Genomic DNA, 144179 nt, shown 5'->3' on the forward strand with positions numbered 1-144179 from the left:
TCATTTTCCTCGCAAAATCACAGTCATCGCGACTGAAAATATGCTTTGTGGTTGTCATCGTATTTTTGCAAAACGGAACCGGCGTAGTGACAATGGTACATTGTATTAACGCATATCGTAGTGTCAACGAAATTTTCTCATACAAATTTATCTTTATCATTCACATGTGATGTGTTTTAGACATATTTTTCATAACCATAACAAACCTTTTTCCCGACAACAAGCATTGAAAATTTCTACTTTATAGTCATTTAAGTAAACTTTAACAAAGACACTCCTTATTTAATCAACTATATCCGTGGACGTAACTTTGAATCTAAGTTACATCCTTATAAAGAATATGGTAACTTGACAACCTTTGTAAGCATACTTAAGTTGTACTCATAGCTAGAGTCATTATTGAAAGAAAATGCATGCCTTGACGCGATATACATACATTGTCAAGGAAAAACAATGAGTATGTTTTTTGCTACATACATTTTTATAAGGTCACAAACGAGCAACCGGCCACCGGAATTCCCCAAAATAACTAAGTGAACGCTGTCCATAGAAATCCGCATACAGAGGAGAGTATTAAAAGGGGATATATCCCCTGTCTATGCGGCCCGTTTCCTTGCAAAATCTACTTCGTATGCGAAAAGGGTGAAAAGGGGAAGAGGACTAAAGTTAGGCCTCCGGACGAAACACGGAATAACTTCCACTTCACTGCATCTTCTGTGTGGTCGTAGTATTATACCGGTCGAGTCGGCTAATTCGTGCGAAAAATGTTGTAGCGGGCTGGGCTCAACCACTGTTAATTTTTAAACACATCAAAACTACCACCAATGTTACAAGCTTGAGCGATTGACTTTCCGCTTCTTTTAATCTTGAATAACCGTGGCCTCCACTGCATACGACATGAAAAATTGCGTTACACCGCTAACATAAACAAAAAGAGAAAAGTAACCGTAGAACTCAACTGCAGTGCCTCTTTCATTCTCCTTGACATAATAAAGTCTTGAGCCCGATAGGGGGCGCTGTACAAATCTAATACAAATTTTGTCGTTGACATTACGAATACTTTCTCGACCCTCAGTATGTAATTCTACAGTAACGATTGTCGATTCAATAGTGCTGTACTGTTGCTGCTCTGCTACATTATGATACTTGGTGGTGGATGACATTACATATAAGAGGTTTGCCACGGGTTTATTATGATGATAAATAATTTTAAATGAGGAGAAAAGATTAACAAGTCAGTTCTTTTTGATCACCTTGAGAGATTTCTGCCTTGGCCTTGCTTCTCTCCGCATTCTTTGGCGTATTATAAAGAATTGTTTGCGGAATTTTCGACAAAAAACATGCTTCATTTCGTACATTATGATAGAATTAGAATAATAGGCGACTAAATACAATAAACTTTTCTGTTGGTTTTCTGTGAATATTCTTTTGCAACTGAATAAATTACAATACTATGATTCTCTATCTTTAATTTGTTTTCACTTCTGGCAGTTTACATTTAGATTGTTGGTTTTCATTTGTTATTTTTCTAAGATTAAAAAGACGACATTAAAACTATTACCTATTTGACAGTTTATAAATGTATCGTTACGGAATGTAAACAAAGCTTGTTCTTCACGTTCTATTTAAGTCCGTTTTGGCGCGTAAATATGTCACGGACCATAATTTGTTAAGTTCTTGTAACCTTATCCGCGATATGATTCACGATGTTGATATTTTTACGGCACGGTTAGTTGCGCGTTCTTCCAAATTTGCACACAAAGCTTTGCCTACGCGCGCTTCGTAATAACAAGTCGGTATACGTTATAACATAATTATCCACTACCAGTTTAGCCTACGCCGCTATGCCTTATTTAGACGAACACCTTGGAGTTCGAATGCTTTCGTCCTTTAAATAAGTTTTTGGTGTAACTTACTTTTAATCTGACCTGTTGAACGCTATGAGTGACTGTAAAATTTTGCTTTATATGTTGCTGTAATTTTCCATGATTTTTTTAATTTTCGCACTTCATTATGTGATTTGTGGCCTGAACTACTTATCCGATTTAAAAGTGTGAGGTGTTATTTAATTTATTTAATCAGGATTCATCTTGATTTAATTAAAATACATGAAAGTTTATTTAATATTCTAATTTCATTGTCTTATCGCAAGTTTATATAGCGTTCGTAAAAATGCAACACTAAACATTTTTTATATCTAAATTTGTTTGGTAAAAGATAAAATAATTTAATGGCTTCAATTAACAAAAACAAAATCAGTAAAATCGGCTACCTATTTTATCTCGATTAAGTTGTAAATTTTGTTTTACAACATGTTTTATATCAGCATACTTAAAAGGCAAAACAACCATGTTTATGGCAGAGTGTTAATAGATTTATGGAATTTAATTAACGAAAAGATTTAATTACCGTGGTATGGTTTTAGGCAAGAAGTCAAAAACATTTTTCTTGAAACTAAAATGTGTATGTTACAACTGGTAGAATAAAAATGGGTAAAAAAAATGTCATACAAAAATTTACCTTCCAGTTGGTACTACAGTTCCAAATTTGTTTTTAATATTGTAAGGCCATGTATTCTAAAATTAACATATACGTAAATATTCTTATATTATGACATATTTAACATATAATATCGTTTAAGTAAGGAGGGAAAAAAAAGATTTTAAAACGTAAGAACACCAACGAATACGAAAGCTATCAAATTATCATTAATTTCACGGGTAAAGTAACAATCTTAAAGCAAATGTGGGGCCGGTTTTAAAAACATTAGAAATTATTAACTTCTCTTTTTAGGAACCTGTTACAAAATACATTTCTGATTCAGGTTCAAGGTGTTTTATAAATTAAGCTGTTGCCCGCGGCTCCGTCCGCGCGGAATTAAAAAATCTAGTAATAAATGTGTCAACGGGGATAGTGTAGCTTCTCAACAGTGGTAGAACTTTTAAATCGGATCAGTAGTTTCGGAGCCTATTCAATGCCGTCCGCGCGGAATTAAAAAATCTAGTAATAAACATGTCAACGGGGATAGTGTAGCTTCTCAACAGTGGAAGAACTTTTAAATCGGTTCAGTAGTTTCGGAGCCTATTCAATGCAAACAAACAAACAAACAATGAAATCTTTCCTCTTATTAATATTAGTATATATTATTCTTCATCATTTATTAGATTTTTTTTATTTGTCTCTATCCAAGGTTAGCGTTTTACGAATATCAATAAGTATAAGATATAAATTATGTTTAAAGTGTTTTTAAAATCCGTTGCTATAAATGTTAAGTGTGAAGTTTTTCCATAAGTTATGGGACTTAATGCTGACTCCTAGTCGTTAAGTGGTTTCTTTAGTGTAGTTTTATAAGAGAACCTACACTAAAACATAAGTGTCCAAATACAGAGTTTGTCAGTTACTTATTACAATTATATAATAAAAAAAAGTAATAAGTAGATAGTATATGTGTTTTTCCAGATTATATTTTATATTTGTGCCAAATTTCTTCAAGATCTGTTGTCCTGTTCCGGAGATATCTTCAAACAAACATCCGTCCATCTAAACTTTCGCATCTATATATATAAAAGAAAATTGTGTTAGTTACAATATTTATAACTCAAGAACGGCTGAATCGATTTGACTGAAAATTGGTGGGCAGGTAGCTTAGAACCAGGAAACGGACATAGGATAATTTTTACCCCGTTTTCTATTTATTTTTTATTCCGCGCGGACGGAGTCGCGGGTAAAAGCTAGTTTATAATAGTAGTAACATCATTACCATCATCATTGGCCTTTGTCTGCCTACCGCTGGACATATGCCTTCATCAATGCCTTCCAAGATATGCAGTCCTTACTTTCCGCGTTTTAGATTATGTAAACATATTTATCCCGGTATTTTGACAGGAATTCCAAAAAGATTTCTAATAACGTATAACATACTCAATAAACAATATCAATTCCGCCAATCAGGTAAATCCTAGGAAAGTTTTTGGGTTTCTGAATACTGCTGTTTTTAATTAATTAATATGCAACAAGTTTTTACGTTATGATGAGCAGGAAAATAACGATTACGCCCTGTTATTACACGCTGTAACAGACCTCATGTCTATTACGCTGTATAATGATTTCACTGCAATTATTGCAATGTAAGTGTTTGAACTGGCCTAACAAGATACATTGATAAGGTAGTTTCGAAAGAAGATTTTGTTTTGACTAGGTATTTTTACTTTTTTATTGACTTAATTACGACTTGAAAGGCTTCAAATCATGAAAACCTTTTATGCTTTGAGGTACCTATCTTTTGATGTATTTATTTAACACAAACCATTTATTCTATTGAGTAGTATATAAAGTAATTTTAAGAATTATTATAATGCAAAACACGTTTTTTTGGAAATAAATTCAATGTTGTGTTCGAAGAAAAAACTTTATTTCGCGGTCGTTTCCGCACATGTTAAAAAAATCAACAACACATTGAATTCTAGAAAAGTATAATGTGAGTAAATTGGTAAAGAATTAATGTAATTCCTTCTGAGATACATATGTGCATAATAATGGAGCGAATGAACGCAAACACGGCAGTTAACAGGAGACCTTCGTATAAAGAATGCGAGATTTCTTTGCGCCAGCTACGGCCCATCAAGGTATGTTTGTATGTCCATTTACAGCACTCATTGTGATACAACTGGTGAAATGCACATTTATAGGGTGTCTCAGTAAGAGTGCACTTTTTAAAATTGGAATATTTTTTTTTTCGTGCAAGTGGCGAGTCTGAAATTTTACAGTTGTCACCTCTGTTTATTCCGATTATTAAAAAAGGTGCGCTTTTCGATAGAACAACGCGTTATAATTGTGAAAACTTATTACAAAAATGGGGAAAATTACAGCCGAGAAAGTGCACCTAATGTGTCAACCATTCGAAGAGTGGTCAAAAAATTGATATGATAACAAGAATCCTTTGCGTCAACGTACCGGTCGGACTCTGAAAACATTGCTGCTGTAAACGAGAGTGTCGCCGAAAATCCGAAAAAATCAATACAACATCGTTCTCAACAACTTTAAATAAGTCATTTTCTCCGATGATCCATATGGATCCATGAATGGCTTCGTGAATACACAAAATTGTCGAATTTGGGACTCAGAAAATTCTCATCCAATCCATGAGAAACAAATGCACCCCACAACGAGTAACTGTCTGGTGCAGATTTTGGTCAGGCGGCGTGATTAGACCTTACTTTTTTGAAAATGAGGCCGAAATTGCAGTGACTGTGAACGGCATTCGTTACAGGAATATGATTACGGACTCCTTGTGGCCTCAACTGAACGGTATGAATCTGGACAACATGTGGTTTCAGCAGGACGGCGCAACCTGCCACACCGCGAATAAAACAATCGACTTATTGCAGCAACGATTTCCAGAAAACATTATTTCACGAAATTCTGATGTCAACTGGCCACCAAGAACATGCGATTTTTTTCTTTGGGGTTTTGTGAAATCGTTATTCGCATAAACCCGAAACAATTCCTGAACTCTGATCGGAAATCCAACGCGTCATCGGTGAGATACAGCCACATATCTGTGCAAAAGTCATGGAAAAATTCATGAAAAGAGTAATGGCCTGTCATCGGACGCGTGGGGGTCATTTGCCAGATTTTTAATTCCATACTTAATCGGAACATGTCTTCTTTACAATACAATAAAAATATCACAACTCTGTCATAAAATACTTGTTTCTATTTTAAAATGAAAAAGTGCACTCTTACTGAGACACCCTTTATTACAAAAGGAGGAATAACCAACCTTATTACTAATATTATAAACGCGAAAGTACAGATGGATATTTCTTAAATCTAGAACGGTTGAAAGGATTTGCTGCTTCAAGAGTTTATCTAACAATGAATTTTCACTTCAGAAACAACTGTATTAAAACATTTGTGATCCTTCTTTATCTCTTTTATAGAACAGAGACAACAATATTTGCACAGATGGTTCCACAGTCGAAACTCACGATAACACACGCAACTTCGCATCGTCATCATGTTTCTTAAATGAGCTGTTTGTAAAAGTGTTGCTCATTGATTGTCGGCTAAGCGCTTACAAGCCTACCTTAAATATAATGTATTGAGGTCAAACGGGCGTGAGCATAAAATATATGAATTGTATATCTCAGATATTCCCAAACCTCTATCTAGTAGACTCCTTTCGTTAATTTTACTGGTTTACGCGAACTTTGTGTTGCATAACTTCCCGAACTTGTAAAAATTTATTTTGCTCCATCATACTCCTCTGCCGGGGGTCCAATGGTTCAGATTAGTCTAGTTCTGAATCTCAATATCGAACATAGACTAATGTAGACCGCCTGAACCAGTTTGGGAATCACTGGTCTATCTAGATGTTGGAAGCTGGCTACATCAGGATTATGACATCGTTGGTAATGTTTATGTAGAGTCTCGCCCACGCTCCATCGGCATGCATCTGGGCCCCGGGCGATAAATAAGTTCGGCCAGCCGGTCCTCCCACTGCGGTGCCTCTACTAAGCACCATACAAATCATACAGATTATTAATTGTTTTATGATTTATTTTTTTTTCGTTCTTGTAATTTAGATTAAAATTATTTTTATTATTCGTTGATTGGGTTAGTTCGAACTTGGATTAGAACCCAATATTTACTGCTAGAGATCGAATTTTCCAGAGGTTATTTTAAGGTAATCTATAAGCATAAGAATATTAAATTAATCAATATGATATAACTTAAATATTTTTTCATTTATAAATTGAAGATGTAAAAGGGGAGATGAAGTTTCTTAAGTCCGTATTCAAATGTATTACATTTGAATATCAAAAGTAAAATAATACAAACGACAGGGTGTCCGTCCCTGTACTTTTACAAGGTTTACTTATCCTTAATTGCCTAAATTATGGCAATGATCGTAACCGATAAGAAAATGGTGCCTTTAATAAGAAGAAAAAATAACAAAGTAACATACCTTTCATAACTATGTACCTATATGCAAATTCATGGTTAATAATATCGAACCCTTTTTAAGGATCGAATCGTCATCAATTTACCAAAACACATTTTAAACCTGTATTAGAATCTTAAACAGGATCGTCCAAGAACCGGCTGTTGAGAACTTTAGGACGGACTTTTCGTTTCAAATCGTTGCGAATAAAAACTAACATCGGGTATTACGACATCGATTAATATATTTATATGAATTGATTTTATAACCAATGTATTGTTCAGAAAACAGTTGTACGACGTTCATTTGGGATCTACGCTTTTGGTGGCTATAATCGATATACTATTTTAACCGATGTCGTATTAAGCGGTTATTGTATGTAGTGCGAAGGTTGCGTCCACGCAGTTTACGCGTTGATCCTCTGCCCCCACTCCGGCGTGCTGGCATTTCCGCGCTTATGTCGTATCGTATTCTCTCTGTCCCTCTAGCGAACGCCTGTCTTCGATCGATAGACAATTTTCCGAATTTTACGAACTTTTCTTAATGAAAAGTACGTACAAAGTGGTACACAAAAGTTGAGTGTTATCGTGCTGTGTTACAACTGGCTTATTATTTACGTTGTAAAAAGTTTTGTGTTTTAACAATTCAGTGATTTATGTTTATGTAAACAACGCTTCATTCATCGCGACTAGAAAAATCATTTTATATAAAACAGGTAAGACTAGGTTTATTGATTTATTAAAATAATGTGCATATATAATTTTGCCTAATTCATTAATCTATAACTAAATTATTTCTGACTAAATTATTATTGTATTAAAACAGTTGAAGTTATAAAATTGGGTATAAGTAAACCAATTATTATTTTCGAAAACCTATGTAAGTTTTAGAATCGAATGTTATTTTAACAATTCGTTATTAGTAACTTGTTATTTTGTGTTATTTTCGAATATTTTCCGAGACACTAACTTCGACGTCTACTCGTGTAAGGTTAGGATGACATAATGCGTATGTAAATAACTTAGATATTTATTCAGTGACGCACATCGGCGTTCAATTCACATTAACCGATGTTTTATGAGAGAACATTGTCATGTGTTATATGTTGCTTTATAGTGTATATCTACCATTATATTAAATAATTATTAAATTAAATCACCCCGAAATTTTTCGCACTACATTTATAATATCCATTTAATGTGCACCTAAAACTGAATTAAAAATACATAATTTTATCAAAACATTTAAAAAAAAACCGAAGAATAAAGATTCTACAGATGCACAAATTTTCTATATTTTTAACTGTATTTTATTTTATCTTGTCTGTTTTCTATAATAAAATATTGTCACGTTAGAAAACTACTTTAATTTTTGAGTTTTATAAGCACATATTCATGACATATTTCTTAGTTTTTGAAGGAAAATATTAATTGCAAAGTAAAAGCAAAATTTAGTTTAACGTGTCAACATTTAATTTAATTTATTTGATACTTAAATTTCTTATAAAAATGATTAATACAAAAGTCATCTGTCAAACTTACGAATCTACAACGGAATAAAAAATTAAAATGATCTCATCATATTAGTTTTTTGTGACGCCTTATAAAAAAAACAGAGACAAGAAAACTTTAGTTGGGGCGTTATTATATTACATCGGATTATTGACACTATTACCTGCACCCACGCAACATTTAAGCTGATCTTAATTCCAATAGAGGTTTCCTTTTCATTTCTTTAAAAAAATAATGTAAATAGTTTTTTTTTACTGTCAGTAAACTGTAATTTAATGTACTTATAAAATTATTTAATACTTTTTTACCTACATCTACCATTCCTATATTTCTGGGTTGCCTGTATTATGTGCAAATTTATTTTATTTTGACCAGTTTTTGGCTTGTCGTAAGAAGGTAACTTCCGCGCAGTCGAGTAGAGTGGGAAATTATAACCGCTTTTTTGTATCGACATGAATGTAATTAAATAAAAAATAATCATACGAACTTCAATTTGGTTGACATCGGTACCTTATTATGCTGGATGTACATTTAAGAATGTACATAATTAAAATTAACAACTTACAGTAAATAAGTTGTTCTGTAAAAACATACAGACGAGTTCAAAACCTGCACCTTTTTAAAGTCGGTTAATTAATGAAGTTATTAAAACATTTACTTTTGTTTTTTTTTAAATTTAAGTAAGATTAAACTATTCTACAAATAATTAACTTAACTTTAAGGAATCTCTGCACAGGTTAAACGACTTGGTTTCCAGTAAAATGTAGGTCCTATTAAGTATTAGTCAATCTAAAAGCTAAGCTTGCGCCTATGTAGGACGATTGGTGTCCGAGTAGGTTGCAGTACAAGTACTGGTGGTTTTCTTAGAATCTTAGTCATGCCTTCCATTTACTTATTTAGCTGTTACGCCCATGCATATAACATACTTCGTATCTATGTTATTTATATACTATATTATATATATACTATATACGAACACTATACTACATTCTATGGCAACGAATCTTTTTCATAAAGTCATAACAAATGTCTTTAATTTTTACATGTAACAATCAATATAATTTACTCTTTTGTTAGATGAAGTATAGAGTTACTTAGATTTAATTTTACACTCACATAATGTGAGCTTACGGCGCTTGTCCAAGCAGCTCAATTAAAATTGGAGATTTATTACGAAGTACATTTTTTTCCTTTAACAAAATTAAATGTTTGTAAGTCGTGTATGTGTGTCAATTAATTAGTCACGTGACATGAGTGATGGCTAAGTATGGGCCAACACGAATATTTGTGACAATCGCCTTTGTAGTTATCGTCAATTATGTCAAAATTGTCATGAGATTTTTGGTGTACTTTACGCCCTTTAGGGCTACGGGAATTTTAAAACGAATTTTATTGATATTGATACGATGGCTTGTCACAAGTATCTGTGCTAGGCCCACTGCCCTCGGAAGTTATTACACATAGAGGAAACATGCTCATGTTGGGTAAAGGCTGACTAAAGCGTTGCTAACTATTCACAACCGTTTTATAATTACAATATTCCGCTATACTCAAATATACTTATAATGACTTAGCACGTATTTAATTTTATTTGGAACATTTCTTACTGTTCGCGCTTAGTCTGAAGTGGTTTACCTTACTTAAGATTTGTTATACTATATCCTTCCCCTATTAGTATTAACTTTATTAGTAGTAGATTTACTATCACAAATCTATAACGACAGACTTCCTCTGTAACCAATAGAGTGCTGCAGTAAGATAAATATTTCCTCGCGTATTTAAAGATTTTTATAAGATTGTAAATTTAATTTTTATATCTTATACTAATAAAATTTTATTCCCGAAGGTTAAGTGAAGGTTAATTATGTTTTTCGTAAAGTTCGTAAATATTTTAAATTTAGTCACGCAAATAACTGGTTCTTGAAATAGCTATTAATAAATGTCTACGTTCGTGCACCCTTATCACATTTGACATTAATGCGGAATTATTTAACATCAATAAAAATATATTCATCAAATACGGTTATGTTATTATAAGTACTTAAAAATTGTTTCTTTATCCTCCAGGAATTCGATAAAGCTATAATATATTTAATGTAGCGTAAAAATAGGACAGAACTCAGGATATTATACGATAAAAAAAAAACATATAACCTTTCTAACATTATAAATGCAAAAATTTAGATGGATGGATGTTTGTTAGAAGGTATCTCCGTAAAGGCTCTATGGATCTTTATGAAATTTGGCACAGATGCAGAACATAGTTTGGAAGAACACACACATAGGCTACTTTTTAAATGTTTTTTTATTCCGATCGTACGGAGTCGCGGACGACAGCTAGTACACTAATAAAGAAGAAGTTTTGCTTTACTGCAGTTACTCTTCCTCGCCCAACTACTATTATATTCGAAGTAATGCCTAAAGAAAAAAAGCTGTACAAGATAGTTAGCTAGAATAAGATAATCGTCTAACAAATTTAGATGAAGTAGATTGCTAATTAACTGTAGTTAGAGAATGTTGAATTTCGTTCACAAGGCGTGGCCTGTAGCCACTACTTTTTGAGAACTAAAAAAACTAGCATTTCCTTGTAAGAAATGTGAAACACTAGTAGAGACTTGGTCTAACCTCAAAAGTTATTTCGGTACCTTTTGCTAACAAGTTCGGTTACTAACGGTCGTTTCACTTACGTTTATGGCGACTTTGTGGTAATTGTAAATTAATAATAAAAAATAAGAAAACATTTTGAGCATAAAATATTTTATTAATAATATATATTTAAAATAAATGTACAATTTGTTTAATACATGAATAGTAACCGAATAAATATTTTAGACAGAATCTTTGTTTTAAATTTCATCGCAAAGAAGAAGTAATGTAATTTTTCCTTACTTAAATGTTGTGCGTAGATCGGATTAAAATAATATTTGAAAAAGACGGTATACTTCGTTAGTAGCGGGACGTCAATATATTAAGATTAGAATGTATTTAATTTTATATTTCACTAGCTTTCACCCGCGACTCCGTCCACGCGGAATAAAAAATAGAAAACGGAGTAAAAATTATCCTATGTCCTGTTCCTGGTTCAAAGCTACCTGCCCACCAATTTTCAGTCAAATCGATTCAGCCGTTATTGAGTTATAAATGGTGTAACTAACACGACTTTCTTTTATATATATAGACTAGCCTTAAACCCGCGACTCCGTCCGCGCGGAATAAAAAATAGAAAACGGGGTAAAAATTATCCTATGTCCTATTCCTGGTTCTAAGCTACCTGCCCACCAATTTTCAGTCAAATCGATTCAGCCGTTCTTGAGTTATAAATGGTGTAACTAACACGACTTTCTTTTATATATATAGATTTAAAGTTCAATTTGTTATTCAAGTAAATAATTAGAAATAGTTGAAGTGTTCCACTTGGAGAAACAACTATTCAGCAGGTCTTTTAGGTGAGCATATGTTTATCTTTAAGTAATTACAGGTAAGTGTTTTGGATAATAAATAGCTTATGGGTTTTCTTTTTGTTAATAATTTAACAGTGTAGATATTTCGAAAATTAAGATAAATTATTCTATGTATTTCCATAATTGCATTAGAAATATTAAAAAATGACGAATAAAGATACAAGCTAATTTAAAAACTATTATATATACTACCAAATAAAGTCAGCATGTAGAGGTTATGATATTCAAAACAGGTTGTAGTTTTTTCTAATCCATTGAATTTATTGATTTGTGAATGTTTGTGTTTTTTTTGCTTCTTCTGTATCATATGTTGTTTGGAACTTATAATACGTTTGCGAAAGAATGCATTATAAAAAAAGTATTTATATCTCAAACTTTATGGACAGATTTCATTTAAATAAAATATATAAATGAAATTAATTAAATTTCTTAGTAAAGTTTTCTGTGTTAGGCTGATACTGAGGTTTGTCGTGCTTCATTTACACTAAGATGTGCCCTTAGGAGCCAATTAACTCTGAGTATGCCCGTAAAAAAACTTAACAATCCAAATATTTTTCAGTTTTCGAGGAGCGCAAAAAGATCACGCCATATGATACCCACTTAACCTTGTCAATGTTTTTGCTCAGATACAAGTCAAGCGAGTTAAGAATAGATGACATCTATAGTTTACGGTGTATTTTTTGCGTTACACGTACATTTGAGACATGACAAAAATAATTACTTTCCATCAAGATTCTTTATTCTACAAGGTTTTTTTTATGAATAACTAAATTAAATTACAAGCTATTATATTGCTAGAAATCTTTGAGGCATTTTTTTAACAGAAAGTATATTGAAATTATATTTACACTAAAATATTGACATATTCCAATATGTTACCACACAAATCCCATCATTTATCACAAATATTCGTCCCATATGAACACAAAACATTTCTACACGTGTCGCCGACATTCCCTCGTGTTTAGTGGAGAGTGTTGTCACGCGAACAATCCGTTTAGACAACAATCTGAATATTGTTTTCCATAATTCATCAGAAGCGTTTCATTATTCGTATCACGTCGGCAAGGCGTCGGAGCTACACGCACCATGTGAACAAAGCCTTTGACACAAGGTCGACGTAAGGAAAGGCGATTCGCGAAATTCGTAACATTAACACGTCCATTTACCGACGATACACGCCTTGTATAAAAATTCGAGGGTCAATGTCGTTCTTAATGTTTTAAGGATTAATATTGTGTTTAATGATTTACAATTTCGTCATTATGTTTTTAATTAACCATGATATGATATGGTTGATATTGCGACATCAGTATTGATTGTCATTTGTTATGATTATTATCTATAACTTTTTTAATGTAACGACTTTAATGATTGGCACAAATAAGGCTCTAATCGAACTTATTGTCCGTAGTAATCAATTAGCTAACACCCTGGAATAGATTGAAGAAAGGTCAAATATTATGTAAAAAAAAATCTCGTTAAAGATTTATAAGATCACGAATCATTCTGCACTTGACCGAGATGTGAGGCCGCGGGTGAGTGACATCGGACGAATGTATAAATGACAACAAAGGACACGCGAATTAAAAGAATTAGGCGTTTCTTTTTGTTCTGTCTCATCAGATGAAGATTCGGTCTCCCCCGTATGTTTACTTAATTGAGACGGGTATTTAACTCTGGTGGGTGATAGAAGGTTTTGTAATTTGCATTCAGAATTGCTAGGAGCTTATCAAAGTTAGTTAGTTCGTAAAATACAATACAGCGACAAAATAAAATAAAACTTAGTAGTTTAGTGACTACACGTGTTGAACAAATTATGTCTTGATAACTAAACGATTTTGAACTCGTGGGAATGTTTTTTTTTTTACTTCCTTTTATTTCATTGTTCCTATCTTTTTTTCGTTAATTTAATTAACTTGTTCTTAGCTTAAGCTATTAAAATTCTTAAATAGAAAGATTCGTTTCTATTATGTAATATCAAGTTCATGAGTTTCTTGTCATCGAACAAAGACTTATTCCCACGGCGATTACGTTGCGACCATTTAAAATTAGTCTGTTGCGATTATAATTCGCGGTATAATTGTGAAATGCGATAGGAGTAGCGTTGGGTCTTTAAAAAGTAGCGAATGAATAGATATGCCACCGATCGATTGGGAATGTTGTCCATTTGTAATTGGTCTACGCAAATATTCGTTTACAAAATATCGAAATATAATACGTCAAACTGTAAATAAATTCATTCCATCAATTTACTGATTACAATTAGCCCAGGTACATTACAACGATTTGCCGGTGACAGATAGAGAATTAAATGTGTTGTCAAAATGTTTGCGTAATGAGTTGTGAACTTGGCGATTGCGAAGCACATTTTTTTCAGTTGCCCTCGTCTATCTTCTTCCCTCTATGATCTCCTTCCTCCTGACATCCCTCGCCCCATTGATCTCAAATCTCTTCTTTCCCTCGTCAACTCCCCTTTTGTTTATATTCTTAGTTCATTCATTAACCATAATAATATTAAGCTGTAGTTTATCTGTCTTTTAACCAACTAACCAATGTATATATTGTGTGCGTCTTATTTGCCCTAGGTACATCAACAGCGATCCTGTCATCAAACATTCTTAGCTACTCACTTAATTCTTAGTTACAATCTGTGACCTTGTTCGTTCACGAAACCCGTTTTATAAAGCAGAGTATAAAATACACTTGACATTGGCGAAATCTATAAGGAAACGCCATTAACCCAAGAGAAGATTGCGAAGCATACGCTTTCACATTAATGTGACAGCGAAGTAAATCCGTGAAGGCACCTTCACGCCTCGAAATCTACATAAATGAACACGTCAAAAGGACTACACTTAAGTGCACACAATTATCTTGTTAATATTGTTAACGCGATGAAAGCGAGACTCAGTGTTTCCCAATTTTCGACGTACTATGCAATAAAATAATAAGCTGTTTGTTTGTGAAATGTTTACCAAGTAAAAGTTCACATGGTTTCATAATTTAACGACGTTGATTGACAGAGGTTACATTATAATTTGATATGGGGTCCGCAACTGTGTCTTTATTATTAAGTAACCTAGTTTGGTATTTGAAATTGGTTTGACAAAATGTTTGACCAACATCAACAAGTACTTATTTTTGTTACTTGTATCTTGTTCTTCATCTGAAATATCATTTTGTACATCACCTGCTCTGTGTATTCCTAATTTAAATAAGTGTAATCATTAAAACCATTATAACGAATTTATTCTGTGAACGTCTACAATTATGATTATTTATTAACATTTTTAGGGAAATTTTTGTAAGATTTAATCACACCAAGTATGTTAATATATTTTATGACCTTCATCTACAAATGGAATGAAGCTATAAAACAGTTCAGTGCCCTGGTGTTTAGAATTACAAAATAATTAGTAACAAATGTAAGCATTATTTCTTAAAATACTTATGGTAAAATATTTTGATCCTTATTTATAAAGTGATAAAGTTTTAATTGTCACGTATTAAAAATGCTTTTCAATGATTTCGTTTTTTTTTAGGTTTTCGATTATGTAAGTATCAAATACTAAAGTTGCGTTGTATAGCGACAAAATATATGGCGGCACACCCAAAATCATTATACAATTTGTGTTATCGGATATTTCGTAAATTTTGTCGAAACTATGAAATCATCTGTCGCTAAATAGCGCTGACTTAAGCTTTAGGATATTATGTCTATGTTATGATAATTTATTATCATTAAATATACATTTGTCGATCCATAGATAAAAGTGAACCAACTATAATATTAAAATGGGGATTTCACATTCGTGATTAATACCTCAACCAGAGACTAGTTCTCGCTTCGTATTTTTAATAAATATTACAAAATAATACTTGCCTTTATGAATGTCTTTTTAATAGCATATATCTGCAGAAGACCCTTCACCTTTTAAATTGAAGTAATAACAAAATGAACGTGTCATGTCACCGCACTTACTATGACATCAAAGTAAAGTAATTAACAAGGAGAATAAAATGTGATACCTGTAATGTCTTTACTAGAGAAGTAAATATTTTATGATTATAAATTCCGAATAATCTCAAAAAGTACTGAACAAGTTTTAAAACGTAATTAATTTTTATTCGACGAACATGATTCTGTGAGTAGCGAAGCTGGGACTAATTTGAGTTAACATTTAGTAAAATTGTATTTCATACACTGAAGATGAAGACGTCAATACATATTTATTGCAATTCATGCAAACGAATGTAAAAAATAAAACACACAAAGAATAGGTGGTATGCAAAAGTCAAGAACAATTGAAGCGCAAAAATAATAGAAAAAAAATCAATAACGATTTTGCAATTAGCTTTTGAAACGCAAGATTATTCAACCCACGTCATTCATTTAAAACCCATTGCGGTTTAATTGGTACAATTATATTAATCGGCCTACTGATCTAGAGGTATAATTTGATTTATAACCTATTAAACATCTTGTTTGTATTTCTGTGTGTGGTCTATATTGTTAGAGCATTTCGCATACAATGGGATGCAAGAACTAGTTGACAGTGATTCTACAAAGCAACAGGTCTGTGCAAGATTAAAAGCCAATTCAACGGTAATTCCTAACTTAAGTGCCCGATAAACGATTTCTTTTCTTGTCAAATATATTCACCAAACTTTTCAAATGGACAAACATTTTAATTTTACAAAAATTTTGATCGTTTACCGTCTCCTGATGTTAAAGAATAGCAAAAAGATTTTATACAATATTCAAACAAAAAAACGAATGACATATTTTTTATAATTTATTTTTTCTATATGTCAATTTAAATATATAGTCAAAAATTTGATCACGGACGAAAAAGTTGTCTCATTTTATAAATAGTTATCACAACACTTTAACAGTTTCTTTGGAAATCAATCTCAGTATGTCCTAGATGAAGATGTTAATTTATTAGTAATAAATATTACGTTTTTTTACTTTCAAAGTCATAAAAGGGTAACAATTACAATTTGATTGACAAATATTTGCTAGTATCTATTGATACAATATAGATTAGATTCATTGATAAAATAGAAAACTGTTAGATGAGAATATTAACTTAGATTCGACCATTAGATCGTTAATCCTAGGTACGCCTACCCACAATCTGTTAGCCAGTGGCATTTTAGAACAACCGGTTGCTAAAATGATTTTCACAAAAATATTGTATACAATAATAAATAAAACATTGATTTCTGAACTTTAGCAGATCTTAAGCTTTTCCAGTAAATCATTTGATAAAAAAAAATTTAAAGTAGTAAATTATGACTTTTTTAATATAGCATGTTAGCAGCATATTAGCACAATTTCAAAAGTTTTGATATGTGCAATAAAGTGTGATGCATTATAAAAAACTGTCGCTCATACTTTTTTAAATCCCATAAATATTGATTCCGTGTGCTCTATTGTGCTCGAAGACTCATAAATTATTTAAGCGGCCAGTATCGGATATCGACAAGTTTGGCGAGATTTCGCAAACTGATAGAACATTTACAAACGTTTGGCCGGCATCCATAATTAGGGAGGTGTAGTTTTGCGATTTATTGTCGAATATAGAACGCGATGGTTGTTGCAGAAACTACAAGATATTGTTACGAGTACGTTGCCTATGTGCTTGTTACTTGAGCATATTTGTGTCGACACAAATAGGAAACCGATATTGAAAATGACTTTGTGATAGCTAGAAGTAAATAAAGCTTTAAAAATTAGTTTGGAAACATTTTTCTTTAACTATCTTCTGTTCTGACTTTAATGTCTTCGATCTTTAATGTCTTAAGGCGACTTCTTGTTTAGATTTTTTTATATCATAAAGTGGTGAACGAGCAAGCGGCCATCTGAACAATTGCAGATGCGTTGCCTACCTCTAATCGCCGGAGGAGGGGACGCACAGATAGATAATATTTCTCCTTCCTATGCATTCCCTCCCTCGTGAAATCCACGTCCGCTTCCCATCTTTTCCTTATATGAAAAGGGTGGGAAGGTAAAGAGGACTAAAATAAGGCCTCTGGCAACACACTCATCTAACAACAGTTGCTTTCTAACAAAAAACGCGGAATTGCTTGACGCCTATCTTCTGTGTGGTTGTAGTATTTCACTGGGCGAGCCGGCCAATTCGTGCAACAGATGTTGTTGTTATCTAAATAGAAAACAAATTATGGTAATATCTTATTAGTGTAATATTTTTTAGCTTTGTTTAGCTTTGATATTATACCACAATGCTTGCCCACTACCGTTTGATCTCGCAAATAAGCGGCTCGTTGTTCTTCCTACGCGGCGACGGCGCCTGCGAGTGGGCTGAAACATTAGCAAATTTGATAAATAGATTATTTATAGCTTGTTAAATAAACTGCTGAGTAATTACAGAGGATAAACGTGATCTGTAAATGGTAAGCGTAATAATTAGCTTTTCATTTCGAAATTAAAATGGAGGCCAACGTTAACGTATAAAATTCATTTATAAAAAAAGATATAATGGCCCATTTCTAGGAATTACTAAATATGTATTAGATGCAAATTTCACTTTATTTAACATATAAACATCAACATACGTCTGCGCGAGTCACGGCCACTAAAATACGATCGAACAGACGTTTAAATCAGTAGAGAACTTCATGAAATAAACATATGTTGATGAAACAAATATCCGAAAGCATTTTTACGATTCTCTTTTATTTTAAACGGTTCTTCTTTTATTTTTAAACCTAAGGGTGACAAGGAAATAAACGTGAATAGTACAGTAGCTGAATAAATATTAAAAATCACATAATAAAGTTTTTTTTTTAAATACAGAATATACACTTATGGGCACTCTTTGTAACCACTGAATGATTATGATTGCAGTTAGTGTTTATTTTTGATGTCTCATGGTAAGGGCTTTTTAGACAATTGTTTGTTTCAGAACATGGGACATGGTTATTAATTTAGTTCAGCTAAAAGGCGATAGGCTCCATTGGATACTAATTAACAATAGAGCGAAACTAATCATACAGTAACTACGTTTTTCAAATAAGAAATTAACATCAGATTCTAGTAGCTAATTATTTTTTTTAAAAACAATTAAAGAAAAATTAGACCAGAAAGTCAAAAAACCATTGCATTGTTCATTAGAATCAAAATAATATTATTAAAAGTTTCATGCATTATCTCAAGCGTTGTCAACTATTTTTACATAGTTATAGGTACGTATTGATAATCTTGTAACTGTTACAAACGAAGTGTACAAACTTTACATACAACCTTCACGGTCAATTTGTTGTTTGAATAGGTCAATTAACGCCGCGCATATTTCACGGGAGGGTAGATAGAGGCGTGGTTGCGCAATTGCTCTCTCGCTTACTCTTGTGAGAAACCGTAAACGGACTAACAGTTTAGTGATCTGATAACAAATTTATGGATAAAATCTATGCAATGTATGCAATGCAAAAACATTTTGTAATAGTATAATAACGTATAAATTCAAGACTTTGATCTACCTCGACATGAATAATTGTTTAGTTTGCGCCCATGCCAGTAACCTAGAGATGCAGGCAGGAATGTAATTCAGCTTGGTCCTGGTACACCTCTTTCGCTTTTTTTATATCCATAGGTCTATGCGCATACTCGTCTGTTACTATGTACCAAGATGTATGTAACATACATATTAAAAAAGGAAAGTTAATGTCCAATTGTCCAAAACAGTACAGTAGATATCAAGATGTACGCACGCCGTTTTTTCTGTTTCATATCAACGTCATTAATTAGCGAATACAATACGGTTTTTGTTCTCGCGAAGAAAGTTTATTTGCGTGCAAGTTTCCATGTTTGATGTGGCGAGGTCAAGTTGTTTTTGACTCATCAGCTCCGAGCTTATATGGGAAGGACGGACAATAGCTTTGGGAGTGTCCATACTTTTATTTCTTTGCCATAAAAAATTTACTTGTAATATAAAGACAAGTGTAAATAATTTGGTTATTATAATAAACGTAAATAATGATCATGTGTGCTTAAGGATTTATAATTCTTATAAATACAATGATTTATTTTGTTTTAATCTTATATTTTCTCTATGTAAGTACTTACTCGTATTTGTAGAGTTAAAGTTGTGTACATATTAATTAATAAAGTAACATAAGTTGCAAAAGATTGTATATAGGATGTTTGTTGAGTAACGATAGTAATATTAAGCTAGTGACGACATCTGTTGAGGGCAATGAACAACACAGTGCGATAAGCTTATCTGAGCCGGTAAAATAAGAGTTGCAATCGCGGTTAGTTCTGACGGAAAACATTTAAAACCTATATAGGGATAGAAAATGACACATAGAAAAAATTACAATAAAGTAAAGCCACAGTCAACAAGGATTTTGTAGCATTTTTATGACACTGTCAGTGGGGCGCTTGTGAGCTATCATCATTTAAATCATGACATCGGTAGGGACAAGTCAGATAAGTTTGTCGGTCTATGCAAGTCTATGTAAGGCAAGGAAGTTTAATTATGACTCACAATTGTTAGGCTTTTTAATGTAATGAAATACATAACAAGTAAATGATCTATTCAAACTTTATTGTATCTAAATTAAGTAAAATGAAACTGAAGATATATTCGTAACAGTTAATTGACTTTATTCTTTCTTTCCTTGAACCAGGATCTACTTTACTCGATTTTGTTTTACATTACTACTTACTTGATCGTGCTTTGTTTTTTAATTACATATTCAACAGTACTTTGTAATCTGATGTAATTTTATTGTTGCTTAACATTATCTATTTTAGTTACATTATGTAATTACGTAGAGAATATTTCTTGTGCTGTTGGGCATTAAATTTATTATACTCATTAAGTGCAACTTCTGTCTTGTGCATTTCGCAAACCGCCATAAGGGAATCATGAGATATTTGAGTTATGAAGACAGTCTTACAAACTCGTTTGAAACTGTTTTAATGTTTCTAGGACTACTGCCATTAGACTTTATGACACGTGCTGTTTAATCTTTTTACACAGTCGTATTTATCAAATACAAGCCATTCCTTTTAACAAAAATGTGTCTACTTTCATAACGCCTAGTATGAAATCTAAACATTATTTTCACACAAGTTTCATAGATGAACTTTTTTGTCTTAATATATTTATTTATATTGCAACAAGTTGCCTCTTTTTCACTGCATTTTAATAAACAATATTTCACAAACAAAGTAAATTGTTGCAAAATAACGCGGTTTTAATTTCAAATAAGACTGCAAAAAATTTTAAATTTCACAATGGAATCTAAACTTTTTTTGCACATTTTAGTTACAATACACAAGATTGTATTCCGTAGGTTCTATAAAAGGGCATTAATTGTGTTATTGAGGGCACAGGAGTGAAAGCGCGGGAACCATCTTTGGAAGCAGGATCAGTGGGCGATGACCCGATGTGTCGACAGCCACGCGTTAGGAAAATATATTGGGCAGATAACCAAATTAACATGTTACCAATTATAGTTTATTGTTTCTCAACGATGTGCTAAGTATGGATTATCTTTATGTGAATAAAAGATTTATAGTTCGTCATTCTTAAAAATAACCGATTCTACATGATTGGTTTCGAGCTTTTGAATAATGTATAGCGGCCACTTTTCTTATAAACTATTAAAAAAATTACCAATGTATCATATTATATTGTGTGAGGTTTATTACAGATACTTGTTTTTTTTGTTTAAAGTCTTATAATTATAAATCCAGAGGAAAATGAAAGAAGCACAAAGGTTATATTACTTTTAACGAATGATTAATATTTTAATGTGTACAATTTAGAAAAACTTCCGCTTTATATACCTCTCATGTTATTGATATAAAACTCAACAATCATTTAAAATTGTATAATATCTGTTGCGAAAACATTGTTTTTAAATAATAAAATTCAAATAGGGCCACGATGTCAATACAATAGCGCGCTCGGGGCAAATCTTTTACGACGGACGTAAAAATAGAAAAAGAGGAATGGATATGTGCCTTAAGTAAACAGGTACGTCAATAGCAATTCCTTACCCTGTAGACATGTCACCGACCAATTGTGAATTTCGCCAGCTTACAAATTTTCTAGTCACATATTTTCAACTGTCGGCTAATTGCCAATTAAACGAATTGTAAGGAATTCACGCGTTATTCGTCGACAGTTTCTAAACTGACAAAGTGAAATCATTAAATTGTAAACTCATATTATGCTTGTATTTGGCACGAATGAAAGGTATTTTTTGCAGGTTAGTTTTTATTATATTACATTTTACAATTAAGTAGTTTATTGAGTTTTTGATTTTACGTGATTTTATTGTTACGTTCAAGTTTATAACATGTTTAGTCAGATTACATACAGACGAAGTTTACGATCTATCAGTTACATATAAACAATAAGACAATGTAATATGTTGTATGTTACTTCCGATAATAATACTTTAGCCTTGGCGTGTTTACGGTCCATAAGGCATTGTCTGCTTACATGTTTACAATATTATTTAGGTTTCGAACGTCGGAAGAATAGGTTTAATAGAATATTTATCATATATTCGTGCAGTAATGCAACTAGCTTTGCTATAAATTGCACGATTATTACGTTTACCTGTACATTTAATTGTAAATCAAGGACATTAATTAATTTAAAATCTAGAACGAATTCTTGAATCACATAAATCATCAAAAGGGATTTCAAAACAATCAGTTTAATCTATCTGTACTAATTGTATTATATTTCTAAAGATTAATGATTTGTATTTTGTAAGTAACGTATATGATAAAAATTGTTTTGTGATTAAAAAGCTACATTATCACTAAGTAACAAGGTTATATTTATTAATTTATTACTAGAATTTTTTGAATTCCACGCCGACGAAGCCGCAGTTATTTTTATAATACATACGTAAAGTCTTTATTAATAAAAATTTGCATCAAAATACAAAACAAAATTACTTCAATAACGTTACTAGCAACTCCTTACTCCTCTCTAAGTTATTTTCACAGTGGTTTTTTTAAACATTAGATTAACAAAGTCTACTAAGATTAGAAACAAAATCACATCGTGACACGGCGAAAGATAAGAAAATGTTTTTAAACATCATCAAATTGTAACAGTTTGATGTTTTTTAAATTTTTTTTATAACAATTTAAAATTTGTCCTTTGGACTTTTCCTCCAAACATCTTCGAACCAGGCTACTTACTACCTATTTTAATTTATTCTTACGGTGACGTCGAAAAGTTAATATTTACACAGACGCTAGAGACAAGGTCACAGTCAAATACATAATAAATAAATAATTTAATTACTTTAAAATTTGCACATGTGACATCATCATAATATACACGTCATCATCATCGTTACCTCACTTTACGTCTCCACCGTGGGACTCGGAGCCTACACTGAGTTAGGGATGACTAGGCCATAGTTAACCATGGTGGCACAGTGCGGGTTGGTTGACTTCACACATGTCTTTGAATTTCTTCTCAGATATGTGTAGGTGTTCATTACGATGTTTTCCTTCAGCGTAAGAAAGTGGGATAAATGTATATATGTAAATCGAAAAATACATTGGTACATGGCGGGATTCCGACCCAGGACCTGCAGATTGCAAGTCCGGTGCTTAACCCCTGAGCAATCGATGCTCGCACGTCATCATTTGAATCATTTTACTACAATTTCGTTTATATTCCACGTAACAACCGCTACTGCCACTGGCTACATTTTACTCACAAATTAAAAAATAAAAAAAAAAAAATATTTTATATTTTTCAGGGTGTCCAGTAATGTTTTGACATGCCGAGCACGGCTGTTTTGCGTGACGTCGCTTCAGCTTCGCCCACTGACCCAAAGACTTACGAGGATGCATTGGCTACAGTAAGTATTACAAGGATAATCTGCAATACAGTGGAAATCGGATCCAAAACCCATAGATCTCTGCTAAACTCCATATAAATATAATATTCAAGTTATAGTCTTGTACATCATATCAGTCACCTCCGATATTTTGACTACAGTTATCGTTCAAGAAAAATCAGTCCGGGCATATAAAATACCAATAATCAATAATACAAAAGTAAATTAAAATCTAATTTGCGATAACACAATGGGACACGACCGGTTTTATTCAATTATCTAAATAGACCTTAATTGGGATAATGGGTTTTTAATTATGTTTATTAAAGTAATAAACATGACATTTTGTTCATTTACTTAATTATATTGTAACCTTATTTTACTTAATTTATATACCAACAACCACAAACATAAGTCTGTCCTAAACATCATATGACACGATTACAACATTTTACGTTGGCTTAAGTTTTTACGTGCGACGTTTCATCGCATTATCACGTATCGACTTAGCGACTGTATCAAGTTGTGTGAATGGAAAATGTCCATTATAAGGCAAACGGACGTATACGAGTACAATACACCTGCATACAATAGCTCCGTAGTTTAGTTTAGTGCAGTTCCCAGCATCTGACGCGCGGCCTCTTCTCGCGTGGTTTGTTAACAATTAACGAATTTTAAATTATCGTAATTTTTATTTTATAACGGTGTTTTCTTGTGATGGTGTTAAATGTGAAGTCTTCAAGTAATTAGTGATGTGTGCAGTGCCAATTCGATTGTTTTCATAGATTTATGTCCTCTTTACACATTATTTATTTACTCGTATTTTATAGTGATTTAATATAATCTAAGCAAAGATCGTTAGCGTGCTCAGTCTTTGAATGTGGGTCCCAACCTTGGCTTTTGCTTGTTTACTAGTTTTCTTTATTTCTTTATTGACTCGAGTTAAACGACTTATGTAACACAATGAGTTGCATTTTGTAAATAATGTATCACATTGAATGATTTTGCGCACCTGATCCGTATATCGTTGCAGCTGTAGTCAGTTTGTATGTGTTTGGCACGAGAAATATTGGTTGGACTATATGGGAAAATGCAACACTTTTATAGCGACATAATTTTTACACATTATATAACAGAATGTTTTGTTTTTTCAATATGATTTCAATAATAAACATTTATGATAATTAAAATCAAATGAAATAAACTATACATTATGTTATATACCGTAAATGGCAAGTGTTATATTATAGTTCAATTTTTATATTTAAAAAATATAAAAAATACAACGATTTTTGCGTGCTAACAGAGCATATTTTTAAAGTTATACGATAAAATAACATTTTTATTTTCAAAAATATTAATTGGAAATTCCAACACGTTTCTAATAGAAAATTAGCATTTCTAATGTTATTTAGATGTAGCAATACGTCTTGCGTTTCACAAATTATTTGATGACAAAGAAATCAATTATTTTCGATAATAGAAAAGTTGGCAAATATCGTATAGCGCTGCTAACACTAAGACGTAATAAATTAAATTTCGATGTTTATTGATCGGAGCGTAGTGTGTAATTTTTCTCAATTTTGTTTTTGTAACTGCATGTTCACTTTATCATTTTTAGTTTTTGTTTTTGGGTATAGAGCTATTTATTCGTTAAGTAAAAAACGGGGCACCTAAAAAACTCTGAAATTAGAAATTGCATTTAATTTAATTTATTATAACAGTGTTAAAATAATTGTCGAAAAATAATACGTTAATTCGTCCTAATAGAAATGCGGTAGTCGTGGTAGCGTGGAATTTACTCAAAAAGGCGCTCCCACGGACCCGCGCAAGGTGAGCGGGCTATTCTTAAATTGTCACTGAGTACAAACGATTACGCAACGTATTGCCCGCATGAATTATCTCACACAAGCAATGCTTAATACGTTTTTTATGTGATACTTGTTAACCGCATTTGCTTACAACGTACTTTAAAGTCGATGTACTCTCGATATGCTACTCGTACGATGATAACAAAATATATTTTACAGGTGAACATTTAGAAAAAGGTAAAGTTCATACATCTGTGCCTTAATTTTGTATAACCACGTTGACGATCGGTGACATTTTCTTAATTTGGTCTATGGTATTTTATGATGAGTCTCTGTGTTAAATTTGTATATCGGAAACCTTGTTCAATTAAAAAGACAATATTATACTAGCATGTTTGGGCAGTGGAAACGCACAGTTTTATAACAACGTGTTTGTGCCACGTGATTCTCTATTGATAATACGTATATACTATTGTAAATGTTGTAACACCTCTATCTCGTTATTGTAAAATAGAAATAACAAGCTAACATTATGTTTTCTTAAACGTAGATTTGTGGGATTATTTTATTACATTGAAACGTACACCATAATAAGATTCAAGGTCTCTTATAGGGCAATGTTCAGTCTGTGATCGAATCAAGAATGATGTGACCTGCAAGGTAACTAAGTAATCAACATTGCACATAAAATTGCAACAGATTTATAGTGCTGTAGCGTTGTAACACTATAGAATGTATTACGTTCACACATTTTTTTAACACTTTTTTTAATTTTATTCAGTTGGTTTAGTACCAGCTTAGAATGGTAACTATCTATAAGAAGGTGCCCTTAATGACAGAGTAAGGCCCTTCGTACACAAGTAAACTTAATTCTTCGAAACTAACATTGTAAACTTGCGTAGAGAGTATCGGTAGTAGCAGTAAAAGAATAGCAAATGCATAGATTTACTTTGTAAAGAGGTAGCAAGAAAACGACTATACAACAAAATGTCGGCGACGCGTGCCTTTGTACGAACCTTTATGATATTGTATTGCGAAGTCGCTTAAAGACTAAAATCGCCGGGTTGTGAAAATTTACGTAGCCTTGTGTACGAAAGGCTTTAGTTTCAATTTCAAAGGCAACCACCCACTTCTTATCTCTAAAATAACGAAGTGACTACCATATCCTGGTATACAACCAAAAATAACTGTCAAAGATTGCGAATTCATCAATGTCATTAATAATTTTGTTACTTATCCGACAAGCAGATAGCTTACATTTGATTGCTATCAAAATGACGTCTGTCAGTCAATGTCATTCGATACTGGTTTATGTTTTGACAAGTTTCTTGTGAGTGCATTTTGAGTCAATCACCTCGCATTAAAGATATACGGTGACTCATTTGCTGACAGGTGAAACTGTTTATTGCCACTGTTTCATTTTAAAGCGTTATTGGATAATTTTATCGATTTTCATTCTAATCTACTCATTAATCTATATATATAAAAGAAAGTTGTGTTAGTTACACCATTTATAACTCAAGAACGGCCGAATCGGTTTGACTGAAAATTGGTGGGCAGGTAGCTTCGAACCAGGAATAGGACATAGGATAATTTTTACCCCGTTTTCTTTTTTTATTTTTATTCTGCGCGGACGGAGTCGCGGGTAAAAGCTAGTTAAATATATTTGGTTCCTTTAACCGTGAAATTTTACGAACTTCAATTGTTTTAAAACATATTGTTGCCTATTTTTTTTTTCAAATAGAATTTTCAAACAGCAACTACGTTTTCATATGTGTTTCGGTAGTTGAAATGCACAGTAATCTTAAATTAAGGCAAATGAATTTTGTTGTAAAGTCTGTTTAAATTGGATAGAGTTAACTTAATTTAATATCTATTTTTTCCTTTTAAAGCTTTAATCTATAATAAGTCCCGGATAGCAACATATTGTGAAATCAATATAAAGTTATAAGATATCCTGACGTATCACGTATCATGTAAACGTTCTGCTTGTCTGAAATAAAAAAGTGTCTTGTTAAAATATTGTAGACAGGAAAACCATGGATCGATACAAATTATGAGTAATCACAAAAGAGCGTGTTTAGAATAATTAATTATAATTTATTGTACGATTATTGGTTACGTTGAACAAAGCGGTCTTAATAATGGTCACGTAACTGCAATCTACTTAGGCATACAATATACGAAGTGCATTGTGCCCATGACGTCGCTCAGACCTCATTGAATCGCCACCCAAACAAGATGGCTACCTTATATTGAAATTTATATGGAGCTTATTATTTGAAATTATATGATCAATCAATGAACGTGTATTTGTTTCGGATATCAGAGAAAATGTGTTTAAAACTATCGCGAGTTTATTCCGAGGTATACTTATGTTATTTAACTTTGTTAGGAATGTTAAGTGAAGTAAAAATCTTCTTACGATGTTCAGAAATAGTAGGGTATAACAAATTCTTTCAAAAGTATCTGTTCATACATTTACCACGAAATGTACTAAGAAAATGTGGTGCTTTGATTGCTTTATACACAGTTATAAGTAAGATTTATTTATGAATGAAAAACCCACAAAATGTGTCCAATATAATGCAGTAACACAAATCTTCCTTTGTTTTATCATAAATACCTCGTTGACATAATTTTCTGACCCAGTTTAAGTTACATCGAGTAAGTTATTTTGCGATATAGTCTCGTCTAGAGCTAAGCTAAGTTATGCGGTTTTCTCGATTATCTGATTACATATATGAAGCAAGTCGACTCACGCTTCGCTGATAAACGATTTATTAATCAATTAATTACATACATTTTCACTTGTTCGCGTGATCATGTTACAGTTTTAGTTTGCGTTTTATCATTTTTAACTCAATTTCACTCTGGAAAATATTTACTCGTTGATTTACTGTCACATATTTTTACTTAAAGTTATTAAAGATTTCTTAAAACCCGAATAGAATGAAGCTTAAAATAAAAGCAGTATTGAATATAAAAAATAACTTTTTATGTTATTAAAATGTCGCTTCTGGTACCGCAGACAAAACTGTATACATAACTTGTAGTACGATAGCCTATGTAAATTAGTTCCAACTAATTGGGTAACCGAATTAATTTCAATTAGTTATGAGCATAGCTTCGTAATTTCAAACGTAATTTAATTGAACGTTTGCGGGATAACTATGCAAGTTGTGAAAACATACCAGTTCAATCGCGTGAGTTTTAATTACGCTCTCATTAGCGCCTGAGTAGACATATATGCAATCTATTCGACTATGTAAATATGGTATCTAGTTTTCTGCTCATAATGCATAATAACTTTTTGCGAGTTTTATAACATGTTTTTCTAAAACAAATAGGAGTTTAGATCAGGGCTTTCATCGAACAAAAATGACTTTCAGCTGAACATATTATCTTATTTCTACATTATCATTAAAATTAACTTACTCTACACCCTGATACACTGTCCACACACACACGCGTGATAGAGAACATTATGTTTTTGTTACTTTTTTAATTAATGAGTTAAATTACTCCTTTTTATATTGAATAAGCTAGCGCAAACCCACCTAAGCTAAAGGGACAGATCTCAAGTCAATTGTAAGACCTGTCGAATTGTACGGATCTGAATGTTGAGCCACCAGGGTTTCGGATGAAAGAAGATTGCATGTAGCTGAGATGCGTATGCTAAGATATGTGGTGTGACAAGAGAAGATAAAGTTAAGAATGTGTATATCAGAGAAAGTTTGAAAGTAGCGACAGTTATCGAGAAATTAAGGAGCAGAATGTTAGCGTGGTTTGGACATGTTATGCGCAGGGATGATAATCATATAAACAAAAAAGTAATGAGATTGAACGTTTATGGCTATAAAGGAAGAGGAACACCAAAGAAAGTATGGATGGATTGTGTGAAAGAGGATATGCGTAAGAAGGGGGTAAATTCAGATATGACGGCTGATAGAGATGTATGAAGGAGTAGTACATACAATAGGGATGCCGACCCACAATAGGGATAAGGGCAGGTTGCTGATGATGATGATGAAGCTAGGCGCTTGACCACGATCCTACCTGATGAAGTGATGATGTGGTCTAAAGATGGTAGACTCTAGCTTTGTAAATTTACTTTACTCTTGAAGACCCCACGTCGTTCTTGGACCCTACTTAATAATGCCAACTTTCACGCAGTCCATCCACGAATTATTAAAACTATAAATACAGTCGAACCCGTCGAAAAACCTCCATAAGCGAGAGTCATTGTCCGGTCTTCCATTAGCGAGAAACTCGGCTAACAGAGTTACCTCTATAAGCGAGAACTTACTGCGGTCCCTTGAAATCTAACTTATCTAAGATCGACTACATATTATAAATTTAAATTTAACAAGTAATACGAAGAAAAATATCGCATTGCGTTCGAATTAACTTAAACATTTCATATTAATAAAGCGTGACTCACGTGGACATAATTTTAAATGTGTTGATCATTTATTAGTATTTGATTTATTTGCACGACTGAATATAAGACATTAAAGACCTCACGGTGGAATATTACTGAGTGTTGATTGATAATATTTCATTGCTCAAGTAATTAGTAAATGCTCACATTACTCGTACTGACAAGTAAACGAAGTTCTAATTAAACTTCGAAATAACTTTTACAACGAAGGTTGTTAAGTAAAATGTTGTTATATTCCAAGATTTATACTCGAATCCTTACTTTTTTAATAATTGTATGTTAATTCGTAACCATTCATAATTTCAGATTAAATTATTATAATTCGTCCTTGTATAGGTACAAGTAGGTATATTTGTTACAATATTAGTTCACTTGTACTTGTTTCATTATCAATAATAATCTTTATTTATGTATTTGTGAACGCTAAAATGATAGATCGCTCACGATTCAATTGTTTCGTTGCTAGTATTATAACAATAAAGCGCCTGCGTGTTTTGTGTTGAACGGTCTATTTGTTGTACTACGAGTAATATTATATTATCTGTGGTGGTACTATCTCGCACGTTCGGCCTTGTGCTTCGGTCAGGTGGTCGATGGGCCATATTTCGATATTCAAACTCGAACTTACTCTCACTTTCACATGTAAAGAGAAATGTATCACGTTAATCTGTTTGTTGTCTAACCGTGAATTTACACTGCCCAATATAACTTTTACGAAAATTTTATTACTCTCAATTTTCCCAAAGAGAATGACATGTTTTATACATATGTTACAACAGTGAAAACCCACTGTAAAATTACATTGTGTAGGTAAATTACTTGTATTACATTCCATGATCGAAAATATAACGATTTACAACTTACTTGTACTTGTTCTGTAGAACTAATACATCGCTCGAATACTCATCATTCATTATATTAAATTATCTTAGATAAATCATTAGCTAGTAAATCAAGACTGGATTGTAAATTACGCAAGCTGTTTTAAACTGAGAAATGAACATCTGCTTCAATTTGCAATCAAACATCGCTTACATGTATTTAATCATTATATTCAAGACAAAAAAATATAGGTTAACTTTAGTGTCTACTATATTAATGATTAATAATAAAGGTACCTTAACTTAACTTAACTTATGATCACGAAATATCCATTACTAAGTTCAGACTAAAATAATGGAATCCTAAGATTATAAACTAATATTATTTCCACACTTATCTTACTTCTTACTAATATTATGAATGCGAATGTTTAAATGGATGGATGTATGATGTAATTTTCAAATTGTTAGTTAGCATTCTATATATTAGAAGACAGTGGGAGCCCTACAGTTATAATAGTTTTTTTTTCTTTTCTCGATGTTAAAAAAAACGTTTAAAAATATTTTGTAAGTTCAGTTGTACCATAAGTTGAATAAGAGGTTACGGGGTACAGTATACGTTGTTTATAATTGAGATACAAGTTTTGACCTTTAAAACAACCAAGGTGTGTAGATTACTGGTGTTCTGCTCCTTTATATAAACCAAGGGGTGTCATAACAGTTATTAAAGTTAAAAAACAAACAATAATAAAAAAGCAAACAACGGGACTTTAACTTACACTAATCTATAATCAACGGAACAAACAATGAAACGGACATATGCTACGAAAATACGTACATGGCTATTTACATAATTTATGCTCGCAAAAAAACTTTAACGTTTAACGGACTGAGGAGTATAAAATTCATCGAATGAATTAATGTTTTTTTGTTTTTCATTATTTCTTGACTATCCGGGGTAAAGGCTATCGCAAATATATTATCTATCATGCGTGCCAACCCTATGTGTCTATTTTGGCAATCATCAGTCTGTATTGGGGCTGACGTTTTGGACTCGTTTCACGAACCAGCCCGTCGCCGCCTTGCTGTCAGGGGTTACTCGATAATGCTTTTGCATTTATACTTCCTGTTTCTTGTATTAGTACATTTTTTATTTATTTATTTATTGTAAAATATTTATTCTGCTTAAAGATTATAAAATTATGAGTGATCATTTATTTCATTCCGTCTCCTTCAAAATTTAATCAGCTCTCTAATTCAGCTGTTGTCATAAGAAGTGGTGGACGTAGATGAATAAAACCGTGTGTTCTTTTACAAAGTGCTAAGTGGGGGCAACCCTATTGTATTAGCCTCAAGGAACTTTTAAGCACCTATTTGATGAACTCGACCTCTTAGAAAGCTTACGATAGAAAATTATTTAAATTGCCTAGCGATAACATTAATTCCTGAATCTTTATTGTTTGGCGTTATCATGATAGTAAAGTGAAGCATGAACTTTTCTCATATATATTGTTATATTTTATATTTATGGTTAGGGACAACTTTTATGTCTACCTAAACACATGATAAAATAATAACCTCTTAAAAAATCTTAATTTTAAAAATCCTGACCGAGGCTTTAATGTCAATGAAATAGCGCCATCTATTGGCTAAATTTTAATGCAAAGTATTGAAATTGTATTTTTTTTTAATTTGAACCAAATAAATTGATGTTATGTGTATATTATAATATCTTGTTTTAGAATATACTCAAAAACATTGAAAAGATGATTTAGCAATATGAAAAGAGTTATATCGCGATGGAGATTTGAATACGTTTTTTACTAAATTAGATTTTAATCTTTAACGTCCACTATGATTATGTGTATTTTGCGCCGATATAATCCTTTAACACTCCGGGGAAAAAGCCGAATCGAATTACCTCACTCGTCAAAATTCATTCCATCTTTTGTTTAGGCCTTCACAATGAAATTTACATACATAAAAATAACTTTTATACGGTCTTAAAACGTTAAAAAGGTGCTCTGAATACAATGTGCTAAATCCGTACATACAGATTGGTGCATATGAGTATCTCCTACGACATTGATGTTATTACTATTTTTTGCGGTGTAGCGCAATCTACCGGCCACAAGTAATATGTTAAAAAAAAGAAACAATGGACTTGCGATTATGGCTGATAGCAATTCTTCAGTGGAGCGGGAGTTAAAGCCGTGACCCGATTCGGGGAATACAATGAGCGAATGCATTTAGCGGCGGGTGCATCGACAATGGTCCGGCCTCGCACGTCGCGCTGCGCTGCCCACTGTACAAGGGCGCGGCCGTGTCACTCCGCCACGTGGACTGTGATAAATTGCACGTTGTAATACTTCCGTGAATTCAATACGAATCACACATGCATCGGAATGACGTCACTGTTTAACGTTAAACTTGCTAGTTTTTTTTTACAAGGATTTATACAAAGTAAGTCAAAGTATTGACGAAGTAATGTACTGCGAGTGATAAAAACATTTATAAAAAAGGTCAATAAACTTAAGAAGGTCATTAACAATAATACTAATAAAGACATTCAACTTGTTAAATACATTTGCGATGCATTTTTTATATCAAAAAGTGGCAAACGAGGAAACGGGCACCTGAATTCGCCGAAATAACGCGGCGACCGTTGCCCATAGACATCTGCAAATGCAGATGCGTTGCCTACCTCTAATAAACGAAGAAGGGGACCCACAGAAAGATTATATTTCCCCTTCCTACGCGTCCCCTCTTCCACCAAATTCACTTCCACTTCACATGCTTTCCTAATAAGAAAAGGGGGGGAAGAAAAAGAGGACTAAAACTAGGCATTGTTTTTAAAACAAATATTTTATTGCATCAACATATAGGTAGATACGAGTATAGTATTTTATTATCTGTGGCAAGTAAAAAAAAACTCAGTACTAATCTATTAATTTAATTGTTGTAATTTGTTTCAAGAAAATTTATTAGAAAGAAAGAAGAAAGCAAGAAAGAAAGAAAGTAAGAAAGAAAGAAAGATAGAAAGAAGTAAATAAAGAAAGAAATAACTTTTTGTGCCACACAAAAAAATGTAAAATCAACAATCATATTAGTTACATATTGAATCATAGTAGACTAGTATTATATTATTTATTAGTGTATAGTGTACTGCTTAATGTGTATATATAATGTGTATATACGAGTATAGATGTAATAAAGGAAGGGTCTGAAATTGGCCATCTATGATTCTAATTTTATAGTTTAATTTTGTATCCTCTTAGGTTGTTTGCATTAACATATTTGTTGATTTACTTTTAAGTTGGAATTGTATTTTGAAGTTGTAATGTGATTAATTATTGTGTTTTTATAATAGGTATATATTAGGTCCTTACATATGAAATTGGCGTTTTGTATGGGAGGAACAAAAAGTCGAATATTTTTTAATATAATATATTTAATTAATCAAAGTATGAACCATTATTTTCTATGCACTTTTGCCATCTCATAGGTAGTTCATTGATCCCTTTACTAAAAAAACCAGTCGGACGGGAATCAATAAAATCTTTGAAGGCGATTTGGACTGCCCCATCGGAGTTGAATTTTTTCCCTTGCAAGAAGTTATCCAAATTTCGAAAAAAATGGTAATCTGTTGGAGCAAGGTCCGGGGAGTACGGAGGATGTCTTAGACTTTCCAATTGAAGCTCTTCTAATTTAGTAGCCGTCTGTTGCGCAGTGTGTGGTCTAGCGTTGTCGTGAAGCAGCAGTGGCGTGGAGCGATTGACCAGCCTAGGTTGTTTAGCCGCTAGCTTTTCCATCATGGTTTGCAATTACTGACAATAGACATCAGCCGTAATAGTCTGGCCAGATTTGAGAAAACTGTAATGAACAATAGCGGCACTAGTCCACCAAACGCTTACAAGTAACTTTTTTGGGGTTAATTTTCGCTTGGGGCAGGATTTGGCTGGCTGGCCAGGATCCAACCATTGCGCTGAGCGCTTCCGATTATCGTAAAGAACCCATTTTTCATCACAGGTAATGATTCGGTTTAAAATACCTTCATTATTGTGCCGGTTTAGTAATGTAACGCAACAGTCGACGCGCGTTTGCCGGTTTGCTTCAGTCAATTCGTGAGGTACCCACCTTTCAAGCTTTTTAATCTTCCCAATTTGCTTCAAGTGAATTAAAACAGTTTTATCACTAACATCGCAGCCTGCAGCTAACTCGGACGTGGTTTGCGATGGATCCGCTTCCACAATAGCCTTCAACTCTTCATTATCAACTTGAGTCTCAGGCCGTCCACGGGGCTTGTTCTGCAGATCGAAATTTCCAGAACGAAAACGTTGGAACCAAAAACGAACTGTGTTTTCTTTTGCAACACGACCGCCATACACATCATTCACCCTTCGAGTCGTTTCCGCAGCACTAGTGCCACGGCGGAACTCGTACTCGTAAATAATGCGATATTTTAAGTTTTCCATTTTGTAAAATGAGTGACGCAAACAGAAAAAAACAGAAGAAAAAAAACAAATGAATGACGGTCATCGAACCACAAATACATGAGTCTATAGCTGTACAAATTTTAATTTGGAATTCCTTACCAAAGAGGAGAAATTCGTGATTAAAGTGGCCAATATGAAAAACGCCAATTTCATATGTAAGGACCTAATATTTAAACGCGCCAAACGTGTGCGCACAACGGAAGCCGCGGCGTCCAGGCGGAATACTCATTGCGTTACATACAGTACGTTCGGTGCTCGTGCGCCAAAAGAAAATGTTAATCCACCGGTTCATTAATTTTATGTTTGCAGCTAAGCCTTGGTTTTCTTCAGTCAATTTCTGACATGAACTAAAGACGCGCGATTTTTATGTTTTTGCAATAATTTTTGAGTGTTACGTTGTGCTAATGTAAATTTGGTAATTCTCATGTTTTAGTTTACCAAACTGTGTAAATAATGATTGCGAAGGTGCTAAACAGTGCTAAAATACGTGGTGCAGAAACTAGTCTTTACAAAATCCGTAGAAATCTTAGTGTAATTTAATAGAATACTGAACTCTAATGTGAACTTAGTGTTTAAATGAATTATTATTTTATTCAACAACATAGACGTTGAATGATTTTTGATGGTAACAGTTTTTACATTAAGCGATCATGGCGCCATCAAGCGGCGACCACGTGTACTCATGCATTACACGTCAAAGTCACCCGATCGAGAGACCTACGATTCTAACTTAAGCTACTCGGTAAGAGATGGCGCTGTTAAACCTAGTCGAGCTACGAAAACTACTTTGGTTATTAAAATATTTTTATTTGTTTTCATTACAGGCTGAACCTGGAGATGTAATTGCTACAACAAAAGAAGGTGGGTAGAATAGTTGAAATATATTATCTAGATGTTAGCATTGTTAGTCAAACTGCAAATAGACGAATAAAGACCTGTTGATTGAAAATTATTACATTATTAAAATCACAGGGACTAATGGCCAGAGTAAATTGTCTTTTAGAATTGTGACTAACTTAATTTAAAGCTCTGACTGGATCGGCTATAGTTTATTCTTGACTTACACCTTTTTTACGTTACATTGCAGAAGAATGGGTGACGCGCAAGACAAGCGAGGTGACGACGACGCGGCAGATTGCGACGCGGGTGAAGCGCGAACTGGTGCTGGAGGACGGTCGCATATTGCTCGACTCGGGACCAAAGATATCTACTTCCGTCAATGAGGATACACATACTACCAACTTTCAACAGACCGAGGTACGTTGGTTAGTTACAATCGCGATACCTACTGTCTCATTTACGTTATTTTTTGGTGTATTTTCAATTTCGTAATACTTGTTTAAAATCATGAAGTCATTAATCTCGTGTTTTAATGCAACTGTGAAATAAAATGGGATTTCACAATAAGTTTAAAGTCTGTAACTTAATTGATACGAGTACTTATGGTTAGCGGTACTTTTTAGTTTTTGACCGATAAAATCATATAGATATATCTGCTATAAGAATGTGCACAAACCGTGTGAAACAGCGAGTGAACAAAAAGGTTGTTTTTACCGCATTAGTGTCATCTGTGTATAGCGCTCTACTCACGAACTCTTCATGCTTAAAATCAGTTTTCGGCCGTGAGAGATGGAATCGTTTATGAGTCGCTTCATACGAGACCACGTACATTATATTGATACTTAGACGGCATTGTTTTCAGTTCAAACTTACATTACAGAAATGATTTAATTTATTAACGGCGGCTCAAAATTTGAATGTTGTACAAATATTAGCTCATTAGAACAAACTTCCTCCATTCATACATTGCAATATTAAATTCACTTCACAACTTCAATTGTATCCTATATTCTTTGGTTTAATATATTAAAAGAAGCAATCATAAGTTATCTATGTATTAATATTCAAAGTAAATAACATTAAATTATATCAATCTTTTAGCATCGAGTACCCGATGATCAAAATGGCGAAAAAGAAACGAAAACCAACGGCGGTGTACAGATCGAAGCGGCAGAGGGAGCCACCGAGTTACCGCAAGATGGTATGTGAATATAAACAGTCTTTTACACTCATGTCAGATCAAGAAAATAACGTAATACCGCGGTCCATCTCAAAATTGCCATTACAGCTGAAAAGCAGACATCTATATATTTTACATTATCATATAGACTATAAAAAATTATTATTTATTGTTATTTGCAGAACTCGCACCGAATACGACTGGTGAAGTAGCGCCATCTGGTGGCAAAGTGCTGGTTTCATCTCGCGTAGTCGCCAACCCGGAGGGCAAGGTGCGCGAGAGTCACGACCTGAAAGTGCTCACGAGAAACATCACTGAGCGTGTGCGAGAGACCGAGGAGCGGTTCCATCATGGCGACACTACACATGATGTGAGTAAAAAGTGCATTTTGTTGTATTCCTTTCGAAATGTAATGTAATATTGCTGTTGTTTAAAAAGTTTTTTAACTCTTTGAGAGTTCATTTTTAATGAAAATCTCTTCCCGTACAATACACAAATGAACAACATACCCTTTAGTATGCATTAAAAAGAAAAAAACAGTAAGTAAATAAAAATGTGGCTAGGAAATTCTTAATTTTTTGAACATTGTTTAATTACATAATTAATTTTAGACGTATCGAATCTTGTTACTCTCTTCGTAGCACGGGTCGAATAAAAAGCCATATGTCAATTAATTCAGCGATTCATAAATACTCTCGTAGACCACCTTTAACTTGATATTACGGAGCAATTTATGAACGCTTTTAGTGTCGTATAGAGTTCTATGATGACATTATCTGTAGCCATAAGATGCCGGCGCATTGATACAGTGTCAAGGTTTGATTTGATTCGGTTCACTCTACTGATACTGTGAGACAGCTACTAATGGAGTCATGGGAATATGCGCTTGCAAATAGTGAATAGTCTTAGTGGTTTTATTGCATAGGTTTAAATTGTTAACTGCTTTAAATAACATAATACCTTTTCATCAGGTGGGATCGTGATCAAGCGCTAGTTTATTAACAAAACAAACTATTTTATAGCATAGAACTAGGTCTAGGCTTGAATTGTATCTAGACCTATTTTACTGTGTGAAATTAAAGTTTCAATTCATAAATACATAATATTTTCTTCTGTTATAATCATCATCTCCTTGACCTTGTCCCACATACGTAGGGTCGGTGCAACAGGTTTCCGTCCTCCAAATGAATCTGTCTGCCGTCATCTCCATTGTCACCCCCTTCTTGATCATGTCATCTTTCACGCAATCCATCCATCTCTTCCTAGGCCTACCTCTACCGGTGTACCTCCTCACTCATACTTAACGTTCTCTTTACCGCATGCCGATACCACGCTAACCTTTTACTTCTCAATTTTTCATATTCATTAAAAAAATTGATTTATGTTATTTAATTTAATAATTTTGCCCTGTTAAAATCAGGGACAAATCTTAGCTGACTACTATAATTTTGTTTGAGAACAGGGTTGCAAATTGTATTTATTTAATTATATTACACGTATAAAGATAAAATAGTAGTTATATTAAACATATTTTCAACGCTCACAATAACTTCGCCGTCGGAGTTAACGAGACAAGTGAAAGTGTAATGTCGATAAAAAGCTAAATGCGCAGTAACCAATCGAAAATTCATATCGGTTTACAATTTAAATACTTTTTTCTCTTACTTACATTTTACATGTACTGTCTATTATTTATGCCTGCGAAAATTTAATTTTAAATATTTTTTTCCAAGATTAATGAATACAAAAAGTACCAAGAATAGTAATCCTATAAAACCACTAGACATTTTTAAATGGTGAAGTCCTATAATCGTTTTAGTTTAACTACGGAGCAGTGAAATATTCAGCGACGTTATATAAAGCTTAAATTGAACGTAGTGAAAAAAAGTAATTAACAAAATGTTTTGACATTTAATGAATTGAAAATTAATGAAAAAATAATTAATTTAATTCGATTAGGAAACATTGAAATCTGGGTTGAGTGAAGGTAAATTCTGTAAATTGTATAACGTTTTGAGCAGCGAAGTGATAGCATTTGTAATATAATGGTTATTGCGTGAGTTTCAATCCTATAGCGGAGGTCAATTCGGGTATTTGTCGAAGGCAAACCTGTTACAGCAGCCGACCGAAAGCCAACTAACGCATAACATATAGTGATGTAACTTGTTCTATAGATAACATAAATTAACAATCATAGGAATGAATACATACAATCATAGGAATCTTTTTGTTCTGTCATATTCGAAAATACTTTAGTTAATTTCATTATTTTTGAAAAGAAACGTTTTTTCATAAAAAAAATTAAGCCCAAACTTTAAGTTTTCAAAACCCTGTACGCCGACTTCCCGCGGTTGGGATAAGGCCAGGGAGACAATGATATTCGTCTCTCTGTGTATATCTACATACGTCAGTAATATTTCCAGCCTTTGTTTTCTACAACGAGTCAAATTCCGCCCTTTCTTACAAAATAACCAATTAGGTAGCAGTGATGCGCAAACGACAGCATAGTAGTAAAAACACGTATTTCTTGTAAAATTCGTATACCTCTAATCGACGTATTTTCATACAGATACATTTAAAAGCGTATTCCTATTGGTTATTTTTTCGTGGTCGTCTCAATATCTACGAAACGTTCAATGAATTGTCGCTTCTAAGGTGGAATACGGCCAGAATTTCCCGATAGTACAAACTATCAGAAGTAGCAAATTCATAATAAGTTTTGTTAATGTAAAAATGTTTACTAGTGATTACATTTCATTTTATATTCCGTCATTTTTAATTTCCTTTCCAAATCGTATATTTTCATAAATCTACATAAAATCTTGATGCAGGTGAAAAGAGAAAATAATAATTATACCATATTACGTAATTCGATTGGAGGCTGTTTAAATCAATTAAAAATGCTGATCAATTATAATTTAATACAGAAAAAGTATAGAAACTAGATAGTATTGGGTTATATAAGCTTACAAATCGTGGGTTTTGGCTGCAAAAACTCCTGGATCATCAAAAACATAAGGTCATCCCTCTCATTTATCTTTGAAATAAATAAAGAAATCAATTTGTTTCTTCGCTATGATAAATACAATTTTAATAGGAGGAGTCTTTTATACTGTTTTAATAGGAGTCTAACGAACAGGAAGACAAAATACCACGGGATATTTTTTTCTAATTGGTAGATTACTTACAAATTTCGTTAAGCAAGGCTCTGTCGAAGTAAGTAAATCTACATTCCTTTTAAATAAGAAGGTGGCTTAGGATGTTTTAACATGTTTTTTAAACGGATTTATAGTGAAATAACTTGTGATCACTCACATAAATCGATAGGGATTTTAATATTGTAATTTCTTCGTACGCCAAGTATCCACGGGCGCTGCGCCCACGTATCCATCTTAAAGTGCTTTATAGCACTTTGTACACATTCGATTAATGCTTTATAGACCTGGATATTTTCCAAGAAAGATTAGTTTAAAAAAATATACTCTATTTATTTTTAATTAAAATATTAATTACTAGCAGTTTCCCCCGACTTTGTTTGCGCTATTTTAAAATAAAACAAGTAATAAATATAGCCGATGTCACCCGGGTATGGTGCACCTTCCCAACGGTGAAAGAATTTTTCAAATCGGTTCGGTAGTTACGGATTCCATTCATTGCAAACAAATAAACAATTAAATTTTTCCTCTTTATAATATTAGTGTATAAATTTTTCAATGAATCGGGTACTTCATATACTGTAGAGTTACAAGTATTTTTATTCCGGCCCTGGAAATTTTTTCACTATTTGGTCAGACACTACGTCAATTTCTATTATTATAAAAAAGTAAAAAACTTGTATATTATTACGTGGTTACAACGCATGTTACGAACGTGTAAACGTCTATTGAAAAAAACTATAGCAATCGGAACTTTTTTATTCTGGAGCAATTTGTGCGAGCGTTGTAAGAAGTCGGTATCTGTAATTTGACCTCACGCGGGGCATTAGAATCCCGGAGTGCTTTCAACGCTCGCCTTCAAAACCACAGAGCCTTTAGCCGCAAGAACCACACCTCAAACTCCTTGCAAATCTAATATGGCATTATGAGTCATTGTCTTTTTGGGACTTTATAAATTAGCCAGTGAGCAATCATTCCTTTTTAAGAATCTTGTTTTGATTATTAAGGATCATGTAAAAAGTTTTTAAGTAATTTTATGTATTTTGTTTTCTCGTATATTGTATTAACACGGACAAAAATGAATCTTAATGTTTAATGACCATGTTTAGATTATAATAGCTTCATTTTTGGCAGACTTGCAAAATAGTGTACCTACGAACTTTTGTTAGTATATAATAATCATGAAACTGCCACAATATAACGTCATACAACCTAATAAATATACAAATTAATTAATTTAGTTTAATTTAGTCTATCAAAGTTGATAACATAGTCATTCTCAAAGTCAGTAGCGCAATGGGATAGTCACATTCGTCTATCTAGTCAGATGAGGGAGGAAAAGCGTGGTATGTGCTAAAGCAAAGCAAAACACGTTCAATCGCAATTCAGTATTGATAAATGTGTAACATTTAAAATAAAACTAGTGTGAGTTCGCTAACGAATCCAATTTACCACATCCATTGAGACGCAGGTCATTTGCTTCGTGATTATATTACAGAGGAGAGCGAAGGTAGCCGCGACTGCAATAATTTAAGATGTTTAGATACGATCTACAAGCCGCGTGTGGTGTGCTCAAGAATTCATGTGATCAGCTTTAGATCCAATCTTAGATATAGGCACAAGACAGGGGTTGTGAAACTTTGATACGAACCGCACAAAAGAATTCTGATTAACTCATGCTTTACGAGTTTCTAGAACTCATATATTATTTCTCTTTTTTTATAAAATCTGAAAATAATGCTGTTTATGCTGTTACGGTTTTACAATATAGTAGTTGGCATAAAAAAATTCTATCGTCCAATAATGTTAGTCTCAAGGATTTACGGAAATAAGTTCAAAAAGTAAATCCATTTATCAAAAAGGTTGAAAATCCCTGTTCTTGGATATGATGTTACGAAAAACTATCTGAAGCTTAGGGTCGAGCAACTGTCAATAATTATGAATATGTAAGCTCTTCGGTTGTTTGTTATATGCTTTTTGTGTCGTGATGCATAAAAGTGACATGACAGAAAATTTATAGACACATAGAACATTTAATGTTTTATAGTACCGGAAACGGAAGAAAAGGATGTAGGAAACACAACATTAATAGCTTATAGTAATAATAATTTGAAGATATTCTGTATTGGATAAATTAATATTTAATATTAATTTAATTTAATTTAATATTAATAAATAATATTTAATAATTTTTGATATTGTAAATTGTACGTACTTTTAGAATAACATTCTTATTCGATATTTATCAATCAGAAATCAATTGATCTCGATCATATTGAATAATAATTTCCTGACATGATATCCTGTTAAAGTATTAAACTATTTTATAATGAAATCGTTTAAAGATTTATTTTCTCAATCTACGTTTCGAAAATTAAATCAATTGAACAAGCAAATTAACCTGACAAATAAATTGCGCGGTAATTTATTACGATATATGTTGATGATAGTATTTACAAAAAAAAAAAACTCGAATCAACATCGTTTTCGGACAGACAGACAGAATCGTATGGACACACTAAATTGGACGTATCACGCAACCTGAGATTTAACGAATTTCTTTTTTTTGCTATTCCGGTTTCGTTTGTTATTAGAGAATACTTTTTTTTTAATATGATCTTTTTTTTTAATTTACAGCGTTGGTTACTAGTTGGACAGTCCTAACTTCTGTAGTATGAACTAAGACTGAAACTGAAACTTAGACGTTATTGAATGGAAGTGAATTACTCGTATTATCCTATACCTTAAATAAAATAAGTTAATGGTAATCAATTACGACAAATAAGGGATAACAACCGACTAATGTGACTTCTGTGCACCAATAATTACGTTCATTTGTAAGATGACATCACCAATTGTTTTGTTTCGAATTACTTTGAAGTTAACTTTAAAACTTGTTTTCAATGTCAAAAAGGACTTTTAAAACAAATTCGATACACTGATATGTAACTGGTTAGTCCTGTTTGACACAACTATCTATGAAGTGATTCGAATTTGTATATCCATACAGCCATCAGACTAGCAGACTTTTCGCATCACCGTACTGTGTTATCTTCGTCCTTGTCGGATTTTTCAAACTGGTACGACTTAGATTTGGTCAAGAAGCGAGCATACCACTTTCTTGAAGGCTGGTAACACGTCTGCAATTCCTCTGGTTTTGCGGTTGTTCATGGGGATAGATCACTTAATGTTAAGGATCCTGCCGCTTGATTTTCCCCTTATGACACAAAATCACATTTTAATACGACGATTTTTGTTATAATATTAACTACTTTTGAGAGAATTTGATTGGACTCTATATCCTTGTTGTAGGAAGCTGAACAAATGAAGTGTCCCCTGTATAACACCTACAAGTGTCTAGTGGATAACGATTTATGATCATAAACAAGCATAAATCTTGTAGCGTATCGATAGCTATTTATAGCTCTATATTCAACATCATGAGTAATTCATCAAAGTTGATATATCCGATAATAGTCGGATAAGTCGATATAAGTCCATTCTTAGTCGTAGGTATACAAATACTTTGACGACTTTCATTCATAATAAGAGATGATTTATGGACTAGATCTAAATTTAAAGATCTGTATCACAAATCAAAAAAAAAAATTGTAGTATGCCGTGTAGTTAGAAATACTAGCTTATCTGTCTTCGGCATACAAATTAAATTCGTAATTAATGTTTCACAAACGCTTAACAGTAATCTTATGTGAACAAAATTCTCCAACTGAGTTTGTATTTATTTCGTTTTGTAACCAGTTATAATTCTGATCCCATTTACAGTCTTTAAGAATCTTAATACTGAAGAAGACAACTTTGTTATTTTCGCTTATTCTATCTTGGAACAAAATACAACTAAGGAAAGGTCTGAGTAAGCTTTTCTTTATCTGTTTGAAATGGTTAAGGTGAGGTTAATTCAATGTAGGCGGCGAGCAATTAACCAGCGAAGTAGACAATAAGCGCAGTCGACAATGGCCGACCCCGATGTGTCGTGGAAACTGTCACGGTAGTCCGCTTTCCATTGATATCACATCACTTTAATGCCTTTCTTATTTTTTTTAGTGAATGTATGAATCTTCACTAGCACCAATTTTGTTAGTCACCGAGTCAGTCATAACTTTTGGTTCAACTTTATCAAGGGAATTATGTATTTGCTGTTTTTATGTTCATGAGGTAGTTATGTCAAGTTTCCTTTTATTATTCACAGAGATGCATAAATTAATGTTAAAAATAACCTCAAATTAAAATAATTATTAAAAGATAGATTTAATTAAAAATTACCTCTGTTAGAGTTTAAGACGATTCCACGAAATACAGTCAGAATAAGAAACTATTGAGTCAGAATAAAAAGTTATAAATTTAAAATAATGAACCCAATGAAGTACATAAAAATATTACATTTAAAAAAAATCTGTTAGATATATGTAAATATTATTTTAATATATAAATAAAAATATATAAGGACGTAATTCAACACAAAGCATCATAAATAAACTCCTTAATTCACGGTTTTGTATCATTTGAGGGTAACGGCAAATGAGAAAAATCTTAATATTAATTAATCTAAGCAATAACGGTGAATTTTAACGAAGTTAGAGGCGGCAACAGTTCAGAGGTTAGATAAGACATCTTAATTTTCTACTGATTACGCTTCAAGTTCTTCGCAATCAGGCGATAGATGTACATTAACTCCTTTAAATTATTTTCTATTTTCTCAAATTTTTGTTCCTTCCAGAGATTTTTTAAAGTTTTAAATTTGTTTGTTCCCTTCTTGAATATTTGCATTAAGTACATTTATAGTGAATGAGGAATAATTAGTGCAATTTAAATACATTAAAATGTCCTAATTTACATTATATTTTATGAATACTTCTTAAACTAATTAGTTGTTGTCCTTGAAAAAATACAAAGGAAAATGGAAAAAAGAGGTAAAGGTAGCAAAAAAATCTAGAGTCATAGGCTCGCACCTGCCAATAGCCTGTCGAGATACGCCGTTTATATTTAGAAACCACTTTATTTAACTCACCGACGAGCTTAAAGCTTCTGATAAAAAGTTTAACTAAGTACTAACGTGGTGCATCGTTTATTAACAACCATTTACTTTTCACCATGATTGTATCAATCGACGGCGCGCAGCGGAGGAAAATTAAAAAAAAGAACATCGCCCGCAAATAGCGTTTAAAAAAGATAAAGTACGTTTAAGAATAAGTTTTAAAATTATATTTCAAAAAAAGAATTATCGCTACGACTTTGGTATGCGTTATCAGAGGCCTAAAGCTTATGGAGGAGATAGTATGAGGCCGCGTCATCGTGTTCAGTTGTCGACCGACCGGCGAGGGAATCGCTCGCTCGTGCGCGTTGAAGTCTTTTCTTAGACAGTGTAATCGAGCTTTTTTTTTAATTTGCTTACTTATAAACAGATTGTAATAGTAGTGATTGTGTTTTAGTGCTTCTTTTGTTTTTAAAGTGATCATTTCAAGTATCGGAAGGACATTGAAGACTATATTGTGTGGTATGTGAGGCAATTTTATATTACTTTTAAATTGCTACTTATTTCAACTTGTTTAACGGATGAACAGCTTGGATTTACACGTGCCGAGCAAGTAGCAACGGATGTTGGGGAAGTTTTGATGAATTAGTTTAATCCTGTTTTATAATATCTAACGTACATTTTGAACACGCAGTAATAATAGTAGATATTCCGGTTTATTGGCGATGGAACTTTTATTTCGACGATTAAACATTTTTAGAATAACCATTAGTATACTATCAAAATACGTTTTGTGACTAAGTATTTAGAGCAAGTTTTTTAAAGGAGACCGTGATTTCGAGATAAAAATTTACATTCAAAAATTATTTCTTAGCTATTATACGTGATGATACCTGCATTTTCGCTAAGAATTAACGTACAAAATAAAAATTACGTTAGGTTCCTTAAGTCACCTATCGAGCATACAGAATGGAATATTAATTAGCATTGCAGGGCAAAACCTTTTGCAAGGGACGGCTTTTGAAAGCAAACCGCTCGCGGCCGCTTTCTGGAATCTCGCAGCTCGTCCGACCGGCCGCGCCGGAGCGCGGGACGCGAGGGGTAGACAATCTCTGTCTTTAAATGTTACCTTTCTTGGTAGACATCCCGTATTTTGAAACCCTATGACAAGATTTAGTCATATAACAGGTTTATGATGATGTTGCTGGCTAAGATTATGTTAAGGTTTTGATTTTAAACTATTTTCACAAAATAACTATGAATACGGCCCTTGAAAATACATCTAGGTAGTCCGTCTATGAAAATTTAAATGTTAGAAGTATTTCAAATAAAGTTAACAACACAAGTAGGTAGTAGGTATATGAAAAAGTATCAAGTGTCATTAGGTGTATAATAACTGCAATATGAAAACCAAAACCTTGGAGTAGAGTAGTACTATATAGTTCAGATACCTGATATTGTACCGATAAATGCCATATAAATTTAAATGTTTCCATCGGAATTTAGAATGTTAAAATGTCAGCCAAATTGTTACCGGAAACGACAAAGTAGTTCACATTTTGAGTACAGAATATAAAAACAACACTTTTAAAATGTTTAATGCTGTAATTTTAAAATGTTGAAATGTTTTACTAAAGATAAATATGTTTTGTATATTTATTGACATTACCTAACCTTTTGCACTGAAGTAAAGATCAAGTCTTTTACTTTAATAGTCTAATGGTGTGTCCGACCCCTGACATTTTTTGTTTTTGAGTAATTATTTATGCAGACCTCTTTCTTCATACTCTTTTCATTTATCAGTTACTTTGCGATAGCAATTTTTTTCATACCATTTTCATGACTATAATTGATTATAATTTTAATTTGTATTTATTTAATAATTTTGTTAATTTTCACTTTTAATTTAATTTGTAATCTTAACTTTACTAACATAGTTATAAGTATTATTTTATTAACAATGTATGGACTTATAATGGTCTGAATTAAATGATTTTTTTTTTTTTTTATAATTACCTCAAGTAAGTTATTGTGAAGTTAAATTACTTAAGTCGATTAAAATATGACAAAACTGTAGCTATATACGATTAAGTATTATTTCATGAATCGTATTACCGTATATTATCTTTCTCTTATGAATATCCTCATCTCGTATTTCTAATTTCGAAAATTCTTCGAGTTATGCTCTTAGTGCAAGTTGAATGGCCAATGAATTAGAATGAAAGTGGCATATGTGTGTGTGTGTAACAATATTATTGTAAGTAATGCTGAAGGCGATTTCTCCGCTTTCTGTTCGTATGTGTTAAGTTATAATAATTTACAATATTCAATCTTGAATAAAACAATGCACGGATAAACATATAATTTTGATTTTATATGGCAAAACTGACTTTTCTATGACACGACGTTTCAAAGCTTTTAAGGATGATTAACTTGGTTGTTTTGTTTCATGATTTAATGAAAAATTTGAATAGAAACCTAAGTTGGTACATTTTTAACTGTTGATCTGATTTAAAATACAGAAACATTCTGCATTCTTTTTTCCACTATTTGTGAGATCGCAATGCATGTCTCCTTAGATATTTTTTAAATACTATATACTTACTGCCAGTTATGTTTAATAGTTTTAATATTTGTTATAACAATTTACCCGTCAGATGATCGAAACATAAAATCTAGTATCGATGCAGTTGCGGTGATAATGACCGGTGGTATAGCGGACGTTGCCGGCGTTACGTAAGCTCGGCAAAAACCAAACGGACACAAATAAACGCCTTCGATGCTAATGGAAACACTTCACTGGAATCGCACTCACTTTGCTTGAAAATAAAACCTATAGTTAGTACTAATTGCATGTCTTTCCCACGCACCAAACTGACTCAAAATATATATCACTATGTTGACAATATTACTTGCTAGTATGTTTATAATAATCACTGCCAACACTTTGTGACTACAGCTGTTATTAAATGGATTTAGAGTGAAAGTATTAAAATGTATCAATTTTATCTTTCACACAATCCGTCCACAACATAATTATCATATGAAATCCGTTAGACATAGAAGACAGGACTAAAATTATGATAAAGACCTAAATGGGGTCTCCATCATAACTTTTGTCCTATCTTTATCACCTTTGTAATAAATTTGAAAAAGAGGTAAATATCTTCTTAAAGTGTGAAAAATGTTTTATCATGCAAGATGCTTGTCTATCAAATTTATCGTTGCCTCAACTTGTTATGATAGACGATGTAATTTTTGTAACTGTTCAAAATATCCTAGAGCCGTGCTCTTCTCGTCTCATGTATGCACTTATCACTCTACGATCTCACGTGTGTGTAAATGAGCCTTAAATCAAGTTTATCCATTAAATTGCGATCGAAAGATTAAGAGGAAATAACGAGCTTTCTTGGTATTTTTAGTATTCGCAGTAATAGAGGTATTTTTATCCCGCGGTTGTAAATTAGATTTTTCAATTTACACCTGTTACATGTTAATGAGGTAGAAAGTACTTATTGCTCGTGGTTTAAGCATTTAAATTTAAAATTCAATGCAGTCTTCATTTGACTTATTGAAGTAAGGAATAATTGTAATGTTGTAGGAATGATGTAATGTTATAGTATAGTGAATTTTCTAACTCCTATTCAATTTATTTAACAAATATGTTGTAAACTGTTGTTTTCACAGTTAATATTAAGATCAACTTTTTAAAAAAGATTTTAAGATTAATTCGGGAAAACGTGCTAAGTTAACACAATCTGCGCGTTGTATGACATGGGTTATTGTGATGCGCGGACTGCGTGCGTACATTACCTCGTAATTGCTGAGCTTAGTTGCGGGCGACATTGGGTTAGATTGTATCTTTCTGATGTATCGGCCGATTTTGCCTGCAGCCGCTGCATATTGATGGGCCTGCCGCCGACTCGGCCGAGATTACGACGCACTTTATAATACAACATCGGTAATCTTGCCTCACTACATGCTTAAAATGACTTCTTTGTTGTTCACTGTTTTTTAGTTGCAGAATAATTTCTTTTTCTTTGTTTTTGAAAATCTTAACGTATTTTTAGGGTTGTCAGATGTTTTTGCTTGTAATTTCGTCGTTTGTTAATAATATGTACGCCAGAATTTTAGTAAAGTCTGAAGCATTTTTTCAAAGCTAGATAATTATAGGTAAGGGTAGGCCTGACAAAAGATGAGTGAATTGGGTAAAGGCTGACATACTTAAGAAAATACGATTGCAGTGACATATGATAGATCGATTTCACTCCACATAGAGTAGGATAAGGGCAGGAAGATGAACGTTGAAGGTTAAAACGCACACAGGCAACATAAACGGTGAATTGAAACATCATGGTGGACAGGTATATTATGTTAGCATAATGTAATCGTGCGTGAAAGCACTCGTGTTGATCACAATCAGCGTGGGTGTCGTGGCGGTCAGAGAATGAGATATTACAGCCGCTGAATAGTCGGAGGCATCATCCGTCAAATTATGCAACTATCTGCGCGGACGGCGGTCGATACGAACGTAAGAATTATTCTGAGCTGACTCACTTGTTTTAATAGTGGCTCGATGTCGGGATAACATTTAAACCAGAGACAGCAATGAGCTAAGATTTTATAAGCGAATAAAAATAAAATCTTGTATAGATGGACGTAGAGATTTTGACCTTGAATATTAAAATAAGCGAGATTGTTCGTTTTATTTCACTATTACTTTATTTTAAAAAATTAGAAAAATGTTGTATTATCGTTTAGGCTAAATATCTGTATGCAGAAGAAGCCTAAATAAAACAAAGTTAATTTACACTTTTGTACGATAAATATTTAAAAAACAATAATATTATCAACGCTAAAGTGGAATGAATTGACAATTTTACTTTTTTTATTGTGAACTTCTTTTAAAACATCAATACTGTAACATAAAAACGGTAAAGTGCACTAAATGAGCAAAAAAACTTTTAAAAAATGGTCAAAGTATAGCTTTCGAAACAATAGATGACGCAGCAAGATAGTGTTGCAAAATAAAAGGCACGGAGCGGCACCAGGGGGCACGGCGAAGCGCCAGCCACACTCGATTAGCCCCCGGAGCTCTGTACGATGAATCAAGTCTAACCAGATGTGTTTCTTACTCGCTTTTTTAAGATAATCGATTTATTCACACCTTACCGCTTTATCGCTTATGGCATATAATATATCTTGAATAGTATTAATATTTAAATTGTATTTATTTTGCCTTTAAACATTGTGATATTATGATATAAAGCAAGAAAGTGGAATATTTGAAAGTTGTGGAACATAAATTCTATGCATAGATTTATTATACATAAGAGAAGAATGGTTAATACTCGTAGAACTCCAACGATGCGCGACCCCAGATCGAATATACAAAACATGAGTATTAAGAAGTTTTGCAATAAATTTGATGTTATTCAAGTTTGGTTACGATTGAATTATAGTGATCTCAGACTATCACGGCTGTTCAGCGGAAAACTTTAGCTTATATTGAATAAGCGTACAATTTTTCCCAAAGATATATTTATTTCTTTATATCCAGCGAATTATTTATATGATACACATTTCATATTGATCTAAGTTATCTACTACAAAGAGGTTTGATTTCCCAAACTTTTTGGAGGAAGTAAGAAAAAATCACTGCAATCAATATCTACCTCGGCAGTTTCCTTTACCGAAGTCAAAATTATTTTACGGAAAATTTAATCGATGGGAAGAATTTTTGTTGGATTATTTTACCTGATTCAACCAACTGGTTCAAGTTGGGTGAGGTAATGTCGGCCTAATTTGAACGTTCTTACGAAATGTTTCTATTTTTCCATCTAAAGAGTTCTACCTTTTATGTTGAGCAATGAGTATTAGAAACTTTTTTTTTAATTCAAAGTTCATGTCGGCTTTTAAATAATATACGTACCGACCAGAGATATTCAAGTCGGCATTTTATATAAATACTTTGGTATTTAATGATTTGATTATTGAACTTCGGCAAAACAATTTATAAGGTTAATTGTAATAATTTCATATTATTTAAAACTGTTTTATCCCGTCCTATTTAAAAAAAAAAAATTGTGACAACCTTAAGTTTCAATAGAAAAGAATTGGTGTTCTTCAGTCTTACATCAAAACGTTCGGTTGCTAATTGAAATGTGAGCAAACGCAAGAATGGTACTAACTGACCGGTGAAAGTCGATTGCGTAACAACAATTTTAGGTATCGACTTTAAAATTAATCATATATCAGATTCATTCGACTATTTGCATAATGAATATCGATATTGTAATTTTACACAGGGTCAGTTTAATATGTCTATAAATTAATCCGTCATCGATTAGATTACAAAATTGTTAAGTGAAATGTCGATTTTTTTAATATGTTACGACACACTTTAGTGACTACACGTAATGACAAAATGTGTAAAATTAATTTATTGAGTACTAAATTATTACTTCCGAGTTTAGAAATTACCTTTAAAACCTGTCGAATAAATAATAATAAAAAAGTTGTTTTTTGTTGTAATTGAGAACAATTCCTTTTTATTATATTGAAATAATTAAACGGGACCGGGGTAGGGCATTACTCATAGTGCAGGAACACAGTGGTGTAGAATATATTGGGAGCCTTATTGGCTTGTAATAGCTTCCTTTTTTTAGCAATCACATAATAGGAATGGTAAAGCTAACACACACTATGTATGTATTCGGCAATGTGTAAGTATGCTTATTGCTTATGTGGAACGATTGACATAGTAAAATCAATTACAATTTAGGTATAGAATCCATTTAAATATCGATGTTAATTCGCTTCAATTCTTTGGCGTAATAAAAAATTGCTTTCACACATTTTCGTACAATGATATTATATAAGGTATATAATATTTAACAATTGATTTTTTCGAAAAGAAATTACAACATTTTTAGGCTTGACTCCGCTCACTGACCGTGAAATACGTAACGGTTTTATAATCATTTTAGCAACAATGCATCTAATGGATGCAATTCGGCTATTTTGTTGTCGGCCCGTGCTAACTTTATTGTATCCGGGCATTTTAAGTGCTTGCATTACTCAAATTAAGTAATAACAAAAGGTCAATTAACTTTAAGAAAATATTTTTAAGAATAATTATACAATTCACAAGAAAAGGTGTTACTCTTTTTTGTGAAAAAAAACATGTTTTCTTCATATTATAATTTAGATACTAGCTGTCGCCCGCAACTCCGTCCACTCGGAATTAAAAGAATTAATTAGAAGCATATGTGTTCTTTCAGACTGCTCTACACCCATGCAAAATTTCAGCAAGACCCGTTTAGCCGTTCTGTAGATACCTTCAAACAAATATCCATCTAAACATTCGCATTTATAATATTAGAAGGATATTAAAAATTTATTAGTTACAAGTGTAAAAAATGAATAGCATGAAATGAAAATTCAATAATAAAATTATTGAGTTGGTATTGGAATTTATACAGTTGGTTCTTTTTCACATCAAATGTAAATTTATTAAAAATATTTTCAAATAAGGCTCAACACATCATCGAAAAAAAGACAATTCTGTGATATTTCTAGTCGGTGCAAATAAATAAAAATATATCAATCAAAATTGAATGAGGTTTTTTTATAATATAATCTTCAAATTCCTATAAGTGTACACAATCAATCGCGCGGCGGTGTATTGAGTTGTTGACCTGTAATCAACTGTAAAGCTAACTGTAATCAAACATTTAATTTGCTGGACCTTTGTATTCGGCATACACGTCTGGAATCGATCGCCAAATCGTCTTACGGTATCTGAGACGCAAAAATATATTCTAATAGCCACTTTTATTACACGTAATCACTTATGGAAATGCATACCTATATATACACACATTTTTTCATATGTAAGGCCTTATAAATCTATGGGTTATAAATTAATTAAACAGTTCATGCAATGGTGAATGTTATTCTGAATTTTAGTGCCAGATCCTAGCTTTTCTTAACCTTTAAGATTAAGAAAAGACAGTATAAAAGTTGCAAATTGTTTAGTGCTGGGTGTTTTAGGGTATACAAGATAGTTTTGTACCGGCGAATCTAATGAAAATGTCAATTATAATACAGATATAATCAAAGATTAAAGTTCGAGGTAAGCTTAGAGCACGGAGTTTCAGGGTCAGTTGTCTACAATAACCATGATATTTATCTGCATTTGCACCTGAGGTGTACATCTGTGACGCGAGCACATCTGCTAGTCGAACTACATCTCACAGCAAATGTGCTCGCGTCAGCAAATAACGCCTGTGATGGATTTGGTTAGTAACTACGTATCTTCAAAATGGCTTTCGGATTTAAATAACACATAGACTACTCACGAAGTTTTTTAGAAGTGGCGGGAAAATGTTAGTATTCTTGTAAAAAATTTACATGAGTCAAGTTACGTAAAAAGATTGTTATATGTAAAGTAATATGCCTGGAGCATAATAGTAATTTAGTTATCTAGGGACTGATGAAACGAAGTTCAAGTCTTGCTTGAGGCGTATTAGCGCGTTTAGCAGAGAACAGAGCGTGTCTTTCGTCTATTAGCTAGACAATTCGAAGTGAACTTGACAGGTCGGTTGGTGAGGAGCCTTGCGAAGGCGTTGCAATCAGGAAGCGAGTTGTCGCGCCTGCAGCAACAAGCCGCCGCCGCTCCTTGCCACTATAATGTTCCTCCTGATAAAATAGTTGATTGTTCGGCTAAAGGGGATAATTTTAATTAGCGAGATGTATTGTTCTGTTGAAATGCTTGGTACTAATTGGGAATACGTTAACTGTTGGAAAAAATAAGAAGACAATGAATTCATTGAGATGCACGATGGTTTAAACTCGATGAAATTTAAAAAAATAAAAATGAATTGTTATTTTGTAATAGTTTGAACTCTTTAGAGAAGATTACTTGTGATGTTTGTTTCAATTGCAGCTGTTAAGGTGAACGCTTGATCATTAATGGTATATTGTGTTAGAAAAACAATTTCTAATTATTTTTATTTGGGCGATTACCTGTAATAATAGAACGTAGATTAGAGATTTACGCAGAAGAGCGATTAATACTTCAAAGTAATGTGAAAACGCGATTAAAATAGACAAGCTAAATATAAAAAATGTTTTAAAGAGGATAGAAAGTACGTTTGACGATTCATTGATATCCGATGATTAACGTTACTTGCCCATCGAGTTGTAACTCGTTTTGAATGAGAGAAACCGTGTTATAGCTTTTACAGACGTTTAAGTTTTTACAGACAAAAAGTTAAAATTCTTTTTTACAGACTATAAATCTTAATAGCAAACAGATAATGTATTGATAAGAATTGTAAAGGCGGGAAGTTTATAGAAACAGAGTATTGTTAAATGAAACTTAAAGGATTGCCATAGTTACATTTCCTGTCTCGCACAGTCGAATGCTTTATGACTACAGAATTTAGGGTTCCATTATAATTGTCAACGTCCGTAATTAACAATAGGACTACGAATCTTTATTATGTAACTTTTTCTAGTTTCTTTTTGTAAGATAAATAAGGATTACGTTTTTTTCTCACCTAAAACTATTTATTAAAACCCTATGCAGTGCTAGTAATCTAATACTTATGTAGTACTAATTAGCAGTTAGCTATGGGTTTAAACTTTCACTTAAAATTCTTGCACTTTTACGACGATTCGAAGACTTTAATTAAAAGTATAATCGATGTTTTTCTATTATCCAATCTCAATAAAAGCTTAAGGATTTCAATCAACAAGGAAATTAAAGCAAAAGAAAAAAGAGTAGGGACTATTAAATCAATTAGAAATAGATTTCATCACAACCAAGTAATGAAATGGAAATAGTATGGTAGTAAAGTTGTTAAGATCTTATTTAACAACTTTACAATTATACAACTATATTTCAATTTAATTTCAATATGTAATTCATATATAATTTCATATTCATGTATTTTAATTTAAATTAATTTAACTTATTTACTTTTGTTTTATATTAATTTAAATTTAAAAATAATTCTTGATCCTACAGTCAAATTATTTTAAATAATTTTGTGAGACATAGTTGTATTTCCAAGGTTAATACTGTATTATAAATAAATAATAGGTAGTTGAATTTGTGTAATAGTTAATTATCGAGAGGTAGAATGTCTGACTATGTAGCTATTAATAATAATAAAATAACTGTCTACTATTAAACTCACAATAAGCCCATGCTATATTCAAGCGTGCAAATATTATTCCAACTAAATTCTACACTGCAAAAGCAGTTTATTTCCAATGTTTCTGTTAATCTGAAGTATAATATACAATTGTTACAATGAGCAGACAATTCACTGCATCTCATTCGGCTTGCATTAGCTTAAATCGCATTAAATTCCATTATACGCTTTGAATAGGTTTATTTACATAATACAATAATATTAAATTTTACTAAAACATTACGTGAACCCAGATTATATTAAGATACTCGGCAACTTAGTACAGTGGTTTGCCAGAATATTTAGATATTCTAAATTTAAATTCAAGTTTCGAATAAACGCAATCTTTTGTTTTAAAATCTTCGTAATTTAACTTAAGTAAACAGATCAGATAGCAAATAAAGTAGAATATATTATTCTTACACGCCGTTAAAGTTACCATTTCATAATTTGGTAACTTTGCAGGACAATTATGGAAACACATGTATTTATTTCGCTTGAAATTATTATCATAATTTTATTGTAATTGTTATATTATCAGATTATAATTAGCATAATCTGCACGGTAATAAATATTGTTTACGTGCTTGTGGGTGATATTTAACGCGTGGCGGCGCCGAAAGGGAGCGCTGTGTGGCTACTCTCTGGAAAATCGCTCGTATCGGTTACGACCTGATGGACAGATATCGTCGGCGTTAAAACGTTTACAATTAATTTACATGATAATAGAATTAAAAAAGTGTTCTTTCGAAACCCGCGTTAGTTTAGTAAAATACATTAATTTTGATATTTTGGTAAATTAAAAAAAATGTATGAAACTCGACTACAAAATATTTTAGGTTATCCGATTGACTTGATTGAGCTTTAAGAATGAATGAATTTCTGTTATTAATTGATACACAATTACATTGCTTCGCAGAAGCACAAAACTATTAAGATATTTTTAGTCGCACGGTATAATTTATCTAAGAAATATATGTGCTTGTGAAGGAACAGCAATAAATAAAAGCTCTTACTAGAATGAATATTAGAATAGACATGAACGTTGTAAACACGTAGTAAAACAGTCAAGAGCATTCATACAGAGAGACGACAGGTTACGATTATCATTGGCTTCCCATAACGCGGCATCACAATGTTAGTGGCAGACGCGCACAATGAAAGGTTAGCAACCTCGGGACGCGTTCCATTCTCACTACCGTGTGGGAATATTAAACTACGTCCCCCTCTCTCCTCGTTCAACTTATATGTAAATCAATCGATTATATATCATTTCTAATTTATAGTGCGATCCCACAATTATGACGCATAATATCAATATTGTATTATAACTTTAATAGTGTAGAAACACAAAGGTTTTCATACGGTTCGCACACAGGTCTAGGCTAGGCATATGGGGTGGCAACTACCATTAATATGGTCTTATTTGAAATAGTTTTTATATCTATTTTACATTTTAAATTCTCTAGGGGAAGCTGCCCCTTCCTAACCCCCAATATATTTCAACTATGAATAAACTGTTTACCAAGTTTGCGATTTAATATAATTCGAGTTAGTTAAATTAAAGATTGACAATCGCTCAGAAACCAAACTAAAGGATAAACAGTGAGTTTCCACTGTCAAAAAACCTGTACACAACATATTGTATCTCTGTTTTCTTAAAGAATATAAAATTATGCTATACTTTTTTAAATGCATTTTTATGCAATACTTATGCAGTTTAATAATTTAAAACTAATGATCTAAGATATAATCAACAATTAAAACTTATTTATTATTATTATTTAGGTTATTTTATAGTAACAATCAAATAATCAATCAAGGATGTACAAACGTGTTTTATTAGCATAGAAATAAAATTTTCTTGTACGTACGGACATGAGAGATGGTGTAGGCAAAGTATCGCTGACAGTATGCTTTATGCCGTGTCACAGCTTTCCTGTTTATCAGTTAAAGGTGTAGATACAAGCTCGGTCTCGGTGTTGAATAGGACCATAGCAGATCGTTATCTAAGGCTGATACGTAATTGATACTTGCTATCATTTGCTCTATCAATAGTTTGTATACGCTATGACATTTCGAATAGTCCCTTAATGTAGAGTTAAATTACTAACAAGATTCATCTTAGATGAATTTAAGTAAGTTTAGTTGTGTATAATTTCGTAGGCATTATGAAAAGTCCGTTATATGTTTATTCCATAAAAACAATTTCCCACAGAATTACTAATCACTTTTAAAGCGCGGTAATTTACTTCGCACAGGGAGAAAATGTCGTTTTGATTTGCTGGTGTACCAGTGAGAGTTGTAACTATAAAATATACATGAATATTGTCGACACAAACGTACCGACGGACGTAAGTTCTCTATAAAATTGAAGGAACAGTTAAGTTGAATAACGGCCAAGAGACTTCCTTGTGAATTTTGCTATTCACTAATTGATTTATACGAGACGTTTCGAGACCTTGTTACGAGAATGCTGGATAGTGGATACGTAGCCCTCAAACAATAGACCATAATTTCATACTTAATTGCATTACAAGACTCGGTTACGGAATGGGACCGCATTCGGATCAACTTTGTATCGTTTTAGACACATTTAACCTTTTGATCTGCCAATTCATCTGAGATGAATACTATTAAAAGATGTCTGTATAAACTACAAACATTTTTTTTCTTTAAAATAGGTTTCCTAATAATTACGTATTATTAAATATTTTTCTTAAAAAGATTTTGTCTATATTAATAGTAGTATATATTAAATTGTTAATTTATTTATTAGGCAAATATTCAGCTTTCTTTAAAGAAAGGTTAATTTTTTGTGTACAAGAGCCAAAAGCCAGCGACCTACTATGGCAGTTATTGACTTTCAAGGTAATGTCTACCTTTTTAGAATAAAACTGTTGAAAAAATTCATCACATAATATGTACGATGCTTTTTATGAATAATGAATGTCAAACAAGCCGTAGCGCCTTATGAATCTTAATGTCGCTTGAAAAATATTCAACCGGATTATATTTATTTATTCCAGTATTTTATTTCTTACTTTTATTGTAATTATTTTTGTGTTTTTAAATTAATTCGTCAACATCAATTTACACTTGTTTTTATACCTTAAAAAGTATCTATGCAGAAAAAATAAGCATTTTAAATTACCTTCCAATATTGAGCAACGTCTTATTAGCGACTTGCGAAGCGAGAACAGGAATAGCGAGAAACATCATAAGCGAGATAAGTCTTTCTTGATGATATTTAAAATATGAAATGATGTTAGGAATCGTTAGTTATAGTGATGATAGTAATTTGGCTGTGATATTTGGAAAGAAAAAACATGCCTGATATGATACGATATAAAATATTTATTACCCATTATTCCCACACTATTAACGGGAATTTCTTTCTTTGAACAGTTAATTTCATTCATAGCTCATGTAAACTTCTCATTTATCCATTGTTCATTTACGTCTTTCGTCTGTTCTGTGGTTACTGTAAAATTGTGCGCTTTGCAAATACTTTCCTATATTGTTTACCTCCTTTTTGTGGTAAAGACTACAGTACTTTAAGAAATGAGAAAATGGTAAAGCGAAATTAAAGACAACCACTATGACTTTAAAGTAAGTACATTATATCTTGTATTTCTTTTTAATCGAAAACGTGCGCATTGGACCATCATAATCACTCTTATATCATCGTAATATAAGGCAAAAGCGTTGGCATAAAATTACAACGATGTGTGATTTCGCATACCATAACTTTAACCGACTTTTCTCGATTGGCATTTTAACGAAGTAAGTATTTTACAGACCTATTATTTAAGGTACTTGAAGTATAATAAAATATCCACAAATTAAAGTGCACATAGTACTTTAAGCTTTTATGCAAGGAAGATGAAATGGAATCTTACAGCGGATTTACACTACCAAAAGGTGATTCAAGGGGCATGCTTAAGTATACGACGTTTTAGAATCATATACGAGTACTCATGCTATATGAAAACGCGAGCTTCTCACTATTGAAGCACGCGCCATGAGCAAGGGAATAAATGCAAGCCAGCTATGGGAATAGGTGATTGTTAGAACGCGCGTCCTAAAGCATGGTTCAAATCCCTTAGTACATATCCCTGTTTACTGTGTTAGCATGCATAGCAGCAGTCATATTATAACGGTGATTTTCAAATGAAGTGACACTTGTTTACGAACACTATTGCTATCTCTGTCTTATCAAAAAGAATTAGAGAGATGACAATACATGTGTTAATACAGTAACACGTTTATTTTATTAACAGTTCAGGACCGAGCGACATCCTGTTGGGCTTAGCTGCGACCGAGCAATACCGAATGTCTGAGTATGTGCGTGGACAGCGTTGTAAAATTCAGGTCCACTTAAACAGCGGTTCGTAAATCTAGTATAAGCTGCGGTTGGGTTGTGACCACCACAAAGCTTTATGTTATTTGAAATACAATACATACGTACTCGTTTTTATTCATAATTATCTTACTAAGGACGTAAGTATTTTTGTAATGATGGAAATTATCTTTTTGTAGGTGTGATTAATTATTCTAATAGAGTTGCGTAATCTTTCTGTTTAATGGGGATACAAATGGATACATAAGGAACGGTGTATTGATATCTTATCCTGTCACCATAGTTTTTCAAGTATAGTCGTATTCAATAATGTAACAAAAGAATGTTGAATACAAATAAAATATTTACAATGTGTAACACGATTGTGTTGAATTCGTGGAACACAAATACGTGGTAGTGCCTAGTGTTGTAACAAATGTGATATGAATATTAAAAAGTTATGGATTGTTCAGTGGCTGAATATCGATACGTTGCGTTCCGTTTGGTATTGAATTTGGGTTAACCGATAAATTTAATCGACTTAATATCGAAATATTCTCTCTTGAATTTAAAACAGTAACACCGTGAAAATGTACGTAGTTTTTTTAATTGTAAATATAGAAAATATCAATTGAAGCAAATGTGTATTTATAATTTAAACCAAATTCTCTCTCACATCCCTAATAAGCAGGTTAAGTAAAGAAACTTAAGACACCTGAGCCGCTTTTAACCGCAAGTTAGCTTATAAAGTATAAGTCATTGACCTCAAGCTATCAAATTTAAAAAAAAATAAACCTCTGAAGTTAATTATTAGACTAAAATTTTGATGTTAGTACATTAAACAATAAACACATACAATACTCCACTTTATACATTCGTATTGATTAGAATATGTACGTAATTCAATCTTAGGCCATAGTAAGAACGTGTTTCGGTGGATATTCACTGTCTTGCTTCACAAGTCACAGTTACACTGTATACGTTAAAAATTACAAGACCCTAACATACCATCGTATGAATTGCTTAATGCAAGCAAACAGTATAAAGCTTTAACGTAAAAAATACAAATGTAAGTAAGTCTCAATCTATCAGCAAAGTGTTGTTAATTTAAATAATAAATTTACTCTTTGGGAATGTTTATGAATTTTACTAACCTTAAATGATACCTTAATAGTTATGAAAAGCAACAAAATATTTATTCAATATTCTTGACAGGCTCAGTCATAGTGCCCTGGACAACTGTAATCCAGTCTGGTAACCGGCAATTTTATAAAGCGAGAGAAACCAAACATTACGGCCAGCCCACTTAAGTTGCGAAGAAAAGAAAATGTATTGGGAACTCGTCGTCCCAATAAGAAAGAGAAATTGCCCGATAGGGGAATGCAACTTGTCGATTGATTTAATGGGTCTTGAAAGTTATTACTTACTAACTTTTACCCGCGACTTTGCTCGCGTTACGTTCTCAAACACATTGTAAGGTATGATAATTAGGTTAACGAAAAAAATTTTTCAATCTTAAGACTAAGTTAAGTAATCTTGTTCTTTGGTTTATTAACTGGAAAATTATTTTTATAAATGCAATAAACAACTGAATTTTATGCAAATTTTTATCTACATAATGTAAAGTTCATCACTTTACTTTTCAATTATATAATAAATAATTCACGTTAGTCTAAATAGTTACTATGCGCTGTACAAATTTTAGTTCCGATAGTGAATCTTGAGAAGCTCGGACATAACATAGCACAGCAGGGAACAACAGTACGGTCTATGGTTTATTGTTTCAAACCTGTTTACAATTATAACTTACCTTTCGAACAGATGAATAGAAATACAATTGATGCTAAATTATAATTAAATTAGTATTCAGAAATGTTTAATTGAATATATAATTCTTTTGTAAAATTTTATCTTATAAAACCTTAGGGGTAAGATTTAATTAAAAGTGAACTTTGAAGCATAAAGTATGAAAAAACATAAAGAAAACTCTTAACATAGATAATTGAAAACTCTAGAATGTATCAAAAACAAAACGACATTAAAAAAGTTTGTTTACTGTTTTATTAAAATTTAACATCAACATTTTATTTACTGTAAAAATTAAATTATTAATAAAACACAACTGGTAGGGAATTACGTGAGACATCCTCGGATATAGACAACGCGGATGCATTGAGAAGATTTATCACGCAGCCGGTGGTCGTAAATAACTTGGTTGCGCGAGGGGCGGAAAGGTCGAGCCCGAGTCGAGAGTCCGCGGCTCCCAAGGCCGATGGATAGATATTATGCTCGGCCCCACCTGTAAACTGGTATACGCATTGTGTTAAATTGGTAATCGACAATTTATCTTAAATGCATTGTTAAAACGATCTAGTTATTACTAAATTATAATGTAAGGAATTTAATAGATATAGAACGTTGTGTTTGACTGTAAAAAAATTGCATAAATAAATATTTTCACTAGTAAAAAACAACCTAATTTATATACACTCAGGTTTCAACCTACAACAAATTTATGTATAAGTCTCGTAGTTGAGATTCTAGGGTTTTGAGTTGAATCTATGTCAAAAAACGAAAAAAACAATTATTAGATTACACCAAAACTACAGACATTAAAGCATGCAAGCTTTTTGCTTTTATCATTACTAATAAATAGTGTTGCTAAATTCTTATATCGATAAACTTAACAAATCGGATAATCATTAATCATTGCAATAAATTATATTATTCAAGGCTTTATTAGTAAAGATTTGAGTATAAAGTATATTGGCTAATATGTCGGCTTCACCTCGCAAGTGTTCAGAGGCCGCTCGTTGGTCAGGGATTGTCTCTGGTTACCTTTCAATAAATTATGTTACTTGTAATATGATAGCTTTATGTTTGTAATACCACCTTAATACCCGCATGCAATAAAGCATACTAATTTATTGAACGATAGTTAAATAAAAAAAAATGTATATACCATTCTTGTAACTTTGTATTTTCTATGTGACAAAATAGAATTCGTTGACACAATTCTACATATAAAGGTTTACAGATAATGTAACAACCAAATTTTGAACAGTAAAATCATCTTTATAATTAGAAATTCCAATATCATTACAGTTTTAATTAAGTTTTTAATAAAGTTCACAATAGGCGTCATCGTTATTCATTTAATATTACAAGACATTACATTAAGTATCGAGTTACTTTTCCGCTCTATTTAGCGAAGGGCAATGAATAACACGTTCATTATACAGCAATGATATACTATTTCTAATTATTTCTACATTCATGTTCCTATTTTATAATTAATACAATATTATAATCGTACCCTTAAATAAGGTTCTGAAAGAGAGACACAACATGTATATTCTAGCCAGTTAACATAAAATACATTCAATTTTAAATATTATCAGTTAAACTTACGCTTTACTTTGGTTTTTATTCAGCAATAGATGTTGAAATAACTCGTTCAACGTCCCATTAGCGCATTCTCTTAATAAACCAAAAATGGAGGGTCGAAGATTTCTTTAACTCACACTAAAATATCAGAGGTCTATAAAATTTATATTAATGTTGTAGCTAAGTTCTTAGGATTCCTTTAATTTTAATTTCCTTTTAAGTTATCACCTTCACCTGGCAATGAAACCTTTAATCCTATCAACGGACACGTGCATATGCGACTATCATTAAAGTACACACAAAACTAAATTAATTAAGTGTCGTAAACGTGACATTAAAACAGACGATAACTTCGTCCCTATACCATAAGCATTAGTTTTAATGATTGAAATTAATGTGTCGCAAACGTTTCCTGGAAATGCGTTTCCATGGAAACCGCTTATGCTAATGAGGCTTTACTTTAACTGAGATATATTGTGAGATAAAGATGTCTTATAGACGAGACAAAAAGAGGATTGGAGGATTGTGAGTCGCGGGTACTTTACGTTCGATTATCGCGTATTCGATCGTGAGGCTCGGCAGATGTCGCCGCGAGCGCAGCCTCCGAGACGCCGTGATTCATATGATAAGGCGGCACTGAGTCTGTCCGCTGCCATTAATTGAGAATTTGTCTCGAATGCAAACCTGTGTACTTATTTGCAGACTTAGAATACGATGCACTGAAAATTATAGGAACTTAGTATTCTGGTTTTCATTTTAATTAAAAATTAAGAAGATCGATTCAAAGAAAGTTTCTTTACGTTTTATATGCATAAATCACTAACAAAATGTTTCACCATGTGGTTTACGTTTACAGTTGTCTATATTATTGATAATTTTTTTGTGATTTAAATTGTGACAGAATTTTTTGACATAAATATTGTTACTTATAGAATGTAAGATAAAGAGCATAATTGAAAATTAAAATGATGTCCAATATTTTAATTAGAAACATTTTTAAATTTGTTATTAAATACTTGTATCAAATCAAACACACGCAATAGCCTCATTTTGATTCACAATTATAAAATAAGCACAAGTAAGTGTTGAAAGCTTGAATTATTATCATTAAATATCTCTGTTCTGTATCTGTTTATCTCTTAAATCGCTGTACATTATTTTAATATTCAATGTTTCTATTGGAAAATTATCACTCGGTGTGTACCAGTCCTTGTAGGCTCAATTTACTGGGTACTAATCACGTCGGCCAGTGTAGAGGGCATGAATGAAGCAGAATGTTCCGCCGCTCGCGTAGGCAGACCTCCGTCGTTAGATAAACTTGAAGGCACTCATTAATATCCCTCGTATTTAATAGCGTGCGGAATAACGAGGGAATATTAGCTGGAATTAATTTAGCTACGATATAGAGAATTCCATTAGCTCTAAAACTTTAACTATGTTACTATAATTTAATCATAAACATTTTGAATTACGAACAAGAGAATGTAAAATGTTTATGTTCGATGTTTTATTTTTAATTGTCACTTATTATTTCTATGTTGTTCTTTACAATTTAATTCAACCGGAAAACAAACTGGGAACTGAATAATTTTTTTTCATCATAAATTATAATTAAATTAATCATAGCCATAAACATTTATAAATAAATAAAATATGGAATTAGAATAGAAATTAAGAATTATAATTGACTTTTATAATTTATTTCATGTTAATAATATGTCTGAATATTTGCATAAATAAACACAGGATGCATTGATACATTATTTTGAATATTTATATAGGTAAATTAGTGAAAGCATAGTTCTTAGATGACCGTGTTGTTTTTGCATTCGAAATTTCAGATCCTTGGTAAAGTTTTTGTATTTTTCAATAATCTGTTTAAAACTTAATTTCGGTTTCATTTTAATACATTTATCCATTGATCGCCATACATTGATCTATCAATTGATCGCTACAACGCCTTTATTTTTCACAAAACGGAAATTTTGTCAAACAAAAGCAAGTACATTGCACTGCAATTTATGCAGTGTACTTACTGTGTTATGGTAAGAGAAATTTGTATATTTTTATTTTAATTAAAAAATAAATGTATTTTTCAACACGAGAGACAACAGTGTCGTTGTCACCGTGAACCGGTCCAAACTGGTGTGCCGGCTGCCGGCATACTTCGCGATTACTTTTACTTCTTCGTATTAACAACGAAATAAATAATAACACAGTTGATACGTGATACAGGTCGAATAGAAACTAGACTACATTTTTAAAATAGTTATACGTCGCCAGTAGTTTATTGCTTGTTTTCTAGTTGTAATGAAACTTTATATCGGTCTCTTTGCAAAGTGAAAAATAAGTATGTTAAGTCCGCTACATACGTTCAATTTTAAATGCACGTCTGCAGCGGTCATTAGAATCGTAAGTAAATGCAACTTGTTATAAAATGTTTTGTTTTTATGTGTGCTTTTGTAAAAATTAGTAGGTTTGTTGACCCTCGAAGTCTAAGACTGTAGAGTACTCTTACTAATATTTTAATGCGAAAATTTGGATGAATGGATATTTGTTACTACGTATCCCAAGAACAGCTAAACGGATTTCGCTGAGATTTGGCATAGATGTAGAACATAGTATGGAAATCACATAGGTTAATAATAATTAAGTATTTTCAATTCCGAGCGGTCGGAGTCGCGGGCGACAGCTAGTAATTAATAACTTGATGTTAACTGTAGATGCAGTATTCTTACAATTGTTTAGCTAATATTAACTCTTTGGCCGCATTTCTTTAAAGTGGCTATAGTAGTAACAGGACTTATGTAAGTTTTGAGCAATTTTGACAGATGAGTAAAATCTTTGCTTGTTAATGCAACCATTTTACATTTAATGACTATTGAGACAGTTACACATGTAGTAACGCTTAATAAAACTTCGCGAGCGTAAACTAAAACAATGTTTAAAAGATTTCACGCGACCTTACGAACTTTTTGCTTTCTAAATCTCACCAACGACTGTCTACTTTAGAACATATTGTGTATTTACTGTGGATTTAGGAATTTCGTTTATACACGTATAATTTAAACTGTTTGATAACAGTTGAGAATATTTTTAAAGCATTTGTGAATATTTGGGCGAAATTAATTTAAATGTGTATTAATTAATTAAGAAACGGCTTAACTCACGTTTGATCGTCCGGTGACGGCACCGACTAGTTTCGAACCCATCGGGGGTCCATCTTCAGGGCGAGTGTGAAACTAATCGGTGCCGTCACCGGACGATCAAACGTGAGTTAAGCCGTTTCTTAATTAATTAATTATGATGTCTCACGAAAGTTTAAACAATTTAAATGTGTATTACAGTAAATAAAAAAAAAAACTAATATGTTGTGCAAATTTGTAAACATGTTTAGTCAGTGGGAACCCATGGATGAATATTACAGCTATGCATGACTGGATATTTTCTAGTTGTACTTTTTGTGTGTGGTTATAGATGTACCGTAAGGTAAAAAAAATCGTCTAAATGATGTGAATTGAAATGTCAAATAAATCACACGTTTAACATTAGAACAGCATGCAGCTAAGAAATAACGGCCGCTACTACAAATGAGTAGAAGTGTTAATTCTAACTGAATTTCCAAAGATGAAGATATATCGTCGTTGCTGTTACTCTATTTAAAAATTGAGCTTAATAAATCTTTTTTTACAGTTAATGCGGTAGTGGAAATTTGCTTTAATTACATTATCTAAGTACATCTACACTTGTACATATTATGTTACTTACTTTTAAATTTCAAAGTCAAAACAAAATAGAGACATGTTTTATATTTTCTCTGTTTTGTCAAAGATAAGGAAAGGAATGCCAATATGTTGTTATACAATTCTTGTGACCGTGAAAACCAAGTGTTAAAATAAAATTTGTATTTGCTTTAGATGCTTGATTTATCAGAAGATAAGATGAGGTGTTTCGCTTTTATAAAGTGATAGTAACTGTACTTAATAGAAAATCATTAAAACCAGCATCGCACGACGGTTAATAACAGCCTGCAGTGAGATACCATCGCTAACTGTTCCTCGATCCCACAACATCTTGAACTAGCTTAATTATTGATAGCAAAACATTTGTATACTTCTAAAATACAATTAGCCACTAGCTTAACTCCGTGTTTCAATTTATAACTGTTTGAATCAAAGCATTATGTATGTTATCGAATTAATCAAGATTATCAAAAGGAGTAGAGGTTGTTGGAAAATGAATGTTTGTGTGCTCGGATTTTGCTAAAATTGTAAAATAAAATGCATTTATGTAACAAAGATATGATAAATAGAAAAATATAAAATATTTTATTTAAACATAATTTTGTAAGCAAAATCTATTAGGCCATAATTTCACAAGATTGTTTTATATATCTTCAAAGTGTTTAGGTATAAATCTTACTTCATACTGGCATTATAAAATAGCTGTCGTCCCTGATTTCGTCAGCGCACAATTAAAAAAAGGAGACGATAATATGCCCGTATGCATCAGCTACCTTCCCGTCCAGGTCCCGTCAAAATCAGTACAGCCGTTGCGGAGATTACCCGGAACAAACACGGCCTTGCGGATAGACAAACAGACACAGACAGTAATTTTAAAAATTGGTTTTTCGTTATGAACAACGCAAATACATCATGTATACGAAGTAGATTTTTTTTAAAATATTGCAACGTTTGGACTAGTCTAGATGGGATTTAGAATAGAGATATATTACAGTCTGGAATAGTGTACAAGCCGTGTAGTGTAGTAGTGTAGTAGTGTACAAGTGTAGTGTACAACTTAGATTGTTAGTTCCACGCGACCGAAGTCGCGGGGCATGGCTGGTTTGCAAATAAATTTGACAATAGCTACGGAGGTACAAGAATTTCGTAAGTTTCGGGTTTCGAGACGGTGAATGCACTTACAAATATGTGCCTGCCGCCGCCAAGTTTCAGATCAAGCTTTATTAAACGACACAATCACGAATCCTGCCCACGATTCGCCACTTCATCAACGATAAGCCTTCATTCAGTATAAATATGATAAACTTCTTACGGTTATCCGTTACTAAGCGGACATTTTTAGCCGACTTCAAAAAGAAGGAGGTTATCAATTCGACTGTATTTTTTTTTTTTTTTTTTTTTTTATGTGTGTTACCGCGATACTCCGCCCCTGGTGGTCCGATTTTGATGAAAAATATTTTAATCGAAAGGAAGTGCTTGCAGGTGGGTCCCATTTTTTTGTTTTTTTTTTTAAATAACTAGAAGACTAGTAGATTTTGAATATAGCTTCAAAATTTGTTGCGAACATTAGGGACATTTTTGCTTTCAGCGCTTACGTAGGCTAAACTATAGGACCTACATAAAAATGATGTATGGCGAATTGTAGCTCTTTAAATGTGCTAAATAAAAGTCAGCGATAGCATATATCTATCTTTTATAGTTTTCTCACAATAACCATTTTTTTCTTCAGAAACATCAATTAAATTCATGCCCTATTTCCGACGCTATTATTCGAGTTCAGTATTAACGCTTATGTAAATAAACATGTTCATTATCAAGAGAATTTAATGTAGATTATATTTGCAATTGAAACTATATCATTCTGTCTAATAGTTTAGGAGATATCGTAAGAATAAAATTACGCGGAAACGAAAAATGCTACACGAAAAGCACAATTTTGCTTTCTGGGCTTACGTAGGTCACACTATATGACTTACATAAAAATGATGTATGGAGTAATTATAGATCCTTAAATTTGCTAAATAAAAGTCTTCGGTGGCATATATCTATCATCTATGGATGTCTCACAAAAACCATGTTATTGTGAACAAACTTCGATTAAAATGCACACGAAAAACAGCGTCGTAAGCTTACGGCGCTATTATATTATATTCGATATGAATCCTTATCCAAATAAATATGTTTTATGGGTAGAGTATTAAATTCAGATTACATTAGCTTTTAAACTATGTAATTCTGATCAATAGTTTGGGAGATATTAAATAATTAAAAACTACGCGCATTCGAAAAATGCTAGTGCGGCGCGCGGCTGGACAAAATTAAAGGCACGCTACGATGTATTAGTTCGGTAATTTTCAATTTGTATACCGATTTTGATAATTATTTCATTGTTTAAAGGATAAGTGGTTATCTGCTGCATTCTAAATTAGTTTTTGAATTGAAGTACACACATATCAAATAGGAAAGTCCTTTTTTTATTTGTCTTATTTATGTCTTTATATGTATTAAGGAAATTTGTAATTGAACTTCAAATTCACTAAAAATTGTGAAATAAAACAAAAATTTTAAGAAAAAAAAATAGCCGACTTCAAAAAAAAAACAATCGCAAACAAAATGCACTCAAAAGTAACCTAAAAAAACCAATTTCAAACAAAATGCACTCAAAAGTAACCTAAAAAACCAATTTCAAACAAAATGCACTCAAAAGTAACATAAAAAAAATTTCAAACAAAATGCACTAAAAAGAAACAAAATAATGTCATGAAAACTCTCTAAACTCTAGTAGTTAGTAGTAGGGGCTCAGTTTTCCGCAACTCCACGACAAGCGCGTATTTTGCGTGTCTCTAAACTCTAAAGAAAGTTCTCTTCTTTCTTGTAACATGTCTATATTGTATAATTATTGTTATTTTGGAGTCGGTTTCGGCCTAAGTAGGGACATAAACGTAAGTATGTCTAATACATCTCAAATATAAAATGTCACCTATTTACTTCGGCCGACACCGACTGCGAAATAACAATAATTATACAATATAGACATGTTACAAGAAAGAAGAGAACTTTCTTTAGAGTTTAGAGACACGCAAAATACGCGCTTGTCGTGGAGTTGCGGAAAACTGAGCCCCTACTACTAACTACTAGAGTTTAGAGAGTTTTCATGACATTATTTTGTTTCTTTTTAGTGCATTTTGTTTGAAATTTTTTTTATGTTACTTTTGAGTGCATTTTGTTTGAAATTGGTTTTTTAGGTTACTTTTGAGTGCATTTTGTTTGAAATTGGTTTTTTTAGGTTACTTTTGAGTGCATTTTGTTTGCGATTGTTTTTTTTTTTGTAACCGTCTTGTCTGATTAAAACTCTATTTAATCTCCTCTGGCATTCCATTACGTCGCTTAAAACCTCGTACATTTTAAACATAGCATTTATTATAACTTTGAAATAAAACAATACAGTTTTGTATTATTTTTTAATGTTTATTTGATTAAAGTAACTCATTTATTAAAGTTAAACATTTGGTTTTAAAGCAAACATATATACGGAATAAATATCATCAGGAAAACCAGTTTGAACTTCAGATTTAATTATTTCAAGATTTGCTTCATTAAATATTGTCAGCATCTGTTTGTATGGTCGAGTAACAGATGAATCTTCATCATCATACTCAAGTTCCTCCGCTGGAGCTATGTTCTCTTTTATTATAATCATACCATTAGGTGCAAGGGATTTGCTGCATTTACGTAAAAAGTCTACAAGGTCTTTGTTTGTCAAATATCCTAGAACCCATTGGCACCAGATCAAGTCGTACTTCTTATCGGGTTTAAATTTCTGAAGACTTTTATGATATAATGTTCCGAGTTTCACGTTATTCTGACCTATTACCTCCGCTGCGGTGTTAATAAATTTTTCATCTTGTTCCACCAAATCGACTTTATCGAAATAAGGAACAAGTAGATACTTGCTTACTCTTCCGACGCCCGCTCCACAATCCAATGCTAGTTTCGTATCTAGCGGGTCGTCGAGTGATAATAAGTGATTCAAAAATGTTCTCGATCCATCTATGTCAATGTCCGAAATGTGACCAAAGCCGCCGAGCACTCCGTTCACCGTCGCCGGTACTTTAGCCCAGTAACTTGCAGCTTTTTTGTAAAATTTTACCTCTGTCATTATCGGACATCCTTAACACTGAATTTTGATGACATTTATGACAACTTATATTTTATTTCACGAAAAGACAAATAAAAACCAGTATTATTATAAATACTTACTACGTACTACTTATTGCTTGCTAAAAATTGTATAAAATAAAACTAAAATAACAACTTATGATTTTGTGTTTGGTCCAGATAGTAATATGGTAAAAAAATATCGAATTCATAGACGCCATGCCTTGGTGATATTTGTTAATTTTAGATTTGATTGAAATATTTATGTTGTAGTCCCCGTTAATTGCTGCCATTGCACCAAATCTTTAATTAAGGTTTTAAACTAAACGAACTATGTTAGGTATTTCCTTTTTGTATTTTATTAGTAATAGTTATAGAACTAAAAATTTGCTTTTCATTTGTTGCAGGCGCTCATAGCGGCAGTAAACGAGACGCCGGAGGAGGATATCCGCGATGCTCTGAAGCAGCAGACAGAGCAGCAGCTGGCGCTGGTGCCACACGGACCGGAGCTAGTCAAGGACACCGTTGCATACAACACCACTATCAAGACTGATGACACCGTGAGTTTCAAAGACATTTAATTTCACTACCGTATTTTCAAATGTATTAAAAATCATAAGTATTGTTGTGCATGTTTATATCTAATTAAAAATATTTTACTCCACTGCGTTCTTTATTCAGAAAATAAGTGTTCAGAATCTAATTTTTTGATCATAGAGCGGAGTGTTACACTTCTAATTTTTTCTAATAGATGTATAATAATGTTTTGTTTTATAGAGGGAGCTGCGCGCGCTACGTCCGGACGGGACGCTGGTGACGGAGACGCGGCACACCAGAGAGGAGGAGCGACTCTGCGACGAGGACCTGCCCGAACAAGAGGTCAGATAAGTACAATATAATGAAAAAAGAGGGCGTCTTGTTCTTTGTACACACCGCAGAAATTATTCTTATTTTTAAAGTATCTATAAAGTAGCACACATCAGAGCAAGGGCCGTATCTAAAATTCATCTTGCAGTGGTATAGCATGGCATGAACTAGACGAAATGACAATAGTTATGATTACCTCCAGGCCGGTGGCATTGCGAGCGACGAGAGCGTGGTAGAGGAGCGCGGCGGCACGGAGCGGCGCCGGCGCGAGGATCTTGAGCGCAGCACCGACCTGATGGCGGGTGGCCTGCGCCTCGCCACGCAGATTCATTCCAGAACACGCACTGAGGAAGGTACGAAATCTGTTAAAAGTATTATAGAATTAAACAATCTGATCATAGATTGGTTAGGAAATGGAGCAAACGCACAACGTTTATATATTAACGCATTTTTTCTTGCTTTACACAGTTGAAAGAGAAGGACAACCAAACATGGAAGACGATTGGGATAGTTTATCTGTGAGATTGCGACGCCAGCGCCGCCTTCGTTTAAACGGTGAGCAATGAAATTGAAATAGTACTACTACTCAATAATAGATGGCGCAAGTTGTCAAAAGATATTTTTATAATACGATACTAGATGGCTTTATAATTTAATGAAAAATGAAACATGGAGAAACAATCTTTAGTGAAGGGCCTAAGATTTTCATTATTAATATGTACGTAAATTACATAATTGATATATGAATGTCTTAACCATAATACGATTCCGTCATGTGATCTATGTATTAAAATGGTCAGAAGCGTATCAATGACCGTAACAAGAAACAACTACTTATTTATCTATTGGTTCTGCCCACGGGGAAACAAGACTCTTATGGTAACATGTTATGTTGTATCGGTGGTTAATCATTAATTATACCAATACGTTTAATTCATTAATATACACGAAGGCGTCGTTATAATATTCTTAAGCTGTAATATTTTTAGTGTAATTTCAACAGGCGCTGAACTGTTTTGTATACTCGCTCTAGTTAATATTACTTTAGACATTACAGTGAGCGTCGGTGGCTCAGGAGTTAAGCACTTGACTTGCAATCTATAGGTCCTGGGTTCGAATCCCGACATGTATCAATGTGTTTTTCGATTTACATATTATATACATTAAATCGATGTTCGTACCGTGAAGGAAAACATCATGATGCAACCCGCGCACATACATGTGAATTCCCGGGACGTGGCTCGCCAGTCGTAACGTTCCTTTTCCTGAAAAGCGAATAGTGGATTGCGGAGGTTCATTTGGACATACCAAATGGAGGTCCGAGATCTCTGCGTACCACTCTGGGTTACAGGTGTGAGTTGTTATTACATGATACCAATTTTACAACTAGATAAAGTATTACGTCATTTTATCATGTTTAATGTTTAATGATGGATTTAGCAAAATATAAATTGATTGATGAAGTAATTCTAAAGTCTATTTTTAATTTGAAACAATCGTCTTGTATATATAACGGGTATAATTAAAGTAATGCTATGTGTCCGACTTGTAAATATTAGATGGAAAAGATTTATGACTGCGTTAAAAAATCTGAAATAAGTGAATACGAACGGTGTCCTCAATTTTAAAACTCTTTTGAGCATTTAAGACCGCTCTTAAATGTTACTAATATTATGAACTAGCTTTTACCCGCGACTCCGTCCGCGCGGAATAAAAAATAGAAAACGGGGTAAAAATTATCCTATGTCCGTTTCCTGGTTCTAAGCTACCTGCCCACCAATTTTCAGTCAAATCGATTCAGCCGTTCTTGAGTTATAAATAGTGTAACTAACACGACTTTCTTTTATATATATAGATAAGATAGATGCAAATGAATAAATATAAAGTCAATCTTCTTTTCTTAGATATTGAACTCACGAATCGCGGCGTAATTGCTGCGAATGCTAAACTATTATAATGTAAATGTAGACTTATAAATTTAATTAAGATTTTAGTTTTCGATTAAATACAATTAGATTATTTGAAGTGGAAATATTAAATCATATAAAGTTGTAATTATTAAGATTAAAATAGTTTGGATAACTTTATAGAGGATCTAATTAAGTGCTTATGCAAAACTCAACCTTCTGTCACCTTATATAGGATAATACAACTTGATATGTGTATTCTGCCATTGACTGTAGCCTTGTAGCCTTGCATATTGTTTGTACATAATTAACCAATTGTAAAAAGTCGTGGTTTTGAGTATAAGAACAAAGGCAATTTTTTAAGAAGCTTTACATTTGTTGGTCTAGAAAATTTGTCTCCATTCAGTGTATATTAAGTTAAAAGGAGTGTTGCCATGAAATACGTGATTTTTAAGCAATTTTGTTTTAGTGACGATTATTCTGTGCGCCAAATTATGTTATTAAGCATTCAAGATAAAGTCATATTATGTCTTTATGATTACTACTTGTTGTTGATACGATGACTCTTGTCGACGAAATGATTTTGATTGACTTTTGTCACGAAAGATCAAAATCGGTCATAATAATAGCGAATTTAAATTATTAAAAAAACAACTTGTAAGTCATAAGCAAAACGATTTTTAAATTTGTATTATGTAGTGGTAGTTTATGTCTTTGTAGATATCAGTAACAATTAAACAAGGCTTTGGTCAATCTGCATTTGGGAAACACACTCGAGGTTTCAGATTTTTTATTTTAGTTAAAATTTTCATGATTAGATGTCACTATTTCTAAGTACATAATTTATTTATTATAAGTGTTGATTATTAAATATATTGCAAATAAACAACAGATTAAGAAATTGCACTTCATCTAAAAAAGTGGAAAATATTTTGTACAATTAATTGTGCGTTCAAATACTCGTAGTCAAAGTGGGTAATTTAATGTGAGTCCATCCGATGCCGCATTTGGTCAATCATTGTGCCCACGCTAAGGTTTGCGAGGCCGTTTGTGACTCGTCTTTGCACACGCCTGGGTGACCCATGCTTTTTACTATATCCATTCCTAATTGATTTTACGCTTCAAGTATTTTAAGTTATATATTTCTTTTAAGACAAATGATGTAGATCTGAGATATCGTGTACTGATAGCTATTTTGATGCTTTTCAAGATAAGATTTTTACGATAAATTAGGGAGGTAAAAAGAATATTTGTATTGATGCTTAGTTTGATAAGATTTTAATTAAGCGAAAGGATTCAACTATGTTAAAGGGCATTATTCGTAAAGATACTACTACTACTTAGACTTTAGAAAAACATTCTACTTTTAGTTGATATGTCCCTAAACACCGTCAGTGAAGTCTTAGCATATTTCGCTTTATTTTATATACTATACCTTACAGGGAAAGCGAAAGTTTTTTATTAGGTGTTATATGGTCGTATTTGATTCCTTAAGAAGCTCTAAATGAGTCTTTCGTCATTTATTGAGAGAGTACTTGAGAATTCCGTGATGTGTAAATTCCAATTGCCGACGCAGCTTCCAATGGATTTTGCAATTTACTTAGCTTCATGTTACTTACTTACTTTTCGTTGTCATAATATAGACGAATCTCGTTAGTTTTATTTATTATTATGCAAATTAAAGTATACATTGAATTTAAATTAAATTTGAATTACTTTGATATGATTCAGTCGAATTTAAGCAAAAAAAAAAAAATAGTAATAATGAGAAAAAAATAACACATTTTATATTTGAATTATTTTGTACAATATTGTTCTGATTGAGGATTTTTTTTATTTTAACGTCATTTTCTGCGATAAAAAGATTGTGTGATGGTTTGCATACACGGTAATTATGAGTAATGTTAAAAGGAAATACAGGATAATGAAATGGTACAGGGCTATTTGCTACATTTGCATAAATGTAAATGATTTTGTCGCGATCTTAGAATTGTTTAAACTAAGGCTACATTTCTCTTCCATAATTAGTATAATCACTGAAACGGCCGTCCTGACCTAGAAATAATTACGCGCTTCATAATTTGTCGCCTCGGCAATGTCTCGCAGCTGTAAAGTAAAAATGACACCCGTGTTTGCAGCTCATTGCATTGACCTTCGTTAGTTTGGCAAACCTATTGACTAAACTATTACGCCACGTCGCGTGCTTGTGAGGATGCGAGCGGCCCCGCTAGCCGCCACTCAAACGTGAACCGTCGCCCGCGCGGCCGCGCCATAACGCTCTGTATTAAATCGCTCTTCGTTTACAGATCAACAGGACTACGCGAAAAGACCCCTGGACTTCGATATCGAGGAGGAAACCCGCAAGAAGGAAACCTCCAAGTGGCTCGAGAGTCATTTTGGCAGCGACTCCCGCTCCTCTCACGACTCCATTGCGGAAGAAATAGGACGAAGACCGGAACCAGCGTATTACGTAAAAAATAAATCTGCCGATGACGAGGGATACTACGGAAAAACTTCGTCTTCGGTACCGCCTCCGGCTGCATATGGTGACAGAGTTCTTAGAAAAACAAAATCTTCAACACCATCTGACGAGCGTCCGACGGGACCGGTAAATCGCACGGGTGGCTACTTTAAAGGTGTAGCCGATTGGTCGCAACGTCGTGCCACTAAGCCGAGGATGCCGGAACCGAGAAGTTCATCACCGTCGCCCCCGGCCGTACGTTCGCCGTACGCCAGTGATGATCGATTAAACGGGTCTTCGCCGCGGCACGTTTATGGGAAGCGCGACTCGCCTCAAGGAAGGTCGTCGCCGATCGGTCGCCGTCATCCACCCTCACGAGATGATTCCGCTTACGTGTCTTCTTCGACGATGCACAGTCCACCGCGTGGTTCGCCGTTTCGGCCGCTCGAAACGGATCGATCTTTCCGCGAGCCGTCCATTGAAGACGATTACAGGCATCCCGTTGTTCCTGAACGTAAGCGACATACTAAGCAACGCGTATCTGAGGAGCACCGGTACGACAGCGGATATAGAAGTTCCTCCCGAAATGGCAATTCGGGACGGTCTCGAGACAGTCGCGAGGAGACTGTCGCGGAGCCACCACCGGATTACTCTCCACCGCGAGAACGTCGTGGCAGCTTGGACAGGGATCGAACACCACCGCGTCGTAGGGACGAACGTAAACAAAATCAGAAAACGCGATTCGCGGAAAACGAAGGTCGCCGGCGGCCATCTCCTGTGAGGAAATCGGTCGGTACCGCCATAGGGAACTCGATTAGGAAATTGGTTGGAAAGATTCGGTCGGCGTCAGCTGAGAGACGGACACGGTGGAGGAATTCGCGGTCGCCGTCGCCGTCGCCGGAACATTCGTCGCGGACGTACAAGCAATACGGCGGCGAGCTGGCGCCCCCCGTCGCGCCGCCGCACCGGTATTACCTCGGAGAAGACCCCTTCGCGCCCAGCATCTACGGCCGAGAGCACAAGTACGAGGGCAGTTCGAGACGGGCTGCGACGAACGACACCCGCGATCATCGTGATAGGTAAGCATTTTTCTACATCATAAACTAGTTAGTGTAAGTACCAATTTATATCGATAAGGTGCTTGCCTATTTAAGACCATACGCGTTATTTTATTTATTATAAACAACAACGCTTTTCTCAACCGTAAATAGAATTTTGGGCTACGATAAACGCCTCCCACGTGCATTATTAAAGACATAAATTTAATTTATGCCGTCTGGTTTTGATTTTTTTTATAGTTTGATCGATTTTTATGTCCAAAACATTTAACGATACAACGCAATATGGATTTTATGATTTAGTAATTTACAGGTGCTAGATTCCGCAGTTATTTTGTAGATTAATAAAATACGTTTTAGTCTACGCAACCTTTAATTAGTTTCATAATATCAGCTAAACATTGTTTATGCAATAATATAAAATATATTTACGCATCTGCTATCATGCAATGTTTAAATTTCCAACCTAAAGTATTTTACCCGTTTCGGTTATTCATCATTTGTTTATTTCTAGGATTGCTTTTATTTAAGTATATATATATATAGAATTTCTTTAATCCACATTTATAATATTTCCTAGCCTATGTGTTCTTCCAGACTATGTTTTACATCTGTGCCAAATTTCATCAAGATTCGTTGAGTCGTTCCGGAGATACCTTCAAACAAACATCCATCCATCCATCCTTCCGTCTAAACATTCGCATTTATAATATTAGTAAGATCAAGATTGCCTTGAATGCACACTTTTTATTCTTTATTAAACTGTTGCAAACTGGAGTACTTCTGGTTGACCTTTAATCTACTATCACGGTTAAGGCTAGCAGATAAAATGCAGCGAGTGATCTAATAATAGCGACGGTGACAAGTCTCTTTGTGGTCACATTCCTTGCATTCTAGACTATGTTTTGTTCTACTTAAAGCGAATTAGTTATTATGTTTTACGCTATATTTATCTGTGCAAATAGACAGCTTTATTTCTCGTAATTTATCAATATTATATACTAGCAACTAGCAGATCAGTTTGACTCTACGGCTATTAGATTCACCTTACTCTCTCTCATACTCACCTCAGCCGTATACATATACCGAAAAAATAAATATCCTAAGCTTCTCGCTGGAAGTAATCTATCGAATGTTGCTATGACAATGTGTAAAATTTTGTCCGGTGTTTTATTAGAAACGTACATTTTTTACGTAGTAAGTACATAGAAATATGCTCTTTCTAATAAGAAATACAACGTAACGTATTGAGAAAATTGAAATAACAAATTATGTAAATAAGAGAAAACATCAATTTATTAATGTTAAGCCCAAAACGTGACGTAATAAAAATTGTATGTCGCAAAAGAGCGCTTAGACTTCGCAAAAACATATTTCACATAAAACGATGTTAGAAAAGATATGTTTCATAATTCAAAGAAAATTAGGTACGTGATGTTATTTTGTAAAATAGTCTTTTCCTTATTTTTATAAATTTGATTACCTAGTTGTTTATTTCTTAAGTTCATATTGTGTTAGTGACAGAAATTTTGTTAATATATTTTGTTAATCGTAACAATTTAGAGCAGATTCAGTTGGAACATATAACATTATTTTATTTTAAAACATTGTCATATAATAATATTGTTTTTAAGATTATCTTACCGTTGTTATTTTACAACCATTGCCGTCATATCAGTATATCTATAGACAAATTCTAATTCATTAAAAAACTTTCTTAGTATTATATCAAGCGACTTATTAAGTAAGTAAAGCTAAGTAGCTAAGCTCTTATTCATAGGTAAAGTTAGAATTACTGAAGCAAGTTCCAAAAAGAGTTTGATAATATCTTGTAGATCCATGTATCCCACCTTGCATACAAATTAATTTGTTTACATATTCTGAAATCGTAAAAGAAAACTGATATGGATTGGTATAATTTTAAAAAGAAAGTAAAACTCATTAAGCGCCTTAAAATAGTCAACGGAAAATAATATACTGCAAACTTACAATCAAAAGGAGAATTTATAACTAATAATCTAAATTTATAAGGAATTTATTGTTTATTAAATCTATAAACACCGTACGAACAACGATCATTGTGTTATAGGACCTGTTATTCAAGTAATATAATATGATATATGTATATGTACCAATAAAATAAACACAACATCGCGATTATTTCGGCCAGATTTTAAAAACTCTTTTCTTTTGATATTGCATATTGGTTATAGATTATTTAACACTAACGATAAGGCCCTGAGTAATTAAGAATACGACGATATCGTTACGATAAAGAGGTTTTTTCTAAGATATTTAATGTACCAAAACATGTAAAAACTTGGTTTAAGGTCCTCAAAAGATTGTTTCCATGAAAGTGTTGTAAAAACTTTTACAAAACAAAAATGCATCAAGCAAAACATGTTGCCACAGAGTAACAAAGTTTGCGTTCCGGCATATTTTGCCTTTTTCATCCTGCCGCTGTCCATGAGCTTTACCGCTTACGGCTAGATAAGTGTTTCATTCACCAAACAGTCCTTATTTAGCTCATGCGTTGAGTCAGTTTGTCACATTGATACATACATGTGTTACAAGGAATCGCCGGCTTACGACAAACAAAACGTTCGTGACTCATGATAAGAACATCTCAGTACAGGTGTCCAATGTCGCCTCAACAAATGCAAATTAGATCAATACAAAATGTATGTGTATAGGCAGATATCGTCTCTCATTTTGACTTTATTTGTGTCAGTTAGGACCAACCTACGTCAAATTAAAATCGTTCGCGCTAGCTCATTAGGTATAGACGTAAATCATGCCTACACGAATGAGCTTGTTATAATTATTATGCAGCAAATAAAATACATTATAATGTTTGAATATTAAAATGTCGCTATGTACCAAGGCGTACTAACATTACGTACAAAACAAAGTAGTCATTAGGCGCGTAGGCGGTGATCCTCCATTGAATCCAATTACCAGCGAAAATACAGGATTGTCTAGTTTTTGTTGATACAGTGAGATAACAATAAATGTATGTGGGCCGTACTAGTCTTATAATTACGAGGTATTATTAATTGTGTAATAAATCACAGTTGTTTTGCTTTCAGAGGTCAATTTTCGAGCACACTCGGTCGATTCAGTCACTCGACGAGCCGCTTGAATCCGAACAGTGAGCCTGAGGAGGAGTACTCCCGCAGCGCGCAGACCTTGCCGCGGAAACTTCACGACCGCAAAGAGAAAACCACAGAGAAGCCGGCGACAAACAAATATTGGAATCGCCTGTCGTCTAACAAGCGATCAACGAGTGCCATCAATATATCGAACAATCACGTGGCGCCGCCGCAAGAGGTCAAAATCAACGGCTATCCACCGGGTCCGGCTAAACCGGCGCGGACCTACAAAGGTTTGAACAGAAGCAAGAGCTTTGCTATGGGCGCTCCTGAACAGGAGACGCATCCACGTTACGTCACAGGCATGAACCGCAACTACTCCACGATGTACAAATCGAATCCGCATTTAAGTAAACTCGACGAGACGCCGGAACAACTTAAGAGCCCCGGCATCGTATCCATTATTAACAGAAGTCAACGGGACCTAGCCGACGCTGTCTCTCGGGAGACTGAACGCAGACGTGACGGCTTGTTCGGAGCTAGGTACGGTAAAACTGCACCGATTAGTAACGGTCACACGAATGGGTATAATAAATCCTACGAGGAAACCGATAAGAAGAAAATTTTCCTTAAAGGACTCCGCGAACGTGCCCCAGATCTGTATCAAACGTTACACGCCGACGATGAATCAGACGGAAGCAGATTATCGTCGAGATATGGAACCCCCTCCCCGCATTACAAAGAGCGAATATCGGAGGAGCGAAAAATCCCGCTTTACAAAACTGAATCTTTGAACAGAGAATCGAGTCCTTTCGTATCGAGATTGGAAACAAGATTAAAATCACCGGCAATAAGGAGAGGTAGCAATAGCAGCGATAACTTTTCTGAAACGTACAGGTACACGACACGATCAGGCGACCCGGAACGACCGAGTGTGACTGATACCGTCGAGACAGTAAGTAAGAAAATAGTACCATCAAGAGACGGACGTTCGAAAGAGATCATAGAATCTCGGGAAGTAAATTCGGTTACAAAGAGCAGGGGTTATAAAGGGGAACCAATCTCCAGCGTTAAATACTATGAAAATGGAATACGTGCTTCACCGCCTGGCTATGAACTCAAGAATGGATCAGCCCCTTTGTATTCAGAACGAAGGAGTAGCAACTACAAGGTGATAGAGAAGATGAGAGATTATTAGTTACGTAATTTTATAATCGTAACACTGATTGCCATAAACACTACGTTATTGATTTGAAATTATCCGAAAAAAATTATGAAGCAGATTTAAAATGGTCTATATTATTTACGTCGTTGGGGAAATATTAATAAAATTCACATTTTAACATCAATTCTTGTTAAATTAATAGATCGCTATCTCATGTAAAAAGTCATATAGCTTTACTAATTTTATTCTCCTTAACATAAATAATTGAATAAATTCCGTCCATATTAAGGATTTTTTTAAATCTTTATTTATACTTATAAGTGTATAATTAAGACACGTTAATTTGTAAAATAAACATTTGTATAACATTTTTTAATGTATAATTTCATTAAAAAAAAAAAGAATTATGATAAAATGTATTCGAGAAAAATATAATGTGTTAATATGCACTAAGAAAGTTGTTTTATTCATAAACGTCACATTGAGATTTTTAATTTTATCATCTTGGGAACAAGCTAAAAATATTTCGAGAATGGTAACATTTACTATTTTAAGTCACAAAATACTAATTAAATTGGTCTACAAAATAATTCTCTCCTTCAAATGTTATGCAATTGTCATGTGCGATACAATGATACTGAACATAATAATAATAAATACAATTTAAATTAATATTTTTTTAATAAATTCTACATTACATAGTTAACAAATGTTGTCACACACACGCTTTTAGAGTAAAACAATACAATTTAATATTTTCGTATCAATTTGTTTAAACAAGTGCATTTAAAATTTAACCTTGACGGAAATATATTCAGTTATAAGAGTTAAGTTAAAGAATAAAACACCATACAGTAATTAACTGTTAGAAGAAGGCAAGTACTACGAAGTTCAAGTATTCTGTTCTTCCAATTTAAGGGTCAATCTGCTCAAAGGTGTGATGATACTTCGTTTATTATCATCATTTACTCTCACACTATTAGAAGTAGTATCTAATAGATTTATTAAGAATAATGTACTAATCCTACACTGAACGGCACTTATCATTAAACTAGTGTGACTATCATTTCATCATTATTTTAGTATCATTAACTTAGTATTGCATTGATTTCTTAAACCGCCATCTATAATTTAGCATTATGACTTTTATGACGCCTAAAACGTTGAAGCTAACTTGTAGTGTTTTAAAGTAGGCTCAATAGATGGCGGTTTTTTTTTTTTGCCTCTACCTCTAACATGATGGTCAGAGTCTATATTCACTATTCTCATTCATTCCAGTTCTCTCTTTTATTCTGCTCGCACTTTTATTCTGCATACTATATTTCTTTCTAACATTCATCTACTTTTATTCCTGTTCGGGTGGGGTTCCCGATCTAATCTATTCTATCTATGTGTCTACTTATTTATTTGTTTATTCTGTTTGCAGGTAATAAAACACAGCTTCTGGGATCTTTATTCATCAACAGGTTAAATACTTAGTTTCTAACTTAATTTGCTAACAATAGATGGCGGTTTAACAAAATGGAAAGTTGAAGTAGTGTATTGTTCTTAGCTCTTACTCTTTAAATATCTTTATCGAGATACATCATGTATGGGCCAATTTAGTATCAAATGCATGTTGTACAAACCACTTCAATATGTTTGAATATGTATGAAATAGTCATATTAACTTGGTCGCAAAGGTAATCTTATCATCAATAGCTTTAGCAGCAAAATAAAAGAAAAAATTTGATAATTATCTTTCCCTTTCAATTCGCTCCGTCTCAAGTAATTGTCCCTTATTAATTTATTAAATTATAAACGTTGCTTGAACACATCTACTGACGTCTGTGCTAATTATTTTTAAACGATTTTTGATGCTTCATTTCAATTTAATAGGTATAACTTTCTGCTTAATGAAACTGTCTAAATGTGGGATAAAATCACTAAAATTCATTCTCTTCTACTTAAATTAAAAAAAATTCAAATCAGTTTTCGGATTTTGGAACTTTTTCGACTAATTTAGTTTTTTTTTTTCAATTTCATTGTTTACCTTGCAAATCAACTTAAAAATAAGTACTTAACACTTCCTTAATTACACTTACACATCGAACAGTTATTTAGTATGGAATAACAAAAAAAAATCTTAATAGTACGGTACGGTACTTCTTACTACGGTAGTACGTAGTCCGATTGCGGTGTACTTGAAAATATATTTGTAAGCAAAAAAAAATGTTTTCCATTTTGTCTTTTTTTTTCTTGTTGATTTATATCTTAATACACTTACAATTTATGCATGTAATGTTTTTAAAGATACTTTCTGATTCCAATTTTGTTGTCTACGTTTTTGTTGTGTACGATTTCATTTTATCCTGGTTTTAAGTTATATTAATAGTTGTATGTAATAATCAATTTTTATCTGCTGGATTTGAATTGAAATATCGACAAGAGACATGATAATTATTAATAAGTAAATGTAAACAGCTTATACGGATGTCAAGTGAAAAAAGAAAGAATGTGTGAGATTGTAAAATTCTTGTACTGCAAGTAAGTAAAGGGTGTCGGAAGTGTGTGCTAGCGTAATCATAATTGTGTTAGTTTTATCAGTAAAAGTAGAAGTCTTTTATCTGCAACGTATTTTCAAATAATTGATAAAAATCTTAACTTTAAATAAATATTCTTTGGAATGTTTATTCTGTTTTTGTTCAATTTCTGAGGCAATGTTATTGTTTTTAATTAAACAGTGTTGACTTTATTTTTAGGATATACATGAAATTAGTTTTATTGAAAAGTGTAGCTTTAACATACCACAGACCCCAATAGTAATTTTTTTACTAATGTTTTGCGTTAAAACTAGACTAACGAGGTGGCTAGTTCGTAGATAAGAAATGCTTACTGTACTGTAATCGTGATGAAGCGTCTTGCTCAACTTGTAATGTCAGTTCAACTTGCGACTCTGATTAAGAAAGGTCAAAGTATTGAGTGTTGTAAAGCAAAAATGGTTCGTATTTATTTTTATTTCATGAATTCAAATACATTTTCTGTCTTTGTTAGATATATAAAATCAATTATAAAATTGTAATCGGCACCTATCATTCTTGTTCACCTTGGTGTGATGGTTATGTTGAATTAAAATTACTTACGAAGATATACGAGTATATGTACGTATAATCTCAGTTTAAATTTGTCTTTTATTGCTGCTCTCTCAAAGAAGTTACAAATTACAGGAAAATTACAAATTACAGGATTTCATTTTAAATTTCTGATTTACAGATCAAATTAAAATTCCTCTGGTTGTCTGCGGTGTTTTGTTTCTTTGACTCATGTCTTTGTGCAAATATTTTGTATGTGGTACCGTTTACTTCAACGTCCCATTATATAATGTTACGACAAATCGGACTGGAACTCGCTAGAAGAGGACACAATGTAACTGTTATTACAGCTAACAAGGAAAATAATCCGCCTAAAAATTATCACGAGGTCATGGTAGACGACAAGAAGATTTGGGAGGTCATTGGTAAGTTTAATTTTTCATGTTATATTTTAATACAACATTTAATCATTTTGCACATGTCTCGCAAAATAAGTATACACTATAATATGTTAAATTAAACGTTTTTTTCTTTAAAGTAAAGTATAAAACAATTAGTGGTTCATTTGGTGTTAAGCTGCTACATACAAAATTTCCTTTGCCAGTCAGGCTACAAGTACAACTATATAAGCGATAATCAGCAGTCGTACTTTTTTAAATGGTTACGTTTGCAGGAGGTGGAAGACCAAACGTTTTCACAATGAGTAGCATATCAGCTGAGAAATTTCACGACAAAATTCTCTGGAACGGTGGCCTGGCATTTACGGAGGTGATTTTGAATTCAGTTCCAGTTCAACAGTTATTAGCCAGCGATCAGAAATTTGATTTGGTAATCTGCGAACAGTTCTTTCAAGAAGCTACGTATATTCTAGCCCACAAATACCAAGCACCACTAGCTCTTGTAACAACGTTTGGAAATTGTATGCGGCACAATATAATAGTACGTAACCCATTGCAATTGGCAACGGTGATACCAGAATTTTTAGATATTAAAAACCCAGCAAGCCTATGGGGTAGATTAAGAAGTTTATATTTCACAGTGTACGAATTCATTTGGTGGAAATTTTGGTACTTAGAGAAACAGGAACAGTTGGCAAAAAAATATGTTACTAATCTCTTAGAACCGGTCCCAAGTTTATATGAAATACAAAAGAAGGCTTCTCTCATGCTTGTTAACAGTCACTTTAGTTTCGATGGACCAGTGGCCTATCTTCCTAATATAATAGAAATTGGCGGAATACATTTATCAAAAAGTGATGGAGAACTACCTGGTGTAAGTAAATACATCTTGATTTCTTCATGGATAATTTTGGTTAAATTGTATGATGAAATAATTATTATACTGTCAAGTAAATCAAATTCATGTTTTATTTAAGGATCTGAAGCAGCTGTTAGATAAATCAACGGATGGAGTTGTGTACATGAATTTCGGTTCAAATGTCCAAAGTTCTGAATTGCCACTCGATAAGAAAAATGCGTTTGTCAATGTATTTAAACGACTGAACCAAACTGTCTTGTGGAAATGGGAAGATGAAAATTTAGAAAATAAACCGAAAAATGTAGTGACGAGAAATTGGTTACCACAAAAGGAAATTTTTGGTAAGTGCTTTTAAGATTAGAATTTAAAGTACGTTGAATTTTATAGTTAAATCTTAGTTCAAATTTATGAAAACATATCAATCCATTAAATTTACCTCCTCTTCCCATCCTATCCTTATAAGAAATGGGTAGGAAAAGGGAAGGGAAAGAGGACTAAAATTAGGCCTCCGGAACCACACTTCCACTTCACGCCTGTCTTTTGTGGGTGGTCGTGGTATTGCACCGGGCGAGCCGGCCAATTCGTGCAACAGATGTTGTTGTTACTGGCGACTACCACTGTTAAAATTCGGTAGTTATAAGTTCGGGACCAATAATGTTCTTTCTATTTCTAGCTCACCCTAACGTCAAAGTTTTTATTTCTCACGGCGGATTGATTGGAACCCAAGAAGCTGTTTTTAATGCAATACCAATTATAGGCATTCCCATTTATGCCGATCAATACAACAATCTTTTACTAGCTGAAGAGAAAGGATTTGGAAAAATTCTACAATATGATGATATCAGTGAAAAATATCTAGAGAGCATAATTTTAGAAGTTCTCAATAATGATAATTATAAGAAAAATGCATTAGAAATATCACAAAGGTTTAAAGATAGGCCAATGACTCCTCTAGACACGGCTATGTTTTGGTTAGAATATCTTTTAAGAAATAAAAATGCCGAGGCATTGAAAAATCCTGCACTAGATTTAAGTTGGTTTGAGTATTTGATGCTCGATGTGTACGCCATTGTATTATTATCTGGTATTGTAATTATTGGTGTAATACTCAAGACTATTTCATTAATTAAATCAGTATTATTTAGTAAAAATATTAATAATGATAAGAAAAATAAATGAGCGTTAGGACATTTAGGTAAATAACACAAATTTTGTAACAAATGTTTACAGAAGCGCCTTAGTTTAGTAGTTATTGGCTCTCTCAATAACAACGGATTTAGGTTGAAGATAATCTAATGAGATGGCTGCGTTGCCTCTTAGACTAACATTGCTAAGCCGAACAACAAATATATTTTTTTTTCATTATTAATTAACTAATTCAATTTTTAAAAATTTGTCTGGACTCTGAATGTTTAAAATTATTAATATCAATAAAGAAAAAGATCGGAAGCTACAAGGTCGCTTTTTTAAAATTCATTATCAGTAATTGTAATTTAATAAGATATTGGTAGAAATATGAGATAAAAAAGAACACAGTCTGGAAGAACACATAGGCTACTTATTAAGTTTTTATAAATTCCGGACGGATTCGCGGACGACAGGTAGTTTATATATACATGTAACAATGTCCAGTTATCTCAAAACTTATCGTTAGTAATGATGACTAATTTATGAATAAATTTCCTCGTAAGATTTTCTTTGACTCATTATGAGGTTAATATTTATGCAGTGTTGCCACCGGCTGTAGATAACTTTTAATTTTCCATGTAGTTTATTATGTTGTTAATGTTTACTACACACAGTTTTGCACAAAAAGGTATTAAAAATCATCCTCCGATATGACTGTCTTTATTTTATATCAACGGGTTCATTTTCATGAAACGTCCTTGACTAATTTTTCCAGGTTCAGTCCTACTGTCTCTGGGTACGATAAATAGAACATTACTAAGCATAGTATAAATATTGACTTACATATGCACATGTATTAAGTCAATAAGTCAGTGTATTTAACGTGCGTTTGCACTGCTGAAATATATGTATAAAACATACTGTTATCTTTACTATCTCGAAAATGATAAAGCTGACACTTTGTATTTGTACAGATGTACTTCCATAAGGTAGTTTAAGTCACACACTTTCTTTTAATTTTATATCGTTAACAATTGAGCAATGAATGGCTTATTTATATGTCTGTCAGCTAGATGGTCACAAGAGTTATTACCTCTACACTGAGACGGCGAGCAGGGCTGCAGTGTTCGTGCAACGTAACTTATGAATTTTCAATGCGAAGTCAAGTCTCGACACCGCTTTGTGTTTGTACCCTCTTTTCCAGACGAAGGAGTTTTCTTTTGTTTGAGTATGAATGCGATGTGTTTGTCGGATGAATTGTTTGCTTTTATGTTCATCATAACTTCGAAAAACCCTCTCACAAAAGATTTTTAATAACGAGTGCGTTCCACGAAAGACACGAGCTTGATATTACAGGTCGTATAATTAAGTCGGTAAACATATTTATATGCTCTTTTGTTTATATATAGAGCTGACAAACGGCTATTCGGGCAATCTAATGGGACCATACTTCTGGCTTGCCTTCTATGAAATTATGGTATTTCCGTGGGTAAGCCAGAACGTAGCCGTTCGAGAACCGATATATTGTTGATGTCACCAATGTTACCATTCTAAATGTAAAAAAATAAATCAAAACTGTCGTATCTTATATCTTAATATCTTATTTTAGACCTACAATCATCTCAGATCTGCCTTTAAAAGAATATTTAATCGTTTCCGTCTGTTAATATTAAATCAACGAGCTATTTTAAGTGACTAGCGTTTTGTAATACCGGATAATAACCTGTAATTTGTTGATTTTGAATTGTGTAATAGTCGGTTGGATTGCAATTTAATACAATATTATTTTTTTCTAGCATAAATTACTTGATTACATTTCAAGTAGGTATAATTATTATTATAAAATCCTATTCACGCAAAATATTTTTTTTATCCACTTCATGACTTAATCATTGAGAGAATTAAATTTGTTGCGGCTTCCGTGAATAAACAATTTAAAGACAACCATCAAAATTACAACAGAAAATGTGTTGAACAAAAAACAAATAATTGTTTCCAAGAAAGTCTTAAGCAAATAATTATAGGCGACGTTCGTTAACAAAACGTAGAAAATTATTTGGAAGTTGTTGACACTCTGAATTTCATTTATTAAGCCTTTCACGACTCTGTTAATTCTCTATTGAAGGCCTTTCAGAACACAAACTTTTAATTGTCGACTCTTAAACGGCTTAAGGACAGATTTCGAATAAATTATTGTATGAATAAATAAGTCAATAACGTCCGTGACCTAGATGTTGAGATAATTTTGGTTTGTGTTCCTGTTGTGTCGTATTACACACTTCATGCTACAATGATCAACAATCGTAAAAATAAAAGCATAGCTGTTCTATAATAACTATGCAAAACTTAGATATTGCTACTCTAATTTATAACTAGATGGCGCTGTAATACATATGAAAAACTGATGTGACAAAATAGGGATATTTCGTTTTTTTGCCCTAGGTGTTAACTTCGAGACTCGCACTGTTACCTACGATTTTGAAATAAACTGGTTTTGACTTCTGTAGTTTGACTCATTTTTGTTTGTTTAACTACTATTTTTCAAACACTTATTTATTTTTATAATTGGGTTTCATTTTATAAATAAAACATGTACTTAGTTATATAGTTGTTATATAATTTCGGTGGAAAATTCTACTAAGGAACATATATTTTTTTTAGGTTTGAAAAATAAAAAATGATTGAATGAATTACGAAAGTTCTTTTTTTATTTTGACTATTCTTAAAGACAAACTTCCCAATATCTTCTTCTTACTCCACTGTTCAACCTTTAATGAAGTCATTTCGTCGCTTAAGAATATAGATTAATAGTTAAAATTATAGGCTTTACTACTAAATACTTTTATAATTGTCATAATACACCGCTTTGTGGCAAAACAAAGGAAAGGGATGGAAGTAATTTAACTGCAGTGTCCATTTCTCGAATAATAATCAGCAAACTGAATTGTATCCCGCTTAAAATTAGCTCGTAAATGAATTACTAGTGTTAATACGAAGTGTTAATGAGAGCGGTTATGTTTTGTTGACACGTTTCAGTGTAACCTCACTTCCTATGGTGATGCTGTTGTTGACTTTGATTTTGGATGATTGCAAATTCGATGCTTTACTACGGTATCTCGAATGTAAATAACTTTATGAACTGTTTTCGACGAGATTAAAAAATAGTAGAGATTCGGTATCACAGTTTGAGTAAAGTTGAAAGGCGTCCCTTAACGTTTAATTTGTAAAAAGTTTAAATACCATTTGGAATGGAGATTTAGTACAGGTACATTTTATTGACATTATAAGGATTTTCGAGCTTTTAAAGCATTATTGTTAGAGTTTATTGTATCTATAAATTTCGGCTAGAAACTGTTTAATGATATTTGCCATTTAACAAAATAAATCATTTTAATACACTTGAAATTACAGAATTCGAGTCTAGTTAGCATTTGAAATTAATTTAACGTTACATTATACAAATATCTCTAGTACAGTGGTCGTCCTATTTGAAACTAATTGTTTCAGCAAATACCCGTCCCCTTGTTTCGATTTTGACAAATAAGACAATGGAAAGGATCGCCCGCTTTACCTATTAGGGTCACATTAAAGCTCTCTAAGCATTTTCAATTCTATTGGCAATTCTATTTTATGTTGCGACAGTCGAGAGCAATTAAAGATTAAGACTTTAATGAATCAACGTAAAAAATAAGTAAAATGTTGCACAGTAAACATTGTTTTCAGTTTTTTTTCAATTGTTAAGTAGATAATGACTGTACTTATACACTTTCACATAAAATGTATATGTCCTATATTTATGTATATTATGTTTGTTTTCCGTTCCAAGGAAAAATCTTTGTTGAGGCAAAAATAGTCAATCTATATAGTCATATAGTCAATAGATTAGATTTAGATATATTAGTAGTTAGATTAAATCGTAGATCTATCTACGATTTTTTTTATCTACAATATATTTACAGGTGATACAAATTAAAAATTCCAAGTTCAAATTTCTTTATGTCTTACGATTCCGAAGAGATCGGTGGTGTTTTATTACCTTTGAGGCTGTAAGCTGGAGAGCATTTACAGTCATCGGATTGAAAAATAGTCTTACACTTGAACTATTCGATTTTAACTCTTATAAAGTATTACTTAGGCTTTCACTGTAAGCTATAGCAATCTGACACGAAGGTGCACTTTAAGAATCAACTTCGGTCGAAGAAAAAGCTCGCCTAATTCAACGTGTAGGCTTCAAGTCCAATAACATAATGTTAAACCATTGTTAAATTTATATTTGTGTGTATACTGTACAAATAGTACAGCAGGGTTAATCCTCGTGATGAAGCAAAAGTTTCTAGGTTTGGTACACTGTTAAAACTTACGCTGATTCTAAACAATTATAATTTGCCAAATAAAAACATTGCTTCATATATTATTTTTAAAGTCACTTTGGTCTATAAATTTCACTACTTTGATATATACCTCTTTAGTTTAATTTCATATGTAAAAGTGTGGTTTTAATTTTAAAAGAAAAATTAGAATTGTTTTTGTTGGAATTATAGGTCAACGAACAATGCAACTTACGTGGAAAAATAATGTGAAATTGCGCAACGTAGGTAGGAAAATAAAATAAAAACATTTCGCTTTACGAGGAATTATTGAGAAAATAAAAGGTGAAATACGGCGTGCATTGGACACTAGCGTCTATTCCGACGCCCGTTGGCTTCCTCATTAAGAGTTACCAATTAAAACTTGATAATTTGACATTTTTAATTCTCTAAAGAAATGGAAGTTTTCATTGAAATGTCAATAAGATAAAAGAAGGAATCATTAAGATAATAATATCGTTTTTGCACATAAAAACATCGATATAAAATCTTCACATATATCCAATCCGTACTGGGCCAGCGTGGTTGACTAGGACCTAAATTTAGGGTACTAACCACCTCTTTAGGGTAGCCTCTCGCCTATCGGTAGGGATTCTGTGAGACATATTACAGTTGTCACGATATAAGCATAAAAGCAGTAGACAAGCTGTCCATATCCTTTTATTACAGATAAGAATCTTCATTGATAAGTAACCTTACTTGCACCGAATATTCTTTTACCGCGATACAAAAAAAAAAAAATCAAATGAGCGCCTGGCCTGATCAAAAAAATATAACAAACATATAAAACTTTTTGTTATTTTTAATCGAAGATCCAAACAATTCTTCGTTATAATTCAAAAGCCGAAACTATTTATGTAACAAATTGCCGTTTATTCGGCGTTTGACACATAAGACAATGAAAGGGATAAAGGTCGCAGGTATTAGGGATACATAAAACCCTTTCCAGTAGCTATTAATTCTATTGTAAGATTTCTATGTGATGTGTGGTAAATATAGTTTTAGATTGTTACTTTGGTGTATATAATAAATGGTGGAATATGATAATTTTACAATACATGAGCCTATTTGTTTTTGTATTATTGTATATAACAAAACAGGTTTTGGTATTTATGTGCTTAAATGTATTTTCGTACCATAAATAATATTCTTGTATATGTTCAATATTATATAATCCTTTAAATAATTAAGCTGTAGCTTGTTCTTGTTTAACTTGACTTCATCTTGAAATTTCTAACTTAAATTATTAAGTTCCAGGTAATGGGATTCGGTATTAATTTTGTAAGAAGATTCAACTGAGTGTGTATTCCAAAATTTATGAGTAGAAAGTTCTTCGTTAATTGTAAGTGTATCTTTACTTTAAAATATTGATAAATTAACTGTTCGGAGCTATTTAACTTGCCAATTAAAAGGTTACTCTAGTTAAGTATATAAAATATATAAATACATTTTCCTTTAAAAAAGGAATTATTATATTAGTATAAAAGAATATTAAGTTGTATTATAATTTGAGTTAAGGACTATTATGGTACTTTTTACAAAATTAACGCATCAAAAATGCTTATGAGAATCTCATACAATTATTAAAGTCTTTGAGAGGTTTTAAACTGTACATAACTTCAGCACACATACTTTTAAGTGGTCCAAACCTCAGATAGATTTACTATTCGTTATAATTATTTCGAACTTTTGTACGCATTGGATTATGTCCAATAAAATTTCGATAATGTCTATAATTACCTTTTTATTCCTGGCTGGAGACAGCTGAGAAGCTACACGACAATTCCATTTGTGTTTGCGGAGAATTTCGAAGTGATTTCCTAACTTGAGAATGTCACAAACTCCTGATTATATAATTTGCAGTTGCTGATTTCAGCTTAAGTTTTATACTGTTGAATTTATAACGTTTTAGTAATTTGTAAGGTTGAACTTATTAAAAAACGTTCGATAAATAATTCGATAATATGTAATTCAAAGTATTGTCAATGCAGAACAGCTTGTCTTATAAATTTTCTGATGTAGTTCATATCCTTAGATTCATTTTTCACTCGTGCGGCTAGCCGCTTGATAGAAAATGGATCAAACCATACATAAAGTCATCACTTTTTCAATCCTATTTTAATAGCTAGTCGTCATTGCAATTGCCACAGTTGATGAAAATTCACCCTATCTATGTAGATTTGTTTGTTTGTATATCACACGTGATGTGAAATATTCTCTAATTAGATTAAAGTAAAAAGAGAATTTGAAATGTTTTATTAGGAGCTTTTTTTTAGTTTTTCATTTGCATTAAAAATTTGAACGACCTCATAATTAGAACAATTTATTTACAAATTAAACTATCTTTAGGAACCTATTCTGCTATATTTGCAGCAATATTAGTGTAATATATTTGTTAAAAGACTTTAACTCAGGAAAACTAATAAAAGCTAACTTAGATCTAGCTTTCACGGCCTAAGTTAATTCAATCATACGAGTGCTTTTATATCCTTACTTTAACTAAAATCGGCTTTGTGTATGAGATCAAAATATAAAAGAATTTGTATAAATACATATATAAAATATATCAGTAAAATATCGGGTGTCACAAGCAAGAAGCAAAGAGGAAAGACATGCCATTAGGCACTTCGCTTATCATGCAAAGCGGGAGTGAATATTTTATAGGAAAAAATTATCCCTGTCGGAAACATTCTAAATCACATGAGATGTTGAATGAAGGCATGATTAAAGTACATATTATCTTGTTTAAAAATATGATAATATAGTCAAATAATAAGCAACAATTACAAGGTATAAATTCATTTTCCTTAAACGTACTTAAAATTTTCAATTAAAACTTTCTATCACAACATACTAAGCTTTTACACTTATTAAACAAACAAGCAACAAATTTATATTATGTTATTAGAATTTTAAAACGTATTTTCTGTGAAAATATGGAATTCAATATTAAATGCAACTAGATTAACAATCTAATTTTGAATCTAATGTGTTTCAATAAATTTTTCGAAAACATCATAATTTATAAAAAAAATAATAGTATAATTGTTATTTAAACGACGCACGGTATTATTAATATTAAAAATTATTTATTACAAATTATAAAAAGATTTGGAAAACCTATCCAGTTTTCTTAAAATAAGACTGGTTTTTTATGCATAGTTTTATTCTTTTTATAGTAATTATAAAATAACACGATTACCAGGAAATAATAACGCGTAAAAAATACAAATCGTATTTACTAAAAACAAATTCTTTTCATTTAGAGAATTATAATAAAATACCGTAGCAATGTGAGCCGAGCCAGCTGCAGCGTTTCGCATTTAGGAAAAGTTCTGTTTATTTGGTCTAGAACGTAAATAACAGAAAAAAGGGACAGATGCCCCGTTAACAAGTCCCACGTAAATATAGAGTTTTGTATTTCGTTTTCCATGCAATGCTAATTTCGTTGTGCTTATTCCTATGAATTTTAATGAAATAAACCGTAAAATTATATACTTATTGTTTGCTATACCTTGCTGTATCATATATTAAAATATAGACATGTATATATACAAGTAAGACACATTCGTAATTAGAAAATCTGACGATAATTTGCTCTCTTTATCTTTCAAAAAAGAAGAAGAAGGAACTGTTTTGATAGTCGCGTAAAATAACCATTTCAATATTAAATTAACGCATGTAGTTTTATTGTACAAACAAAATGAATAGATCAGTAACATTTTATATTTACTTAAACTTGTTAAATCTGTCTATCAATCTGTCAACTCAAACTTGAAAGTATAATTTAAACTGGATCAATATTAATACACTAATACAAATAATGCTGAGCGCTTAATTTATTATTCTAAGTTTACTTAAGTAGTTCTTAGTTTAAACCCTATGTATATTTAATATTTAAACTTCTTATTTAGATAAATGAAATTGAAATTAAAATTTATTTTAAGGTGTTTTATAATCATAAATATTTAAAATCGTGAAATAAATGCTTGCTTGTTTTCTTGCAACTTTGAACAAATATTCTTATGCCGTTTGGATTGGAAAATAAATTGAAAATCCTTAAATTTAGAAGAAGTTAGTCCGGTCTCCGTATAAGTGACAATAAGAACTGGTACAAAAATACTTTTACAAGTAGAAACAAAAAGGTTATCAGTTCTAATACATTCGGATTTGAATAAGTGCGTAAATGATAAAAACCAAAAAATATCTTAATAAATTATTAAACGTACCTAAAATAATAACTCGCAAAATGAAACGGTTAAGACTAATTTACAGAATTTAAAAGCATTTTAAGAGAATGAGGATTTAATTCCAATTTTTCAAACGTAAAACAAAAAAAAACATCCATAGAGTTAATTTGGATTAACTCATTCACTGTTCAGATTTTTCGAGGAATTTCATCCGAATTACGAGTTTTGGTTTCATGTAATGGTCTTTAGTAACTAATTTTCATATAAAAATCGTATATACTTCTCACATTTTTTTTAAAACGAGCAACCTGCTTTTGCTTTACTCATAAAAATAGAAGGGAGAATCTTTTAGATTTACGAAACTTTGATGGAAGCAAATACAAAACGATACCTATATCAGTTAGTGGTTAGTATGTTTTGAGTGTTTGAGTAGACATGGCTACCTATACATATACCACATTCAGGCTGGGTATGTACACGTAAACATATTTGCATAGAACATTGATGTTTTCAAAGAGGGACCGGTTGCTTCATTTTTTCACAAACCAAACGCAAGTCTATTCACTACGCGAAAGATGACTGTACTGTCAACCATGAATTTAAAATACCCAAGCTTTGACTTCTATGACACGACACTTTTTTCGTATTTGAACTTTTTTTCTAAAAGGATTTTTGTGATTAAAGCTTTTCAGTGTAGTAAAGCTCACTATTTGTCATGGTCATGACATACGTACATGTCATGCACATGTCATAGTCATGTCATGGTATACATCATAATTTGTCATGTTTTTGTTTCGTTTTATAATATAACAAATTTTACTAAATAATTCTTCTTAAACTTTTTAACAGCCCTTTAAAGGGTTGGTTTGTCAATCTTTCAAGAAACAGCTTTAAGTACTTTAAACCAAACTACCGAGTTAAGTCTGTACAACTCTGTGTTGACCTGTAATATAAAGGAGTTTATTATTATTTAAGCTACCACAACATGCATGAGTCTTGTACCATTGCCCTGAAGCCGTAGCACACGGCTTTATGTTGTAACAATGCGCACATGCGGAGCCGTGTGCTGATTCATTACAATAGCCTCGCGGGGAATTGAATGAAAAATGTTCGGCCGAAAGGTTTTTGCGCAGCGTTATCGGTCTGCGCTGACAGTTCGCCAGACAAAACACCACAGAAATATCACAGAACAATGTTGTATTGAAGGAATCTCGGTGAAAGGGGACTAAATGTGTTTTTTTTTAAGAAAAGGGGTAACATAATATTTTAGGTGCTATTTATCTACAGTCTATACCAAATAAAAAGGATTTCATTGTATGTTAATTCCCGTTAAAATAAAAAACTACCGATTGAAACAATCACAACTAGATTTATTTTATGATTGAGTTACATATTTTATAAATTCTTCGAAATTAGTTATGTGGTTTTGGAACGCATTGAGAATAAATGCACAAAACAAAGATTTTAATTAACATACTAAAGCGAAGGCTATTCTGCCATTTATAGTGCTAGTGCTGTATGAAATTAACGATTATAAACGACATCGTCTTCCCACTAACTCGTGTTAGCGATTGTTAATTAGCAGCACAAAGTGTAGTTATATGAGTAATTTAACTGTAGCACACATTTGCCGAACATTAATTAGCGAACTGAATCGCTTCTCGCTTAAAATTGGTACGTAAATGAATTACCATTGTTTAATACGCGCAGGTTAATGAGAGCAGTTATATTTTGACATACGTTCCAGTTTCACGCTATTTGCTGTCACACAATTATTACTGTTGGAGATAATTAATTCAAGTAATTTCGACGTTAACATATATAGAGTTATTCAATTAACTGAAGCATTGTTTATATGACAGCTATGTAACATGTTTAAATTGGTAATGGCTGCGAAGAAGCTTTACCCTGATGTTTACTATGGCGAAAACGACTAAACTGCTCACCGCAAACTAATTGGAGCTCAAGACAAAAATAGTATCTGTATAAGACTTTTCTCACATAAACTGCTTACGTTGTTGTATTTTTATCTGCAATAATAAACTGGATTTGAAATATGGAGGATTACTTGAAGATTACAAGTATAATGAAAATGTCACTGTAATTTGTAGTAAATTTTCGATAGAATTTAGTTGTAAGAAGAATAATAGTTTTTATACAGTTATTTAAAAAAATATATACTATTTAATTGTTTGTTAAAATGATATAAATTAATGATATTTAAAGGCACCAAAATAAGGGCACGAAATTTATATTTTTATTTAAGATAAGAGCTCCCATGGTAACAATGAGGTTCGCCGCCTCATATCCATGCAAATTGTGTCGAGGGCACCTGCAAATAATGTTTTGTATAATTTGTGTGCGCTACATTTTGTTTTTCTTTTTGGACATATGCGTCATCATTCTTTATAATATGACTTTAAAATTTTCATCTGTAAATTGAAATCTGTATTCAAATTAGTTCAAACGTCTGCACGAAAAGTTTTTTTTTTCAAATTACTTTGAAATTTTTTTATACGTGGCAAACAAGCAAGCGGTTACCTGAATTCGCCGAAATGGCGAAGCGATCGCTGCCCATAGACATCCGCAATAGCAGATGAGTTGCCTACTTTTAATCAACAGATGACCATGCTTCCTCCATCAAATCCACTTCCCCTTCCCTTCCTTTCCTTAGGAGAAAACGGTGGGAATGGAAAGAAGACTAAAATTAGGCCTTCGGCACCACACTGATCGGGCGAACTTACGCTTCACGCCTATATTCTGTATGGTCGTGATATTTCACTGGGCTAGTCGGCAAATTCGTGCAACAGATGTTGTTGTTGCTGGCGTCTACCACTGTTTGTGGTAAGTATTTTTTGCCTTCATCTTTTCTAACAAAAGAACGTAGTTTGTTGACAAACTTTCTGCATATTTATTTCTTCAGAACTACTACAAGTTAATTGGCATTTACCATATTATTATACTTTTTTTTATAAAATATAGTAATAACTCAGATATGATGTTTTATTTATTATTCTTAAATTGTTACAATTTAATCATTTATCATCATGTATTTTATGTTAAAATCTCATGCCATTTGAAGTTCCAGCCGCAAATATGTGTAAAATAACTTTTACTATTCGTTAACCCTTGAATTCGTAACAAAAAGCTTTTGTTTTATTCAATTCATTGTTAACGTAATAGTCTACATGCCAGGTAATTGTCTAACAAATACTTACCGATTTGTTTGCGATTTCAGTAGAACTATACTGGGGGACCTTTCGTATTGTTTTACAAATGTGTACTTACATTAAGCGTGTTTATTTCAACATGGATTTTGTAAGGAACTATGGATAAATTATATAATGAATATAGATTAATTTAGTAAATTTTACCTACAAACACAAACCTGTTAGTTTTTTAAATACGACGTATTTGGGTGATGTAGATTTTATAACTAAAATTTTTGAATGTATCTTCTTCTCAATTAAAACTAGAGTAAAAGCCAGAAAGTTATGTGTTAAAATAGTTAAACGTTTTTACAAAGACGAGCGCCATAAATCATCGTAACTAGACTTCTTGCTCCTAGTAATAGACGTTTCGAAGTGAACACGGATATAAATGACTTATGTCGGCGTTCGTCAGGTATCCTTTAGCTTAATTTTTAAAATTAATAATGAACTACGAGTAAGCTATCAATATCGATATTAAAAAAGACTGATAGGCCTGCAACTAGTGTTCATTAAACGTATAGGTGTTTATAATTGTTTGCGGAAAACATTGCAATAGTTTACTATTGTAATATTTTCTTTCTATCTCTCTTTTAGTATTGTTAATTCGTTGTTACATATTATACAATGCATTATTAACGCCACCAGACGGTCTCGAACATTTAACTATTGACAAGGCACAACTTCTAAATCTCACGTTAATTATTAATAAGTAAATTTGAATATATGGCTTTGAATTTCACATAGTATTACCTAAGCCGTTCAACTACTGGCACTTAAATATTGTAGTGCTTCTCTCTAAGTTTGGACTGTGTACTTAGAATATTTCGATTTGCGAAGCTCGCCAGATACACGACTATTCCATTTATGTTTGCAAAGGAATGAATTCAATGTGCTTTTCTTGTTCGGTAATGTTGGTCGCTTTTGCTTGTAGTCTTATAATTTATGTATGATCTTACCAAGAAACTAGTAGAGATAAAATAATAAAAATATTAATATCAAGTGATTTCATTAAAAAAAACATTGTATTTTCTAACGCTAGTGGCTTTTTTTAAATGTCTAAAATCTAAATATTAGGTCCTTACATATGAAATTGGCGTTTTGTATGGGAGGAACACAAAGTCGAATATTTTTTAATATATTTAATTAATCAAAGTATGAACCATTATTTTCTATGCACTTTTGCCATCTCATAGGTAGTTCATTGATCCCTTTACTAAAAAAACCAGTCGGACGGGAATCAATAAAATCTTTGAAGGCGATTTGGACTGCCCCATCGGAGTTGAATTTTTTCCCTTGCAAGAAGTTATCCAAATTTCGAAAAAAATGGTAATCTGTTGGAGCAAGGTCCGGGGAGTACGGAGGATGTCTTAGACTTTCCAATTGAAGCTCTTCTAATTTAGTAGCCGTCTGTTGCGCAGTGTATGGTCTAGCGTTGTCGTGAAGCAGCAGTGGCGTGGAGCGATTGACCAGCCTAGGTTGTTTAGCCGCTAGCTTTTCCATCATGGTTTGCAATTGCTGACAATAGACATCAGCCGTAATAGTCTGGCCAGATTTGAGAAAACTGTAATGAGCAATACCGGCACTAGTCCACCAAACGCTTACAAGTAACTTTTTTGGGGTTAATTTTCGCTTGGGGCAGGATTTGGCTGGCTGGCCAGGATCCAACCATTGCGCTGAGCGCTTCCGATTATCATAAGAACCCATTTTTCATCACAGGTAATGATTCGGTTTAAAATACCTTCATTATTGTTCCGGTTTAGTAATGTAACGCAACAGTCGACGCGCGTTTGCCGGTTTGCTTCAGTCAATTCGTGAGGTACCCACCTTTCAAGCTTTTTAATCTTCCCAATTTGCTTCAAGTGAATTAAAACAGTTTTATCACTAAAATCGCAGCCTGCAGCTAACTCGGACGTGGTTTGCGATGGATCCGCTTCCACAATAGCCTTCAACTCTTCATTATCAACTTGAGTCTCAGGCCGTCCACGGGGCTTGTTCTGCAGATCGAAATTTCCAGAACGAAAACGTTGGAACCAAAAACGAACTGTGTTTTCTTTTGCAACACGACCGCCATACACATCATTCACCCTTCGAGTCGTTTCCGCAGCACTAGTGCCACGGCGGAACTCGTACTCGTAAATAATGCGATATTTTAAGTTTTCCATTTTGTAAAATGAGTGACGCAAACAGAAAAAAACAGAAGAAAAAAAACAAATGAATGACGGTCATCGAACCACAAATACATGAGTCTATAGCTGTACAAATTTGAATTTGGAATTCCTTACCAAAGAAGAGAAATTCGTGATTAAAGTGGCCAGTACGAAAAACGCCAATTTCATATGTAAGGACCTAATAGAATGTTTTGCAGTCTCAATTAAGAATTATAGTACATTTTTATCTAGAATGAAAAGAATACAATTCCTTGAAGATTTTGGATTTGTTTGGAATACGACAATTTCAATCTTATTACCTTTTATTTTATAATATTTGTGTTAGTATCCTTTTTGAAAATCTCTTTTCGTTTTCTCTTCGTATTTTATCTTGTCAAAGGAGAGATCCATAATCAGCATACGCCATCAATAATAAAAACACGTTCCTGATTTGAGTAGTATACGTTAAATTAGATAATTTAATAGTTATATTGGTTGATAATAGATAATAGTTTTGTATCATATCATGTTTTGATAAAATTGTGTAGCTTGGACAAAAAAAATACTTTATATATTTAAGTAATCGAAAATTTGTCTGCATCGAAGTCAGTGAAGTTGAGCATGTTTCTTCTGAAAACAATAATAAATTACTATTTTATTCTTTTCTTTACAAGTATCACGGTACAATGTAAAATATGACACGTGTTTCATAAAAATTCAATTTCTTTCACTTTTACAAAGAAAAAGGCGACGGCACACACTAGCTGCAGTGTTCTTCACATTTCGGAAGCTCTACTTTTTACCCCGGGGCATAAATAACAGTAAAAAGGGACATACGGCCCGTTAACAGGTTCCACGTGGCCGCCATCTTTTTACGCTAAAACGATGCTTGTATTTTAGCTTATTCAAAGATTTAACAATTTTTAACTTAATACCCTGAAAGTTAAACGAAAAAAGTACGGAAAATCTTAAGTTCTATTTTTAGCATTTTTATAATCGGTACGTAATAAATAAGAAATCCATAAGATGTACAGCGAATGCAAAAGGATTTTTTTTTATTTGAAAAAGGTGTTCATTTTGAAATTTTTGGATCTTTATTTACAATGCAAACATTTTCTACTTGGTTAAAAGAAGTGGTTGCGTCTAGATTTCCTTCAAGTAAGGGTACAAGGATAATGTTGCTTGTCTTGAAAACTGGAGCATAATTAATTTTGCTATAATATGCAAAATTAATTAAGTAAGGAGTATGAATGAAAACGTACAAACCACAAAAACAAAGAACCAATTTTCAATTTCTTCAGTATAAAAAGAAATAACTTTTAATTATAATGAACTAGCTTTAACCCGCGACTCTGTCCGCGCGGAATAAAAAATAGAAAACGGGGTAAAAATTATCCTATGTCCGTTTCCTGGTTCTAAGCTACCTGCCCACCAATTTTCAGTCAAATCGATTCAGCCGTTCTTGAGTTATAAATAGTGTAACTAACACGACTTTCTTTTATATATATAGATTACATTATTATTAGATATAGTATCACATTTAAAAATATTTAATCAATCATAGGTGAATTTCGAGTTTCGAATCCAAATCTTTCATTAATAGAGTAAACAATGTTTTCTATTAATTTGGAATTAAGTTTCACTTCAAGTCCTCTATAAATACAAAAGTTTTAATTAGAATATCCTAATGAGAATCGACGTTGGCTGTGGAATAATCAATCATTAACCTCTATGTACATTTTGGTTGTGTAAACTAAATATATTATTTTTATTCGTAGCTTGAATTATTCCATATGAACAGAATTTAAATTAATTTTACTTAATTGTATATTTTAAATCGAACCGGAAACCGATATAGAAAATTGTTGCAATAAATATTTTCAGATTCCATGTTATGGAACTAACAATTATAGGATAAAAATATATGTATATTTCTATCATATTGTACGTAATAAGTGTTTCAAAAAAATATTGAGGGTTTGAATCTCAGACGAAAAAAAAAAAAATTTCCAACTGAGCAAATAAATATGCAAAGCACATAGTATGTTACGATAGAACCAAAACTGAATTAAACGAAAATGTGTTGATGTAAAAAGAAAACAAACGCTAATGTTAAGTCACAATTACCTACACATGAATTTAAGAGTAACCTTCTATTTATTATATGAAGTACAGGAAAATAAATATACACTGCTACAGTTAAACCTAGTAGAAAGAATATAAAGAATATGTCGTTGAACAAAACAGAAAGTAAAGTTATGAAAGTCATCAGCAACATTCATTTTTCTTTATTTAGTCTGCAGGAATCGAGAAACAAAAAGGTGTTGACGACAGCCGCAGCAGTGTTTTTCATTTATTCAACTGAAGCTTGTAGGTATATTTCTAGCTACGTTAAACTAACATAAACTGACATTCATTTGCATATTAAGCTTATGAAAAACATTATAAAACATCTCGTGTGTATGTCGAACATTGGACAAAATGCATGCTTGATGCAGCTGATTGATCTTTTTACTTTTTATTAACATTTATAATCAACTATAATTTTAATTTTAGATGTTCAGTGATCACAAACACCAGTGTGAAATATAATTTGGAGACAGACAAGTATTTCGATACCTGCGTTTACCTCATTAAGAGTTTGCAATTAAAACTTTGGAATGAGACGGGCTTTCACCGAGACTACGGCAATGTGAAACATTCAGGAAATTAAAATCAAAGCACAACACGAAATTGGAGTATTTTGAAAATATACGTCTATTTTAGTGAATTAAAATTGAATTATTGAAAGGGGAAATTGTATTTGAATTCCAATCAAAAGTCGAATTTATTTTTACCATAAATACGTCAGCTGATTTAAAATTAAAATGTACTGTGTTTTAGTACAGTAAAATAATTTTTAGGGTGTCCCTTAACTTGTCCCATTAAATACTCCTTACTTCGACTTTAAGAAAATTTTGACATTAAATTACAAAGTTGCTAGTAATGGCTTCAATTGAAATTTGTTTCAGCATAAATTTTCAAAGGAGTTTCAAACTTCTCGTCTAACTCAAAATTACAGTTTTAAGTAATTGCCCAAGAAACACCTTTTTGCACTTATTTTTATATCAGCGAGTAATTCAATATATTTGTTCACTATTTAATTTGTAATTAAGTATTTGTTTAATTTCAAATTATTTTACGTTTTTTTTCATTTCCATGTACCATACGTACCATTGTTCACGAACAAAGTACATTTCGTGGAAACGTACTTCGTTATCGAAATCACTAATTGTAAATTTCATGAAAATTTTCATTTTCTCCTCACTACCAAAGTAACGAACAGTTGTACTCGGAACGTTATATGGTTTAATAAAGCCCTACGTTTTTGCACCAGGTCATAAATAATGGCACAAAACGATCGCATATGGGTTCTTCGTAGTAAACGATTTTACCCTTAACAAAAAAATAAAGATTTCTATATTAAGAAATATTTCTTAACCCGTGATAAAAGAAACGATATTTCATTACTTAAATACGTTTAAAAAATGTTTCTAAATAAAAAAGTTTCAGATTCTAAACTCGTTTAAAATAGAATAGCTCATATAAGTTTTTGTAAGAAAAGAGTCCCTAGACGCCTTTAAAATTTTTTGAATATGTGAAAAAAAAATTCGCTTTATTTTGTGTACTCTGGGTAAGTCTTACATACGACGATAACAAAGGCAAAAAAAGCACAAGTTCTTTAGTCATATCATTAGAAAGATCAAGAGCACTGATGACAAAAATTATGATCGCCGAATACCATCGTTGGACGTTCACAATTAAAAAAGGTAGAAAAAAGATATAAGAAACGCAATAACCATAGAAAACCAACTAACAAGTTAAGCAGAAAAGCAACAATCACGTGCAATTTTCTACCTGGTAACACAACACTAAGTTGATTTTCTTGTGTTACAACTTACGTAGTCTGTGAGTTTGTATAAAGTTTCTCTCTTTGTCTATGTGCATTGTAAACTTATTCGAGAAAGAAAAACACTCTTATCATTTATATTATATTACGATTACACTTAATGATTGTGTGTTTGTCGGTTCCATTCTGACTTCTTATAACCTAAACAACTAAAAAAGGATCATTCAATTGTTATTTTTTGGGGAATCGTCATCGGAATAGTCTAACGCCTGATGAAATAATATAGTATTTTTTCGCTTTTCCAGAAAAATGCAATTAAAAATAGACAGATAAATTATTAGTTAATTGTTATGTACCAAAATAATTATACGTTTAATTAATAATTTCTTTTTGTAAAAAGATTCTATAGAATGGATAAAGGACCAACCGTAAACCAAGTAGAAAAAACATAATTTATGTAAACATTACGTATCATCTTTTCTTATTTATGCTTGGTAAATTCATGTATCAAGTAATCATGCCGTACTCTTATCTCCATTGGTAATCGTCAAAATAGAATGTTTGAATAAGGATAATAATTGTATTCACGTATTATGCATGTATTTATTTTAACATTATCAAAACTGTTATCATGCCACCACACGTCAGTTATCTGTTACTTCATTGCGATAGTGTTATTTGTTAAGAAGTTAGGTCTTGACCCATTTTAAACTAATTTGAAGCTTAACATGTGTGTGTTAGTGGTGATATCTAAATAATACTTTGAAGTCGAATGCTGTCACATTCGATGGTATTACGTTTACAACGTGAATAGAGCTGCAAAAGGTTATTTTGATCTCGCAGTATACATTGCGCTGTCAATGGGTCATTGGCGAGGTTATTTTCCAGTCTAGTTTATTTTAAATACTAAAACATTACATTTTTTTTTAATGAGAAACAGTACAATTGTGATACGTGTCTGTGAAGATAATTTAAAATAATTGTGTATAACCTTGTGTAAGTGATATCAAATAAGGAAACTTGTTTGGACCGTGAACACCTGTTTACTTGTTGTATTTTATAATGGCGTTATCACTTACAAAATTTCCGAGAGTTTCATCTCTTTTATTTAATGTAAACAATTTGAGAGCTTTAAGTACATCACTGTCTAATAATTCTAAAGTGAGTTTTAAATGGGATGACCCTCTAAATTTAGAAGGGCAATTAGAAGAAGATGAAAAAGCTGTAAGTGATACTTTTAAAGATTATTGTAATAAAAAATTACTGCCTAGAGTTATCGAGGCTAACAGAAAGGAGTTGTTCGACCGGGAAATATACAAGGAAATGGGTGAACTTGGTGCCCTTGGGTGTACTATTAAGGGTTACGGATGTGCTGGTGTATCGTATGTTACGTACGGCTTGATAACGAGAGCGTTGGATGGTGTAGATTCAGCATACAGATCAGCCATGAGTGTACAAAGCAGTTTAGCCATGGGAGCAATTTATATGTATGGAACAGAGGAACAGAAAGAAAAGTTTTTGCCGAGGATGGCTACTGGAGAATTGGTAGGTTGCTTTGGTCTAACTGAACCCGATTTCGGAAGTGATGCTGGAGGTCTCGTAACAAGAGCCAAATATGATTCAAAATCAAAATGCTATATACTAAGTGGTGCTAAGACTTGGATCACAAATTCACCAATAGCTGATGTATTAATAGTTTGGGCGAAAGATGATGAAAACAAAGTAAGAGGTTTTATTGTGGAGCGGTCACAAGTCAAAAAAGGACTCGATACGCCCCGGATCGACGGTAAATTTTCTTTGCGAGCGTCTGCGACTGGCATGATATTGCTCGACGAAGTGGCTATACCGGAAGAGAATTTATTGCCTAACGTAGTCGGCTTAAAGGGACCTTTCGGATGTCTCAATAACGCTCGGTATGGAATCGCTTGGGGCGCGCTCGGCGCGGCTGAAACATGTTTGCGGATCGCCCGCCAGTACACATTAGATAGAAAGCAATTCGGAAGGCCGCTGGCGTCCAACCAGCTGGTACAAAAGAAGATGGCTGACATGATTACAGAGATAAGTATCGGTTACCAAGCGTGCTTGCGAGTCGGACGTTTGAAAGATAAGGATTTGGCGGCCCCAGAAATGATTTCGTTAATTAAAAGGAACAATTGTGGTAAGGCTTTAGAAATTGCTAGAGTTGCTAGAGATATGCTCGGAGGAAACGGTGTGTCAGATGAATATCATATCATACGACATGTGATGAATTTGGAAGCTGTAAATACTTACGAAGGGACGCATGACATTCATGCTCTAATTTTGGGTAGAGCCATAACTGGAATTCCAGCATTTGCTTAATACATTTACGATGACCTTGCTTTATAAATATTGAACTCCATTGTAAAATATTGTATAAATTGTATATGTATAATAAATTGGTTAGCTTATTTCATTTATTCGTTTTTATAAGGGTTAAGAATGTTAACCCTTCTCAAACTTTTAATTTCAAGTCTTTAACAGCAATCATTAAAAAACATTAATTGTATTGAAATTAAAATAAATAGCACCTCTAACTCAATATTTTCATAATTATAAATCAAAATTTTTTCTACAATATAACTTAATCAACTTTCAACTTATTACTTTATAAAATTATAAAATTATAGCAACAAATAATTACAATATTCCAAACTTAAAAAAAAAAGAATCCATATCTCTTCATTTTTTTCACAGCGAATAAAATTCAATCGTTTTAAATTTTTTTTCTCAATGGAGCGCGGTGCTGTGTTAGTAGCCAGTTCGACCTCCTTGGCAGCGTACAACCTCTTCAGTACTACCGAGGAGGTTCAATGATAATACTATGTAGTTATGCATTTATACTATTTTATACTGCTAATTACTACTAAATAAAAATATCTATTCCACAAGTTTTGACTTGGAATACTATTTTTATTACATGAATGCCAAAAAGAAAGGTTTCGATTGGAGGCGCCGGGTATCGATCCCGGTACCTCTCGCATGCTAAGCGAGCGCTCTACCATCTGAGCTACGCCCCCGATATTACACTCATTGAATTTTTGGAATTAAATCGAATTAAAATATTCTAAATATGTATTCATTTCATATACATTTGAATAAAAATATTGTAGTAAATATAGAACTAAATAACAGTAATGCAGGGCAAAGTAAATGGTTATAAAATAAAATAAGCACTATGAAAATGAATGATCTATGGTTAGGTGAAGCATAATCTAATTCACGATCTTCAAATTGCTTGTCATTTATTTAGATTAGAAAGATGGCCTCGATTAGTCAAGTTATCTCATTTATTTAATTATTAGTTATTTTAATCTCGGATACAAACCAATAATTTTCATAAAGTATTTGTATGTAAATACTACCTATGTTTTTTTATCTAGTTTTTGTGTATATAAGACAATTCAATTTAACAGATTAAAAAATTTAAACACAGTAATTAATTTAAAGCATTTAAAGACACCACCGATAAAATACGATATTTAAATTATCTTTTGAAACATACTTTCAATGGTAAATTCGTTTGGATTTTAATAATGAAACTCAATAAACAAGACCGTGATATACGAAGGTCTTCTTAGAGATAATAAACTACAAGAACCGAGCGGTTCCTCTTTAATGAAGTACTCTTTATATTTTTCCTTAATCCGGGCAAAAGCAATGCTTTTGAAATATTATAATTTGAATTTGACCTTTCCCTTTTAAGTTTTTCGTAAAATATTTCATTTCATAAAGTTGAAATAAATTGCTACCAACCGTTGGTAATTACTTAGCATTATTTTTGGAAAATGATTGCAAATATTATAGTAGTTAAGCTTTACCGAGTATTTTGCGTCAAAACTTTTATAGTGCCAAATTAATTAGAACCTCTCAGGACCGTTTGACATTTAGTGCGACGGTTAATTTCATGAAAATTTAACTGGTGTTTATTACGCGCTGACATTAAGACCATGTATTTTATCAACGTTTTACGTTCCTATCTTACTATTATAAATGCAAATGTTTGGGTGGATGGATGGATGGATGTTTGTTTGAAGGTATCTCCGCAACGTTTCACGGAATCTTGATAAAATTTGGTATGCCAATACATCTATACTCTTTGTGTTCTTTCACTCTATGTTCTACATCCATAGATGTAGAACATAGAGTGAAAGAACTCTATTATTTCTTTTTCAGTGTGGACGGAGTAGCGGGCGACAACTAGTATTTATATAACATCTATTATTTTATTACTCTGATTTACTTTTTATTGCATTTGCTGTTATAAAACAAAACATTTAAAATTAACTATTTTAACTAGAAATGAACGCAATATTTTCTTATGTGTAATATTGCTGTGATAATTTTATTAGGAACTGTAACGTTGGTATTATATTATCAAGAGTAAAGAAAGAAATTTTCAGTTAAATTATAAAATATGCGGTTTTCTATTTCAACGTTACATTATGCAGTGATCATTGTTGACATTATTATACTTTCCAACACGGTTTCCAAGAAATGAAAAATATCATTAGACTTTTTAACTTTTATAACATGAAATGTGTCAGAATATAAGCATAAAATATATTTCTTGCTTTATTTGACATTGTAATGGAAGTTTTTGCATTATGTTAGAAAAAGTAGAACAATCGAATTTATTTTTTACGTAGAACATTGTTATTAATTAGAAAGCTGTCGCCCGCGTTTCCGTCCGCGCGGAATCTATCACAAACGTTATAAGTAGCCTATATTACAGACTATGTTCTACATTTGTGACAAATTTCATCAAGATCCATTGAGCCGTTTCGGAGATACTTTCAAACAAACATCCATCCATCCATCCATTCATTTAAACCAGGGATTCTCAAAGCTAATCACTCTGTCTTTTTCTATTGACCTAAGTCGGAATGAAAAATAAAAATAATAACAATAATTGATCTTAAAAGTAGGTAATTTGGTCATGGGAGTCTGCGGTAACGGTTCATTTCGGAAAAGGGGGGTCACTTGTGCAAAATAGTTTGGGGATCCCTGATCTAAACATTCGCATTTATAATATTAGTAAGATGTGTATTGTATGTTTAAAATAAATGTCAGTTATTAAATTCTTATTCAACCAACAATAAACTGTTGCAATCACGATGAGTATTATAGTTTATAGCGTACATTTGTTGCTATTATTTGGGTTACTGAGTGTGCTTACCGTGTGTTCCTACAGTCAAATCAATTATACGAAAAATGTTGTCATTTTTTTCATTACCTCTGGAAAACGTAAGATAACGATGTGTTTTGTACATAAGTTAAAGGTTATACAGCTTTGGATCATTATTTACTGCCAAGCTACAATCCAATCGTAACAATTGTAGAGCAAGCAGCGTGAAACTGGAACGTTTGTAAACAAAATATAACCGCTCTCATTAAGTACGCATTGAACACTATCAATGAGTTTATGAACTAATTTCAACTGAGATACAATTCAGTTCGATAGTTAACTGTATGTTCAGCAAATATTTGGTACTGTGTAGAGTCGGTTTGGTTTTCGTACTTCGTTTTATCACTACACGAACAATTATATCTATAGATAGGTAATCGAACTTTATGGCGGTAATGTTATTAATCTACATTCACTCTATAATGCAAAATGCGAACAGGTAACAAACACTACAGTCAAAAACTACAGTCGTTTTGAGTTTTTATTATCCGACTGTATATTTTTTTGGGTTTGTATGTATGTAAATTTCAATGTGACGGCCTTGAGCGTAAACGACTGAATCGATTTTGACAAGAAAGGTTTCATTCGATTCCTCTTCTTCCCTAAAGTGTCATAGGATTTGTAATATCTGCACAAAACACAATTATTGGACGTAAAAGATAAATTTCTGAAAAGATCGTAATAAGAACCGTTTATAATGTATTATTTATACGAGTATACATAACTTTTTTTATTGCTAATTCTTTTTTTTATGTTTTTCAGTATATTCTAAAATAAGAAAATTTGACATATAAAATTACGGTTTATTTAGTTTAAATGACAAATTTATAATCTTTCTTTTAAAACGCAGACTATTCGGTGGACAGTCATTGGGGTTTCTTTTAATCAAGGTTAGGTTATTAATACCATATAAACAGATAAACCTGACTGTCGAATTGAATATGTATTGCGATATATAGTTTTCAAATTAGCGCATACAAACTCTTTCTTTATAGATGCAACAACTAAAATTATTTTTAATTATTCTTCCATCATTAGAATGATACATTATCCTGTAGAAATATAGGCTGTATTAATCTGCAAAATTAAAATTTACCCAAGCGAATTCAGGCGCTAGCAACTAGTAATAATTGTAGTGATAGATGAGATGAGAAATAATAAATTTATCTTCGATGTTTTATTTTAACAAGCTATAATATACATATTAAATTGACATTTAAAATTAGTGTGTAAAATACAATAATGTTTTTAAAGTAGTCTGTATTAAATTTTATATTATTTACTTCAATTCGATTAAAACTTTCACTTGAAAACTTATTAAAATGAAAAAGATTTGTTTCAAAAGAATTGCAAGAGATAATACCGAACATAAAGACTAACTGTTTCTTTTATTAAAGCCTTTTTCCAGAAACCCGAGCAAGGCACAGCTTTTGTAATAAAAAAAATAATTTCGCCACTTTTCATTGTCTATTGATAATAAGTTAAGGAAGTAAGATTTTTGTCATTATTTATTGTACTTTATCACATATTTACATGACTAAATACGTCCAAATAAACGAAGATTAAACCTTCAGTCATCATCATCATCATCAACCTGCCCTTATCGGGTTGGCACAGTATGTACTACTTCTCCATACATCTCTATCAGCCGTCATATCTGAATTTACCCCCTTCTTACGCATATCCCCTTTCACACAATCCGTCCATACTTTCTTTGGTCTTCCTCTACCTTCATAGCCATCCACATTCAATCTCATTACTTTTTTGTTTATATGATTATCATCCATGTCCAAACTACGCAAACCTTCTGCTCCTCAATTTCTCGATAACTGGCGCTACTTTCAAACTTCCTCTGATATACACATTCTTAACTTTATCTTTTCTTGTCATACCACACATCCATCTTAGCATACGCATCTCAGCTACATGCAATCTTCTTTCATCCGAAACCTTCAGTGTTCATTTCGTAATCCACATTTGGATACAATAGAAATTGAATTAATTAGGCACATGTTTTTCAACGCGCCCATTTTATATGACCTTTTTCAAAATTCTCATTACTATAAATCAGCTCGTATCGAATGTTACCATTCACCGCAAAGCCATTCTGTAAGACATATTACATTTCGTTAATGAAATTTACGCGTTACGGGTTTTCGATTTTGTAAAATAATATATACTTTTTAAAACCCTTCTCGAACAATTCACCTAACCTCAACCGCCGTTGTTAAATTGATCAATTCTCACTTCTGTTAAAATATTTTTGTATTTGAGAATTAATTTACATAAATAAGTTTTTAAAAAGCTGACTGGAAACGGACAAATATGAAAAATCTAAAGCTTTTGTTTAATAACTCAATAAGAAAAGTGCTCCAAATACAATACAATATGAATTTGAGTTTCAAAATAAACCTTAGAAACAATTTTATAACTTTAATACGTATGGTTATATTACGAAAAAATTAAGGGGACTTAAATCAGGTCAAAAACAAACTTAAATTTTATTTTAAGACCCATCTCATCCAACTTTTGTAACAGAAATTCTTCAACAAACGTACAAACATAAAATGCATTCCTACGTTTTCTATATTTGACGTTGTAATGAAAGTTTTGATATTATGCTTATAAAAGTGGAACAGTCGTATAGTATATAAACAGAATACGAGTTTAAGTAAAATTGTATTCGAGATATCAATTTTTATTTTATAAAATAAGAATGTTATTTACATTTTGAAGTTTTTGTAGCAGATTTATCTAATGATAATAATACTCGAATTTCAATATAATAATACTCGAAATTTACATTTACAATATAAAATATTCGCCTTCAAATATTTTTCTTATCCAACATCATACAATATTATAAATGCGAAAGCTTAAATGGATGTTTGTTATTGCGTATGTTCAGAATGTCTTAACGGATTTAATTGAAATTCGGCATGGATGTAGAGGATTGTGTGGAAGAACAGATGGGCTACTAATTGAACTTTTTTTCATTCCGCGAGGACGGAGTCGCTGGCGACAGCTAGTAATGCATACTGTACAAAAGTAATGAGTTGAATACGACAAAATCGATAACTAAGTCAAGCGTATAAACATAGAATCAAGTAGAGTGCATAATAAACGCGTTGCGAGCTATTGTTTCATCGATTCTATTGTTTTCAGTGAGACGTATGAGCTTGCCGCAATATCGAACTATCTTTGCTAAATCCACCTTAGGAAATAGTTGTTGAAACGTTATATGTATTTCTCCAATATATTGCAATGTTCCAGATAGTTTAATGCAGAACTCAAACAGCTTGAAGCAATGAATTTAATACGGTAAGGACTATAATAGAATAACATTTTAACGCGTTGTACAAATTCTCTAATAATGAGTTAAGGGCGCGTCTTGTAAAATAAAGACACATTTGAGTTTTAATTCCATTCCAATATACCTGAAAATTTAATCTAAGCATATGTAAAATTTAGTAACTTTCTAATAATCCTTCTAACCTGTTTTTCTTTTTCAAAATTATTAAAGGCCTCATTATCATTAAAACTTTGTAAAGGTATAAAGCCTATAAAAGTTGAAATTATTACGACTGCAACGCGTGTGTTAATGGCGGTAGTTAATGAGTTTTGTCAGTCGTTAAAGTTAAAAACAAATAATGTGCCTATCCTTTGCACTTCGTACTCAATGTAATTTAATCTTGAATGTAATCGGACGCATTTGTTTGCTAAGTATTTAAAAAATAAACAGTTTACAACTCAAAATTAGTATATTTATGTTCAAATTACCTTTTGGTGGTGTATATATGGGTTACAATACTAAGATGACCTAAATTTTTTAGAAAGTACAATAACATTTTTAGCTAATAGTCTGTCTATTAAAATAAATTCTTTTCTCTTGGATGAACTTAAGATTACAAGTTTATATTAATATCTTAGATATGGGATTAGATGAATTGGAGAAAATAAGTCAAAAACATTTTAAATATACTATGTAACATATTGTGTACTTTATACTGTTATTAAAATTTGGTTAAACAAAACATACAAAATTGTTCTAATTAAAACTAATTCTACTCGAAAATAAAAAAAGTATATAACAATGCTACGAAAAGAGAAAAGCTGCGGAAAATTCGTTCGTAACTTTTTCATTACTGCGGTTGTCGACCTATTTTATCACTTTTCCATTTTTAGCAATTCACTAAAATATGCTTTTGTAATTTTCATATTTTTAAGTATTTTTCATTGTTATTCTTAACGTCATATGGATATTTGTATTAAAATGTTTTTCATAAGTTTTAAACGAAATATTCCATTCTAGTCAGAGATAAAGCGGAATACGTTTCTTGATACATTGTATGTAATAGACAAATATAATACAAATCTCAAGAAAATGATTTTATACAAATTAATTACAACCACGGGATAATTTAAACAGTGTTTGCTCAATATACAAATTTCTCAATAGATGTACAGTCTAATTCAATAGCAACGAGAAATTACATCAAATCTATCAATAACTGACTTATTAATAATAGACTTGTTAGTATGATCATATTAAACGCTAAAAGTAAAAAAAAAATCAATTTTATAATCATTATAAATGCGAATGTTTAGATGGATGGATGAATAGATGGATGGATGTTTAAAAGTGTCTCCAGTACAGCTTGATCGATCTCAATGGAATTTGGCATAAATATAGAACATAGTCTGAAAGAACACATAGGCTACTTATAAAACTTTTGACAGCTAGTTGGCAATAAATGACATTGTCAACCATTGAAATGTGTTAGTATAATTTCTCATTTCCACTAAAAATACAAATATACACTCATTATTTTTTTAAGAATATAAGAAAATAAAATATTTAATTCCAGGAACTGAAAAGATAAACCCCCTGCTTTGAAATAGATTAAAACATCTAGATGTCGGCAACAATATAAATAATTCGATCAAGTTACCGTATTGTTGCAAATGGAATTGTCATGTTGTTTGAGAATTAGTTCCACGCATTTGATCAACCAGGATTTGTAATGTTAAATTAATATATTCACGCTTGTAAATTTGCTTAGTGTTAATAACTAATGATAGTAAAGGTTGGTAAATGTGAAAAGCAAACGTTGAAATATGTTACATACATGCATTAGTCTTTTCATGAAGAATTTTTGGGAAGAAGGATTATCATATAGTCATTAAAAATAGTAGGTATACTTTAAACTGAGTTAGAACTACAACTTACAACTTAAATTGTCCACTGTGTATATTTATTTTTATCTTTACATTTAGGAATATCTTGAATTTACTTTGTAATATATTGCACACAACACAAATATTTTATTATTCAGAACATGTCTCCAGTGATCAGGTATGCTGTAAATTTTTCATAAAGCAGCGACGTGTACGCGACCTATCTCAAATCTGCCTTTTTGCGGCAATAGAAAAGCTAAACGTCACGGCATTGCAATATAAATAAATTGAGTAGTAGGAGTTATTTATTTAATTTCCACTTCGGATATAATTTGTTGTATACGACGATTTAGCTGCTGTGAAACTTAACATGATTTAATATATGTAAGTTTTGATAAAAGTCTACTAATCCTGGTCTGGGCTTGGCTAATCAATATTAATCATCAGTATTATTGTCAAATTAAAAAAAAAACAAATGCTAATTAAATATCAAACTCAAATATAATACTCTTTTGTTTTAATGCTGAAAATCAATATTGGTTTAAGTCAAATATCATGTTTGATCTGATTTTGAGTTTGGATGTTCCGTTTAATAAATGGGGCTACAGATAATACAAACTAATTTAGGTTAACATTGTTTTTTACATCCAGTCTATAGAGAAATAACGTGGCCTATATGTCCACGAAATTTTCTAAACGCAATTAACTTTTTTTTAATTGTGTAATGTAACAGTCAATTAATTTACATTTATTTAAAAAATTGTGCTTTATCATCGAAGCAAAGAAATCAAATATTTGAATATTTTTCCAATGCTGAAGGAAGTACAGCAGTTGTTTTGAGTAAATAGTGTTTTGGGTTGGGATTGAAAAGGTACCAACGATCCGGTCCCTTTTGAACCCTTGTCTCTGTAGCTCGTTACATCGACCGCTGAACCAGGCACCTCGTGTGTGCAACTAGACGGTAATAAATCGAAACAAACTTTATGGCTTTGGATTGTTAAAAGAAGAAAACAAAATACAAACGTCGCATGCTCGCAACTTTCAAATTCCAGGATTCTCTTGCTGACCTTTCTTAATCTTAGGAGAGAATGAAGCCTAAACTTACATTTTATATAAGCAAATAGCGAAAATTAAGGGGCAGGACACACCAAGCTACGAGGAGTAAAATAAAAATCAAATATCCAAAGTGAACATTTTTAAAGTTGCTTTCTAAGTTCTAAATTTAAATAGAAAGTTACTTATCCAGAAAAACTAAAATGAAAAATTTGGGTGTTTACCTCAATTTTTTATCACTACGCTACGACAGAAAACAAATTGCGGTATTAAAATTATGACAGGAACCGTAACAGAGATAGCTTTGGCAAGATTCACAATGGAACATTTTAATTAAAACGGGCTTCGTGTAAGTTCATTAATTTTTGCTATAAATTATTTCAAACGTTGGCTTTACTAACATTGTTTCATATTTACCTAACATCATATTGTTCATGATATTCCAATGGCTGATATGTGTATTGGTTATAATATTTGGGACTAGTGGACATCTGTTGAAATCATGTCACTGTCTCCATTTATCGAAGGAGAGTGAGAGGGAGGCAATATGTTTTTGTACATTTGTTTCGTCAATGGAAACTCACGCTAATGCTTACAAATCAATAATCGCAGCGTCAACGTAACAGAATATCAAAAGCAACGTGAGAACGGCGTACGAGAGCTAAAGCGAGAGATTTTAATGAAAGATTGGGTTTTTCAATTACGTGGAATTTCGTTAAAAGCTTCTCGCTTAAATTATGAAAGCACCTTTTAGTAATTTACTATACATATATAGACAAAGTATAACAATTTCAGATGTTTTATATTTGATCATATAAAAGTTACAAATTGTGAAACATTGAATAACTAGTTTTTTTTTGTTGAAAGATTTAAGTTTTATGATTACCTTTTTGTGGGTTTAATTAATTGTAGTCTTCGAAATTGAGGTTATATTTTAAAAAGTTGTAATACGGCAGGAAACAAATTGCGCGTTTTTAAATTATGACAGAGGCCGTTAGAGAAATAGCTTGGCCAACTTTTACAATGAGAATTTTTTAATTAAGCCAGCCTCCGTACAAAGATTGTCTAGATTTAGCTATATTAAAGAAAACGTTTAAATTGACTTATTACATACAATTATATTAACATTAATTTGTATTTTGTTTTAACTTTTCGTTCATCATTTTATAATAACTGAAGCAAATCTTTCTGAATTCCTCAGCGAACATCTTTGTGTAAATTGTTATTAAAAATTGAGTAAGTATTTTATACCATTTCTTATTGTTCTGTGGCTGACATGACATAGTTTTTTTTACGCACAAGCATTTTACGCATGAAACACGCCGTATAGCTTCAAATAGTTTATTGATATTATATGCAAACAAACCCTCAGGTAAGCGGTAACTTTGACTTCGTGACTTATCTCAAATCAGTGATTCTTTTACGGGGTCACCTCAAAAATCAATTTGCATTTAAGATTAGTCGTAGAATTTGTAAACGCAATTATGTGAATAGGCAATGTTTCCTAAATCATTTCTAAAGCAATCTCTTAATATAGATTTCTCTCATTAATTCTACATACAGGATGTTGATTTCCTCTGCGTAATATGTTATCGTTAGCGTATTTCATGTTAGGTAAATGTTGTTTATTTTAATAACTTCAATATTGAAGTATCAATGAAACTGATCTAAAAAATAAATAGATTTGATTTAACAATAAGTTAATGTGGTTTTGTTGGCACAGGCATAAATACCATAATTCATAAATGTTAAGAAAGTTTTTTTTATTGTCGCACTTAATCCAAAAGTTCGGCCCATCTCGGACATTCGAAACTTTCGGGAAAATAAAGTATTCACATTTTATCTGCAAGCTACATTCCCTAGCTTGTTAGAAATTTTCTTCCAACTCTGTAATATATTTTTATGGGCATCTTTTTTTCCATTTCTTAAACAACTTTAACATTAACCGTCAGGTGGAGCCACAGTTTAAGAATACATTCCAAAACCATCTTAAAAATATGTATATTATATTTAGTTTCTGTAACATAATTCCGTAATATAAAAAAAACATTTGCCCTTCCTATATGTCCCCTCAACCATCAGATCCAATTCCCCTTCCCATTCCTTCCATATAAGAAAAGGGCATGAAAGGAAAGAAGGCTAAAATTAGATTTTAATGTAGAGAAGGAATTATTAAGAATAAGTGTAGGCAATACAACACAATGCAATAAAAGTGTACTTAATTCACAAGATACCAACATAAGACAGAATTACGGCGTTAACAAATCTACTTTTACTGTTGCACCGTTGGGAATTTTAGGCCGTAAAGTCGGACAGCTGTAAACGTACTACGTGTTTTGTGCTCAAGAACTATCATACATTTTCTTTTATGTACTTATGGGTGTTTCTTTATTAAACAAAAGTAGTTATAGTGTTTTTATGATAGAGCTTTATAAAAAATTCTTAGACAAGGAGTATTCGTCACTTCTATAACGAAAATTTGAGCATCTGATCAAGATAAAATAGTATACACCTTTTTAATTTAAATTAATTTTCAATTTAAAATAATTTAATTTCGTTTTGTCCATTTGATTAATAGTCGGAGTCGACATTTGAACTGTCTTCTAGTTCAAGTCCCGTCAAAATCGGTCCAGATGTTAGAGATTACCCAGAGCAAACGCGGCTTTGTAAACAGACAAGATTTTTAAAAGCATGTTCACGAATTACGATTTTATTCATATTACATACAAACACACCAATTTATTGATTAATTGTATGGACAGATAAAGTTCTTCTTAAAACGTCTGGCGTATGAATTTTAAACACGCGAGAAGATTTTTTTAACTGTTCACATTTTAATATGAAATTAAAATGTAATAATCAAGTGTAACGGAAATATTAAGTATAACATTTAATAGTACTAACCTCTTCGCCTGCTTAAATAAGGAAATAAAATAAGTACCTAAAATAAATTCAATTCCGTTTGGAGTACGAAAATATATTTACATATCTTTGTTTATTAAAACCTTTGTATACGCATTGCGAGGCTCTGTATCACAATCGGGTGTGTTTTCATCGTACGCATTTCCGAATGAATGTGAAATACAAAACCGAATTGCACGTATCGAGGTGACCGGAAACACTACGGTTTCACTTTGACTGAAATAAACTGATTTTTGTTGCTTGTATTCGGTTATCTATTTATTTAAATAGTTCCGAAATAATTTCACGAATAAACTTTTCGTTGGTTTCTGAGACCAATATCCTTATATAAATCATATCGTTATCCCTCTCAATAACTTTGACGCAACAAACAAACAATATGTTTTATACATGGATTTTAGTCTCAGAAATCAACGATTAATTAAATATACAAATTAATTTTAAATTTAATCAAAATAGAAATCCAAAAGCATGTTTGATATTTAGCCTTGTTAACAACTTCATCATTATTCAAGCTTCCCGGTATAATAATTTAGTAGCTTTTTCCCGCAACCGCGAAGAAAAAAATCATGTTTTCTTCTAGACAGTGTTTTATCTATACTAAATTTCATCTAGATCTAAGCAGTCGTTCTAATGATACTGTCTTACAAACTTCAATCCATCGAAACTTCCGCATTTATAATATTATTAAAATTTTAATTGTTTTAATAGTTCATTCGTGTTTTTATAAATATGAATTTAGTTACTATACAATAGTTTCTGAAGATAAGATGAAAGAACCAGTTCTTTATTTTAACGGCCTTTAGTGAATCATTACATCTGGTTGGGTACAAGTACTTGTTACAAAGAATATGTTAGTGTTTGCTATTAAACTTATTAAGCAATATAAAAACTATTTTCATGTAAGTGTAGGAAATACATGCAACGTTACGTGACTTTCTAAGATTTTCTTAATGCATTTAAGTTTGAAAATGTAATTAGGTTGTAATAAAAAATCACAATTTGCCGTAGGTTTTAAGTTTATGTTTTCTTGCTATTTTAATGTCTGATATTAAAATTTAATTTCATTATTATTTTCTTTAAACATGTTACAATGGTAAGTGGAATTTTTATGATTGTAGATTGTTATTAAAAAAACACAAGAATAAAAGGGCGTCGCGTCGGTGGTTCAGGTGTAAAGCACTTGACTTGCAATCTGCAGATCCTGGGTTCGAATCCCGCCATGTATTAATGTGTTTTTCGATTTTCGATTTATATATTTGCATTTATCCGAAGTTCAAACGGTGAAGGAAAAGATCAATAATATGTGTGAATGTGGGGCCAGAGTGGTTGACTTATGGCCTAGTCACTCTTAACTTAGGGTAGGTTCCGAGCACCTCGGTGGGGACGTATAGTAAGCTGATGATACAAGTATAAATATACCCCGAAAACGATACGAAATTAATGACACCTTACTTGTTAATATTCAGGATACAGGTCACAGTAAAACGAACGAATAACATACAAACCCAATACATGCAAACACAAACAAACATACAAAACCAACGTAAATGTACCTACGAGTACAAACACATTTACATACTCGCTGTAATTCGTGGAAAAAAACAAAAATTCGTAAAGCTGTCCGAAAACAAAGCTTGAACCGTGAGATAATAAAACAACATACTGAGTCAATAGGCCAACAGAGGCTGAAAGATTTTAACATAATTAAATTCCAAGGAGAAAGTTACAAAGGAATTAAAAATAGATGTACAACTTCTGTATAGTTTACGCCACGAAACTGCAACACGAGTAATTAGTAAATTCCAAGAGCTTATGCGGAAAATGTGGTTGATTTAGGAGATTACTCTCTTCCAGATTATCTTTTGAAGTAGATTCTTACATTCTGCACTAAGTTTATCTTTTGTAGTAATATGTTTCTTTTAAAAGACATACGAATACAAACCTAAAATAGATGCAGGGCAGAGAACGTAAAACTACTGTAATAAAGTTGTAAAAACAATCTAATATTATAAATGCGAAAGTTTTTACGTATACATGGAAGAAGGTGCCTCCAGAACGGTTCAACGGATACTGATGAAATTCGACACTGATGCAGAACGTAGTCTGGAAGAACACATAGGTTACTTACTAAGTTTTTTTAAATAACGCGCAGACGGAGTCCCGGGCAACAGCTAGTTTAAGAATAAAGTTAATTTGCAATTTTTAATCAAACGTAACTTCCGCGAGTAAAATTATTCGTGATTTGAACATTAAATCGGTCGCATACTCTTAATGTCGTGTAATTTGCATTTCCATCGTTTTCCTTCCGAGTCACAATTGACTACGAAAAGCAATTAATACTTAGAGTGGCCTGATTTCCCTTTAAGATAAGATTTCCTCTAGATATTTCCTCTATTACATTTTCTTTAGAGATCAGTTTTCAATAAAAATTCTTTAAAATAAATGACATAAATACTTGTATAAGGTTGAAATCCCATCTGCAATAAAATACAAAGAATGTTTATTTAAAAAATTGTTATTTAAAATTAAATAGAGGAAAATAAATCAAACTAGAAGTTTCTTTTTCACTAGTATGAAATCTGATTTAAATTAAAAATTGTTGTAAACATTTTAACGTGTTGCCATTAAAATGCTAAATACAAACAAGCTTAAAAATCAAAACAGCCAATACATAGCACAATCATAAAGCTGAAAATGCAAACATTTGTCAAAAACAACTTCGTAGATGCAGAATTCAAAATAGGAATTTATTGTGTTATCTCATGGATTGCGGCCATAAATAAAGTGAACAAGAATAAAGAAATGTTAGTGCGACAAGATAACTAGCCGGGCACCCGGCACCCAGCCCCCGGCACCCGGCACAAGGCGCCTGGCACCCGGCACCCGCTGCCGTGGAGTGACAGTACAACTAACATTACCTACGAGAATATTTTGTCTTCCAAACAAGCCAAAAGATAACAAAAGTAGTGGCTTAAAACAGAAATCGTGTTACAAGAAGGAAATGCTATTGAACGCAGAAAAATCTGAGCTAAATTTGTTACGGAATATAAGAGCGATGTCTAATAGAAGTAAATAAACTCTATTTAATATACGTTATGTGTTTTATTTATTTATTACCTGGTACTCAAGAGTGTCTTTTTTGCGGGTATTGATTATGCATGTGTAATATAACATTAAAGTTAATTAAATTAAAATTTAAATATCTTTGTTTTAAAATGTTGCAAATACATGGTGGTTTTTCATCCAATAAAACCTAGTCAGTTGGTTTTTAAAATCATAAACCTAAAATTAATCTCATATTTACAAGTGTCACGTAAACGATAAGAGGCTAAAGACATTTCCCTGCATTTTAAGCATTTTTTAACTTTATTTTGTAAAAATTTACTACTTTAGATTAACATAAAATTACTTGTCTGGTGAAAGAATGTTATGCAAACGTGTTTTTATATTAAGCGGGAATTTCATACAAAAAGATTTATGTCTATAAGGAGCGTATTGCTGCTATGTTATATGCTAATAGAAGATTATTAAAAAAATAAACTTTCATGATAAATATGTTTCCTTTTTTCGTTTTTATTAGCGTGGGATGAGCGCTGACTTTGTTTTTTGAAGATACTTTTAAGTGGAATTAAATTTATTAAAACAAGAGATCCTTATTGGGTATCCGTGGGTATAACAGACTATAGAAACTGAAGCCTTCATCTAAAATGATACATGACATCAAACATTATTAGCACGGCCACTGTGGTCAAGATCAAATTGTACGTCAGAAATTAATCTAAAATCTAAATCATAGTGGATAGCCGTTTGTGGATTTCATGGAGCAGAAACAAAGAGAAAACTCCAAATTTTGATGTAAATAACCAAGCATGTTTACCTGGTTATATTTATACAAATTGTATTCAGATTTATGCCTCTTTCTTTTTTAATAAACCAAAGTAGTGGGTTGTAAAGTTTAAGCGCCCGCTTTATGTTCAGTACCAGCCATGACTCCTCCATTAACATTTTAATTAAATGGAAACAAGAGAACGTCGGACCTCTTTACCATTTCAAGTTTGTAAGTGCATTTGTGACAGCCCTGTCTACTTAATTCTTCTAAAGTTAATCCTATAAAAGGATCACTTCACTACCATTTTAATAAATTCTTTTCAAATTACAGAAATCGAGATATAAACAAAAAGCAATGGAAAAAATACAAACAAATTTTTTACGTAACTTTATATTACATTAATGTGATAAGAAGAAATGAAATATCCGCGTTGGCCATTTGTATGTAAGAAAGGAAATCCATCAGATTGTCTCGGGGGCATTTTAAAAGTTGAGGAGAGGAAAAATTTTATCATGTTTTCTCATGTTACCAAAATTTACATTGCTTTTATTGAATGATTCTTAAAATGTACTTTTTAAATAAAATAAATTGTGTCAATAATTACCTAATTATTGATTATTCTTCTTTAATTGTTATTACAAGGGCTGAGTATGTTATAATAATCAGCCCATGAAAACCATCTTTTCTCATTTATAATATAAGGTGGAGGCACACTGATTGTCTGGGTTTAAATTGATTCACCTTGATTACCAAATATGGAAATGTAACAGCTTAATATCGATAGACTATAGATATTGAGGTGGTTTATTTCAAAAAAGGCAATTAAAGCAGCGCTTGCCTCGCCATTTCGGCGAACATAAGTGTGCTGGCTCGTTTGCCACCTTATAATACAAAAAACATAGTTTTTCATATAATGTAGAAATTTCGCTTGGCAATTTTCGTAATGCAATATTTGGCAACGCATTTAAAGCATTAAAATATGCCGGATATTTTTTGTGTAACATATATTTGCATAGCTTCAAAAAATTAAGTAATGGAATTTACAATTATAGCAAAATACGAGTTAATGGAGAAAAAGATTTTCAAAATATGAATTGCATATATATACATGTAATTTTCATTTTACTTCAAAATTCTAATAAATAAAATCTTATTTACTAAAAAGCAATTTATTACAAAAGTTATTTCTTCTTGTTATTTAATAAATTTAATGTATGTTTAATATTTATATGCAAAACTAGCTTTTACCCGCGACTCTGTCCGCGCGGAATAAAAAAAAAAAAAGAAAACGGGGTAAAAATTATCCTATGTCCTATTCCTGGTTCTAAGCTACCTGCTCACCAATTTTCAGTCAAATCGATTCAGCCGTTCTTGAGTTATAAATGGTGTAACTAACACAACTTTCTTTTATATATATAGATGAGAAGAAGAAAAGAAAATACGATGAAAGTAATGTTTTAAAATGCTCTGAATAATTTTAAAAGAATAATATGTACGTTTTTAATAAGTGTTGTAGAGTACAAAACCAAAACATAACTAAACAATAAGTTCATCAAACGTATAACTTAATAATTTCGGCATATTACAAATAAAGTCTTTCCGGTAATGATATTTCTTGTCCTTCCCTCAATCTCGAGCCCAGCGGGTATTCTCGAATAAATTTCTGTCATCAATATCAGTCGGAAAGGAGTGTCGCTATTTATTTCGGATTCTGGTACGTCTTATTGTATATTTTATTAATGAAAGTAAATTACAATAATATTTTTGGCTTAAAAAATAAGACAAAAAAACAAATAATAAGAAACTCAAGAATGGAAAACGGATTCTTTGCTTCATATTGTTATTAAGATGGAATAATTTCATACTAAGTCTTATAACTGTTTAGCTTTTACCCGCGATTCCGACCACGCGGAATTAAAAAAAAACTTACATGTAGCCTATGCGATATTCCAAACAGTAATCTACCTCTCTGTGCCAAATTTCATCCAGATCCGTAAAGGGGTTTTGGAGCTACCTGCTATCAAACATCTATTCATCAAAGTTTGCCTTTTTCATATTAAAAGTATTAAATAATAAGCTTTAAAACAGCATTTTAATATTCAACTGTGCAGTTATTGCTTGTAGGTTACTAGTAATATATGAAATTGTAATAAAATAAATATGGTACTTAGTTATTGTAAAATTTCACAAATAAACATAATTTCGTCACTTGTTACGTACATTCCGTAAAAATTGTCAATGCTTGACAAACACAGCACTAATGGAATATAAATTAAATAAGTCGAAAGATCCTTAAAATTTATTGATGGTCGTAATTTTTGAGCGACACCCACAGAATACTTGGGAAAAATATGAAAGACATTTCGGCAAAAAGGCCTCTTGAAATTTATGAGCACGTCTCCCGTACTTTGATCACAATCGACTTTTCACGATGAAAACCTTTAAAGTAATTCTCATCAATAGGCTGAAAGTCATCGAAATACTTTGTGTCTTGTTTTCTTAATTAACTTAAAGAACTTTTAAGTTTCAGAATCCACTTTTGTATTTAATTGATTAGAATAAATCCTAGGGGGAAATGAAAAACTTGTATATGTTGATATGCCATTTATTTAGATCATGAAAATTTTATTTCACTTTGTCGTAATAGCAAACATAATTTGAAAAGCAAGGGCATTTGTTAGGCAGGAGAAAATAATGTTTACCGCTCGCTCACCACATTTAGTTTGGACAGATACTAATTTCCAACGAGTTTTCTAATTTCATTATTCTTGCGCCTAATTTGAAAGGCATTTCCTTCAAAATAATACGTCATTAAAAAAGAATAAACAATTCTTTTTGAAAACTAAATATTAAATTATAAAAAACAATTAATAAGAATTCCTTCCTTTCTCATAAATTGAATCCTAAGGGCGGGTCTAGAAGACAAGGTTAGAAACGAAAAAATAGTAATAATCGTAAAGTTGAAACCAGTTTTATATAAAGTTTAACTGGCAAAAAAAACACGTGTTCAATTAATTTGCAAACTACTATTTTATCTTTTACCTATTGTCTGCATTTTATATAACGTGGGCAATAAATAAAGATAATAGCCAATTTCTCTCAAATGTTATGGGCGAGGAAATCTATTACATTTTGCGTTTCCAGTCATAATAATGAAAGTGTAATCATGTGTAAGCCAGATCTTCTCTTTAAAACATTTTGATCGTGTTCCACACTTGCAGGAAGAGATTTGTTATTTTTTAATAATAAATCAACTTGTTATATTGATGTATGCTAATTATGAGAAACACATCAAATAAGAAAAAAATATGGTAAAAACAAAACTGTGCTGAATACATGTTTCAAAGTTACGTTAGTTCTTAGTTTTACAAACACTCTTCGTACTAGATTGGGAAACAAGTTTGAAGCTTACAATAGAGTACCTGACTACATATGCGGGTTTAGAGTTTCAATTTTACCGTACGAGTTGAGACATGGTCACTGTTTGAATTTAAGAGTAAAATGTGATAGAATTTGTTGCGTTCTCTGACTTTAACTTCCAAATTCTTCATGAAACTGGCTTTTGTTGGTGTGATTATGAAAAAAAGTGCGGCAGTGTTAACAGAGAACGCCTTTAAGCGAGGCGATATTGATTTTCCTATATTGATTTAAAAAAAGAGAGAGAAATAGAGAAAATAATATCTGTGCAGATGTTACTTGTATCATTCAGTCTATATTGAGCAATCATAACATAATATATTTAAGATAACAGTAAGCCCCCAAAAATTGTCCGCACGGATTTTAAAAAATCTTGTAAAAAATATAGCCCGTCACAAATCGGTTAAGTAGTTTCGGAGCCTATTCAATGCAAACAAAAAATGAAATCGTTCATATTTATAATATTAACTAGCTATCGCCCGCGACTCCGTCCGCGCGCAATAAAAAAAAATGAAAAATAGATGTTGGCCGATTCTCAGATCTACTGAATATGCTCACAAAATTTCATGAGAATCGTTCAAGCCGTTTCGGAGGAGTACGGTGACGAAAACTGTGACACAAGAATTTTATATATAAGATATTTATGATATTTTTAACAGTTTTATTAATATTTACTTACAGTTAATATTTTAAAATTGTAGTTATATTATGATACTTTATATTTAATTACATTTTATGATGAAGATCGCGTGACTGCCGAGTTGCGTGCTGGTACATTATTACCTAATACTAACTTTTCCAATAACGAACATCATTGTGTTCTAGTTATTAGAAAGATTATGTAATAAAAGTAATAAACATGACATTCGTTCATGTTATTTTACACAATGTAAGGCAGCGCGGGCAGGCCTCCCGCAAGATGGATCAATGATCTGGTCAAGGATGCAAGAGTATCCTGGATGTGGGTAGCATAGGACCGATCATTGTGGCGATCTTTGGGGGTGGCCTATGCCAAGTGAGCCTCCTCGCGTGGCTAAGAAGATGTGTACCTTAACTTGTATTAGATACATATAGAGTAAAAAAAATAAAGTTTTTCAAATGAATTTATTTCTTAATTTCTTATAAAACTTTTTTCTCTCTGATTACAATAAGATCAAGTAGTAGCATATATAATGTCTAAACTTATGCAATAAATTTACAGCAATCTATTCCAAATTCAGAGTGCTTGTCGGAATGTTCAAGTGGCAATTAGCAAATTGATAGCAGGTGCGAAGCTTCACTTTGCTGTGTTTGGGCACGAGAATCTTATTGTGGTTTCCTTCGAGTGTATCACAATCTGCGTGCCTTTTCATTCTACCTACTCTTCTGACTTATTTTAACACATTAAAAAGATGTAAAGTTTTTTTTAAATAAGAAGGCTTAAACATGTTGAAAATACTTTATGAAATAACAAAAGAAATAATTTTTAAGAATTAAATTGAAGAATGGATCCCTAGACAATCAGAGAAGCGAACTTAATCCACGTAATAGACATATTGATAGATAAGCGGACTATTTGTGTGTTGTAGTGTAATATATCTACAGAGACTTTGGTATTATTTTCAATTAGAAATATTGTAGAATACAGAACGTTCTATTTTACATGTATTACATTACATTATGTTTTGGAATAAGGTGTTAAAACAGTATTTCACGTGATTTTATATGATCAAAGTTGCATTGATTATTAAATAATTGACTACATTGGATCGGCACGAGAGAAAAAAACTTGAGAGGTGTCAAGGGACACCCGGATGGAACGAAGTTCCTTTCGATTAATAAGTGAAGGAACCAATGTTTATTCTATGAATAAAAAACTTAAGTCTTCACAAGAAGTACATTTTATTTCTATGAATTTTCGTTATATATTGTCACGTCGTTGCCATGGTGAAGTAGCGCTCATTCGTCGTTAACATACTATAGCAAAAAGTGTCGTGACAACTTTTCGTAAGAATTTTTTCCGTCTAGCCCCCTTTCACAACGCGCGATAAGGAACTTCGTTCCAAAAATAATAGGTTATTTCCTATCGCTTCCTATTCTTTCCCACAAAATCTCCATCCTTAAGTATCTTTTCGAAAAGGTTAGAAAGGTTTCCTAATTTTGAAATACAGTATTGCAATATAAGTAAGAAAACTATTGTTAATCTTTGTCTTCGTACATCTTAAGAATAACAAATTTCCATATCTTTTAAATGCAAAGAAATAATGTTATGATATGCAAAGCAAATATAAATCAGAGTCGATTTGCTACGTTCTTGCAATTTTTCTCTAAATTGACATCCGAAATCGATATCATTCTTCTCATAACATTCCTTTGTAAGCTAAATTTCATTTCAGATAATATTCTACATTTGCAATTCACCAACGTGCAACTCGTTTACTATTCGTAAATTATTATAAAGATTTTTCTTTTTGTTTTTAAACTAAAGATTCGTTACAATATTAGAGATTGTTACAGGTTCTTAATATTAATATTTAGTCTATTTTACATATTATTTTGTTACTGCAAGTTATTAGCTTGTTACAAAATTACATAATTCTTACTATTTCAACCATAACATACATTACAATATCAAAGTAAATTTAAGGTCAAAAATCTTTATTATCGAAATAATTGGCCAATACCCAGAGTTTTCTTTCTTAAATTTTATAAAATCTTATTTATGATACATTACTCAATGAAGTCATGTAAGTATAGTTTTCGATGTTATCTTACTAAGAGCTTTTGATTGTGTTGATAATATAAAGTTCAGCAAAGCGTAAGTTACATAAATTTCATTAGCGAAATGCAATGCGTCGCGCTCGAATGGCTTTGTGGTTAATGGCCATATTCGATACGAGCTGATTTACGATAATGAGTGCATATCCATACACCCGATGTATCCCATAACAAGCACAATTTGTCTTGCATGACGCATTATGCGAAACTGTTTTTAATTTTGCTACCCACAAAATATTAAAAGAGTTAAACATAGGACTTTATTTTTGTATGAGACAAAGTTGCAAAAGTTGTTTTGGTTACCTATAATAAAGATAATTTCATAATACGTTGAAAATAAATTTTGGTTAACAATGATATCGAAAATCAATACGTTAAATTGATTCTTGTGTACCTTTGAGATAAGTAAACGAACAGTGCTGGCTAGGTGAAACTGGAAATTTATAATATTAATAGAATATGTTAGTTTTAATGGCTATTATATTAATACAACACGCTTACATTTAGCAATTTCTATACAGCAAAGAACCTTATCCTGAAATAATGAAATTAAAATATAAATACATTTGTAAATTGATGTCGTCATTTTGAATTAAAAACATATTTTTGTTTTATCATATTACATAATAACATTTAAGGGTACTGATTTTCAATCAAATGATTATATGCGGAATCAAGCAACTTAAGCTTTTTTTAAACTTATTATTCGTAGATGATCTGACATATTAAAGTAAAATTATTTAAAAATTACTGATTGTGAGATTTGAGATTGAGATTGTTTAATGAGATCCAGTGTTATAATTTTCTTACTTAAAGTTGTTAAAAGAACTAGTATGGAAATGAAGTTATTTTAAACATATTGCTTTTTGAAAGACCTATTCAAGGGAATACTCGTTATTGCATACAAATACATTGTTCGAAATTGGTTAAGTATTTGGAACTAAACAAGAGATCGAAGACTATTTGCAACATAGTTGAGTAATTGCATTGCGCGCTCCTCTTCAATCTAAACATTAAAGACGACTGTAAACTTTACTTTTTGTTGCATTGTTTCACGCAATTACTAATAATTTTATACACTGTTTCATAAAGAGCAATTTACACACAACGTACTATAATTTCACTTTTATAAAGATGTTAGTACAGACAAACATTGGCATTTATTTTATGTTAACATTTCTTAGTATGACGAGTTTTTTATTAGACTAAATTTTAATATTGCCTTAAGCCATAAATAAATACCCTAAGTAAACTATGCTGCGTGATATTTTTTTGTGTAAAAAACGTTATTATGTAATGCAGTGACTGTTCCATCAGAAAATTACTTGCCAAATACCTGCCTCTTTAACTAGATAGAACAGTGTGCCAAGAAAGTTATAAAAATGGATAATATTTCACATGTCAAAATTGAACTACTGTGCTTCAACATAAATACATTATTTGAAATGCTCCCAAAAGTTTTGATTCGAGTGTAAATGAAGTTTACAACGACATTTGCTAAGATCAAGATAGGTTTAAGTTATTTCTGTAATTGTACTTAAATTTTTATATACATCAAAAAAAGTTTGCGATCACTGGAATGTTTAAGTAAATTTAAAAACTAATCCTTATCTATAGTCCTTATATCCCATATCCTTACATATAGTATCTACGTCTTTAACGTATAGGATTTTATGTCGTATATTTTGGTAACTTATAACACACTTTTTTAACAATAAAGGTATAAATTTATTTACTTGATACTCGTAATTATACATTATAAACATTTTCTGGTGATCGCAATCCTTCTTTGTTTTATGTATATGTCAGCTCTTTTATAAATAAACTTGTTTTATAAACAAAGCAAATGCGACATTAATTAAGACAGGTAAGATGTTAATAGCCCTTTTAATTATGTTTGAGGAAACATTTTAATATACCTTATTATCATTAAATCATCTTTATGGAGGAATTTTGTGTAAAATCCTATAAAAGTTTTACAATCTTACGAATCTGCTAATGGAATTGTTTAATGAGATTCAGTTAAGATTAGTTCAGTTCAAATAATAGTACTAGCTTTCGCCCACGACATCGTCCGCGTGGAATTACAAAAACGTAATGAGTATCCCATGTGTTTTTCTAGACTATGTTCTACAACTTTATTACATTTCATCAAGATCCATTGAGCCGTTCCGGAGATACCTTCAAACAAACATCCATCCATCTAAACATTCGCATTTATAACATTAATAAGATTGGGTTTAATATCATAAAATTAATTTTAATCAATTAATATAAATACGAAAGAAATTTTTTCAATCATTCGTATTTAAACGTTTCTATCAAATTGACGACCTAAATAGGTAATTTAAATTGTCGGAGATCTAAAAATATCTACATTTCTCATTTTCTATTAAAACTAGAGTATTCCCAGTGATACCACGTTACTGTGTTATTGGGATACCTTTTTAAATTGCTTTTTTCTCTAACGCAAATAACATGATTTGAAATAAAATTTCACATTTATTTAATTATATTTTGTATTTATAAATTTACATATTATAAGGCGGCAAACGAGCAAGCACCCACCTGAATTCTCTGAATTAGCGAATCGAACGCTGCCTATTGACATTTTCAATTGTAGATTCGTTGTCTAGCTTAAATTAATTTAATTTAAAGGGGACACACAGAAAGAGGACGTTTCCCTGCTTAAACGTCCCCTCTTCCACCAAATCGATTTTTCCTTCCCATCATTTCCTTATAAGAAAAGTGTGGTAAGGGAAAGTGGACTAAATATTAGGCCTTCGGCACGCACACTCTTCAGACGAAACTCGGAATTGCTTCCACTTCACGCCTGTCTTCGTGGTGCTGTACTATACTTCTACTATACTGTGTGGTCGTGATATTACATGGGTCGACTCGTGACTCAAAAAATATCTTTGTAGCGGGATCTACCACTGTTTATTTAACAGATACTTGCAAAGATAATTAGTACTTAAAATATTTAAAGGCACACAGTGCATACACCTTTCATTAACCAAATAACCTTAGTTATGCATATATCGGTTGTGTTATTTTTTATCTAAACATAATTTCCATGTTCCATCATAATTTCGAAAAGCAATTTTAATCTTTCTAACAAATTGATAGAAGTAACTTTTAGAGCTTTAGAAGAATGGCACTTGTCTTGTCAGCAGTCAACAAGCACGTCGTTAGCTCAAGAGTTTTTGTCTCAGGTTTTCTAGACTAACTTGTTATTTTAAAACTCATCTTAGTCCATGGTTAGGTTAGATTCATGAATCAATAAATTGCAAAATAATTTGAGAGATTAAATTTTTCTTTTTGGGTTATTCGCCTGAAAATTACTTTGCTCCTTTGCCACAGGCACTTTTGAAGATTTATATCTAAAAAATGGAGATTCCAATTATCTATTTTGAATACCTTAAATTAAAAATAAAGTATAGATCAGTTGTACATTCTTTAGAATACATATTGCTGGCAGATTAGGTTCCATTGTTTCTTATGCTAGTAAAGTTTTTTCTGAATTAGGATTAGTAGATATGCTTAATTTTTGTAACGAATATATGTTTTAATAATTTTATTACATTTTATAAATCTTTACCGCATTACATGTCCGCTCAATATTAAAATGCAACTCAGTCCATATGCTAAAATTGCGGTACACCGAAAATTCGCCACTCATTATAGTTAAGAACGTTAAAACTACTATTATATTGCAATATGACTATTAAATTAATTGCATAAAACCAACAACCATAGAGAGAGGAATAACAACGAGCCGCGTGAAACTAGAGCAGATGTCAATAAAATATGTACATGTTCGTTAACCCACTCGATCACGTTGAATATGGATAACTTTCAAATTGAAATTTTGTGCAGCTATTTCATTGAAAATTAAACTGTGCCACAAATTACACTCATACATCATTTAGGATTAAAAAAAGGCAAACTTACGGATTACTCACCTCCTTATTAACTTCACTTTAGAAAACAGACCTAGAAATAATTTGTATGAGTTTTAAACCGAAACAAGGTAATATAGCTTGGAAGCCGTGTGCATACTTTAAAATTTCTTTAGACAGTTAACTAAAAATGAAATACTATGAGAATTTAATTTAATTTTATTTTCGACTAAATTTTCTTCAAATAATAATAAATTTATGTCTATATACAGAACACCGCTGCGTTGTTTCGGGCTTGATCGTTAAATCCAAACATCCTGAAACCTGAAATATATTGCTAGCCACATGCATTCCATCTTAGTCCACGGTGGTTGCCATGCAACACATGTGGCTATATGGTATATGCTTTGTCGAGGTTAGACGTTTGTTGATGTTAACATAAAACAACATGTAACATTTTAAATATTTCGCTTTTATATATTTTATTGAACCATTGTTTTTTTAATCAAACAGTTGATACTTAATGAACCGTGAATTATTTTAACTTAATAAAGTTTTTTATTGAGAAATTATTGATTTCTTGGTCGCAGTGCATACGATAAATATGTTTTTACCAAATTAACCTATTAAACTTCGTACTTAACTGTTATAGTTACAAATTCAAGGATTTTAAAATACACAGAGTGTATTTTGCTTTTGCTAAGCTGCTATACGAGTAATTAATAAATTCCAAAAGCTTATGCGGAAAATGCGGCTGTTTCATAAGCTTGCGGATCTCGAGTGTTTCTTGTAACCTTCGCATAAATAGAGATACTTTGCGGAAATGTTTGTTCTTTGTATCTAATTATTTTATACAATTTAACAAACTTGAGTACGACACTTTGAATATATTATAATTATTACGACTAGTAATAAAAGGTCTTAATAGAATAAGGTAATTAAAAATAGTAATACTTGTATAACTATTTTTAATTGTTTACAAAATTGTCAATTGTTTTAATAAAATTCAATTTGTTTTATACACTTTCTTGTATCGGAGGCTATAACTAAATTTGGGTAACTGCGCTAAATTATTATTATTAGATATTTAGTTTACAGTCATCGAACTCATTCAACACATATTAATAATGAAAACTCAAAAAGAGATGAATCACAAACCTTGACAATAGGGAGAATAAAATGAAAGGCAAAGTTTCAAGTAATCATCAAAATGAAAATTACAATAAGAAATATTGAAGGGGCTGAGACACGATTCGTGAGAAAAGTAAAAAGGAGATAGAATTTCAAGAGAAGGAAAGTGAATCTTAGGGAGAGGATAATATAAACTTTTTGAATATTATCTTCGATATTAATAAAATGCTGAGAAATTAGATTAATGTTACTGTCGTATACAGTTACTGTCGTATGTAATATAGTACTTGTTGATTGAAAATGAAATGTGCAGTTGAAATCTATGTATACAACCTGTTTGAATATGTTTATGTTTGTAACAAAAAGTGGAAAAAGATATTTTTAAGAGTTGATTATTAATACCATTTGCAATCGTGTTGCCGCTAAGAGGTATCGGCTGCGACGTGGTATGCTCGAGTCTAATTTAAAAAATGAACCGTGAACGCGGGAGATTTTAATGAAAGATTAGGTTTTTCAATTACATACAATTTTGTTAAAAGCTTTTCGCTTTCAATTTTGTAGCAACTTAATGAAGATTTTTTTTCTCTTGTCATTATTTAACAAAGCTTATTTTTTCTAAGAAAAAGAAACAACATAAAAAAGATTATTTATAACAACAAAATTGGAAAGATATAACCTTGTTATATCTTACATATTCTAGTTATTAGAGGTTCAAGGTTACGATGAAAATTAATGGTGATGAGATCCTTCTTTATTCAATTGCGAAAAGAGTGTTCTTGCATCAACTTGTGTAGTATTAAATGTTGCAATTCGACGTGACTCCATCTGAAATATTCCGGCAAATAACTAATACGAAAGTATATACTCGTAGTAAACTTTTCCAAATAAGACATATGAAAAATATGCTTTGTTTGTGTTATCATATTTGAGCTAACTCGGAAAAAAGTGCAGGAATAATTTGGTCCCGCAATGCGGCAATTTGTTCACTACGTGACTATCTCAGGAGAACATTACGACTCTTGTTTGTTGTAGGATATTTCGAAATGACGCTATATCGAGCATGTCATTTGCATAACATATTAAGAATAATTTGAGAGTTATTTTATAACCATGCTTAATAAAAATAAACTTGAAAATACAAAGATATACACATGAGTAAGAAAGGGTTAGACATAATAATTCTTTACTATTACAGAGTAGTTAATTTTTTAATCATTTAACACCAATAAAGTTCACGTTGATAAGTTTGTTACATTATATCTGGTCAACAGAGATCAAATATGTACATGCTACGCTACACATGCATATTGTTGTGTTTGAAAACTTTGAAATCACTTCTTGATACTAGATTTAAATAACACCATAACACAATAACAGATGTAGTTAAGAATAACTTACCTGAATACTCGAGTATGTCACAAAGTAAAATATCAACATACAGGAAAAGTCTTGAGAGCATCAGATAAAAGATACCAGACAAAACTTAAGAAACTTTCTTGTTCAAGCAGAGATTTATGATAAGTCGTGCACTTTACACAACAAAATATTTCTACACACTAATACAGAGGATAAATTGACACACTAACTGTAGACTTCATGGTTGTCACTTCGTTTTAAACCATAAACTATATCGTTATATTTTCTTTAATTATGTTGATAGAACCGTAACATAAATGAACACTTTTTCCCCGAACAAGTTCATACAAACACTCGTGGCGTATCGGCTGATTGATTTTATTGTACCTACCTTATTCCAACATTGAAAAGTAACTCAAAAAATACGTTTCAAATTAGTTTTGTGTTGTACAGCTATAATAAAACTAAAAAAAAAATACGTGTATCTAAATTCAAATATAATGTAACAATACTTTTATTTTTAGGTAGAGAAAATATATATTGTACTACGTAACTCATAACTGAATAGGAAAATTTTTCGCAATGTAGCACTTAATCCTAAAGTTCGACCATCTCGAACATAAGAAACTTTAGGAAAAAATAAAGTATTTACATTTTATCAGTAAGCTTCCACTACCTTGTTCGAAATTTGTTTCTCGTGCCTGATATACATTTTTACAATATTTTATTATTCTCTTTAACTGTTGACCAAACGAATCTTAGCTGCCGAACATAGTTATTTAAGGGTTAGACAAGAGTCCCTTAGTGTAGATTGAGTAACCTGTATTTATAGAAAAACAGTACAGGTTTTTTCTCGTTTTAATCAAATAAAAGGCACAATTTCCCAGATCTTCGCCTGTTTATTTAATTACATAAAACGAACAACTATACACAAATAACGATCTGCAGGATGGAAGTGGAGCAGGTGTCAATAAAATATGTATGTGCTCGTTAACCTGCTCATGTTGAATATGGATGACATTTACACTCCCAACTGGATGTATTTCATTGTAAATTTAAATTCAGTGTAAGTGGCAGATTTTTGACGTTTGTTTACACAGGCTAAACAACTGTAGAAAAAACATATTGCTGTCTTAGTTTTTTCAAGCAGAATGAGTCAGATGAAAAACTGATTTGTACTAGGGTAGCAATGAAAACTGACCGTTATATTATTATACGCAGGTACAATCATTTTACCAGTTTTGTTATCATGAAGACATATTATTAGGGTTGTTATAAACATGTTTTGTTTGTCCTATTTTTTAAGGTAGATGAACGAGATTTCAGCTCTACTTTCTCATGATCACTGCTGTCTTTCAACATCAGCAAAAATGAAAAGATTAACTGGTTGCTTGGACTTGTGATCAAAATTTTAAGAATCTTTGATTCGATACAATTTCCAAATTACAAAAATTATTATTGATATAGGGAAATTAGCGCCATCTTTATTAAACCGATGTAAGCAGAAATTCTATCAAATTAATGTTTTACATTGAAATTTTATACAGACTAAAGATATCAGAGCATTTTGTAATGTTCTCTTTAGCTTTAAAGCTTTTAGTTGATTGCGGAACAAATAAAATGATGCGTATAAATTTAAAAGTCACTGGAAATACGTCGGAGGAAAAGTTTTTAGCAGATGAGAAAGCGTACCGTATTTATAGATTACATTTTATTTTTTAAACTTGTACTTTTAACTTGATTTTGAAAAACCGATTTTCACGATTTTTATTCCAAAAAACGAAATAACTGTAGATCTATTGAAAATCACGCATTACACTTTGGGCTTAAATTCATAGCTAGTGAGGTTCTCTACCTCCACAAAGCCTTTGATCCGTCCATTTAGAACCACCTGTATTTAGTACTAATAGTAGTAGTGTTAACGAAAAGCTTTAGTGGCTGTTGGATTTAATTACAATACTTATTTAACATTTTTGAACTATATTTTATTTCTCATTTTACTTAAATAGTTTGTTCCGGCACAAAATTATTTTCATTGCGTGCTTTTGCCAATGGTAGTGAATTACAAAACGGAACCGAATTGCATATATCGAGGTGACATAAAATGGCTGCGGATTGGCTTTGCCTGAAATTTACTGAAACCTGTATTGTTGTTTATCAGAGAAATAAAATATGATAATTGAGAAGTGTTAAAAGTATTAAGATGTTAGTGTTTAAATAGATAATCATTTCTTGTTATTAGAAAAAAATAATAAAAAATAAATAATTTGCGCATCCTAATTTCTTACAATGGTCCATAAGAAATCCAAAGGCTTTGGAGGTACCGGAGAGTGCAATCAATTTAAATTATTAAGTCACAAAATAAGTCCGCAAATTTTTAGATTATCCTTGAGATTCTGTATAAATGAAGAAAGTAACATTTATGGAAGAAGTACATATGTGGCGGGAGATGGCTTGAAGATAACGAACTAGTTATAACTGCGAGAAGCAAAATGATTAAAGTAGTGATTGAAATCGGACAATACATCAATAATTTCACGGGTAACCATGTATCAAGATGTCCTCAAATACAATACATTGTATCAACAAACCGCCTTCCATATGAAATATGATATCTAGCTCCGACAATACAAACAGTGCATAATAGCATGGACTAAATTTAACAAACGGACATACAATTTCCGTTATCGTACAAGTGTTCTATAAAACCGTCTAGACTGAATTGAGCGTAGCGCTATAATTTATTTCCGCCACAGAAATACACGACAAACCTTGTTTCATCTTCTGAGAGCCTGATACAAAAGATTTCCGATAAAATTTACAAAAAGAACAATTCTATTGTTTCCATGGTAAAAATAAATAAATTTCTATGCACTGAATTAAAAATTCATTTCAGTTCAGTTCTTTTCGGTTTAAATAAATTTTTTTTTTTTGGTTAGATTTATGTAAAAATAGAATTGTAAGTTGATGAATTCAAAAATATTACTTTTACATAACTGGAGCAATAAATGTTAGTCAATCAATATTGTACACGATTAAAGATTCAAACATGCATATTATTTGCAAAACTGCGTGTTACTTTCTCCCATCTGCTTCCGAGATTTCAATTGACTTGAAGTTTTGAGCAAATAGTATAACTAAGTTTAATTCGGAACTACATTCAATCTAGTCAAATATTAGATTAATCTCATAATATCATTTCTCAAAATGTTGAGTACAGAAACAGACGAGCCAATTTTGATTATCACTTTGATAATCAAAATTGGCTCGTCTAATTTAAACAGAATAAACTATTTATTTTTATTAATTCAGAACTCACAGTTCACTGGTTTGCTATTATTTGGTACGTAATAAAAAATGGTATATTACGTTAGCATTAATTGATCGCTTCCCATTTTCCGATGCAACTAAAATGCAAATCGTCTCGGATTTTTATTTTATTTTAGTTGGAGCAGGCGCATAGTCGTAATTTTGATTAATTTGCATTTGTACCGCTTCGCTCTGAATCACAACTGACAGCAAAAAGTAATAAGTATTCAAAGTGAACCTTATAATGAAATCTCCTCTTCAATTTCATATATAGAACAGAACAGAACAGAACAGAGAAGAGAACAGAGAAGAGAACAGAGAAGAGAACAGAAAAGAGAACAGTAGTAAAACATTGTAACTTTTTACTATGGTAGACGTAACACAATAAAATCGTTTCTTGATTCCTTTAATTAAAGCATCAATCATTGGAGCTGTAATATTGTTATAAAAATTAATATTCATGAAGCGAGTCTCTTGCTACCCTACTAAATTAAGCCTCAAAATGTATACAATGTTCAAATTTCACTGGTTTTATTTTTTAAATTATTCCTTAATATAATAGTAAATAATATGCCAAAATGCGACAAGGAGTTTTTTGTTCATTTTTTTAAGTCCCTTAGTAGCGTGTAAGTCAGGGGCGTACATATTCATGTCTATTTCCAAAGACCTACATATATTCTGAATACGCGGGCACGACTTGTCTATTTAATAAAAGAGAGAACGTTGAGGTTGGCTCTGCCAAAACATCTTTTACTCCAAGTGGAATGCGAATGAAGTTGTCAAAGCAAGTGGAATTCACCAAACCGACGGTAATACTAGCGAGTGACATTCCTCTTACTATGACGAATATGCGATTCAACTCGCACTACGAAATCGGATGTGGATTTTCTGAGAGTACTCCTTGAGATGATGTAAAAATATAAGTAGAAATTTTCTTAATTGTAATTACGATCCGATTTCTAATCCTTAACCTTTATTGTAGCTAAATACTTAGAGCTAATTATAACCTTCAAAATATTTGACTTTTAGATTAAATATAGATTTTTCATTTAATTAAAAATACGAGTTTTCTTTACATGTTTAAAAGCTAAAGGACATAACTCTCAAGATCTGCAAAGATAATAACGAAAGTGGTATAGGAACAATCAAACAAAAAATCAACGAATTTAATATGACCGATTTTTCTGTCAAACTCGAGTTTGTGAAGTGTTCATACATATTTTGTTTACTTAACCAAAATTGTAATATTTCTAGCAAACATCTTAGAAAAACCTAAGATTAGGGTTGTGATATATTTCTTACCGGGAATACAATTTAACTTGACCCTTTTTTTTCTTTTAAAACAAAGACATAATGTGGGTTTCGAAATAAAGGTTGTTTGTTTTGTGATAGTAGTTTCGCAAATAAAATACTTGTGTCAAATTCATTCGTTCATCATTTTTTTCGCGCTGTGGATTGCTTTGCTCAAAATAAGATTGTTATTTCAGTACTCGGTTATTTTTAGGTTGTGTTTTTGCTACACGCTTTAACTTAAAATAGATGTAATTTTTACAGTCACAGTTTTAAATTCTGAATGATTATAATTAAAAAAAGACGTATAGACACAGACTTCGATTGATTCGATTCCAGATTTAATAATTTTATCATTAAATCACTTAAGGAAAAAAGTGATTTATTTAACATTAAAATACAGACTATGCCGAAGGGAAGCAAATAATAATAAAAAGTTCTTTACTTTTCTAACGGCAATGGTGAAGTTAATGGAACTCTAATGAACCAGAATATTTACTCACCAACTCTAACAATAGTTAGTTTTACATTTACCTACTTTAGTTTTTAAATAGACTTTAGATTAATTTTAAGGTTATTTTAATTTTAAACAGTAAAGGATTAAAAAAATAATAATTTTAATACTATCAGTATAATATTTAATAATAAGCTAATTTTTAGATTAAATACTACTAGACGTAATTTTTCACGAAGGATTTAAAAAAAATCAATCTTTTTTTAAGAATTATATCTATTTGACATAATTATAGTATATTTATATATTTTTATGAACGTTTAAAACAAATTTGGTCTATTACATTTCATGTACCAATTAAGGATATGTATATTCAAAAAACCTTATATAAATTTATTCAGTTTAAAGTAAATAACATTAATAATAAAAGTTCTTAAAAACGTGATTTCAAAGTACCTCAATGGATGTAAATAAATGCTATAGCCTGACTGAATTTTTATATATAAATTATAATGAAAAAGTAAAGGATTGAGGGTTTGTTTGTTTTTGATAGATACTTATTTTCTGAGGTTTGAAATGTTATAGAATCTACTTGGTATCTTTGATTCAAATCTTATTAGCCGACTTCATTTTATAAATATTATAAACATACTTATTTCGTATTTTTCCAAATAAATAAAAAGTTTATCTTAGTGAGGATTTAGTGAAAAATGCTTTCTTGGTATTAAGAAATAAGACAACGATTAATTAATTAAAATTCCTAAGCAACGTAGAACAATCAAACCTTTTCCTGACCATTTTAGTGCAAACCATACACTATATACTAAATGTAGACACATACTATGGACTGGAATTAATAAGTCCGTCAACAATATAGCTTAAATATGGGGCCACAGTAATATTAGTAATAACAATTAAATTCAAAGGAATATATTCTAAGTACTTGTAACGCAGTAACTAGCGATTGTTATCAAATGATTTTTATTCCGATGTGCTTTCTCATACAAAATCATTTCTTCAGATGAGAGAATAATTTAATTGAGAAACTCTTAAGTACACAGCATCACAATTAAGTGATCCCCAGTAATTAATTTTGTCATTTAATAATTCATTCATTGATGTTATCTTCATTGCTTCTATTTTACTTCCTCTTAATTAAATTTATTTTCTGAGATCTATTCATAAAACAGTATTGTTAGCATCTTGAATTATATCGAAATCGACTGAACAATTAATTAGATTTTGAAATAATTTTATTCAAGTTTACGTTTTAAAACTAAAAGTAAATTTTCTAAGTTTAAATAATTGTAATACATTATTCGTTAAAATAACAAACTTACATCATTAAAAATGAATTTCGAAGCTATCTCATCTCTAGAAAAATTAAGGCAACGAACCTAAAAAAACTAATTCAATTTAGTGTCGCAGTGCGCAGACTTATCTATCAATGTGTCTATTATTGGAAACCGGTAGCATGTTACCTTGCCGCCGTGGGAGTCATTCTTTAATTTATTTCAACACAAGCAGCAATCAGCAAGCTCTCCTCAGGGAAAACTGGCTTTTATATATATATAAATTTCAGTAAAACTTACGAATTTTTTAAAATAAAATTAACAGTGGTAGATCCCGTAACAACAATATTTGTTGGGTGCACGAATGGGCCGAATCGACCGGTGAAATACCACGACCACACAGAAGACAGGCGTGAACCTGGCATATGGGTAAAAGGCAAGAAATAATTTTTTTTTGAGTACGCACTTTTTTTCTTCTTTGTGAAAAACAAAAACTAGTGACTCGATTTCAACTTATTTCAGCGTAACACCAACGTTGTAAGTTCTGGCTTTTATACAAGTAGAGTTTCGGTTTTTGATTAAATATTGTGTACTAGGGTGTTTCAATAAAAAAACTTTTTTTTTTTTTTGCTAATGGTGTCGAAAAGTTGAAAGTACACATAAAAACAAAAATTTTAGCGCCTAGTAAAGCCCTTAATATTAATATTAAGGTTTGCCTCTATTCATTCGTAATTTTTCTATTTAAATAACACGGGAAAACCTTTTTTTTATTTTAAAATTTTAATTACTTTGGATTGGCTTGTTTGCGCTACATCTCAAAGCAAGGGTCTATAGGAAATTTCACGCTCTACAAAAAACGTCTGATGGTCAAAGTTCCTCAGATCAACCGTTTCAAAGATATCTGCGATCAAAAATAACACTAATCAAAAATTTCAAATATTTTCCAATAAAACTGCAAAAAAATATCATACCCTATATTTATCTTATTTTTTTCTGTAAAATCACTTGAATTTTGTTTGCTTGAGACGGTTAATTTTTTTTTTTGCTTATTTACTCAATACGTAACTCACAAAAAGCACAAATACATATAAATATAGAGGTTAAAAATATCAAATAAATGATTTTTGGGTTTATTTTATAGCAAATTTATTTTATGTGTCATAAACTTCATAAATTTTTGTAAGAAGAAAATGTAAAGTTCCTCATTACATTAACTAACCAAGCACTCATCATTGCATTTTATTCAAAATAATAAAAAATTTATGTAAATATTTTAAATCAATTGAATCAACTATAAAATTTGATCAATTTTTCCATTCAAAAAATTCGACAGAGCTTTATTTAGCTCTGTCGACAAAAGTAGTATAATCGTTTGATCTGAGTAGTGTAGCTAATAAGCTCTGTGTTGGTAAGACTGGCCGTTCGGTACCAACTTCACTTTGTTGCTCTGCTTTTAACGCTTTATTATATCTTCTCGTCATTGTCTTTCTTCATTGATACTGATTGTTTTTTAAATCCGTTATATTATTAATTTAATTTGCGTAAATATATTAGATATAAATTTTATTACTTGTTGTTGAATATTGTTTTTTGTTATAAAAAATTGATTGTTCAATAAAATTTATTAGTATTCGGTGGAAAATTAAATAAATTTGTCATAAAATAAACCCAAAAATCATTTATTTGATATTTTTAACCTCTATATTTATATGTATTTGTGCTTTTTGTGAGTTACGTATTGAGTAAATAAGCAAAAAAAAAAATTAACCGTCTCAAGCAAACAAAATTCAAGTGATTTTACAGAAAAAAATAAGATAAATATAGGGTATGATATTTTTTTGCAGTTTTATTGGAAAATATTTGAAATTTTTGATTAGTGTTATTTTTGATCGCAGATATCTTTGAAACGGTTGATCTGAG

General features: G+C 31.9%; 4 protein-coding genes and 1 non-coding gene across 6 annotated transcripts; 3 read left to right on the top strand and 2 right to left on the bottom strand.

Moving 5' to 3' along the window:
- The first annotated feature begins 7394 nt into the window (after positions 1-7394).
- LOC106717924 (serine/arginine repetitive matrix protein 1) lies at positions 7395-82065 on the top strand. 2 transcript variants are annotated; one of them, XM_014511891.2, is made up of 12 exons: positions 7395-7661; positions 23697-23798; positions 36174-36210; positions 36437-36606; positions 37291-37390; positions 37552-37739; positions 71757-71909; positions 72127-72228; positions 72419-72569; positions 72685-72771; positions 76430-77663; positions 80732-82065. In XM_014511891.2, exons 2-12 carry the CDS (start codon positions 23718-23720, stop codon positions 81930-81932), a joined length of 3504 nt encoding a protein of 1167 aa, XP_014367377.2. In that variant the 5' UTR covers positions 7395-7661; positions 23697-23717; the 3' UTR covers positions 81933-82065. The 2 variants fall into 2 exon arrangements, with proteins under 2 accessions (XP_014367377.2, XP_045536755.1); XM_045680799.1 differs by lacking the exons at positions 7395-7661; positions 23697-23798 and adding an exon at positions 35659-36091.
- LOC106707246 (N-terminal Xaa-Pro-Lys N-methyltransferase 1) lies at positions 70691-71350 on the bottom strand. Its single transcript, XM_014515251.2, has one exon. It carries the CDS (start codon positions 71348-71350, stop codon positions 70691-70693), a length of 660 nt encoding a protein of 219 aa, XP_014370737.2.
- A 1070-nt stretch (positions 82066-83135) lies between the features above and the next one.
- On the top strand, positions 83136-87562 carry LOC106717701 (UDP-glycosyltransferase UGT5). Its single transcript, XM_045680700.1, has 5 exons — positions 83136-83141; positions 85152-85395; positions 85644-86242; positions 86346-86568; positions 86901-87562. Exons 1-5 carry the CDS (start codon positions 83136-83138, stop codon positions 87404-87406), a joined length of 1578 nt encoding a protein of 525 aa, XP_045536656.1. The 3' UTR covers positions 87407-87562.
- Positions 87563-105990: 18428 nt separating this feature from the next.
- Positions 105991-107534, top strand: LOC106717825 (glutaryl-CoA dehydrogenase, mitochondrial). The gene has a single exon (XM_014511746.2). The coding sequence runs from the start codon at positions 106223-106225 to the stop codon at positions 107498-107500; it is 1278 nt and encodes a 425-aa protein (XP_014367232.2). The 5' UTR covers positions 105991-106222; the 3' UTR covers positions 107501-107534.
- Positions 107535-108125: 591 nt separating this feature from the next.
- Trnaa-agc lies at positions 108126-108198 on the bottom strand. The gene has a single exon. It is a non-coding gene; the product is annotated as a tRNA-Ala (tRNA).
- Between the last annotated feature and the right edge of the window lie 35981 nt (positions 108199-144179).

This window comes from Papilio machaon, chromosome 13 (assembly GCF_912999745.1).
Source record: "Papilio machaon chromosome 13, ilPapMach1.1, whole genome shotgun sequence".
NCBI classification, from domain to species: domain Eukaryota; kingdom Metazoa; phylum Arthropoda; class Insecta; order Lepidoptera; family Papilionidae; genus Papilio; species Papilio machaon.

What these genes read in the sequence shown, in the direction of transcription:
- LOC106717701 (XM_045680700.1), top strand. An exon ending in GAAGATTTGGGAGGTCATTG is followed by an intron (nt 85,396 to 85,643) that starts GTAAGTTTAATT and finishes TTACGTTTGCAG; the next exon opens with GAGGTGGAAGACCAAACGTT. An exon ending in GTGATGGAGAACTACCTGGT is followed by an intron (nt 86,243 to 86,345) that starts GTAAGTAAATAC and finishes GTTTTATTTAAG; the next exon opens with GATCTGAAGCAGCTGTTAGA.
- LOC106717825 (XM_014511746.2), top strand. Translation starts at nt 106,223, where the DNA reads ATGGCGTTATCACTTACAAAATTTCCGAGAGTTTCATCTCTTTTATTT.
- LOC106717924 (XM_045680799.1), top strand. Translation starts at nt 35,972, where the DNA reads ATGGTAACAGTTTTTACATTAAGCGATCATGGCGCCATCAAGCGGCGA. An exon ending in ATTCTAACTTAAGCTACTCG is followed by an intron (nt 36,092 to 36,173) that starts GTAAGAGATGGC and finishes TTTTCATTACAG; the next exon opens with GCTGAACCTGGAGATGTAAT. An exon ending in AATTGCTACAACAAAAGAAG is followed by an intron (nt 36,211 to 36,436) that starts GTGGGTAGAATA and finishes GTTACATTGCAG; the next exon opens with AAGAATGGGTGACGCGCAAG.
- LOC106707246 (XM_014515251.2), bottom strand. Translation starts at nt 71,350, where the DNA reads ATGACAGAGGTAAAATTTTACAAAAAAGCTGCAAGTTACTGGGCTAAA.